Source organism: Mastigoproctus giganteus, chromosome 10, assembly GCF_048544385.1.
Source record: "Mastigoproctus giganteus isolate SK-2022 chromosome 10, ASM4854438v1, whole genome shotgun sequence".
NCBI lineage: Eukaryota > Metazoa > Arthropoda > Arachnida > Uropygi > Thelyphonidae > Mastigoproctus > Mastigoproctus giganteus.
Window position 1 is genome coordinate 148,685,866 of NC_143584.1, and position 121,896 is coordinate 148,807,761.

The 121,896-nt window shown below is 37.8% G+C and overlaps 2 protein-coding genes across 2 annotated transcripts; both read left to right on the plus strand.

Moving 5' to 3' along the window:
- The first annotated feature begins 32,719 nt into the window (after positions 1-32,719).
- LOC150079355 (uncharacterized) lies at positions 32,720-33,325 on the plus strand. Its single transcript, XM_090383038.1, has one exon. The coding sequence runs from the start codon at positions 32,720-32,722 to the stop codon at positions 33,323-33,325; it is 606 nt and encodes a 201-aa protein (XP_090239164.1).
- Positions 33,326-66,708: 33,383 nt separating this feature from the next.
- LOC150079356 (ferric reductase 1-like) lies at positions 66,709-121,531 on the plus strand. Its single transcript, XM_090382764.1, has 7 exons — positions 66,709-66,978; positions 87,018-87,246; positions 88,337-88,407; positions 91,819-92,021; positions 109,225-109,329; positions 117,941-118,085; positions 120,772-121,531. Exons 1-7 carry the CDS (start codon positions 66,753-66,755, stop codon positions 120,939-120,941), a joined length of 1,149 nt encoding a protein of 382 aa, XP_090238890.1. The 5' UTR covers positions 66,709-66,752; the 3' UTR covers positions 120,942-121,531.
- The last annotated feature ends 365 nt before the right edge of the window (positions 121,532-121,896 follow it).

Below are 121,896 nucleotides of genomic sequence, written 5' to 3' on the forward strand. Positions count from 1 at the left end.
ATAGTCGATCGAAGGCCCCCGCAAAGTCCACCATTATGGCTAGAGAGTATTTAGATTCTGTCTGGGTAGCTAGAGAGCCACTAATATTGGGGTTCTGATGGATAATATTGTGCTGTGTTTCCTTCTGCACAAACGTTATTTAAAAAGAGAAACATGCAACAGGGAATTTAAATTCCCTGTGTTGCCTGATGGTAATAGGAGACCGGCAGAATTACTTAACAAGTACAGGTCACTGTTGAACAAAAGCCGAGAATTAGGGTTGAAATTGAAAGTGTCTGCAATTCTGCCCAGACACGATAGGAGGGAGTATATGATGAGAGCCTTGTCGATCAATTCGGCCCTGGAAAGATTGTGCAAGGCTCAAGGGGTAGAATTTTTTTCAGCCTGGTCTGTACTTGTTAACAGGAGAGATTGCTTCTACAGGGATGGGATACACTTAAATAGAAAGGGTGCAAGAATATTTGCTGATGCTATCGAGGCAGTGTTAGGTGGGTCGGAAAACTGCTAGCTTGGGGGGAGACAAAGACCAATAGATTGACAGTAGCCACTGGCAGAGGTGAAAGAGATTCTTGCACTGCTTCTATTAGAATGAGCACAAGCCTGAAAAAGAAGATGCATGATATTTCAGAGACTGCTGGGACCCATTGCGGTACAAGTAAACACATAGGTTGTGTTAGGGTAGCTAAGAATAGAAACAGGTGCAAGTATACTTGCGTGTACACCAATGCTAGGAGTGTAGTAAATAAATTTGATGAATTTGAGGTATTGCTCAAAACATCAAAGGCAGATATTGTTGGGATATCAGAGACGTAGTGTCACACAGATATAAGGGATGCAGAACTGGAATTTGGGGAGTACAACGTCTACAGAAAGGATAGACAGGATAGGAAGGGGGGAGGGGTTATGCTATTAGTTAAGAAACACATAACAACCAAGGAAGTGAAGCCAGTCGACATCGCTCGACAGTGCAGTGTTGAGTCAGTTTGGTGTGACATAAGCATTGGGAGATCAAAATTGAGAGTAGTGTGCTATAGGCCTAATGACTCTGATGAGTATAATAAGAAACTGTACAGGGAAATAGAGTGGGCCAGTAAATCAGAGAGTCTTATAATGGGAGATTTTAATTTCCCAGATACTGACTGGAATTTGGGGGCTGGTCACTCACACACTAGCAAGGCTTTTGTGGATTTATTGGATAATTGTTTTCTACATCAGCATGATCGGGAGGCAACTAGAGGGAGGAATACTCTTCATTTGATTATCAGCAGTGATTCTTCATGCATTAAGAATCTGCAGATAAATGAACCACTAGGTGGCAGTGATCACAGTGTGCTGAAGTGGGATTTACTCAAAGAGGTAACTACCATTAGGGGTAAAGGGAAGGGTTATTGCTTCCGTAAAGGCGACTACGATGGACTGAGACAGTATTTAAATTCTATACAGTGGGACCAACTGATGATGTTACCAACAGGAAATTCAAAATGGGAAGCATTCAAAGAACTTATCTTGGAAGCTACTAGGCTTTACATACTAAGAAATATTGTTCAAGGTTTAGGCCAAAATGGATGTCAGATGAACTAATGAGGCATATGGCAGAGAAGAAAAATGCATGGGATACTTACAAATTAACACATGACACAGAAGCCTATGACAGATACAAGTTGATATGCAACCAAGTTACAAAGGAGGTTAGGCAGGCGAAGGCAGATTACGAGAAATCCTTGGCAAGGGATGCAAAGAAAAACAGCAAAGAGTTCTTTACTTATGTAAACTCTAGAAGGAAGGGGATGAATCAGATTGGTCCACTTGATATTGATGGGTCAACTGTTGATGATCCTGCTCAGGTAGCTAACAAACTAAATGAATATTTTGCATCGACATTCACACATGAGGAGTTATTCAGCGAGGGGAATGCCAGAGGTGTATTCAACTCTAGCAGTAAGCTACAGAATCTTGAAATAACTGGGAGTAAAGTGGAGGAGAAATTGTTGAAGATAAACACAAGAAAGGCACCCGGGGTGGATGGGATCTATCCAGTTATATTAAAGGAGGCAGCAAAGGAAGTAAGCAAACCCTTAGCCATAATTATGAGAGCTTCCTTGGACTCAGGGGAGGTACCCATAGACTGGACATGTGCAAATGTGACCCCAATTCACAAAGGAGGATCAAAGGCTGACACAAGTAATTATAGACCTGTGAGCTTAACTTCTGTTCCAGGAAAATTAATGGAGGCACTAGTTAAAGAAGCACTGCAGGATCATTTAGACAAGACTTCAGTTATAGCTCGGACACAGCATGGTTTTGTTAAGGGGAAGTCTTGCCTGACCAATTTGATTGGATACTATGATGCAGTCACAAAAGAACTGGATGCAGGGAATAGCTTTGATATTATATACTTGGATCTTAGAAAGGCTTTTGATACTGTTGCACATGGAAGACTGCTACACAAATTGGAGCAGTGTGACATGGGAGGCAAATTGCTGCTATGGATAAAGGGGTGGTTGAGGGGGAGAAGACGGAGAGTGGTAATCAATGGACACTGCTCATCGTGGACTAATGTTATTAGTGGAGTCCCTCAGGGCTCAGTGTTGGGTCCATTATTGTTTTCTGTATTTATAAATGATATTGATGATGGTATATCAAGCTTGATGTCCAAGTTTGCAGACGATACAAAGGTTGGCAGGGTTGTCAAGGACACTACTGACACTATGCTGCTGCAACAGGATCTGGAAAGGTTGAGCAGATGGGCTGAGAGGTGGCAAATGAAGTTTAACATTGACAAAGGTAAAGTACTACACATGGGAAACAGCAACCCCAGAGCAACGTATCAACTCTGTGGTACTACACTGACAGTGGTAGAGAATGAAAGGGACTTGGGGGTGGTTGTGCAGGCAGATATGAAGTTCTCTGAGCAGTGCAGACGGGCTGCAAGAGTAGCTCATGGAGTATTGTCAATGATATATAGGAATTTTTCTAGCAGGGATAAGGAGGTGATTATTCCCTTGTATAAGGCAATGGTCAGGCCACACCTAGAGTACTGTATACAGGTCTGGAGGCCTCATTTCAAGAAGGATGTAGAGCTGCTGGAACGAGTACAGAGAAGGGCAACAAGATTAGTGAATGGAACAAAGGGGTGCTCTTACGAAGAAAGGTTTAAGTTTTGCAAATTACAGTGTCTGGAGACTAGGCACCAGCGAGGTGATCTGATAGAGGTGTATAAAGCCTTGAATGGTTTAAGCATGCTCAATGCTGATGGGATTCTTCCTCTAGCTCAGAAAAATCACCTGAGAGGGCATAAATTCAAATTGAGGAAAGACAGATGTAGGATAGACGTGCGGAAATTTGCCTTTAGCCCGCGGGTGGTTGGTTGGTGGAACAGACTTCCATCCCTTGTAGTGGAAGTTGATAGCCTAAATAAGTTTAAGGCTCAGCTGGACAGGTATTTTGAACGAACAGAGGGGTGAAGTGGAAGTGGTGTTTTTTTTTTTTTTTTTTTTTTGGCTGATGCTGCATAAGCTTGCTTTCTTGCATCAAATGCCTCTACTAATGCTAAAATACAATGATAACACTGAGGACATTGAATCTGAGCTGTAAATATATTTTTTAAGAATGCTTCATTAACGTAAAAAATTCCGTTCATTTGGCCTGAATGATCGTCACAGGTATCGTCTGAGGTTTCAGTTTGTTTTTTTTCTGAACATCTTAGCTTGCTACAGAGCCTCTTGTAGTGATATTGAGGAGAGCACACGCTTCTTTCTTGCTCTCAGGATAACTCGGTGCATGAGTTTTATTCTAATGGTATCCTTGAAGCCACGACGATAAACTGGTATATTTTCCTTAGTTTCATGTTTCTGTTGTCAGAATTTCCCTAGATCAACAGCCAGATTATTAATCAAATCTACCATGTTTCCAGAAAACGTGAATCTGACATGTTTTAGATTAGAATGTTTTGAAGTGAAAGCCTAAGGTCGATTTGGCTTCTACCACCAACTGTGGAAGTTTTAATCAGATCGGTGATATCGGAAGCGTTGAAGCGTCCTATGATGAGTCTGGCCAGTAAAAGGGGATTAATTGCGACAATGTGCTGTTTCCATGGGGACTCGGGAACTTATTTACAGTATTTATTTATTTATTTATTTATTTTTTTTTTTGGCAGTTGTTGGCGCATAGGCTTCTGTGGCCATAATGAACCTCCCCAGGTTTTTTTGCAGTACAGTACTTTGATCCAAGCCCGAGGCGAGAATCGAACCTGCGACCCTTGGGTTGCCAGGCAGGCACTTTACCCACCCGGCTAGCCCGGTTGGCGGAGAACTTATTGAAATGTGCTGTAACTGCAGAGGACCATATGGTTGCTGCATACAGAAGTATGAATATAGAAAGCGGAGAAAGTATTTTCTGACTAATCCGACGTAATTTATCACAGTTAATTTCTGGCTAATGTACTGCATCTGTTTATTGCCCACATTACAGAGTAAAATTTTGTTTTAGTTTTCAGAAAGTTGGTTTGTTGATTGAATGGTTTTAGACTCATCAACGACAACGACTTAGTATTAGTATTAGTAGTATTAGTAACGGCCGCATGGTGCAAGAAAGCCTATGGCTTATGCTGCACCAGCCAAAAAAAAAAAAAAAAAAAAAATCCGAACAAAACAATGATAAAAACAAAAAAAAAAAAAATAAATAAATAATAATCATTAATAAATAAAAAATAAAAAAAAGGAAATTAAACCTATCATCCTATGCGCTTCCCTTACCCGAAAGTACTGTCCAGATGACCTTTGAATTTCCCCAAACTCTCGGCCTCTACCACCCATGAAGGCAACTTATTCCAGTAATTTATAACTCGCTGGCTAAAATAAAACTTCCTGCAGTCCAATCTAAACATTTTCCCCCGTAACTTGAATTTATGTCCCCTTGTTCTAGCATCATTTATAATCTTGAAAATTTTGTCCTCATTGATTTTACTGATGCCTCTCAGAGCCTTAAACACCTCAATCAAATCTCCTCTAAGGTGTCTAGTTTCCAAACTCTGCAACCCACATATTCGAAGTCTTTCTTCATAAGGACGCCCTTTTGCCGATCTCACCAGGCGAGTTACCCTTCTTTGCACCCTTTCAAGAAGCTCGATGTCTTTCTTTAGGTGCGGTCTCCATATTTGAACACAGTATTCCAAGTGTGGTCTAACATAAGCCTTATATAATGGGATTATCACGTCCCTATATAATGGGATTATCACGACTTCGACCATATCGCCCCGTATATAGTGTAGGGTATACTTTTTCTCTCTACTCTATATATATAATTAATTTATATATATATTTTTTACCACCTACTGTTATTTTATTTAGGTAACTATACGTTACCTTTGGGCCCCTGACTGCATATACAAGTCCAGGAATTTTGGGTTAGCTGAATAGAGTGAGACAAACTGACATATACACATAGATAATTGCAACATTGTTTAATATAAGGGTTCAAACTTATGTACTTACATTATTGTAATTAATAATAAGGATTAAATTCTGCAACTAATTGTCCAGTACAAGCAAACTCCACAGAGTTGCACCGTTACCAAGTGTTTACTAAATCTCATTACTATGAAGAATAATTACAGTTCTCAGTATTTTAAGGTTAATCATTTGACAGTTATTTGGTTTTTAGGAGCATTAGCAACTAAGGCCATATTGCTCATTTGACAGGTTAATCATGTCATTCGCAGATAGCAATACAGATTGCCTTATTTTTTTTATTCTCTTTAGTTCTAACGTTACGTTACTTCTCTCCCGAACTATATCTTGGAATAGGTATAATAAGGATAAAGAGTACTCACAGTTAATTGTCCGCTTCCTCAAAAACAACTCACCCACTAAATGACCAACTTACTGCTTAACCGACCTACTTACTCTTTCCCGCCGACGAAATCCTTATACATCCCATTTGGTTTTAATTTCTCGCCCCCCCCCCCTTATTTTAATATAATCCCCGATAAATTCCTTCGTCCGTGACCATCTCCGTTTCTCCTGGTTCGGTCCTTTTCGAGGAATTCTGACCTGACCTTCTGTAGGTCGAAGTTCACCGTCCTTCTGAGAAATTTGCCTCGCCTTAACTACATTCCTAAATCGCTGGCGTGTTTAATTAAATGTTTACTGAATCAATCTAAGTTGTAAGAAGTATAATATTCCAATGTTAAATATATATATTATTTTATTTATTTTTTTTTTTCGTTATTAGTAAGCCAACTTACAATAGTCTCTATATTGAATGAGTTCTGTAGACGATTTACCTGTTTGCTGGACGAAAACCCCGAATTTCCTGGAGAAAACACCCTGAAACCCTCGCCACCCTGAGGCTAACTTACTCAGCCAAGTCGTGAAAAATACCCATAAAAATTCCTACGTCATTGACAAGATTCGAACTCGGGTCTTTTCAAGCCAGTGTGGGCAGGATGATGATTCTATCAACTATACTACCCATGAGGAAATTCAGGTAGTGAGCCTGGAAAGTCAGTCTCTCTACTCACACCAATCCCAGATCTGACGAGGGCGCTGCGGTTACGGTGATTGACGATATTGTGCGATCTTCGATTTATTCAAGTATTACAACATGGATTTTTAAGAGTATCACAGATGAAGGTAAGTAAATTAAGTCGGGTAAGAATAGTTTTTGATTGTATTTGCCTATTTTTGTTCTTTTGAGAGTGTTTTTGCTCAGCGCGATCGCTAGACCATTGGCATAGCCACTGATTTGATTACACCTCAAAAGTCCAAAAATTTTGAATATATTATACTTCAAACTGCTTGTGATAAGGTTATTTTTTATGGGAAATATAATGGTAGTGACAGAATTAACTTACACTTAGTTTATAAGAGAGTTTTCTTTGTCTACTGGCGTTTTCCCGCCAAAACTGGAAAATCGCGATTTTTGACTTCTTGCGGGCCTACGCTGGAAGTAAATATTTAAAACCACTACTTAAAACGTCAGCAATTGACTTGTTGCTACGAAATTGAATTTAATTCAGAAATTAGGGCTGAAAAATCACATAATGACAAAATCCTGAACAATGACTCCTCTGAAAATGAAGCTAGAGTGTGCTCAGGGAGAAAGCACATTAATGAGAAAAATGGTAATGAACTGGATAGCTGGCCTTCTCAGTATTAAGAAGGGCAGAAAAGGGGAAAAAAATCAAGAAACTATAGAAATTCCAGAGATGCAACAGAAGAACTAAAACTAAACTACTTAACAAATTTGACTGACTCTATCAAACAGGCAAAGGAAACCAGAGTGTATCTAGAAGAATATATGCACAAGCAAACCAACAGGATTTCCTCTGAAATTAGGCTGCAGACAATGAACTGTTGGTCACTGCTTGAGCAGCGCCTGATTGAATTAAACACAGAGAACCAAGTATTAAAATCAAAATTAGAGATTACAACTGAGAAGAACAATTATAAAACAATGAATACATTAACCTATGCACAAAGGTTAATGGCAAACAGGACATAACTAGAGCTAAACAAATAGCTACCAAGCAACCTAATATAAACAAGGAAAGCAACATTATTATTCTGAAAGCAAAAAGTGACTCTACCCGTAAAACCAGTCAGGCAGTTAAGGACACAGTGGTAACAAAGTTGATGCCTCATTTGAGAGAAATAAAGAGAAACAACATGCGAAAAATCAAGAATAATGGAGTTCTAATTGAGGTAGCAAGCAAAGAAGAAGATCTAAGAAAAACAGAAAAGCATCCTGAGGTGGAAAAACTGGGCTTGCTACCTGAAAAACCAAAAGGGAAAAACCCAAATATTATAATCTTTGATGTACCAGTGTCAGTAATAGAAAAAGAATTCGTGATGGACATCTACTTCAATGAAATTACAATAGATGAATTTGCTGCTCAGTTCTTGCTGAAAAGATCAACAAAAGGAATGGACAGCCCAACTTAATTACAGAAATTACACCAAAATTTTGGAAGGTATTGCAGGGACAACAGAGAATCTATGCTGGCTGGACCAGGCATAGATTTAGGGAACATTTCCCTATCCAAAGATGCTTTTATCTGCCATAAACATGGTCACATTGCCAGAGACTGCAGCCAGAAAGAATCTGTGTGTGGTCAATGTGCAGTAGCTGGCCATGATTACAAAAATTGCAAAACTAAGTCTCAGCAGCCAAAATGTGCTACTTGCACGGCTGACCGACAGGGATGATAAATGCCCTAGTTATAAAAAAAAAACGGCAAAACTTATACAATCTAGGACCAACTATGGGCCAGATTGAAAACATAAATGTGACTACGGCCCTAAATCTCGTCCAATTGAATGCTCAAAGAGCAAGGGCTGTTGTAGATCAGATTAAACTCAAATTAGAAGAAAATAATATAGATATCTTGGTACTCCAGGAACCCTACACATATATGGGTAGAGTTTAGGGATACCCTAGAGGCTACAAAATAGAATACACCTCAGATGTCCCTTCTACAGCAATAGTAGTTAAAAATACTTACCTTACAGTCACAAAGGTGGGTCACCTCTGCTCCCCAGTGGGAGTGTGTGCCCATATCATCAGTGCTGGAGGACAGTTTTACATTATTTCACTATATTCCAGACCAGGTGAAGATATAAATCCAACTATTGAATACCTACAAGTAGTCACAAACTTGCTACCTACAGCAAATATCACAGTGTGTGCTGATGTCGACTGCCGATAAGCCTCATGGCATAGCCGTCCGGTAGACAAAGAAGGCACACACAACGGCCAGATACTTCCAGACTATATAGCCACCTCTCCTTTCAAGTGCTAAACCAACCAAATAACCTCCCAACTTTTAGCAGTACCATGTGGGAGAGAGTGACATTGACGTTACTATTGCCACCAATTCAATAGCTTATAAAATCACATATTGGTGTGTCCAGATAGCCTGGGCCACATCAGATCATAGAGCCATTTCCTTCAAACTAAACAGGCAATTACAAACAACCCAATACTCCCTGTTGGATATCAAAAGGTATAACTTTAAAGGGGCGAACTGACTATACTCAGGAGAAGGGTACACCACGCGAGGAACATTTTCGAAGAGCCAGAACATTTTGGCCACAAAATGACGTAGATGCACTGAGAGATTCTTATAGAACTCTCAGGAATCAGTATACAGCCCTAATAAGCGACAAGAAAAATGAATGCTGGAGGCATTTGGTGGGAACTACTGGAAACAATAACCCTTGGGGGGTTGTCTACAGAATGGTGACCAACAAGCTGCCAAGAGGAGATGTCTTAGAAACTACTGTTAAACCAGATGGAGCCCCAACCCTGTGTTGGGTGGATTCTGTAAATAACATCCTAGACAGTATCATTCAGACTGAAACTGGGAATCATTCCCCCACCCAGCTAGACATTATAAAAGAAAACACCGAATATGACAATGCCAGTATTGAACCTCTGTTTACTATACAAGACTTAGAAATAGCACTATCTAAAACCAAAAACAATAAATGCACAGGTTTTGATCTCTTAGAGGTTGAGATTATCAAAAAATTAGCGGAAATAGCACCAGACAAATTAATAGCACTATATAATAACTGTATGATAGAAGGTATATTCCCAAAAATATGGAAAAAAGCAGTGTTAAGATTAATTCTGAAAAAAACCCCTGCTGATCCCAAATCATATAGACAATAGCCCTCTCCCTGTACTAGGGAGAGGGCTTAATAAAACACGCCTGCGTGCTCTGGATTCATAATTTATTTATTTTTGTTACACAGAGCATTAAAATTATGATAAATGAATTAGCTTTCGGCTGGGTGGCAGCCTTCATCAGATTAAAATACTTTGAATGGCAGTTAGAATAGAGATGCACTGCCAGGATGGTACGTGAGACACGTGGTTAATTGTTTGTTGATGTTTGTGGCTGTGACGTATGGTGGTGACGTGGCCAGCGTTTGTCTATGGACAGAATTACTGCTTCTGTGATGGGGTTAAGTTGACAACCACTGTTCCTGTTCAACGAGGTATCCGAGCATTTTATACTTAACGATTCCAACCAGGTGCGCCTTAGGTAATGGTGGGACTTGTCTACAACCACATAGATGCAAAGCTAACTGGATTATACCGAAAGGGTTTCGCTACAAACAACCGTTTCCTAGTGAGCGTATGGGACGTGCCTGTCGGAACTTCGGCTTCAGAACTCTACGCATATGGATCGGCTGCCTCCATCGTGACATACAACGTGCTTCAGCGAGCAAAGCAGCCCTACTTGCCGACCTTAAGGCTCTGATTCCCGATCCTATTTACACCAAGGTAATCAATACTTTATGTTGCCAGGCCGTCAGAGAATCAGATCGTTATTGTGCCCGACAGAAACGTAAGTTCAATACTTTGATTAATGAATCCCGTCAATTTCGGCGCCAGCGTAATGCCCCTCCCACAAATTGCACGGATTTCGTATTGAACCTAAGCAACAAGCAGTTATCTGCAGAACAAACAAACTTGTTGACCCTTGGCATGACATTTGCCGTTCTTCCAAAGCGCCCACCAATCACCGACATCGCCTTGGGTGTGGAAGCAAGCTTATCACGCCTCCCAGAAGATGTAGCCAACGCAATCCGCTTAAAGACTGCAGCAGTTCTACACCATGCTCGCCCCGTCTCTTCAAACCTCAGCCGTATACAGATTTCTACCCTCAAGGCACTGAAACGGGATTCGTCCATCGTCATTCTACCGGCGGACAAAGGCCGTCGTACAGTTGTAATGAACCACACTGATTACATGGCGAAAGCCTTACTGCTCTTACGAGACACTACCGTCTACAAACCCCTAACCATCGACCCCAACAAGGCTTTGGAACGATGGGAGTCAGAGGTGAATATCCTCATCAACACTTGGCTGAAGCAAGGGAAAATCACACAGTCAACCCGTAATCACCTCCGTGCCTCCGGGTGTCAGATCCCACGGTTTTACGGCCTGCCGAAAGTGCACAAAGAAGGCACGCCACTAAGACCTATTGTATCCTGCTGTGGATCACCGACTTACGAGCTGTCTAAATTTGTCTCGAGACTTCTTTCTCCTCTAGTTGGCAAGACCACCTACACCGTCTCCAACAGTGTTGAGTTCATAGAAAGGATCCGCACTATATCCATCTCGCAAGATCAAGTCATGGCATCGTTCGATGTCGTATCACTCTTTACCTCCATCCCTGTGGAACTTGCCATCTCTTGCGCAAAACAACTCTTGGACAATGATGGAACCCTCAGCGACAGAACTAAGCTGACGCCTGATGACATTTCCGCCGCCCTCAGACTGTGCTTAACAGGGGGTGCAATCATGTTTAATGGTTCAATCTACCAGCAGATACATGGCACAGCCATGGGTTCCCCTGTCAGCTCGGTCACAGCAAACATCGTGATGGAGGAGTTAGAGGGACGTGCGTTTACACACGCACCGGATCACATCGCCTTTTGGTGTCGCTACGTAGACGATGTGTTCGTAGTGATCCCTAGAGACTCAAGTCAGCGACTCCTAACCCACCTCAACTCACTGTCGCCCTTCATAAAATTCACGGTTGAGCTGGAGTCGAACAACTCTATACCATACCTAGATACACTTGTCCGGCGCGAAGACACATGCTTGAAGACGACGGTTTATCGTAAGCCTATGTGTGCTGGCCAATTTACCAACTTCCAGTCAGCACACACACGGGGCCACCTCCTCTCAACCGCCCGAACCTTGCTAACTCGCGCCTGGACACACTCCAGCTCTGCAGATGAAAGGCGCAAAGAGATCACCAGAGTCAAAGTAGACCTTACGAGGTGTGGCTACCCCATCGATGTTCTTAACAGATGTGATCTACAAGCACGCGACAACGTGACGACCAACAGCAACGCCAACAGTGACGAGTCTTCCACGAGGGCATTCATCCCATACTACCCCAACCTGTCACAGCAGATCGGTAGAATCCTAAGATCGCATGGGGTAAAGTGCATCCAACTCCCAGGCAGGAAACTGCGTTCTCTCCTTTCCAACATAAAAAACACCTGTCCCCACCCTTCTAGAGAGTGGTGTGGTCTATCGCATCTCTTGCCGTGACTGCACGAGCTGCTACTTTGGAGAGACTGGTCGTCGTCTCGAGAAACGCCTCTCAGAACATAAAAGGGCGATCCGTTTGGCGGATGTAGAACATTCAGCTATTGCCGAGCATGTCTGGACAACCCACCACGACATCGACCCACACCGCGATGTCGTGGTTGTAGACAAGTCCCACCATTACCTAAGGCGCACCTGGTTGGAATCGTTAAGTATAAAATGCTCGGATACCTCGTTGAACAGGAACAGTGGTTGTCAACTTAACCCCATCACAGAAGCAGTAATTCTGTCCATAGACAAACGCTGGCCACGTCACCACCATACGTCACAGCCACAAACATCAACAAACAATTAACCACGTGTCTCACGTACCATCCTGGCAGTGCATCTCTATTCTAACTGCCATTCAAAGTATTTTAATCTGATGAAGGCTGCCACCCAGCCGAAAGCTAATTCATTTATCATAATTTTAATGCTCTGTGTAACAAAAATAAATAAATTAGGGAGAGGGCTATATATTTTATATAGAGGGCTTTCATATAAAATATATGAAAGACTAATATACAGCAGATTAGCTCAATATTACATAGAAGCAGGTTTACATTCCAACAATCAGTATGGTTTTAAGCAGAGCAACTCTACGGAGGATGCCATGCACCACCTACTGACAACAGTTAAAAACTCAGAGGAGAAATATATTCTGGCAATCTCCAACAACTTTGCTGGGCATTTGGCTCACTCTGGTGGCCTAGTGTCCTTAGGAGACTCCGCCAGGCAAATGCCTCACAAAACCTCTATAAGATAATAAAATAGCTACCTTACAGACAGAAGTGTCTCAGTACGCACAAGGTTCCAGGAATTGACACGCCTTGTGAATAAAGGCTGCCCGCAGGATCCAATCCTTGGCCCTTTCTTCTGGAACATTGTTCTTGACGAATTTCTGGCCTTGGATCTGGGCCCCGTGGAAAGCCTGGCCTTTGCAGATGGCATGATTTTCCTTGTAAAAGGTAACGCGCGGGTGGTTGTACAGCAAAGATCAAATGCCGACCTCTTGCAGCTGCAGGAGTGGGCACAAATGCACATGCTCAAAATATCGCCTGAAGAAACCAAACAAATACTTCTAAAAGGCAATTTTGACATAAGAAGACGTCCACAAATAAAAATTAACACAACCACTATAAAAATGGTAACAGAACTAAAATATCTTGGAGTGGTCTTTGAGTGAAAATTAAATTTTTATCCCCATTTGATCTACTTGGCGAAGAAAGTGAGAAATTATGCAGGTATGATTGCCAGGATCAGTCGAACAGACTGGGGGTTCAAAAGAAAGACTCTGGAAATCATATACCGCGCAGTGTTCCTACCTGTTATCACCTATGGAGCTGGTGCGTGGTTCACCCGCTCGCCATAGTAAGAAATAGGAATAAACTGGAATCGATACAAAGGACAATACTACTCACTATTACCAGAGCATGTCGCACAGTAAGCACACCTGCGCTACAGTTGCCGGCCGGAGCTCTCCCTCTTTACCTGGAAGTAGCCAAAAGAAGTTTATATTATAGATTTAAAAAGGGCATACCCACAGAATTTCTGGGGAAAGCCCTTGATACAACCAACACCTTCAATGCCGAAAGAAAAAGAATAGCCCCAAAGCTCCATGAGCTTTGTTTACCAGAGCAGGAAACCAGAGGTCTGGTTACCAAAAGGTTTCTGCCATGGGTGGCAATTGTTAACCCAAAACCACCTAAGTGGTATGCTGTTGGACTTTTTGCAACATTTATATTGACAGGTCACGGCTTCCTAAAGACGAAACTAACCTCTCCTTAGGGCTGATTGGTGACCCAAACTGCACTTGTGGCGAGAGTGAAGGCTGGGCACACATTCTATATGAATGTGTAATATATGACATCCCCAGAACAGAGCTAATAGCACAGATTGGCCCCCCTTCCCAGGGGAGAAGAACATTTGTTCATAGAGGAAAATTATAAAGCCTTTACATCTTTCATACAGAAAGTATTCAAAATGCTCAGAGCTATCCAAAGAATGGCAATTCAGCCCCACAGCAATTAAACAATAATCAATAGTTAAAATTGCTCAAGTTTCCCACCACGCCCAGACGATGACTTAAAAACTGTCAGGATAGCAGTATTCTGTGCCCTGACATGACAAAACTCCCCAGGACTACCCTGTCATGTGTAGGAACCTGAGGCCCCACACGAAATAAGTAACCATGTAGGGGAGTGAGAAGTACGGGCAGCCAGGGAAGCAGACTAGCTGAAAAACACCAGTAAGCTAATAGCAAGGGGATGCAATGTAGAATGAAAGACAGAATGAATAGGCTGGGCACTGAGTGAACTAAGAATTATGGTAAAAGGGAATTAACGGCAGTTTTGGTGGAAGAAAGAGTGACCTAGCATGAGGGAAAGGGAGAGTGAATGGGAATGAGGGGGAAGGGCAAATGTGGTTGGCCGAGGGAATATAGAGTTGGGAATAACTTACATTACTTTATATTTACTAACAACACAAACACTGCATTCTCCCCTGGCTTGCAGGGGACTTGCGGCTGGGCCTGCACCACGACTGAGGAATTGCAGTAGGTTGGAGTGCGGTGTTTGTTTGTTTGTTATTTGGTTTTTAGGAGCATTAGCAACTAAGGCCATATTGCTCCGGGATATGCGGTGGTCATTCCCTGACCTTTCCGCATCCTCCGTATTTGGTGGTGAGGGGCTCGAACCCCGGTCTAATCAAGAAGCCTGTGCTACGCACTGCTGCTCCTTCCCACCTGGCTATGGAGGCGCCATGGAGTGCGGTGCAGGGGGCGAGAGTTGAATAAATGAAATGAAAAACCAGAAGAATGAATATGTAAGTGTGTGAGAAAAAGAACACAAACCATAAATGCTACAGTGAAATACACACTAATCCTAGTTTTAATTAGTATTTAAATTTACACCACACATCATTGCATTCCCCCCTGATGTGTGAGAAGGAGATGAATAAGTGTGAGTGAAAAAAAAAAATATATATAAAATATATAAAACTTGTAAAAAAAAATTATAAAATATAAGAAAAACGTATTTAAAAAATGAATGAGAATACGGATTGTGAATGGAGTAAATGTGTGTCTCTCCCACCCCTTTGCCTGGTGGATTCCCAACTACCGGCTAACATGTCCCACTACCATAGCGGGATGGGCAGTATGACCTTCCTACCGGATTCGACACATGGACCTGACAATCATCACCGACGAAGACATACTGCGGCTTGCTGCCGACACGCCATTTGGCGATCTGAACTGGGTACTCTAACCCGGTTCCCTTTAAAACCCTATCCCCAAGGCAGGGGAGGGAGGAAACAGGTCTCTGCCTCCCCCATACTTCGCCTGGTGGGGCTCGTCTCCACTGACCTCTTTGAGGATGCCTACTCTATCGTCCCTATTCTTCTGTCTGTTTTCCCCCCAGTCTTCAGTCTCCCCCCCCCCACACACACACACTCTCACTAAACCGACCGAGTATCGCTTTCTTGTAAATCTCTTTCGGCCAAATTCTAGTGTACACCCTATTTTTTTAGGCTTGCCACTGAAATCCTTGGAAATTAGGTGGTGGAGCCTGCCAGAGTACTTAAATAATCTACTGGGTGCCTGACCTGCCTCATCGTGGCAAAGTGTGGGCAATAGGGGCCCAACGGCTAAATGGTCAGAGAAACGACAGAACATAACGCTACACAACAGACCACTCCCCACACACTTTTAAATCTCTGGCCTCCACAGAGTTCTGTGTCACTCACAAAGAATACAACGCGGAGGTGGGGGAAACCCCTGGTGCCGTCAGACAAACGCACTTTACACCAATTCCAGATCTTTGCGTGTTTTGACTTTTTGAATAAGCAATCCTGTTGACATTGATATTCCGTAACTTCTTCCAAATGAGAGACAGCTTAGCTGCCTTGGCGTGGCTAATCTCTAGTACGACTGCCTCATCATTAACAGAATTCAAAGTAAGGCCATTTTCCACATGGTTTGAGAGGACGGTGATTATAACCACTTCGCTACCCGTCAGGGATTCGTGGCCTTAAGTTTCTCGGTGCAAATTCAAAAACAATAAACAACTCATATTACCATAGGTGATTCAAATAAGATTGTTTATGCGAAAGATGACTGGAGGAGATCCAAATGATAATATTCTGTAGTTCAAGGTTGAATGCAGTGTAAAGTCACCAGAACATATATCATGACAAGTTTTCTAAGGAAACGTAGGGATATTTCATCAGCATGTAAGTCACGTGGGGAAATATGGACAGCTGCTCCTTACATCATCTAGACACTTCTGGTAGCATCCGTAAACATGACCTCGGAAATAATAAGTCTGATCCCAGATTATTCCACTCCTCTTCCTAAGACTTCTTCAATCGAAAAACGTGGACCAACTTTCTAACGACACATTTCCGTATTTATTTTTGTTAAAATTAAATTTTAACAGGTTCATCAATTTTATCTTGAATAGCACCAAAAATGCCAATTTCTTCTAGTTAACATGAGGGAGAGACACTTGTGGGAATTGACTCATCAACTGCTTTTTTTTTTTTAAATTCTAAATCTTGGTTTATCAGCTGGTGTAACAAAAGCTGTTCAAGACTATGTTCAATCACTTATCTCTAATTCAAAATCTCCAGTGGAATTTTCAGGTTACATTAGAAACTCCTCTCAACAGTTGCAAATAAATTATTAACACATATATCACAATTTCAAAGGTCCACAGTAAAAATCGTATCATGCGCTTTTGATTCCTTGCTACAGACACTGGCTGCAGCTCCTGATTTGGCCCTCTTCCTTTACATCTGTTTTGATTATTGATCTGCTGCAAATTCATGTAACAACAATGCGATATACTTTATCATTAACGCCTGCATATTTTGTCTTGGCTAATCTGCTCTTACCGCTCAAAATCCATTCTCAAAGCACCTTCGATTACTCAGTAGAAAGAGATCAAAGAATTTTGACGAATCTTAATACTACTAAGCTTCTGGTTTCGATGGCATTTCTCTAACTTGTTTTAAAAAGTTATGCTATGATTCTTTTGTGTGGTCCCTATATCCACATATTTCATTGGTCCTTCTGTCTGTTGCATTGAGATTCGCTGAAATTGGACCTATTCATTATAAAAGGAAGACAAATCTTTATCAGCCTACTCTTTTGTTTCAGTAATTTTAAAAGTAATAAAAAAAAAATGTCATATTAGCCATCACCCGAGAACAATCTCGTCTACTCGTTTTATTATGTCCATAAATTGAATGTTCTCTGGACGATCTGCATGTTTAGATGGACGAAAAACTGGAGCTCGGGGGGGGGGGGGAGAACTTGCTACCACACCCGAGTCCGACTAACTCAGGCACAGAGTGAAAATAACGCCCAGAAAAGTTTCTCACATCATTATTATTTATTATTAGCTATATGGTGCAAGGAAGCCTGAAGCTTTTGCTGCACCAGCAAAAAAAATAAAAAAAAAAAATTCCCGATTTATCCGAGAGAGAGAGAGTCAAAAGTAGAAGGGAATCACCAAGAAAGAGAAGAATGATGATATCTAACTTAGGACCCTGGGTGTGCCTTGCCCTGTAGGAGTATATAGCGATCATCACTGGGCGCTGTTTTGACGAGATCCAAATCCGGGCCTCTTTCACCAGGTGTGGGAAGGATGGTGATTATAACTACGTACTACCTAGCGGACCCTTTTTAAAAGTAATGGAGAAATTCATTCCCCTGAACGATTCCATTTATATTCTGTATCATTAATGACCAACTCAGTCAATTTCCATTCACGCAGATCTGGTTCCATAAAAATTCTAGAGAAAGTCAATTGCTCCTGATCCTTCGAAGGAATTTGATTGGATCTTTGCATAAAGGCCATCTAAGCAAGTTTGCATCAATTATATTTTCTAGTTTTTGCAAATGTATGACCAGTGTCCCTCTCTGACTGCTCACTTCATGTGATGGTGAACGGCTCTTAACAGTCTTTCGCCGAGTGAAACATTCCTACACGTAGCCTGCTACTGGCAGTAGACTACATTCATCTTTCTTATTTCGCATAGCTTGCATTAATACAAATAACGAAACCTTTTTTGAATACCCACCAACCACACTTTGAAACAATCTTAATTCTGTTCTTATTTGGAACAAGTACATTAGAATATATGAATTTCTCAACATCGATGAAGGGACATTGCTTGCATAGTGCATAGTGTTAGGGTCAGGCGCCACCTGTGATTTCTCACATCTGCGCCATATGTACGCTGTGAAGAAATACAGAACTACTGTAAATGCCAGAAAAGTGTTGTCTGTTGTATATGACATATTGCGTTAGGTTCTGTTGGGTGTCCTGGCATTTGGCCGCGGGGCCCCTGGTGGGACCTCACGTTGCCCGCACACACCGCTAGGAGGTAGTCAGGCTGCCCTTTATTCTCTGGCTGGTCTCCGCCAGGGTCGCCTGAGCGTCCTGGACGAAGACCAAGTTAAAAAAAAAAAAAAAAAAAAAGAGAAGAGAAGAGAAGGCCTGGGGAACAAGAGGAAGGGGGTCTGAATGTGAGGAACAAGCTAAAGTGGACAGATAGAGAAGGCAGTCCACCCGAGTAAGGAGAAATAGGGGATGGGTAGAGGGATCAAAAGTCACAGGGGCAGGAGCCACTGTGTGAGTGCCAAAGGCCAAGCACTCTCTGGGAGTCAGCTATTCAAGGAGTGCCAACCATGATGCCAGCATAGTATTTTAATCTTCAGTCTTACACTTTTATCAGTTGGGAAAATGCTATCCGACCCCAGTTTGTGTTTGCACTTGAAGGTCGTTGTTCTGAGCAGCTCTAAGTTCAGCAAACTTTGCCCGTCTGATGGTAAAGACAGCTTGTGCGTAACTCGTTAAAGCTTTGTATGTTGTTTCATTCTGAAGCAAGTAAGTTTCATGGTTACGAGGGTTATCCTGGATTTCAGTAAAAAAATTTGAGGACATTGCTTGCAGAGAAGGTAGAATATTCTACGACAGAAACACTGAAGGACAAATCAGAAAAGTCTCCACGACTGTTTCAACGTAGCACGTATTTCCGCTAACAGACATGAGCGACAACGGAAGGGGAAAAAACTACTTCAAAGGCATCATGCAGTAAAACTCAGAAGAATCACAATAGTATCTCTACATTGACAGAAATCCCATAACTTTTTGACTTTGGTACTAGTATTATAATGTTCGAAGGATGCAAGGAGACGAACTTATTCTGTATTGGGGAAAAAAATTCCAATCACTTATCTTTTTCTCAGTGGAAAGTGTCCGTCGAGTGTTGCCTGGAACATTGCTAAACTCTCCGCCTCGACCAAACCGGCAGGTTATTTATTCTACTAGTCTAAAACGTGCTGCCCGAAGATAAACTTCATTGGACTCAGTTTTTCTATTAATCCCTAAGATTCCATATTCCTACACACACTGGCTCTGGTCTCAATTACCAATGAGAATATACAGAGGAAATATCTGCCTCGTTCATTTCATTGATCACTTAAGGCCTTATACGCCTCAATTAGGTCGCTCCCGTAAGATGTCTAATTATCAATCTTTGTAGTCCGCATCTTCTAAGCTGTTCTTCATTTGACCTCGATTAACGCTCCATGCCAATCTGGTCGTCCTTCTTGAACTCTTCCCAACAATTTCCTGCTGGTACTACAACCATAAGTCTTTCTCTTTCTGACCCACCTCCTTAGTATATATAGGTTACCCCTCGAGAACACGGATCTCAGGCCTATCAGGATACATTTTTACGAATTCAAGCGAATTTGAAGCTAAATAGCTTGGTTCTGGTCGATAAACACTCTCCAAAGCTTCAAATCAATAATAAAATTTGACAACTTCTCCCGTACACTCTCGTAAATAACATTAAGAAAGAGCGTTGTTGTTGTTGCTGTTCGCGAAATTGGCGAGATTCGAACTCGGGTCTTTTCTTCCCGGTGTGGAGACGACGATGATTATACCAACTATGTCACCCAAGGAAGAGAGGAAATAAGACGGAGTGTCCAAGATCTTTTTGCTTTCCTTCATCTCTTGCATATTTGTGATTGTTGTCTGTATCTTCTTTTTCACATAGCTAAGATCCGTAGCGAATTTCTTCACATTTTCTACACTACCGGTATCAGGTGAGGCTAAGTTTTCGCGCAAACTATTCAGTTCAGGATTTTGAACTTTCACTTGTTTATCTTTCAATTTCCGGAGTCTTAATGCGATTCGAATCCAAGCCCTTTTCCCACAGTGTTGAGAAGAGCGATCTTAATTACCGTTCTACCAGCATAAAACAATGGTAGGTTTGGTGTGGCTTGTCCATATTCTGTTACTCATTTTGCTTAAAATCTGGTTGAAAAGTAATTTTCAATTAGAAAACAATACTGAACCAAAGTCGACGGTAAACCGTCTTGGATTCTCATTTATTACTGATTTTAATCGGTCAAGCACACTGCACCTTTTGTAATGCAATTTTATATAAATTTGTCACTTTAAAAGCGCTGCTAAATCGATGTAACAGAGGAATTCATTGCTATCCTTGCCACGTGGAAACAAGGGGCAAGCAGGCGGGGAGAAGAATAAATTAAGAAAACGAGGACCTACAAGAATTTTCTAAAGGATCTACAAGAATTTCCTACTTCCTCTTGTTTCTATGTGCAACAGCTCAAAGTTAGTGATAAGTTGTTACGTGATATCGCTGAAATACTGTGGCGCATTACCCCACCTGCTCTCTTCGGGAACTGTAATAGCTTCCTAGCAATTCTAGTCGTAACTTAATTCTAACATTGCCATATAAATAAAAGTAATAATTCATGGTTATGCGTATGCACCAAGGTAACTATGGTAACAGAGTACAAAAAGTTATTGGATATGGAATGGGATATTTTTCACATGCTGTGGAAGCCAGTTTCATTGTGATATCAGTGACATTTCAGCAGCCATGTAGCATTTATTGTTCCTCTTTCGCTAGCACTCTATTGCCTTCTCCAAAAAACATAACACCCGTCATTGAAATGGTTGATAAACAGTGTAGTAAAAAATATTACGATAAAACATGTTATTTCCTTTTATCACAGCACATTTATTTATTACGTGTTACAGAATGCGTTGTACCGAACGTACCTTTATATAAGAAGAATGGTGCATACAATAGTGCACTTGTTTTCAATACCATATACATACTTTTGGTTTGGTTAAAATGTGATTTACATTGATATAAATCAAAAATTTAGTTTTACTATTGTTGTTCATTGGTTTTCCTGAAGCTGATCCCGTTTATAGAAATCGGAAAAATTTAGATAAACCGGTTGCCCCACTCCGGTTGGTCAGATAACAAAGCTTTTACTACAGGGCTCTCAAAGTGCGGGTCGAATTACTCCTCGGGCAAACGGTTTTATTTTATAAAGTTGTGAAGTTCTTTCATTGTCTTATTCGATATATAGATTAAAATTCATTATTAAAATTAATAATACATTATCAACGTACAAGTTTGTGAAAAGGCAGCATATTAGTACGCAGCAAACCTCTAAAAACTAAAAATAGTTAGAAACGGCAACGTATTTTTTTTTTTTTTTTTGTTTGTTTTTGCAAGTACAAAATTACCGTTTTGCCTTTTTTTGAATTCTTTTCAGCCAATCTCATTGTAAATGCTTATAAAATATAGCCTAGAAAAACGTGCATTTCTGTTAGTTTTATTTTTAATAATTGTTCATTTGCCGTTCCTTTCCTTTCGCGAAATTTCCTTTTAAATTACCTTTCTCCGTTTTTTTTTTTTTTTTTTCATCTTTCCGGCTATATACATCCCACTTATTCAAAAGTCACGTGCCATTTTGTGATCCTCAAAAAAACGTTTATTTTTTAACTTGACTGTTTAAATTTATTGGATTTCTCCTATTTTCAACCGCCGTACTTGTGGCTGTGCCATCCGCGTGTCACTTGACATCCGCCGGCCGAGGAGAAGAGGGGGAACGCAGTGAGTGGGCGGAGTTACAATCCGTTAATCACTGCTTTCCCCCTCTTCTCCTCACCGCCATTTTGAAGGATGCACCAAAACTAAATCTTTACCAAAACAACGCTTCAAAATGGCCATATTTCAATCTCTACTTTTCCTTAAAGATATTGTAAAAGCCAGGCCCAGCACGGGAAATTTATCTCAGGTGACTGCTCAAAACGAGTCCCAATCAGCAGCCGTGATTGACGAAAAAGAGGAAAACAGCAGCTTTCAAGAGCTATACATTGAACCCGAAACAATTGTTGAAATTGAAGATGGCAGCGATAGCAGTTGGCGTCCTCCTGGGTCATCTTTAACTTCGCCACCACAAAAAAGGAAGAAGCTTTCTCAGAATGAAAGATTTAATATTGCTATGTTAAACATTGAAAATAAAAAACTACACTATTTACAAGCAAAATCACAAAAAAAAAGAGAAAAATAACTTTACGACGATGATTTATTTTTTAAAAGTTTGCTTCCCCATGTACAGAAAATGGAGGGATCACAGAAGATGGCGTTCAGAATTCGTGTGCTACAACTTGTAGATGAATTTGTGTACCAGAATTCGTGTACGTTTCAAAAGAAACTTAATAAAACGTTGTTAACCACTAAGCAAAATGTTCTGTTTTTATTGTTATTTTTCTGAAATAGTCTCCAAAATGTTTTTAGAACTGGCATCCGTGACCCTTTGCTCTCATGGCTACGCAGCTATATTACGCATCGTTCCTTGAGCGTTATCATCGATCAAGTGAACTCAGACTGTTTTATACCACTAAGCGGAGTACCACAAGGCTCTCCCTTAGGTCCTCTTCTCTTCATTGTTTTCGTAAATGATCTTCCTTCTTTCATCTACACCTCCAATGTTCAAGTTGCTCTCTATGCAGATGATCTTAAGATCTACTCAGCAGTGAAGGAGACTACCGATTCTCAACAACTTCAATGTGCTCTCAATAAATTCTCTCTGTGGCTATCTCTGAATGGCTTGTCTGCTAACCCCTCGAAGTGCAAAGTTATCTCTTTCTCATCTTGCAGATCTCCACAACTAATGAATACGGAGTATAGTATTAACTCTGTGATCATCGAAAGGTGTGACCAAGTTAACGACTTAGGGATTCTCTTTTCCAGCAGTGCTAAATTCGATGCCCATGTCCTTAAAATCACCAGCAAAGCATTCAAAACACTGGGATTCATCAAACGGAACACATACAAGTTCAAAAACTACAGATATGCGGTTATCCTTTATAAAACTATTGTACTGCCAATCCTTGAATTCAGTTCACCCATCTGGAATCCTCACACAAAGACTTTAACTAACAAAATTGAAGCAGTCCAAAAAAACTTTATCCGTTACCTTACGTACCGCAATCCTCTATTCTATCACTCAGTGTATTATGAATCGCTGTGTGATTACTTTCATCTGAGGCCTCTGTGCACTAGAAGAGTTACTGCTGACATCGCCCTCCTAGCCAAAGTAATCACTGGAATTTATGAAGCATCTGATATCCTGAGTAAAATAAACTTCAATGCTCCCTGTAGACAAGTCAGGAACCTTACACCGTTTCGCCTTGACTCTGCCAACACGGACTTAATGAAGTTCAGTCCACTGAACAGAATCAGCAAATGACTCTCGCATTGACTTCTTTGACAACTCCCAATCACTGATGAACTCCATCCACAAGTTTGCCTCTTCACTTAAACTGCAAAGTGACTAGCTCACATCTAATTATTGTAGCTTATTATTTGTTATATTATTTTTCTATTCTCTAACGGATTAATTATTACTTGTTTTACCGGTAACTTAACTTAATACAATCCTCTTTTGTACATATGCTTTATTGTTTGAATTTGTATCAATGTTTATCGTCCTGTAGGATTTCACATTATTGTTATTATGTTTATTGATCTGATCTCAGATACACTGTTAATGGTTACCTGTTGTGTATCTTTTTATTAATAAAATAAAATAAAATAAAAACTGTACATTTCACTTACCTCAAAGTAACAACAAGTCTTTCCTCCGGCAAAATTGGCTGCCTGTGCCAATTAGTCCAAGTTTTGGTCAGTCGATGTTCAGTCTTTTCCAAAATATGGCATTTTTTTCAGTCTTTTCCACTTTTATGGCATTCATTCATTTATTAATTACACACAATACAGTCTCAAGATTATGTACATAAAAGTATATACATGATTTATATACAAGATATATTTACATATAATTATATCTCTGACATAACATTAAACTCTCGTGAGTGTGTAAGTGTGTTCTTAATCAGGGTAGCTCCCAGGCATAAGCCCAAATCTACCCTGAGAACTTGTAAATATATAGTCTTTACAAAGCAGTCCCGAAAAAGTATGTTAAATTACCTGAGTCTAATTTTACTGTAGCGCAATTCGCGCATGAAATCCCACTTTTATGGCATAGTGTGCATAGTGTTAGGGTCGGGCGCCACCTGTGGTTTCCCACATCTGCGCCATATGTACACTGTGAAGAAATACAGAACACTGTAAATGCCAGAAAAAGTGTTGTGTGTTGAATGTGTGGTTTTGTGTTGGGTTCTGTTGTATGTCCTGGCATTTGGCCGCAGGGCCCCTGATGGAACCCCACGTTGCCCGCACACACCACTAGGAGGTAGCCAGGCTGCCCATAGTTCTCTGGCTAGTCTCCGTCAGGGTCGCCTCAGCTTCCTGAGCGGAGACCAAGTTAAAAAAAAATAAAATAATAAAAAAAAAATAAATAAATAAAAATAAAAATAAATAAATAAATAAAAAAAAATAAAATAAAATAAAAAAAAAAAAAAAGACTTTTATGGCAGTGGTGACCTTACAAAATCGCAGAGGAAACTAGGACCATAACAGATAATTCCACCACATACGCTAAGTCATGAGCTGATGGATCCGCCAGCAAGCGAACGCCCCTTGCAGAGTGCAAAGAGAGTCATAATTATTCCCGTCGTTTACCCGCGCGCTTGATTGAATTTCTTCACTCTGACATTCAGAGCACTGGGCAGGAATCACGTTACATCAACCCCACCGACGGCCATTGCAATGCTTTGTTTTAATTAGACAGTCGGATTCCCCTGGTCCGTGCCAGTTCTAAGTTGGCTGTTAGTTACCGGCCGAAACAAACATGCCAGACGGGCCACCCGGCATGCCGCGCAGCTGAGACATTCTACGAGAAGGCCACGACGCTGGTCTGGGCTCAACCAGTCCATCACTGGACAGTTTCGCCCAGTCCCGGTGCAGTGCCATACCCGCTTCGGACCCCAGCCCGACCGGCACAGTCCTCAGAGCCAATCCTTGTCCCGAGGTTACGGATCCGACTTCCCTTACCTACATTATTCTATCGACCAGAGGCTGTTCACCGTGGAGACTTGCTGCGGATACTTATACCTGAACAACCTTGAAACTGAATGCGAATCTAGAGTTCCATATTTTTGCCTCTAGGATGCCTAATTTGACTAATAATAATAATTTACAAAATCTTTTTTTTTTTTTTTTTTTTTTTGAGCGAATAAAACATTTTTGAGGGCCGTGACTTGGAGCGCCTCTGGTCTAAATGTGGTTTTCAAACAGTGGATCGCAACAGTGCCGGACCAAGGTATTTTCGCGCCCCGGGCTGAAAGATTTTCGGCGCCTCCCTTTACTAAAGATATATATTTTTTTTCCCGTTATCTGTAAAATTTGGCGCTGCGGGCAAGGGCCCTTTTAACCCGTGCCTTAATCCGGCACTGGTTCGCAATCTCCACGGGAAGATTGTTGTTGTTGTTGTTGTTATTTGATTTTTGAGCATTAGCAACTAAGGCCATATTGCTCTGGGAATATGCGGTGGTCACTCCCTAACCTTTCCGCATCCTCCGTATTTGGTGGTCACGGGCTCGAACCCGGTCTAATCAAGAAGCGTGTGCTACGCACTGCTGCTCACCTGGCTACGGAGGCGCCTCGGGAAAATTGTAAGCCGTTCATTGAAGATGCAATGTTATCAAAATTTCAGAAATTATGCATAATGAAAACTGTTGTAATATTAGATTTCGTCAGCTTAATACTAGAAGGTAATTAATAAAAGCAGCAAGCGACCTTTAAAAAGATCGCGGGAGGAAAATTGAGAACTACACAGAAAATAGAGATCTATACAAAATTTGTATAATACAGAAAAGGAGTTTATTCACGGTTTAGTTATAGTTAAAAGGTTAGAAGAAAATTATACCTACTCACTGAGTATCCTGGATGACCTAAGATTAAGTTTTTATCCGCTAATAGACCAAATATCAATGGGTTACCCACACTCCCTACTGAACATTTCCATCAAGTAGATCTATTATTCAACGTATGAGAGAACAGAGAATAATTAACTACTATTTGAGTAACTGAGAAATAAAAGTGACAGTCCTAGTGTATTACTTTTCAAGGGAAAATTACTTCTTGCTTCTAAGATCCTGACATGGAAATTCAATAATTATATAGAATATAAATTATCCAACTTTCCTTTGATTAAATGAACATTTAAATATTCATTGTTCTCTGGTGAGTGTTACGAATTATTTACAGAATATGATTCTTATGACAATACTGAGAGATCGTAAGCAAAAAATAAAAGTTAATGCGCAATAAATATTCAAACCAGATGTTGTTGTTGTTATTTGGTTTTTAGGAGCATTAGCAACTAAGGCCACGTTGCTCTGTGGATATGCGGTGGTCATTCCCTGACCTTTCCACATCCTCCGTATTTGGTGGTTCACGGGCTCGAACCCCGGTCTAACCAAGAAGCACATGCTGCTCCTGCCCACCTGGCTACGGAGGCGCCTTCAAACCAGACAGAAGTACTATGGATGGCCATCCTAAAAATTATTATGAAGCAATGTGCATTACTGCCCACAATATTATCATTCGTAATCATTAATCTGATTTTGGAGATTAATGATAATGAATTATTATATACAGAATATAATTACTGTACACGAAAGTTACATATTACCAGTGTCTTGAAAATCTGTAGTTACTGGTTCTGTGTTTTCATTTGTCGGGCAGTTTTATGCATAAAAATGTTTACAAATACTGATTCACTATGTCCTCTACGTAGTAGTAGTGCTAACCATGATAGAACATTCAAAAGCCCAAGACGCTTAGTTGACCTTGAAAAAATTAAAATACTATACTGCTCAATAGCCTACCAGTAATATAGAGTGGCCATATTAGTCAAAATATCAATACACCATTACACAATATTATTGCTAACCCTCAATGTATAACGCAACACGTGAATATGGAAATTTTCTACAGCAGTACTGGGTTTGTGCTATTTTACATTTAATGAAGACCGAGTTGTTTGTGGAAAGTTTTCGTTCCCTTTTTTCAAACTGAAATACTGTAATATGAAGCCGTATGTGTAACTTACCTGCTAGAGAAGAGTTCGAAATTTCTTCCATACATATCAGCGTGGCGTCACAATCAGTCATGGCCAAAATGGAATTGGTAGCAGCCAATTTTGTGATTTAGAGCCTAAGGGAGGAAGTGAACATATTAAAGAAAACAGATAGGATAAAAATGCAAAAAAAAGATACAGTACACACTAGGTTTGAAGACTGCTTACTTAACGTTCTACTTTTTTTTAATTTAATAAATTAAATTTTAGTAAAGTCTCAGATAACTCACCTTCTTTAACTAGCATTCCGTTTAAACCTACATGCTATGAACAGTACAGTATTGCTAGTTTCCATATCTGACCGTTATGCTCCCATGACGAGAGCATCTTCACTTCTTGTTTTTAATAAGAAAGATAATATTTTTAATATTTAAAGATAACCTTATTAATATTTTAATAAGAAAGATAAGGTTTTAATAGGTAAGATAATTATAAAATCAGAATTTTGTTTCTGCGATTACAGATAAGGAGCTAACCGAATAAGAATAACGTGTGTGAGATTCTGTAGATGGCAGCACCGAACTTCCATTTGGCAGCTCAGGATTATCACATGCAATTTGAAGAAAGACGAACTTAAGGACAAAAGAAAAAAGATCAACAAATGCACAAACTGGAGAGCAACTGCAGATGACATAAAGGCAGACATGAAGAGAGGATTATGACGAAGCGTAAAAGAAAGGATATTAATTACTATAATTAATAACCATTCTTATACCACAGGAAATCTCACGTGGTATAAGAGAGGTAATTAATTATAGTAATTAATCTCCATGGAAAACAACCACGTAATGTCCTTCCCTAACCATATTAAAGGAAATAAAAACGAAACCAAAAAGACAAAGACATGATGGTGAAGAAGGAACGGGCAGCTTGCGTCGCCTGTTCATTCAGTCTCACGATTGTGGCACAAAAAGATAGACAAAGTCTGAACGAGCAAAAATAAATAAATAAACAGGGAAAAGGTTATTAAAACAGTTGCGAAAAGAGCAACGTAGAAAAACTATAAAGAAATACAGTCATGCTTGCTAAAGTTAGCCGATAAGGAAAAATAAAAGCACATTTTCAGAATAGTAAAACAAAAGATTAAAACAAAAAACAGGGAGGGCATGGCGGTAACAGATATCAAAAAATATAGTAGATGACACTAACAAAATGATGTCAGAGACACTATGAAGAGCCGAATACGGGAAACAAAAAGAAGGACTTCATGCTTTAAGTGTGAATTGAGGGCCAATCAGAGATGAAAATTAGAAAAGCCAAAAAAGAAGAGAAGAATGTGAAGATTATGAAAAACAAGGGTTAGCAGTTTCATCACGGGTGAAAAGAGATTACGATAAAACTTTAATAAGGAATTATCCAAGAACTTTAGACTTCTGTTTACAAATCTGATTGCTGAAATTGTAGCTAAAACGACAAAAAAAAAAAAATAGATAAAATTTATTATGCTTGGTAAAGCATGACTTGAAAAGGAGGAGAAGAAACTAATAAGAAATTTAGTAGGTAGAAAAAGACCAAAGGAAGAGTCCCATGAAAGATAATGGGTAGCAAAATAAAATAAACCAGATCATTAACGATGAAGTTAAAAGGGAAGATGTTGAAGAAACGGTAGTCTAAAGCATAGCATTTTCCACGCAGTACACCCCAGAGCAGCTTGGGATTAACAAAAGAAAAAGAAGAGCCCTCCACAACCAGTTTGTGTAGTTCTCAAATCTGATAAGGTGAAATATTAACCACATTTTGGGTCATGTGTTATATCCCCTGTGTAACTATATACAGAATAAAGAAGTTTATATTATAATGTGAATGCGTTAGAATTATAATATCATAACATCTCTAAAATTATACAATAATCTCAAAAGAAGAATAAACAAATTTCTGAAGACTGAATAACGTTTCAAGTATTATTATTATGAATTTTAAAGTTAATCTGTTAACTTGCGATCTCCGCTGACTTATAGCGTTCCGCTATAAGTCAGCGGAGATCTCAAGTATCTCCCTACACATTCTAAGAAAAACATCTTCAGTTAGGTCAATCATATTATAAAGTGGTGGATGATCTAGGATTGCTGACAAGTTCCGGTTTGGGAAAGTGCATTTGAAGTTTAACCATTCTCTGAACCCTAAAAGTAAGATTTAAGATGGCCTATTGGAGCGATAATGTTTCCATTTCAAAACATTATGTTTGGCCAACCACTTAACAAAGACATTTAGAGAAAACATGAAGTTCTGGAAAAACTTTAAAATAAATGTAAAGTTGATGCAGTTCAACCGTCTCAAAGATTTAAGTTAAATGCGATCTTAATGCACTGCCTGAACAAATTCTGAAAATTATTTTTTAATCTATTTAATAATTAAAATTAATATTTGGTAATTTTTCTTTAATAATTAATTTGAATATTTTTAGAATCTCACTTCAAACGGCTGATGTCAAAGAAGATATTTGTGTCGCCATCTAGCGGAAATTATTAAAATTAGTAAACGTATATATATTAATAATTTTAAAGACTTTATGGTACCCTGAGTGAAAAGAATAAAAAATATAGACATATTTTTAGGGAATTGGCGCAGATGAGTAGAACGATGTTTTTTATCCTGTGGCATGTTTAATACAACTGGGGTCACTAAATGTTTACAGTTTTGCAATAATAAGTTTTTTTTTATTTTTTTTATGTAAACCCCACACACGAGAGGTATTAGAACCTATAATACTTAGTACCGTGCTTGGGTTGGAGGTTGAGAAGACCAAAGAAGACATTTGTTGACATTGGACGACTTGAACTTCTGTAGACTGTAATTTTCAGGTAATACGTATGAAGGAAGGTTGTTCCAGAAAACGGCAGTTGAATGAATAAACGAGGAAGATGAAAAGTTCATTCTGTGAGTTTGAAGTTGGACAGTAAATGGATGTTGGCTGGTGGCAGCACATGTTCGGACTAACTGCACACTTCTGAATGGCATCAAGAAGCCTGAGAGAGGTTTTGGGGGCACCACCCCAGATATGGTAACAATATTCCATGGCAGGGCTGATTTGCGATTTATACAGAGTGAGCAGCTCTTTGGAAGAAAAGTAACGCCGAGAGCGAAAGAGAAAACCAAGTTTTTTAGATGCAGAGGAAGCAATATTTGTAATGTGCTTCTGGCAAGAGAGATTAGAAGTCAGGGTAATCCCCAAAAGAGATATATCATTTTGCCTAGAAATTGGAGCGTCACCAAAGATAAGCATAGGAGCAGAAGAATCCTTTTTGCGAGATATAAGACAAGACTGAGTTTTAGAAGGGTTGAAATCAAGTAAGTTGTCTTTGCCCCACTGGAGAATTACCTGAAGATCAGCATTTAAGGAATTGGTAGCAGATTTTCGAGCAGTTGAAGCTGATTGAGCAGGGCAAGGTTTCTCAAAATGGAAAGTGGAATGCAATGTGCTATCATCGGCAAAACTATGGATAGGATTTCCAGTCAATGGAAGAAAGTTGTGGTGGGGGATTTTTTGTTTCCTTTTTTTTATTTTATTTTATTTATTATTATCTTTCTTTTGTCTTATTATACATTTAACTCAGGTTTTCTTGGGTGCCCTCACACCTACAAGACCCTACTCTTTGCCACCTGACTGCTATGCTCTGCAAATATCACAGAAGATTCTCAAGCTCTTGAGGGTAATTTCTATTGATTCCCCTTAATCAGAGACCAGGACTCTCTCACCTAATTGCGGGAGAGCAAGCTCTTAACTATGCAAGCAAGGCGTGTGTTGATTAGACTAACAAGACTCAAGTGAAAACAAAACATTTATTACATACACATATACAAAATCATATACAATTGAATAAAAGAAACCATATATTCCTAATATACAAAGTCGACTCAGAGATACCTTGCATAATCATTCTAATTACAGTTTCCATTCACTAGATAATCTGAGTTTACCATTATATGAAAACACCTGATTCATTCTTCTTGCTCTAATTAACTCCTAACACTTATACATTCACTATACTCATTTCATTACTCCTGGATACAATTCCGTTTCTTATATCAACAATCAAATATACTACTTTCCTTATTATGCCCAGTGTTCTCGCCACTCTGTTGCAATATATTTGTAGACCAGTCTTAACTTTCCTAAAGTCTCTATCGTTACTTGTCATTCAGATAAACCGACAATCTTCATCAATAAAACATTACACCCAGAGTTTCTCATATAACTTACTTGTCTATAACTTTAAAACATATTCAGAATCTCTCTTTGTAAGTTTACTACTCTTCCTAACACATTATATCTGTTATATCAATCTCGTCTACTATTCATTCCTTAGTTTCCCTTCCATTATACACTAACTCCTTTTAACATAATAAACTCTGTTAGTATTTCTATTTCAGAGATAAAGTTTCTTCCTCTTTACTTTCTAGCACTACCCCCTTTTCGTTGATTATTATACTATTTCACTAACAGTCCTCCTTGCTAACTTAGTGTACTTAATATATTGCTCACCTACTTCTATCCTTTTCTTTCCTTTCCAGGGAGGTTTCAGGCTTCCATCTTAGGCTATCTTCTATGGCTCTCCTTCATCTGCTTTCTCCTGTATCTGCTTCAGATAGATTTCCGGAACTCTTGACTGAATGGGTCTGGCGTCCCTTCTCCGTTTTGAATGCGCAACTCCTCCCTTACTAAAGATCATTCTGATGCATCTTGCTCCAAGAGGTCGTCACCTTTCCTGGCACAGTTATAGAGAGAAATGCAGAATTAGCTCTGCAAGAATTAGAAAACTGGACAGCCAAATATAAATTGGAGATTTCAAGAGAAAAGACAGTTCAGATGTTACTCAAGGGAAAATTGAGCATGAATCGAGCCCCCACTGTGAGGCTTTTGGGGTCTGCTGTTCGCCATGTTACGGCTACAATGTATTTAGGCATTAAATTACAGCAAAAATTGTTTTTTACTGAGCATGTTAATTATATTAAAGATAAAATTAAAAAACTATATGCCAAGCTCCGTAGGATTATAAGGGTAGACTGGGGTATAAAGGGACGTGCCCTGAATTTATTATATGAATGCCTATATATACACCCATAGTCACTTATGCCTCGGGAGCTTGGGTCCATAGAATTTCAAATGCTGTTATACAAAAGAAATTAATCCAATCACAACGCTTTGCCTTATTAGGCATTACTAGAGTATGTAGAACAGTGTCCTCAGAAGCCTTGCAGGTGTTATCTGGAAGGATGCCGATCCATTATATTGTACTATTGTACGGATTGTTATATTATACCAAGAAAAATGAAAGAAGAACTATATTGGGAATAACTTCATGTCCTGAGGAAGGAAGAGTGTATAGTTATGGTGATTTGAAAAATGAAAAAAGACGGATAGTTGAAGAGATATATTTGAGATGGCAAATGGATTGGGATGCGTGTGAAAAAGGTAGACAGACTTATGGTTTTATACCTAAAGTTAATATAGTTAATACTAAAAAGAAGGTATGGTTACAATTTAGTATACATGCCGGTTTTTTAATAACTGGACATGGATTGGCAATGAGATTACACCAGTTGGGGTTAAGAGATAATGGCTTTTGTGAATGTGGGTCCCTTGAGTCTTCTGAACATGTCATGTTTGACTGCCCAAATTATGTAGATATAAAATCAAAATTAGAAAGGTCTATGGGTTATTCCCTTAATAGAGATAATATTTGGATCTTGTTTGCAGAACGAAGGTTCTTTGTGTACTTTAATGAATTTGTCAATAGTGTCTTTAAAAGAAGATGGAGTTTGCAGCTAGATAGTGGAGTCCAGCCTCCACGTGGAAGGGATGGGAACTCCTTTGATTAAGTTCAGTAAATGAAAATTAAAACTGGAATTTTCTCAGAGTAGGCTAAGTGGCCGTTTATTAAGTTGAGTTGGTTATTTTGTGTTGAGTTAAATTAATTTAATATTATATAATTGGAGTTTTAAAACAACGCGAGAAATGAGTAACCATTAGGATTTAGCCATGGATAGACTGAGGTCTAGGGAATGGCAAGTCTATATGGAAACTTAAATGGAATGTCCCTTTAGCATGTGATACAACCTCCTTTTTGAATATCTTTATTTTCTTTCCAGGCAGTATGCCCCGTTGATGTCGACCGGCCATCGCCACAAACACTCATTTCCATTTCGCAACTTGCCTTCTAAAGCATCAGAAACTTCCCATCACAGACAGTCAGACGCCAGTCTTAATTTGAAACCGAACATTTGAAGTGCACCTACTTTCTGTTTTGGTCTGACGGTGTCACCGATCAAAGGAAATGCTTCGACTAATCAGGTCTCCCGTCCTATTGTTTGCTCCTGAGCAACCCTTTTCCCGCCTATTCACAAATAAACCCCGCTACCTATTCCTGCCGTCCTTGTTTGTATTCTTGTATATGGGGAGCTGAAAGTTTATCCGTCTGCTACTAGTTATTGTCACGCTTACTCCATCCCTTCATTAAATTTTCTCCTGATTTAATCTCACCTTGCGAAAAACCCACTATCTTTATTTTATTAAATTTGTAACATTTTTTTCATCTTTTAATATCACTATATCTAACGTTTTTTTCTAATTAATCTCTTAGTTTGCGAAAGACAACCCAGCTATCGTCATTTAAATTAACTTGTAAGATCTTATATCTTACAAGGTCATTAATATACAAGAGGAAAAGAGTGGGGGAAAGAACTGAACCTTGGGGGACACTGGCATTAGTGGAGAAGTTAGAAGACAGAGAGCCATCTACCATCACCTTCAGTGAGCGATCAGAGAGAAAACTGGATAACCAATTACTAAAAACAGTTGGAAAACCATAAGATGGAAGCTTGTTTAGAAGACTATTATGCCAAACACGATTGAAAGCCTTTGAGATGTCAAGAGCAACTACTCGTTTTTCACCGAACTTTTCCATTGAATTAGTTCATAAATGGGTAACATAAGCCAGAATATCACCAGTGGATCGACACTGACGGAATCCATACTGGCGATCGTTGATCAGACGGAAGATTTATAGTTAGTTTAAGAGTTGGCGGTTAATTGATTACTCCATTACTTTAGAGAGAGTAGAAGTAATTTCAATGCGACGATAATTGGATGGGAGGGATTTTTCACCCTTTTTTTAGGAACTGGCTGGATATGAGCAAATTGCCAAGCAGAAGGAAAAACACCTTTGGAATAAGAAAGTGAAAAAAGGCGGCAAAGAATAGGAGTAAGTTCAGGAGCACAGGTTTTGAGCTTTCTTAACATCAAGATTCGTCAAAATCCTTTTGACGGAAGACCACAGGAGGCATTGAATGGAGCATGTTGGGAATTGTGGGAGATGTTTTACCAAGGTCCTTAATACATGAGTTTGAAGAAAAATAGGATGCTAGCAGGTCAGCTTTATCCTTGGCTGAAGTGAAAACAGAACTATCTGGTTTGGACAGAGGTGGGAACAGAGATGGGCAAAAGTTGCGGCCAACAGCTTTGGCAAGAGACCAGAATGCTCGGCTACCATTAGGGCAAGAAGCAAGTTTTCTATTCTTAGCCTGTTCAAATTCTAGTTTGGACTGATTAATAACTGCTTTACAATTGTTGCGAGCTTTGGTGTAGGCAGAAAATGAAACTGAAAAATTAGAAACAAGCCAAATACGATATGCAACATTCTTCTCTTGAACAACCTTAGTATATTTGTTGGAAAACCAAGGTTTAGATAAAGGACGAGATTTTAAAGTGGAGTGTGGGATAAAGGATTCCATTCCTGCAAGAATAATTTCACTGACACGATCTGGGCAAACGTTGACATCAGAAGTTTTGAAACAGTAATCTGACCAAGGAAAAGAAGAAAAGAAATCTCGCAGGTCATCCCATTTTGCATTCTTGTAATGCCAAACAACACGAGGTTGGGAATAGCCATGAGATAAAGGCTCCATTGGAGAAGAGATAATCACCAAGTTGTGATCTGAAGTGCCTAAAGGACCTCTCACTTCGACCGTGTACTTAGAAGGGTTGTTTGTGAGAAAAAGATCAAGCGTGTTGGCTGTATGATTAGGATTGTCCGGTATTCTTGTAGGTAAATGAACAATCTGTGCAAGGTCATTAGTAATTGCAAAAGCCTCAGCATCTCGACCAGCTGGGTCGGTGTGACTAGAAAACGGAAGCCAGCTGGAGTTGTGAACATTAAAATCACCAAGGAAAATTACCTCACTGTTAGGAAAGTTGGACTGGAGAAAGTCAAGTTGCAAAGAGAGGAAGTCAAAGAGCTCCAAGTGATTAGTGGAGTTGGGAGAACGGTAGAGACAGCAGATGAATTTGACACAATGAGGTAGAGAGATTTTAAGCCAGAGAAGATCAAAGAGAGGAGATTCCAAATTGCCAAGTCTCTGACAGGGAATATCAGAACGGACATATGCACAAGTACCACCTTTGAGGCGAAAGGAATCATACAGCGAATAAATTGGGCATCTGAGATGAGCAGTAGTTGAATCAGCCGATAACTGAGATTCTGTCAGAAAAAGTACATGGGGTTCGGAAGACTGCAAGTGGAAATGGACATCGTTGAGATTAGAATTGAGACCACGTATATTTGTGAAATGAATTAGGAAGTGCTTGGGAGGTTTAGATCTTTTCGCAGATAAGCTTGCTCTATTAGTTTGACAATTCATGGTGTATTCAATAGTAAGAAAAAGTGGGTGGGACATGCTGTATGAAGTAATGAAATTTTTGGATATGGCGCACACGTGGTAAGAATATACCCAGATCCTTGACATAACGGGGCCTCGACAATGCTCCCCGCATACATGCTACTTGGACTCCGTCCAGTCACTATCTGGACGAGTAGAGGTAGCAAGATTATACACTAGCTGATCCGGAAGCCTCCTAGAGAGTTACCAATAGGTTCGGTCCGGTGTACTAACTAGCGGCCAGCCTGCGAACACCGTTTTAGAGCTGTACCCTCGAAATGCAAGGAATACTGGATTTCGCCATGATGTTCATCATAACCTCAAAAGTCATCAATCATTCTGCATGATGGAAGAGATAGGGAAGGGTTGACCGGAATTAGCTCTAGAGACTAAACATGGGTTCACCACGTCAAGCCTCCAATAAGCAAAGTGGTGGTATTTGCACCGGTTGATGAGTCATCTAGTACTGCCTGGTAACATAGCGGGGTGGCATTCCTCCGTGTGGTGTGGGCGCCATACCTCGACCCCTGCTTACGTTGGCTCACACCTGGGTGGTCAACCACCATGTACTTGTGCATGGAGGTTATACCCAGGAAGTAAAGTCCAATCATTATTATTTTTTTAATTCCCTTCATGTTGCGTTGACAATTCAAACTGGAGGATGATAAACAAATTTTATTATTATCATGAATACCAAAAACACGAAAGGTATTTAGAATCCAATAATACTTAGTACCATGCAGGGGCTGAAGGCTGAAAAGGCAGAAGATACTTGTTACCATTAGAACTGAATTTCTAAACATTGGGATTCTCTGAAAATACATGTGAAGGAAGGTTATTCGAGAAATCGGAGGTAGAAGAGATAAATGAAGATGAGCAGATGTTCGTTCTGTGAGCTTGAAACAGGACAGTGAATGGATGCTGACTGCTTGCAGCAGGTGTTCGGACTGGTTTGGAACCGAGAAGGAAATTATAGAAGTCAGTTCAGAAGTACAGTGCCCGTGGAAGTATCTATAGAAAAGGCATGCAGCAGAAACAGAACATCTACAGAGAGTGGAGAGGCTTTGTAAGAGATGGGTCATTAATTAACCTAACTGCACCTCTTTTGAATGTAGTCTAGAAGCCTGAGAGATGTTGAGAGCACCGCCCCAGATGTGAGAACAATATTCCATGGTAGTGTGGATTTGAGATTTGTAGAGCCAGTTGATATTCAAAAGAAAAATAACGCCGACAGCGAAAAATAAAACCGATTTTTCATGCACAGGGAGCAAAATTTCTCACGTGCTTATGCCACGAGAGATTAGAGACAGGGTAATCCCGAAATAGAACTATGTAATCTTGTGTGGAGATCTTAGTGCCATCAGACTAACAGAGAAGCACTTCTACTTTTTTTCTTTTTTTTTTTTGAGAGAGAGAGATAACAAGGATCTGAGTTTTAGAAGGTTCGAAGTTAAAACAGGTTTTTTTTTTTCCCGCGCCACTGGAGAACTACCTCATCAGCATTTAAGAAACTGGTGGTGGTTGACTTTTGGGAAGTTGAAGCTGTTTGCAGAAGGAAAGGATTTCTCGAACTGGAATCTGAAGACTCACAGAAAAAATAAATAAAATGAAGCAGTGCAGTATCATATTTTCATTAGTAGGAAAGACAACAATCAGGAGACATAAATATAAAATTGTGGTAAGATTTTGTATTCATCTAGATCTTATGAAGCATACTTTTGAGCAACATGTCACAGATTATTGGAATACATTTACTGCCAAGGTGACCTAGACAGAGAGTTCGGATAAGTTCAAACGAGAATAGGATAATCGCTTTTCCGTGTTAAGAAAGCAAGTGATTGAGATTTTTTTTTTTTTTTTTTTTTTTTGTGGATACAGAGAAAGTCCGCTTCCTTTCATCGTATAGCCATTGTAATACTAAAATTGTTACTCATCTCATTTCAGATATCAATAATTACTAATTTTTCTATTTTTTTCACTTTATCAACTTTTTATACACGGTGATAAAACTGTGTCGAAACTATTTTTTACAATTTCCTTAATAAAAAATGTTAAAATTTTTAAATTCATATAAAATTTTATGCTGCAAATTATAAAGCATATTTTTAAAAAAAAAATGCAAATCTCTCACATTTCCTTATGTGATTCTATTTAAGAAAGATAGATGGCACTGCTGTCGCCTTTTAATTTCCGTTCATAGAAGTACAATGTCATAAGCCTAAACATCCGTTTTAAACATCTAATTTTATTCTTGCCTGTTAATGATTTCCGCACGTTTCTCAAAGCTTATTGATTCCTTTTCGCACTGAGCGGAGTTATACTGTTCGAAGGACTAATGCCAGTTCATAAATTTTAGTGTCGTAACAACCCCAGGGGCTCACATGTAGCGAGTATGGGCTCGGCACATCCAGGTTCCTGAGCTGGATATCATCATTCTTCTCTCTCTCTCTCTCTCTCTCTCTCTCTCTCTCTCTCTCTCTCTCTCTCTCTCTCTCAGAGTAATTCAGAATTTTTTTTGCCTGATGCAGCATAAGCCTCAGGCTTCTTTGCACCATATGGCTAATAATAATAATACCGGGACCTTATTTTCTTCTTCCTTGCAGAAGTAAATCTGCTCTCCACAGCATACAAATACATATAAATTAATAGGTCCTTAGGGAGTTTTAACCTTAAGGAAATATTATGACGTCTACCGCAAATAGGACAGGATAGGAGAACTGATTAGTATAACCACCATCTATTAAACTCGAGAGAATTCCACTCTTTGTAGTTTGTTTGATTTGATTTTGCGATACAGCTGAACCTCTCAAATCCAGCGCTACCGTTTAGTAGCTGTTTTCAAGAAAATAGGCTCAAGAATAAAGTCAAATGACTCAAGTACACTGCTCTACCATTAATATTCGGACACCCATCCGTGGATGGGGGAAACAGGTCCTATGTATGCAACACGTCACAGAACCTGCTATAAATATGCACAATGGGCTTCGAACAGACAATTGCAAAAGTGGGCATGCAAAATGACACGTTCAACAGAATTAATAGACTTCCAACGTGGAATGATAGCAGGATACCACATAAACAAGAGTTCTGTATTCCTAGGTCAACGGTTAGTGATGTCATAAGCAAATAGAAGAGGAATGGGACTGAATCTGCCAAAAAACCGCCTGGTAAACCCAGAAAGCTAACAGAATGGGACAGGAGAATTGTGCGCCAAATCGTAATTTGCCGCTGTTTCAAGTCACACAAACCCTCTGTGAGAGTATTGCGACTAATGTCAGCACTAGTACAATACAAAGGACACTCCATGATATGGGTTACAATGGTCGTGCTGCTGTTCACAAACCATTATCACCTCAACAAATGCTGGACGTCGATTAACATGGTGTCAGAAGGGCGAACCCTGGACTGTAGAGCAGTGGAAAAAAGTCCTATGGACAGACGAGTCGAGGTTCGCACTCTGCCAGTCTGATGGCCGTTCCTGGGTGTGGCGAATGCCAGGGGAAGAGTTCCTTCCTGATCGTATCCTCCCAACGATGAAGTTTGGTGGAGACACTGTCATGGTATGGGGCTCCTTTCATGGTTTCGTTTGGGCCCATTAGTCGTTATCGACAAAACCGTGGATGCTGTGCAATACCAGGACAGCCTGGACAATCAATTATGCACTTCCAACCTCATGGCAATACTTCGGGGAAGGCCCATACATGTATCAGCAAGACAACGCGCCATGCCATACTGCTCAGGTCGTAACAGAGTGGTTTGAGGACATGCGTGTGGAAAAGTTGGATTGGCCAGCTCAGTCCTGATCTGAACAATTTCGAGCATCTTTGGGATGTATTGGATCGTTGGGTATATGCACGTCGAGATTGCTCAAAGAACAAGGCCGAACTGATGGCTGCGTTAAAGGCCGAGTGGCGGAATATATTGTAAGATATAAAATCTTACAAGTTAATTTAAATGATGATAGCTGGGCTGTCTTTCGCAAACTAAGAAATTAATTAGAAAAGAACGTTAGATATAGTGATATTGAAAGATGAAAAAAAATGTTACAAATTTAATAAAATAAAGATAGTGGGTTTTTCGCAAGGTGAGATTAAATCAGGAGAAAATTTAATGAAGGGATGGGGTAAGCGTGAGAATAACTAGTAGCAGACGGATAAACTTTCAGCTCCCCATATACATGAAAACAAACAGGGACGGCAGGAATAGGTAGTGGGGTCATTTGTGAATAGGCGTGAAAAGGGTTGCTCAGGAGCAAACAATAGGACGGGAGACCTGATTAGTCGAAGCATTTCCTTTGATCGGTGACACCGTCAGACCAAAACAGAAAGTAGATGCACTTCAAATGTTCGGTTTCAAATTAAGACTGGCGTCTGACTGTCTGTGATGGGAAGTTTCTGATGCTTTAGAAGGCAAGTTGCGAAATGGAAATGAGTGTTTGTGGAGATGGCCGGTCGACATCAAAGGGGCATACGGCCTGGAAAGAAAATAAAGATATTCAAAAAGGAGGTTGGATCGCGTGCTAAAGGGACAGCATGGGAAAATGATATTAGCGAATGAAACGGAACGTAAATTTAAATAGAAAGGGGAAGATTGGTTGAAGTCTCGAACGGAGGCGCGCCAGTAAAAAGGGGCGATATGGAATTCAGGGGAACAAAAAGAGAGCGGAAAAAAGAAAAGTCCTCTCTCGAAAAACAAGAATGAAGTGGCAAGAGTAAGAGGGAGTGTGGCTAAAGGGGTGGTCGTGGAGATGCAGAATGAAAAGAGTAAGTCGGGCAATGCAGAAATGTAGGGAGTGCAAAAAGGACCCTAGACAGAAAGGAGAAAATAATTAAGAGTAGAAGTAACGGGAAGGCCAAGGATGATAAGAAAACGGGGTTATGAAAGACAGTTAAGTGTGCCAGGAAAGGAACGATCTCTTGGAGCAAGATACAACAGAATGATTATTAGTAAAGGAGGAGTTGCGCAATCAAACAGGAGAAAGGACGCCAGACCCATGCAGCCTAGAGTTCCGGAAATCTATCTGAAGCAGATTCAGGAGAAAGCAGATGAAGGAGAGCCATAGAAGATAGCCTAAGATGGAAGCCTGAAACCTCCCTAGAAAAGAAAGAAAAGGATAGAATTAGGTGAGCAATATATTAAGTACACTATGTTAGCAAGAAGGACTATTAGTGAAATAGTATAATAATTAATGAAAAGGGGGTAGTACTAGAAAGTAAAGAGAGAAAATTTACCTCTGAAGTAGAAATACTAACAGAGTTTATTACGTTAAAAGGGGTTAGTGTATAACGGAAAGGAAACTAAGGAATGAATAGTAAATGAGATTGATATAACAGATATAATGTGTTAGGAAGGGTAGTAAACTTACAAAGAGAGATTCTGAACATGTTTTAAAGTTATAGACAAGTAAGTTTTATGAGAAACTCTGAATGTAATGTTTACTAATGAAGATTGTTGGTTTATCTGAATGACTAGTGACACGTAGAGACTTTAGGAAAGTTAAGACTGGTCTACAAGTATATTGTAACAGAGTGGTGAGGCCACAGAGCATAATGATGAAAGTAGTATATTTGATTGTTAATATAAGAAACGGAATTGTATCCAGAAGTAAAGAAATGAGCAAGATATCTCTGAGTCGACTTTGTATATTAGGAATGTATGTTTTCTTTTATTCAATTGTATATAATATTGTGTATGTAATAAATTTCATGTTTTGTTTTCACTTGAGTCCTGTTAGTCTAATCAACACACGCTTTGCTTGCCTAGTTAAGAGCTTGCTCTTCCGCAATTAGGCGAGAGAGTCCTGGTCTCTGATTAAGGGGAATCAATGGAAATTACCCTCAAGAGCTTGAGAATCTTCTGTGATATTTGCAGAGCATAGCAGTCAGGTGGCAAAGAGTGGGGTCTGGTAGGTGTGAGAGCACCTAAGAAAACCAGAGTTAAATGTATAATAAGACAAAGAAAGGTAATAATAAAAGGATAAAAAAAAAGAAGGGAATAAAATCCCCCCCCCACAATATCATCTGACATTTATAAAAAGCTGGTTGAAAGTACGCTACGAAGATTGAAGGCCGTCATAAAAGCAAAAGGTATCAGCGCAAAATATTAAATGACACAATAAAAGCTCTTTTATTGTCTTTAGGCAGGTGTCCGGATATTAATGGTAGGGCAGTGTACTCTCAAGTCCTTCGAAGCAGCGCCATGAAAAGTGATTTCGCAGAGTGGCGATTTCACCTCAGAGCAAAGTTTTTATCGGGATCTAAAATCATGGGGAAATCTAGTTGGTCATGGGAATGTCTGCAATTCATGAACACGATTAGCGACTCACTTAAAACTGCGATTAATTAGGCAAGGCGTTTCCGGTATCGCAATTCCTACATTCGGTGCTGAATTTACATTAGGCAAATATGACAACAGTCTAAAGCCAGTAATGTGACAGTGCTCATTATTGGTTGGATGGTTGTGATAGAAGTGTTTTAGCGCATCAGTAACTCAGGCCAAGCCGACCGGGCTAGCCAGGTGGGTAAAGTGCCTGCCTGGCAACCCAAAGGTCGCGGGTTCGAATCCCGCCTCGGGCTTGGATCAAAGTACTACAAAAACCTTGGGAGGTGCACTATGGCCACAGAAGCCGATGCGCCAACAACTACCAAAAAAAAAAAAAAAACACCTCAGGCCATATTGCGCCAATATATATGTCTGTAAACTGCGTGTATTCTGTGGTCGATTTGCCGTTTCTGAAAGAAAATCCCGAGTTTTCAGGAGAAAAAACCATGCTACCCTCGCTAGATGGCGACTAACCCAACCACGTTACGAGAAAAAGGTGCATAAAAATTACTCGTGTCATTAACAGGATTCAAATCCAGGTCTATTCCATCCGGTGTGGAGAGGATGGTGATTATATCAACAGTGTTGTCAACCAGGGTAGCTCGTGACAATTCACAATCAAAACTCTGTTTGCATTACTTAATTAGATTATTACCTTAAAATGGGTGAGCTTAAAGTCGTTGTTTTACACCACTTCCTATAAAGAAAGGCCCGAAAATAAAAATTTTAAAAATTAAAATTTTTAACTCTGATTTAGGGCGATACATTTATTCTAGTTGTGACAGAGTTTTTAGAGCATCAGCGACTAAGATCAAACTGCGCCGTATGTACAAATATTATGTCTGTAATTGCGTGTATTCTGTGGTTGATTTGTTTGTTTGCTGGAAGTAAAACCGGAGTTTCCATGATTTAAAAACATGCAAGTGACCGACTAACACAGCCACGTTGTGAACAAGTCCCATAAAAATTCCTAGCATCACTGATGGAATTCGAACCGGGCTCTTTTCCACTCGGTGTTGGAAAAACGGTGCTTATATGCATTGTGCTACGCATGAGGGAGTTTTGTCTAACTCCCTCACAAAATTTATAAACGCCTCTACCTACACTCCCACCTAAGAGATTGGAATGATGTTTAATTTTTCTTTATTTTCAAAGTTTTTATTATAATAAGGCCAACTTTTTTACCAATTTTTATTAAAATATTTTCTTTTATATAAAATAAAATAATTTAAATAATATTTAAGAAGTATTTCAGAAATCAGAATATTCGAAAATATTCTAGAATGATTTAGAAGATTCCCGAACGTTGTAGAATATAGAAGATTCCTGAACGTTGTAGATGGTTTTAGAATATTCTAGAAAGTGGGAATATTGTTTCAAAATTACAGAAGATTGTACATGATTCTAAAGCGTTTTGCAATAATATAAATTGAGGAGTAAGAGCTGTAACTTATAAAATCAAACCCCTATCATTCAAAAAGAGTGTCTGGAGTAAGTTTTGTATGTTTCGCGATAAATATAACAAGAAATAAGAACCTGATTGTTGAAAAAAGGAAGTGTTATTATAACTCTGTATAAATAAAGTTATTCCATGAGACGTATTGGCCAAAAAAAAAAAAAAAAAAAAAAAAAAAAAAATTGGTGCTTCATTTAAATGGGTACAAACTATCACTCGACGATTCAAGGAGACTGTCAGTTTAAAGGAAAAGCCACAATGAGGAAGATGGCGCGTAACAAACAGAAACACAAGATAAGACCATAAAACTGATTTCTAAACGCAATCGACGACTTATTCCACCTGAAATTCGAGCTGAGTTCAATACGAACAGAGAAATTCCCGTGTCTACATTCACGTGTAGCCGTCCGAAACCCTTATTAAAACCAGAAAATTGAAAGAAACGGGTGACGTGGGCCAAGAGCCATCAGCATTGGACAATTGAAGAGTGGAAAAACGCACTGTGGACATATCAATCCAAATTTTAAATTTTTGAATCCAAGGGTAGAGTTTATGTGAGACAATCAGCTGAAGAAAAAAAATGGTGCTACACTGTTTAGTGCCTACACTCAAGCACAATGGTAGTTCCATCATGATCTCGGGTTGCTTCAATTTTTCTGGAGTGGGTGAAAAGAAGGCTATGAAAACATTCTTGAACATAATACAATAATCTCTAAACTTCGACTTTGAAGAAGAAATTTTATATTACAATAAGACATTGACCCGAAGCACAGCTCTAAGATGCGCAGGGAATTATGGTGTAGCCACCCCAATCACCTATGACTTAAAGTCCATGAAGTCTGCTCATCTTCGCAAAATTTATGGTAAACATCGCAGATCGCTTGGAATAATGTTGTCAAGACACTATTATAAAATGAATCGCCAGAATGCCACATCTGAGTAAGGCAGCGATAAAATTTAGTGAAGGATATTTTGAAGAAGAATCAGTACAGTTGTTAATATTAATCATTTCAATATTTTTGTGTAAGTTTTTCAATGCTAATATAAAATACTTTATAGTGTATTGTGTTTTATATTAACCCTTACATTATCGTAGCTAATTTAAAAAAAAAAAAAAATTAACGAAAGCTGGTGTCATAAGCTGTGATTTCAAACTTTTAGGCGGAGTGTACATAAAGCATGACTGACAACGCATTCCAGCTTAGAGTATAAAATGCAATATTTATTTTTTTATTTATTTTATTTTTTTTTTATGACTACATGACCATTAAATGTTTATGAGATTATTATTATATTCCAGGACGATCTCCTTGGACTGAAAAAGCGATAACGTCTCCCCAGCCCACAAAGTAAGTGCAAAATAGGCAATTAATAGCTATAGTTGGTAAATCAAATTTTGGCGGAGGGTGTTAGATGTGCTAAGCGCGAAAGCAACTAAGGCTACGAGGAGTCAGTATATTGTCTAATTGAATGTATTCTTCAGCCGGTTTGCTAAATAAACCCAGAATTTCCAGGAGAGAAAATATCATGCAACACTTCCCTGAGACAGAATACGTCTGCCATGCTGTGAAAAAAGTCCATAAAAATTCCTTGCTTCATTCACGAGATCAATAATGGGTACAAGAGCACAACAGTTGGATGCAAAAGACTTCCATATTATTTACCTTGACTTCAGTAAAGCCTTTAATACGCCTCCTCATGAAAAGCTATTATATAAAATAGAACAAACTGTGCCTGCTGGTAAGATCCTCCGTTGGATCAGCGGTAAGTAAAAGACAGTAGTTAAAAGTGGATATTCTTAAGGACAAACCAGTGTAGCAAATAGTGCCTAACAGATCATTCTGTGACCTTCCTGTTTCTAATCTTCTTTAATAACGATCAGATCCACCCACGCCATATTGCTTAAAAATGCATAGACTGATTGCAGATATAGTCTCAAGAAAGCAATTTAAGTTTAATCCTTATATCCTTATATATGTAATATTCTGCATTGCGTTTTGCCTCAAAACCGCCCATCAAAATCAGAAAAATGATTTCTTTAAGCAGAATAATCACTGGAGATGAACTCTGGTTCCACTATTATCTTGAATCAAAACAACACACGCAGCGAAAGCACAGGATCTTCGTACCAGTAAAAAAAGGTAAACTGCAGCCATTATCAACCCACTGCTGGATGGAAGCATCCTCAACGATTCATGTTGAGGGGGAAAGTGGACTACCCTGGTCTACTCAAAGAGCGTGTGCTACTGAACTCTCAAGCCGACCACTCGGCTACGGAGGCCACGACCAATTCCCAAATTCAATTCCAATTTGTGGGAAAAAACAAAAAGTTATCTCTCCAAAATTCTTGAGCATTGAGGAATATCTGACAGCAGCATTAGTTATCTCAAAAAATACGTTCGAAAACTGCCCAGCGGATCTCATAACAAAATGGTTTAATATCATCGCATTTTTGCAGCATCAAGAAATGTTATCATTGTACCCGTTTCCAGGGCATCGTGGATCCCACCTGTTTATGGAAACAATCAGAATCCACCTAATACAGAGTATCATATTCATGAGCACGGCCTCTTCAACCGGTACAAATTGGTAGTAATAATGAAACATATTATTACTACCAATTTGTAGTAATAATACGAACTACCATATAATTGTTAGTTCATATTATTGAACTACCAATAATATGGTAGTTCAATAATACCATATTGGTAGTTCGGTATTTTGTAGTAATTTGTAGTAAACATATTATGGCAGCGAAAAGAAAAGAACACATCTGACCAATTCTGAGAAGATACCTGTCAATTTAGATCGAAAATAGTGGACGAATTTCAGAGCAAAATTCTTTGCAGATGCAGATAGAATAGCAATTTTATTTTATTACATAACCACACCAATTTTTCCAAACTGGATACAATCCAATTTATCAACCACCAAATAACCACTCACCATAAACTACATTCGTCCAATAGCATCAGCAGAAATGGAAGCAATACGACACTTTATTGTTAAATGTCTGCGACTTTGTTAAAAACAACACTATTATCACTCAGTGGTGAGCATTTCATTTTCAATACAATTATCTCGCAACAGGCCTCTCTCTCTCAGTCAAGAAATAAATACTCCAACAGGCCTCTGCAAAAGACGTCAATACCCACGCTACCCAAGCCCATTTCATCAGCAACTAATCAAACTCAAAAGCCTAAAAAAAGCAATTCTACCCGTGTTAACAGGTCATCTCCGTCCACTACGGCTTCGGCAATACGCTATACCTTGACTAACCGATCCACAGTGACAAATCTACGATGACGTTCAACATCGCACTCAAAGCATTCGATGGTTCTTACACTGCTGAAATCGTTTCGCAACCTTAAAGGAAAAATGCTAACCTTCATAAAATCTCTACTCACCTGCAGAATCATTTACCTTAAGGAACAATGATTCTGTCTCACACTCGCAGAGAGAAGAGTTTTGTTGACACTTCTTTACACAGCTACCCTGACGCATTTCATTGATGACAAAAAAACACATTTTGATGCATGCAGATTAAATGAAGACAGTGAGGGCCGTCCCACATGAATTCTACTAGTTCATCATTAATATGTTTATTAAATAATAGGCTCGCTGAGTTAGTGGTTTATTTCAAGCAGTAAAGTAAATCGCTGCTTCAGGTTTAGGGGTACACCAAGAGCGTCCAACATTTTTAGGCTAGGGATCGAAACAAATAAACTGCTAAAAGTCGCGGGCCGGATGGGTGTCACGACAAGCGGGTTGCGGGCTATAAGACCCATTCCTTATCACTAATTATACATTTTTCGAAATCAAAATTCATTTTTGTTATCTACATTTGTATTTAGTCTTTTTTTTCTTTACATTTCATAATTAAAAAAGAAAATCTATCAATTATTATATAATACTAATAGCATTCTTATTATATGGTTATAATAATAGTGCTAGATACAGAAAATATGAAAAAAAGCAATACAGAAAAATCGAATATTATTAAAAACGGTTATTTTCAAAATTCAATGTGAAACTATATTTTGTGATACACAGGTTTAAAACTCGAATAAAACATAACACTTAAAGGCCACCTACATGTCCACGAAGCCCACGTGAGTAGCACAGTTGGTAGGATCGCAGGCCTCCCCACATTGGGTGGAAAAGACCTGAGTTCCAGTTCCGTCAATGGCGGGAGGTATTTTTATGGGCCTTTTTCACAACGTGACTGAGTTAGTCGGTCTCGGGCGAGTCAGCACGGTTTCTTCTCGATCTCAGAACATACGCAATATACACGGAGCAATATGGCCTTAATTGCTGATGATCCTAAAACCCTAATACAACAACATGCCCGTGGGCAGCATAATGTGAAGGAGGGGGATAGCACGCAGCCTGCAAGCAGGATACCCCTAGACTACGCCTAAACCCAATAATGCAGAGATAATTTCGTAGAAGCACAAAGACCTGGGGTTAACTTTCGACCAGAAGATTACACTGCATTACCATATCAACGCCCTGTTTATAAAAATGTACATTATTATATGGTACACTAAATATCTTTTGTGTGATAATAACTTAATTGCAACAAAAAAATATATATATGCCCAGATATAAAGTGTCTTTATTTACCCCACAGTGCTCTACGCAAGCAAAAATTTGAGCCATTGCTGTTGTTGCAGTGGAGTTTTAGGAACATCAACGACTTAGGTCATATTGCCCCGTGTTGTATACTGTCTGTAAATTGCGTGTGTTCTGAGGTCGATTTTCTGTTTGCTGGACGAAAAACCCATGTTTCTGGAGGGAAAAACCATGCGACCCTCGCCTGAGACCGACTAACTCAGCCACGTTGTGAAAAAGTCCCATAAAAATTCCTCTCGTCATCGACGGGACTCGAACTCGGGTTCTTTCCACCCGGTGCGGGGACGACGGCAATTCTACTAACTGTGCCACCCACGAGGGGTGAGTCTTTCCAACACCATCATTATAAAAGTCTATGTCAAAGCATACACCCTACTCAAGTGGACCATTCTTAAGCACACGTTTCTCCATAAATCCAGATGACATAAAAGATGGAACCACCAAAGCTACATACCACAATCGTCGGCAAATTGCTAACCGGCGTCATTTCATCCTCAAATTTCTAAGATTAGCTGGCAAGCATTGGACCATCACCTTTTTCAATATGAAAGGCATTATTTACACTCATACTCTGGAAAAATGTTGCAGTGGACAATATTACAACGAAGTGCTAAAGAAATTTAATCAGAAAGTGGATAACAAAATACTTGATTTGTAAATGACCGGATGACTCTGAATCATGACAACGCAAGAGCGCATACATTTTTGACGAAACACTACATGAATTAAGCAAATAAGTAGTTCCTTACCCTTCCCATAGTTCAGATTTTAAAAATCGTGACTTTTTTCTAATTCCGCACTCAAGAGTGAACAAAAAGATTACTACATGGTGTGCAAAATTTAAGGACCAGTCAGGTTTTCACCTGTAGCTTCTCATAGGAGTGGCCTGGATATGGGAAAAGCATACCAAAGAAACCTCGTGAGGTACAGAAATGATGAAGGAAACAACATCGACACAAAACCGAAAAAAAAAAAAAAACCCGGTACAGAGGGACTTTATTCAAAAATGGCAACAAAGCACTGGCTGACATGATACAGATGCATCACTGCCAATGATGGAACAAAGTGAAGAGGTGGTCCTCAGTAGCAGATATGGCCACCCCTAATGTCGATGCAGGCTTTGCACCGCCTGTCCATACTTAGAACAATGTCGTTGATAAGTTGTTGCGGTAACATCGTCCATTCCTCTGTCAGCGCCATCTTCAGCTGGTGAACATTTTCTGGTGGGTGTGGACGTGCAGCTAGGCATCTCCCCAGAGCGTCCCATATGTGTTCGATGGAATTTAGATCGATTTAACGGGCAGGCTAATCCATACGAACAATGTCCTCAGTTTCCAAAAGCATATCAACAGCTGCAGTGCGATGGGGTGTGGCGTTATCATCCATAAACACGAACTCGGGGTCAATGGAATCTCGAAACAGACGCACATGGGGAAGGATTACCGCAGTACAGTAACGTGCACCGGTTACAGTACCGCCTTCCAGTATCTGGAGTTGTGTACGTCCATCTAAGATAACGCCTCCCCAGACGAGAACACCTCGACCGCCATATCGATCCCTTTCAGTGATGTTTGCGGGTTGATACCGTGTGCCAACCTCTCGCCAGATTAGCTGACGTCCAGAATCGCTGCTGAGACTGATGTACTCTCATCAGTAAAGAGTATTTTAAGTAAAGATGTTGTGGTTGTAACCTGTAGAAATAGTGTTGGTCCTTAAGTTTTGTATACCAGTATATTTTCCATTAGACCAGGGATCGGCAACCTGCAGCTCTCTGAACATGTAACTGCGGCTCTAAAATTATTTTAGTAAATTGGCTTTTTACCTATCCCCCATTTAGTAGAGGCCACATGTACGATAAGCGACGTATTTCCGCGAGCAAATATTTTCGAACATGAACTATATTAAAAATAAATCAAGAAACAGTTTCTGAACAAATCGAGTCTCTCAGCATGTTTAAAGATGAAAATTACGGCATACTCGCTTGAGAGACTCGCTCAAGAAGTTCAGCAGCAAAAGTAACATTAATTCGTACTTAATTGGATGTTTGTTACGTTTTTCAGTATTAATAAATAATATTTCAAAAAATAATATACATTTTTTTAACAGAACACCTTCCCACTATTCCATTTTTTAAAAAAAAAACTCCCCCACCCCCCATTCCAGCTTGAGCTGTGGTGCGCTCTTCGGATTTTTTTTTTTTTAATCAAAAATGTCTCTTCACCCAGAGGTTGCCGACCCCTGCATTAGACAATAAGTTGATGAGCTTCACTCAGGGTATCTTCAATTCCTTCAAACAATAGCATTTTCTGGTATTTATATAATGTGTAGAAAAAGATAAGACTTGGGTAGTGAAGTAGATGGTGACTATGTCGAAAAGAATGACCATTAAATGTCAATAAAACGTTTTATATTTTTAATTTAATTTGTTTCTATTTCTTTTCATCACCCTTTTATTTACATATCTGTTTGCCGTGATTTCGTGTTTTGTTTTCAAGTTAAACACTTAAGGTTCCTGCAGATATGCCAGAAAGCACAAGATTTACAAAGAAATGATCGAACTTTCAACTCCGGTATGCTGACTATCACTGTAATGCAAGTAAAAATTTTACCCAATTAAGAAAACAAGCAAATCCAGATGGAGCACTGACACCTTACTACAGAGCACAACAAAAGATAAGTTATAATAGCTTCTTGTGCAACCCATTCTATGGCGCTGCTATTAACAACCGTTCGCCAACCTACACAAGTCACGCGACTGTACAACGTCAGTGAACGAGTCAAAGCCTTAGCGTCTTAGGCTAAACGAAAATGCGACGAAAGGACTTATTAAGAATCGTTGACAGGATGTGCATGTTGCTGTTGAAAGCATTTCCGTCTATGACGAGGCAATATAACCTCACACGACCCATTAAGACAGTGAGGCAGGTATCTTAATAGTCAGTAAATACGTCGATGAGTCAGGACATTGAAACCACTTAGCCATTCCATTCTTCATGAATAACCTGTTTGCTTAGTACTTTTACTGAAACAACTAAGACCATTATAGTCTTAGTTGTACGGTGTTTGTAAATTGCGTGCATATCTGGTCGGTCTGCCTATTTTGAGAAATGAAAAACTTCCTGAATTAAAACCATGCAACCTTTGGCCAAGGTGCGGAAAAAGCCAATAAAAATTTCTCTCATTTGGACGGAATTCGAACCTAAGCATTTTTCACACAGTATGGAAACCCGACAACCTTAAGTACTGTGCTAACCGCAATGGCACGAATAATCTAATCATTAAGTCTTAATAGATCACGATGAAATGGGGGAGTGGTTCGTTCTCTGGCCAGGTGTCTTTGGCAGTCTCCAGTTGCTTATACACATAGGCAAGTGAATCATGTGATAATTAGCTCTTTGGAGAAGATTCAACCATCGCATTTACATAAGAATTCCGGACTTCACTCCCATTAACAGTGTTAGAGAGTAAATGGACATCTAGGGAAGTTCAGAAAATGTGTCGCAAGGGGTTGAAAGGTTAGTATACCTTCCTGAAAAATTATATCATTCATGTCGCATCGGATACGAGAAATTACAAATTTTGATATTTTAACTTTATCCACCCAAACTACTATAACAGAGCTTCCCAAGCTGTGGGGCACCCTCCCCCGCGAACGCTTGGTTGTTTTGGGGGCGCGTGTTGTTTTTATGAAACACGTTTTTTGTTTTAACGAAATATGGACAAACCAATCACTAATCCAGGTACGAAACGTATTTTATTTCAATTTTGAGATTAAATGTATTAATTTATAAAAATATGTATACTAATTGGTAAAGTTTATGTCAAATCTGTTTATTTACACTTGTTCTGGAAGATGGAGGGGCGCGTGAAATGTAGGAAATGTTTCAAGAGGACGCAAGGCAAATAAAAGTTTGGGAACCTCTGTACTATGAACGTTCGTAGAGAATCAAAGGGGTTCAGTTAAGATTGTTAAGGGGTCGATGATATGATCAAAATAGTTTCGCTGGAGCAATTTCCTCTAAATTATAAACACATTTCAACTTCGTTTTCTTAGTGTCGTGTCTTCCGCTCTTTCCCCCCACCATCTCCCGCAGGAAATGACGATTGTTAACCAACAGTCTACTGTAATGTCAAAGGGCCCAACACGCACGGAAGGTCACGGATCTATGGCATGTCACAATGCTGCGGAAACCCCCAATCTGAAAGGCTTAATACAACCGTCAATTGTAACACACTGGCAACAGCAATGAAAGGTAAACCCTCACGAATTTTTTTTATCTAATGACAAAAAACAAATATATAAAAGGAGGCGATGATCTTCGCATTAAGTAAATGAATGTGCAAAAATTATTCCACAGCGATCAAGCACTCCCTGTTACATTTCATTTCTTCAATTCCCAATATACGCAAAAGCTGGAATATATTATGATCAAGATGGCACCTCCCTTCTCCCCCACAGAAAGACCTGACTTTTTCAGCACGCAAATAAAAATATTATAAAATATTATCATGGCAATGTGATGTGATATGCTACATTATCCTCATATCTCGTCCGGGCAAAGTGTTAAAGAGTATAAGGAATGTCATATCACAAGTCCGACCTTCATTACTATATCTACACTGCAAGCACCTTGGTGACCTATCTACTACATAACTATAATACAGTGTGGAACTCGTTTTACCGGATTTATCAGTCAGCCTTATCCGACGTCATGAGTCCCATTTCCAACTTCCGGATGATGAACAACACCGGAATAGCATTGTGATTCGACCCAGTAAAAACTGCCAAACTGGCAAGGGTAATATTTCAACCTTTCCATTACAAATTTTTGTCCCGGTTGAGATTAAAAGATAATTTATTTCGAAAAGCTTTCAAAGGCAAATACAAGTATTTTTCAATGGGTATACTTGAACAAGTTCAGTTGCAAAATGCTGAGAGTACTGAAACATGTGACGTGTCCTAAAACGAATCTGAGGACAACTCACGCTGATTTAAGACTAGCCTATCCGATACTAAACAGAAACTCTGTGAATCCGGGCCCTCTTCTGTTATGGCCCTGCAATATTGCGGAAATGATCATTATGTCCATAGTTGGGAGACTGGTGTAAACAAATAATAGAATTAATGCATGCCGTTAGCATAACAATACCAGCAAGCAAAGTACAGGGAAAGCAAAGGACATCCTGAATTCTACAAAAAAGTGCAAATGAGTAGCCCACAAACACTTCTTTTTTTTGTTGTTGTTTTTTTAATCAATGGAATTTATTTATTACTAGGGAAAACCTAATACCACATAACAACCAACCAACATCATCGGGTTATTATATATACCGATTATTTAAGCGCACTCCAGGCTCTATCAGCGATAAGATACAATCATCCAACCCTATCCAGGGTTCATCAGTTGATACGCTCTCTTTTTATGAAGGTGGATTCGATATCCACTTCTGCTGGATCCTCAGCCACTTCGGCATTACCGGAAATGATCTGGCTGATAATGCAGCCAAATCAGCGGCCCCAACGAATAATCTTGGCATGTCAGTCCCTTATACAACAGACTACAGGCAAATAATCCGTAATAAGATTTATTCGCATTGGCAAGATTTGTGGCATGAGCAGATAACAACAAATGAACTCTATCGAATTAAGCCTGTAATCAAACCGTGGCAGTCTGGTCTGCGCAGAGAATGTAAAGAGGAAGTTGTCTTGCTCGACTCCGCATAGGACGTTCATCTGACGCTCTTTTCTGCTGACAGTTGATAACCCTTCCATGTGCTATAAATGTGACACCGTTTTATCTATTAATTTTAGAAGTGCAAGTTTTATCGCTTTTAACCATCTGACTGAGCCTTATAAACTCAGTCAGATTTTATCCGACAATAACCGTGTGTCAGCAGTTTTTAATTTTTTACGTACTATCAATATGAATAGGGGTACCTACCCAGCAACCGATGACAGGCCAACTAGCCTTGAACCAGTGCCATCTGGATGGTGGTATCCCTCGAGAATAAGTAACAATAGTAATAAGTAACAAATAATTAAAATTTTTTCATTGTGAAAAAACTTTCGTAGTTTTTTTCCATTACAGATATGACAATATTTCACTGCTATCTATATAGCATAATAAAATAGGAAACTCTTATTTTTACTCTTTTTTTAACTTATTGATGTATATACATATATACAACTTTTTGACGAAGTAACCTTTTTAAAGGTTATTGATATTTTGGTAACCTTTTTAAAGGTTACCAAAATATCAATTTTTCTGTAAATTCAAATTCTTCCTGGCGCATTATAACCCTTGACGTTTTTGCGCCATTAAAAGAAAAAATCCAATCCAGCCCAGACCATCACAAGCTGCCTCGGCCAAATTTCTTTGTCGGGACGATACAGTGCAGTAGGTAGCTATCTACGAGCATCCTTCCAGAGTTATGCACGACGGTCAGACTGGTAGACCATGTGCAGTGATTCGTCACTCCAAAGAACAGCTTTCCATCGTTCCAAGAACAGTGGGCCTTACACCAAGCTAGACGGAATCTGACATTAGTTGGGCACGCTCGAGGTAGCACAATTGATAATCTGAGTCCGAATTCTGTCAATGACGCGAGGAATTTTTATGGGCTTTTTTTCATTCCGTGGCTGAGACAACGCGAGGATAGCAAGGTTTTATCCCTTCTGGATTCCCAGTTTTTGAGTTCAACAAAAGAGGTGAACCAACCAAAGAACACACGCAATTTACGGACTTAATACATATGGGTTGATGAAAGTTTGTTCTCTCTGTCTCCCCCATTAATTAAGTCATGGTTTGCTAAACACTCTGCCCCTGAAATTGGGAAAAGCGAACCATTCCCACCATTCAAGTGTCAAGAACAGATATAAAAATTAACTGTTTTCTCGCTGAGTCGAGACGAATACAGCATCAAATCTGTTTCTGCTATTGAAGCGAAGCTGCAACACCCTAGATCAGAGGTTCCCAAACTTTCTCGGTTCACGGCGCCCTTACTGTCCCAATATTTTTTTCATGGCACCCCTAGGCCAAAAGAACTACATAACACAGTGGTTTTCGACCTTTTAATATATACCTATATCATAATTTTATTCTTTATATAGAGGTACTAAATAAAGATCAATTATAGATCACCACAAAATTAAAAAGATACGGTACAATGGATATTGTACCGTACGTTTTATATTGTACCCTTTTTTATAATGAAATAAATATATAGATTTAAAAAATTAATAATAATAACTTTAAGTAATTTAAACCCAAATTACACGGCACCCCCGGTTGAAAACCACTGCCCTAAATCAATAGTGACTGACGTAATCACAAAATGAAAACGTTATGGTGCTACTGCAGCCAAGGAAAACGTTTAGGTAGTCTGCAGAAACTGACAGAGAGCACTGAGGACAGTGGATCCGTTCAGTCGTCATCGAACGGAACACTGTGAGCCAGAAGTTCAGAGAGGCCACAAGAAATAATATTGGTGCAGTGTTCACCGGGTTTACATCTATTAAGAGCCGAAGCTCTTAATATTGACACCAAGGGCAGAAAACTTTTCTCTTGTCCAAATGGCAGTCAAACATTTTGATCTTCTACAAAAACCCTTAGCTGCAACTTTTTCGTTCGTACTTCTGCCTCTTTTAACATTAGCATTACTATTAGTAGAGGCATATAATGCAAGAAAGCAACTTTATATAGCATCAGCAAATTAAAAAAAAAAAAAAAAAAAAAAAAAAACATTCCCATTTCACCCATCATTCACTCCAAATGTTTGTCTAGTTCTGCCTTGAATTTATTTAAACTGTCAACTTCTACAACGACAGATGAAAGTTCATTCCACCAGCCGGCTAAAGGCAAATTTCCATACATCTATTCTACAACTGTCTTTCTTCAGTTTGAATTTATGTCACCTCAGGCGATTAATCTGAGCAAGAGGAAGAATCCCATCAGCATTGAGCATGCATGCTCAAACCATTCAAAGTCCTAAATCAGATCAACTTGCAGGTGCCTGGTCTGCGGACGCTGCAATTTGCAGAACTTAAGCTTAAGTTTAACTACAGTATAGAATAACTACTGTATAATGTTTAATAATTTTTGCTAGAATGTTTATTACTGTAATAAAACTTTGATTTAAAACGTGAATTCAAGTAATTACTTGTTTTTTCCTTACTTTATTGCACCTAATTGTCATCAAAATTTATTGCGAAAAATGTTTTTTTTTTTTTTTTTTGGAATACAGGTATCCCGATTTCGTAAATTAAAAATACCGAAATACCGGCATTAAAGTTTTGACCGGAACTGTGAGCTCTAGGTAGAAGTAACTCCAGAGAAACGTACAAACGGTGCGGTACTACACTTAGGGTGGTACAAAATGAAAAAGACCTGGGAGTAATTGTGCAGTCAGATATGAAATTTTCAGAGCAGTGCAGACAGGCTGCCAGAGTAGGTCATGGGGTTTTGTCAATGATATCCAGGAATTTTTCTAGTAGGGAAATAGAGGTGATTATCCCTTTGTATAAGACAATGGTCAGGTCACGGCTTGAGTACTGCGTGCAGTTCTGGAGGCCTCATTTCTGGAAGGATGTAGAGTTGCTTGAGCGAGTACAAAGAAGGGCATCAAGGTTGGTGAGGGGATGAAGGGGTGGTCTTACCAAGAAAGGCTTAAGTTCTGAAAATTGCAGCATCTAGAGACAAGGCATCTGCGAGGTGATCTGATCGAGGTGTATAAGGTTTGTTTGTTATTTGGTTTTTAGGAGCATTAGCAACTAAGGCCATATTGCTCCGGGGATATGCGGTGGTCATTCCCTGACCTTTCCGCATCCTCCGCATTTGGTGGGCACGGGCTCGAACCACGGTCTAATCAAAAAGAGTGTCCTACGCACTGCTGCTCCTGCCCACCTGGCTACGGAGGCGCCTAGGGTGTATAAGGTCTTGAATGGGTTGAGCAGGCTCAATTCTGATGGGATTCTTCCTCTTTCTCAGATTACGAACCTGAGGGGGCATAAATTTAAATTGAGGAAAGACAGTTATAGAATAGATGTGGAAATTTTCCTTTAGCCAGCGAGTAGTTGATTGTTAGAACAAACTTCCATCTGTCGCTGCGGAAGTTGATAGCTTAAATAAATTCAAGGAAGAACTGGACAAACGTTTAGAGGGAATGGATGTGTGATTTTTTTTTTTTTTTTTGGCTGATGCTACATAAGCTTGCTTCCTTGCATCACATGCCTCTACTACTTCTACTATTACAATCACTTCCAAAATAATGGTGAAATGCATCAATTACCAATTCCTACATCCCGAAACCTTCCATCTGGTTTTACAATAGTCAATATGGATTTTTTTTTTTTTTTTTTCAGTTCCGATGCACTGATGATATTTTTACATAGTTGAAAAAAAATAATAATAAAATAAAAAGGCCATAAGAAATTTTGGAAATTAAATATCAGATTCAATACATTGTTGTCAAAAGGTTAAGAATACTCAGAAAATTCATGCCCGATCACCATTTTGTGACCATTCAACCTATACGCGGTAATGATTTTTTTTTTTTTTTTTTTTTTGGTTTTTAGGAGCATTAGCAACTAAGGCCATATTGCTCCAGGATATGCGGTGGTCATTCCCGACCTTTCCGCATCCTCTGTATTTGGTGGTGACGGGCTCGAACCCCGGTCTAATCAAGAAGTGTGTGCTACGCACTGCTGCTCCTTCCCACCTGGCTACGGAGGCGCCCGCGCGGTAATGAAGTTGTTGTAGTAGGTCTTTAGAAGCATCAGGGACTAAGGCCATATTGCTCCGTGTATATTGTCTCTAAATTGAGTGTGTTCTGAAATCGATTTTCTGTGTGAAGTCCTGGAAGAAATTAATCTCGCACAAAAGTATTTGCAAATTTTTGGAATCAGAGGAGGAATGGATTAAAAATTCTTACTGGGAAAACAAAATAGAATGTATCGGAGGTCAGATTGTAATATTGAAAAATCACACCGGCACCCATCGGCTTCCGACCCACTGGGGTTTCCCCGGTAAGTCTAATAGCAAGTCCGCCTCTGGTTGGAATCAGCCTTGAAAAGTGCATGGTGAAGCTCCAAGCTCTAAAACTGTTTATTGAAGATCAGCGCAATGAAATTGTGGAGAGGGCCATTCATTACGCAACTAATAAGTGCGAGGAATGGATATTTCTATGGAGAGAAGAGGGAGAGCAAAGCTCCAAAAAAAGGATTCCAGGAGAGAGATGGCAAAAGATGCTAGTCTCACATTGCCAGAGGAATGCAAAAATGGCCATGTTTGAATGTTTTGACCGCTTTCAACAAGAATTGATGAAAGCGATCCCCCATCTCTTTCCATTATGCAGTGTAATTAATGTCTTTTGAGGCTATGATGTACAACTGTACATCATGGAGAGATCCAATCTTCCTTACATTTCGAGGGTACAACTCCAAAAAGGTGTTCGCAGGCCGACCGTTTGACGTCCACCGGACCGAACCTATTGGTAACTTTCTAGGAGGCTTCCATATCAGCTAGTGTATAATCTCGCTGCCACTATTCTGCCAGATAGTGACTGGAGAAGGTACGAGTACTATGTATGCGGGAGACATTTCGAGGCTACGTTATGTCAAGAAGCTGGATATATTCTTGCCATGTGTACGCCATATCCAAAAATTTCAGTACTTCTAGCAGCATGGCCTCCCCACCTTTTCTTACTACTGAATACACCATGAATTGTCAAACTAATAGAACAAACTTATCTGCGAAGAGATCTAAACTTCACAAACAATTCCTCATTCATTTCACAAATATGCGTGGTCAAAGTTCTAATCTCAATGATGTCCATTTCCCTTTACAATCTACCAAACTATATGTACCTTTTTTTCTGACAGAATCGCAGTTATCGGTTGATTCAACCACTGCTCATCTCAGTTATTCGAATTGTTCACTGTATGAGGAACTCTTTGATTTCCTCTCTCCGAAACGACTTTCTACAGTCCAACTTTCCTAACAGTGAGGTAATTTTCGTGGGTGATTTTAACGTTCACAACTCCAGCTAGCCTCCGTTTTCTAGTCACACAGACCCAGCTGGTCGAGATTCCGTGGCATTAGCAATTACTAATGACCTCGCACAGATTGCTCATTTACCTACCAGAATACCACACAATCCTAACCACCCACCTAACATCTTTCATCTTTTTCTCACAAAGAACCCTTCTAAGTACAACATCAAGGTGAGTGGTCCTCTAGGCATCTAGGATCACACCTTGGTGGTGGTCTCTTCTCCAATGGAGCCTTTCTCTCGTGGCTGTTCTCAAATGTTTCTATTGTCACTTCAGCCAAAGATAAAGCTGACCTGCTAGCATCCTACTTTTCTTCCATTTCGTGTATTCATGATCTTGGTAAACCACCTCCTACCATTCCTAGTCACCAAAAGGATATCAGAAGAATTTTAAACAATCATTATACTAAGAAAGCTTCGGGTTCTGGTGGTGTTTCTCCACTTGTTTTCAAAACTTGTACTCCTGAACTTACTCCTGTTCTGTGTGGGCTTTTTTCACTTTCTTATTATAAAAGGTGTTTTCCTTCGGCTTGGAAAATTACTCACATTCAGCCAGTTCCTGAGAAGGGTGACAAATCAGTCCCACTGCACTTAGTTCAACTCTTTCTAAAGTAATGGAAAAAAAATCAATTAACTGGTAACTCAAACTATCTTGAAACCTTCCGTCTGATCAAAGATCGTCAGTGTCGATCCACTAGTGATATTATTACTGCTTATATTACCCACTATTGACAAATTCAATGGAAAAGTTCGGTGAAACTCAGGAAGTCGATCTTGACATTTCAAATGCTTTTCATCGTGTTTGCATAAAGGTGTTCTAAATAAACTTCCATATTATGGTTTGCCAACTGTTTTTTTGTAATTGGGTATCCAGTTTTCTCTCTGTTCGTTCACTGCAGGTGATGGTAAATGGCTCTATGTCTTTAACTTCTCCGCTAATGCTGGTGTTCAGTTCTTTCTCCCACTATTTTCCTCTTGTATATTAATGACATTCTTCCGTTGACCAGAAATACTATCCACAGTTTTGCTGATGATGGCACATTGCATTCCACCTGCTAGTGTACAAACAGCTTCAACTTTTCGAATATCCTCTATCAATTCCTTAAATGCTGATCTTCAAGTAATTCTACAGTGGGGCAAAGATAATTTAATTGATTTCAATCCTTATAAAACTTAGTCCTGTCTTATATCTTGCAAAAAGGATTCTTCCCTTCCTATGCTTATCTTCAGTGAGACTGGTTTCTAGTCTTTGGAAGTATATTCCAAATTTGACTCAGATTTTCGATGAATTATTCTGATGAAGATCAGTGCGGAAATTGGACGACTTCGGAGGCAATTGGAACCTCCCAAAGTCAGCGCTAACGAGGCAAAGAAATGGAGAGCATTGCAGTTTATTGGAAATGAGATTTTTGTCAATCTGCCGAGCTTGTCACTGTGTTGAAGATTCTTTTTGACTGTGTGTGCGTGTGTACTGCTTCATGCGAAAGAAGTGTTTCGAAACTGAAATTGATAAAAAGTTTCTTTCGCTGTAAGAGTCAGACAAGATTGAGAAATCCGGCTTTACTTTCAAGTGAGCATGAATATACAAATATTGTATAAAATGCAGTATTACCTCTTCACTGAATGTTTAATGTCCTGCATTTTTCTTATGATAGTATTATACTGTTTAAAAATCTACTTGCAAACGTAATACAGTATATTTTTCTGTGTTTAAATGTTAAAATTATTTATGGGCTGCCAAAGGAAGGATCCGCCCTGGGTGCCGAATGCTTTAGGTACGTCCCAGACGCGAAGCCTAGGGAAATCCATACGACGTGCCAGTCGTGAGCTTAACATGTCAAGGTCAACAGTGTGTAACGTGTTACAGCAACGTCTGAGGATGAAACCATAAAATTACAATTCGTGCAGAAACTATCAATCGAGGACAAAACGAGAAGATGGAACTTTGTTGACAAATTCAGCCATGATTACAGTTTTGCAGTTACGCTGCCATCTGCAGCGCGCGCATTTTTTCGGATAGTGAATAAAAACTTGAAGACATCCTCTAACACCTGGAAGTGGTTTCAGGTTTCTATCATGTACCCCCATTCAAAAAAACGCTTTGGTTTTGTAAGGAAAGTTTGTGAACGCCATATACGTGTATAATGTAATTAGGTGATCCTGTATTACTGAAACTCGGGACTACGAGGCAGCCATATTACTGTTTTTCCTCGTTTTCGGTTCAGTTGTCCTGCGAATATCGTATATACAGTAGACACTAACTGCCACTCCAACTTCACATCTTTATGGCAATTCCTTCCATAGTTCAGCCACTTGAAAATTTATAATTACTGTGAACTTGTTTAAGATGGTCTTAAAACCGTTTTTTACTATCCGAGGGGCACAGAAAAAGCTGAAACAGAGCTTTAAGAGATATCATATCTCTTAAAGCTCTATTTCAGCTTTTCAGGTATCGTTAGTGAAACTGAAAATTCTCCAGTTTCGCTAACTTATGATCTGAGCCAATTATTTTACGATGGTACTGAGTGGACCGAATTCAAAAACTGGATATAAAATATTCGGATATTCCTGCTACACTATTGAAATAGTCCACCAAGTGGCATGCAAAGTAGTAGTAGCTATACGAAAGTTCCTAGGAAGCGCCACAGATACCAATAGCAGCAAAGCTAGAGTTTCAAAAAGGTTTGATTGTCAGATGTCATGTCACTTATTAATTTTCGCATACCGCTGCAATTCTTTTGAACATTCCACAGTCAGCTAGAGAAAGAAAGTAATACAATAACCAAGAAATGATCTATGAATAGGGTAATCACGTTATTCCTACAATTTACCTCTGCAAAAAAGTGAAGTGGGAGGGCCAAGCATTAACGGGAGTGTCCATAAATGTGTCTGTCCCCCATCCGCAGGGAGTTGCACAGTGTTGGTTCTCACGATTAAACTGCAGTTCAAAGCTGCACATATTTTGAAGGCGGTGTGGAGTGAAATATCAGCTGTCTACTACCGTAAATTGGTCTTGAGTACACCCAGAAGGAGAGAGGCTATCATTAAGGGTAGGTGGGTCATACATGTAAATAGTTTTGGGAGTATCGTTTAGGAGTTTCATAATATACTCCACACAAGGGAATAACAAATTAAAAAAAGATGCATCCCTGTCGACAATTCCCCTGCGTTATCTACTGAGAAACAACAACGACGTCTACTTTTTTTTTTTTAATGAAAAAAAAAAAATTTTAAAGTAAAATTAATGAAGCAACATGTTACATTCAAGTAGTGGGGGCTGCCACAGTACACTGAAAAAAAAAAAAAAAAAAGTAAATACTGTACCTCTTTTATTAATCACTGATTTATATTGATGTTGTTTATTACTGATTTGTATTTATAACAACCGATGCTATAAATTATTCAGTGTTACATAGCATAATCGCAGTCCTAGCTAAAAGTGACGTTCCACTCTAAACTAGCTCTCACAGTTAGATATAGCATATAACCAGCGCATGCGCAGAAAGACGCTTTGTACTGTACTATCGTTCTTGAGAAGGATGAAGGAATGCGTCAGAGCATGACATCCAGTTTCTAGTCTCACGTGCCTTTGCTATGGTAATTCGTAATGAAGAGGATAATTTATTAAAATAAAAACTTTTTTCAGCTGTCATACAATGATAAACTTGAAATTCAACAATTAGACAAACCTCTGAATGATTTTAAATATCATGGAAAAGCAATGCTCTATGTTTGTTTGTTTGTAGGCTTTACGGCGAAAGGGCAGCATGGCCATAATGCGCCTAAGCAATGCTTAGTCTAACGCAGTGGTTTTCAACCGGGGTGCCGCAACAACATTCCAGGGGTGCCACGTAATTTGGGTTTAAGTTCCTTAAACTTATTTTTTAATTTATATGTTTATTTCATTATAAAAAGGTGTACAGTATCTTTTTAATTTTGTGGTGATTTATAATTGATGTTTACTTAGTGCCTCTATATAAAGAAAAAGACAGATTTATCCCCGGGGGCTCACATCTGTGAGTATGGGCTTGGCAAACCCAGGGTCCTGAGCTGGATATCATCATTCTTCTCTTTCTTGGTGATGCCTTCTCTTTCTCTCTCTCTCTCGCGTGCGCGCGCGCGCGCACACACGCACACACACACACACACACACACACACACACACACACACACACACGGGTAACTCGGGAATTTTTTTTTTTTTTTTTTGGCTGGTGCAGCATAAGCCTCAGGCTTCCTTGTACCATATGGCTAATAATAATAATAATAATAATAATAATTGAGTAGGGGTGCCGTTATTAAAAAAGGTTGAAAACCACTGGTCTAACGGGAAGAAAAAAAAAATATCGTTTTTCAATTTTGCACTACCAGTATGAAACCACCAGAAGCATGCTACTGCATCACAAAGCAATTTGATGCGATTTAAAATGATAAAATAAATATTAAACTTTTTAAATTTCATCGCTGTTTCTTATCGCCCAGGTTAAAAATTGAGGGTTGATATTTGGTACGGTCAAATTTTCTCAGTTGCAATCTCGGTTTTCTTTTTCCTTGATAAAACTTAATCGTAAAACGCTGACTCTATAATAAACATTCTCCAGTGGAACAAAAGAAAAATTACACTAGCTAGTATTGCGTAATGTTTATGTGTACCTGTTGTTCACTTTTAAGGCTTTTTGCGAGTTTTGTGACTAACGGATAGAGAAAATTTTCAATAAACTCTAAATTATACAGAATGATGCAAACATCTTTAAAGTCTCTTTCGTTCATTTGTAATAATCGTCTCATTTCTTGCTTATTTTCTTCAAGAAGATTATATATATATATATATATACACACACACAAACCCACACACACTGTGCATATATACAGTATTTATATAAAGCACCCAGGTGTCTAATATAAATGCAATGCTTGTGAACAAGTTACTAATTTCTCTTTTAAGTTATCCCTCCAAATTTGTTCACGTGTCTGAATGACGTCACGAACTAGTTTTTGTAATGCATGATGTCAACATTAAATTCCGGACGCTCCTAAACTAGTGACATCACAAACGCACGCAACTTTGACTAGTTTTAAATGAGTAAATATTTCCGCAAACAAGGAACACTTCTCTGAACAGATAAGCGGTGCTCACCGTGAAACCCCTCCAGAATCGGGGCATTTTAAATTTTTCCTAATTAATATGTGTTTAAAAAATATAATAAAGCTGTGAAGAATGTCGCATAAAGTCGAGATCAATCATCCTATAAAAACAGAAAATGTAAATGATAAAATCTAATTCTTAATGGAGCGATGCACTGTTGAATCCAGACCTCACCGGGGGAACTGTTTATGGAGGAATTACAAACCGTCGGGAGTTAAGTCTCGTTTTGTTCTTCTAATGTATATTTTTGTGTGGGCATAGGGAGAACAAATAGTTGATATAGAAAATTCTCCTAGTGGTGATCCACTGCCCCAGTTGCACAACAGAAGAGGGGCAGAACGGTGCATTTGCACCACCCAGGATATTCATATTGTGAAACATCACACCATGAAACATTGCCATCACGAGCTGCCGCTGTCCTATACTTCAAATAATTAGCACTGCACTGCACCCACCTAAAGAGAAGTGGGTTGCTATTTAAGCCATTGCTCTAAATTTACTGAGTTATAATTGAAAGTTAATTATTAAAGGTCAGTTTAATTACTTTAAATTAACTTAAGGTACGAAACCAATCTGACTAATAAAGTAAATTAATTAAGCTGACCTAACTAACTTATAAATTGGGAAAAGTTACTATCTTATTCACAATGACCATAATGAAAATCTACTTGTTAGAAGCAATAACAAAAAAGTAAACGAAGTTCCTCGTGCAGGCTGTCGTCGTCAACCTTTTTCGAACACAAACTAGGGAGGGGACCCCACCTTTCCAAACTGAATAGCCCAGAACTGCTTGGAAAAGTATAGAAAAAAAGTTTCAAACACCGTGGATTCGAATATACGCGTTTTCCAGAAGAAAACGCCTGCCACCAACAGCAACACCAGAGGCACATTTGCTAATGAAGTTATCATAATTATTAATACTTTTCAACTGAACTGACATTATAATTAAGACTTTAAAATCACTCTGAATAACTCGATAGGACAAGTGATACAAAAGATGTCCAAAGCATTTCAAGTATGACTGACGTATTCATATCGCTAACCAAATAAACAGTGTACTAGAACATGAAAGAGAACACGCTGCAATCTCCCCCGGTATGACAAAAATAGAAAATCAAATCTCACACAGAGATCAACTTCCTTGGTGGTGAGCATTCCAGGCAATTTAGTGTAACACACTAATACTGGCATATGTGGATACATAAGTTTGGTGATTATAGGTACTTTAAAAGAATTTCGGGAGAATTCGCCATCATTTCAAATTGCTAAAATATTTTGTGCATCAACTATACATCCTACAGAAATGATTCACTGATGACGCAGGGGGAATTACGAGAAGAGATAGAGGATGAGAAACAGTACTTCTGCTTATAATCAATCACGGAAAATATGGAGAATTAATAACAATGGCAATTTTTGTGTGTGCTACCGCAGGATCTAGAATGGTACTTCTCTTACCTCCACCTATAACAAAAACTTTGCCTTCGAGCAAGAGGCACCCAATATAGGCAACAACAGAACGATGTTTTTTCAGCGGTAGAAAACCACACCTGTTTCTTTTCGTATGTGTCAACCCTTGTTCTCCCCCTTATTTCTCCTTTTTTCATCCTCCTTACAACAGCAAGGTTACTGAGCAGTTCCGTTGCAAAGGCCATGCCCCCTTATAAATTGAATATTGTATTTTGCCTTGAACCCAATATTACGCTGTCTTTCCGAATATTCCTTATTTGTTTTCTACACCAAACCCGAAAACGGCGCGTGCCTCAAGGACGCAAAGGTAACGCGGGCGTAAGTCACTCGCTAAGCAGACCAACGTGAATCATTTTTCCCTGTCTCGCAATCTCTCGCGAGACCGTCAGTTAAAACGGCTGGGGACCATATTTCCATTATGTGATTGGTTAACAGGTTCGTTTGTAGTAAGCGTTGTAGCTAGCACGGAGGGAAACGTTTGCACGTTGAAATCGGAACATCGCCTCGTGGAGAAAATGATGAAAGCCTTTCTTGTAAATACAGTTCTTTTATATTTATTTCTTCTGAAACTTTCTGTAGCCTACCGAAATGGCTTTACAAAGAAATTCTGCAGCACCCTGCCTCTTCAAAGTATACCACCGGCGAATGAAGAAGAGGAAGAGCTGAAGCGCTCACAAGATGATATCCCTTATTCTGTGCTCCCCAGCAGTACCATATATCGGAGGGGGAAACCTCTTAACAGTAAGTCCCAAAATTTTCTTTTAAGTAATAATCATTAAATTAGTGGAATGGATGAAACTTAGGAAACGTTAATCGGTTCGCTTCATTTCAATGTAGCCGGTCTACAATAGACGAGATGGACTCTAATAAATACAAGTGGATCATAAAAGGGTTCAACAGACCAGAAGTAAGTCTCTTGTAGTCGCTGATATCGAAAAATGCCAAATCTAAAAATCCTGGTTTAATAGACCGGTAGATTTAATTTAAGGAATGCAAAATTAAGGCAATACAAAAAAAAAAAAAAAAAGAGGAATGAATAAACCTTTGGTTATTTATTGTAAATACCACTTACAGATTGTTTGAGCAAATGATGCAGATCGTGATTCATGTGACAGCTAAGAGAATGCGATGCTAATGAAATACTTGTTTTGTTAATAGCACGTGACGGGATGTTTTTAACAGTTATAAATGGTGAGTTGTTTACAGTTACTATCATATCCTTACTTAAAGGTTATACAGCTGTTTAGATCTACAGTAAATAGCGATACTTTGGATAAATATGGAAAATATCGTAGCACATTAATTTCAATACTAATTCATTACAGTAGGAGACAGACACATTATGGCCTAGAGATGCCCTTTCAAACATTATTTTGTATTACTGAAATAATGTTTGAAATAATGAATTTTGGACAGCATCGCAGGGAAAAGGAAGGGAAAAAGAGAAGTTTGTTCAATATAATTGTTTCTCCAAATAAATGTCATCCTTTAAGAGCTTACAGTTCTGAATAGCAACGTTCCAGGTTGACTGATAAAAGCATTAGTGACATTCCAACACTTTTTATTATAAGAGTATGGATGCCTACAAGCATGACTAAGTACTTTTTAAGATGGGAACACAGCCAAATATTCAGGGAATGTGTCTAGAGTTATTTGAAAAAAAAAAGTGACGGTTGTGATATAAAAAATAAAGCATATTTTGAAAAACAAATACTACACATATTAGTCAACTCATTAAGAACCTTAAGTTTCTTATACCAAAGTCTTGGAATCAACTTTAACGAGCGCACACACAGAACAATTGAATGATTTAACAGTTTTTGTATATTTATTTTTGGGCAGATCATCGCTGCTCTAAAGCATCTATTGACGTTTGACGAATATTTTCCAGATGGTTCACGGTTGAAAATAATGTATTTATACACAAGACTAAACTTAAACGAAATTGAAAATAAGCGTCAGCATGCTTTATTTCTAAGTTCATTGGAAGGCCATAACCAATGACCATTCAAAGGCCATGAATACGCAGTTTTCATGGCATTTATTAATCCTTAAAAACTGCAACCATATTTGATTTTAAAGCCAGCTTCCGCATGCAAATTACGTATATGTAGTACAGAGATTTTTACCACATTTGCTTTTCACACATTGACTCCCATCATACTCATATGTTACGTTGATAGCCATATGGTGAAGAGTAATGAGCCTTCGCGGAAATAAATGTGGCTTACAGTTACTCACCGTAAGTTCCGCCCTACACAGGTTTTAACCTAGTTACATCCACAGCACTGTATATGGGTGTTCTGAAATGGTGATGCATTACTGTGCTTCTTTAACGGAAGATCCAACATGATATCATGTGCATTTAAACAAGTTTTTTGCAACTGCCTTTACTGACATCGAATATCAATAAATATCACAGTTGAATTTTTGCAGATTGCAGTTTTCAGAAAATATATACGAAACAAGTTTGTTTTGAAGAATAGAAGAGATAAATGAGGAAGAGAAAAAAAGTTCTGTGAGTTTGAAGTTGAACAGCGAATGAATGTTGACGAATTACAGATTCTAAATAAGGACAGAGCCCATGAAAATCTCTATAGAAAAGATATGCAGCAAACACTGAACGTCTTTGTAAGAGGGAATGGAAGAGAATTGTGAGCGGGTAATCATTAATTAACCTGACTGCTCTCTCTTTGATAGTCTACAAATTTAAGAGAAGTTTTCAGGGCATCGCCTGAGATGTATGAATATTCTATGGTAGGGCGAATTTCTGATTTGTATAGTTTCTTTTTTTGTATAGTATAATTTCTGATTTGTATCAATTTAAAAGAAAAGTGAAAAGGAAAAATATAGTTATTTTCGATACCGATGAAGCATTATTTGCGATGTGCTCATGCAAGAAAGGCTAGAAGTCACAGTTATCCCCAGTAAAAAATATGCGATCTTGTATAGAGATCTGACTGTTAATGTTAATTGCGTTTTCGTTCTCGTTTCTCTCTCTCTCTCTCTCTCTCTCTCCCCCCCCCCCCCGGAGATCAGCGTTTAAGGGACTTGTGGTGGATATTAGAGAAGTTGTAGCTGTTCGTACAGAACAGAGATTTGTAGAACTGAAAAGGGGAAAAAAATGTATAAAACTATCATCTGCGAAACTATAGACAAAATTCCAGTCAATGTAAGATCATTAATATACAGAAGGAAAAAAACCAGAACCTTTAGGAACTACAGCATCAACTGTGGAGTTCCAATGGGAGCGATCTAACACCACGCTCAGTAAGCGGTGAGACTAAAAACTGGCTAGCCAAGTGAAAAACACAGAAGGCAAGCTATAAGAAGCTTGTTTGGAATACCTTTATGACAAATACGATTGAAAGAAATATAAATGTCGAGGGCAACAGATCAAATTTCTCTAGATTTTTCCACTGAATTGTCCAAAGATGAGCAATGCAAGCCAATATATCGCTAATCGATCGACACTAACGAAATTCACATACTCGATCGTTAATCAGATGGAAAGAGAAAGTTGTCATCCCTATTCAGAAACTGGCCGTTAGTGAGCAAATTTCTATGAAGAAGGAAAAATACCAATGCATTAAACACAGAACAGGAGTTAAATTTGTAACAGAGGTTTTACGAACATGAGATGTTATCAGGATAAGGATACTTATTGTTATCACAACTGTTCAGGATTCTTCTAATGTGTTTATTATGATATGAGAAGATTTACCAAGCTCAACCGATACAAGAGTAAGCGAAAAAGTAAAGTGCTGATAAAAAAGATTTGCCTTTAGATGATTTACGATGCAGTAAAACAATAAGGATGTAACAGAGAGAAGTATGGATAGACAGAAATTTGTTGCTTATAGTTTTGGCAAGAGACCAGGAGTCTCGACTACCATTTAAACAAGTATTAAATTTCCTACTGTTAGGCTTTTAAAAATCGAGTCTAAATTTATTAATAACTATTTTACAACCGTTATGAGCTTTGGTATAAGCAGAAAATGAAGCTCAAGATTTGGATGCAAGTTACATTACAATATGCTACATTCATATCTTGAGCAGCCTTGGAATATTTATTGGAAAACCATGGTTTAGATCAGAGATTCCCAAACTTTCTCGGTTCACGGCGCCCTTAGTGTCCCAGTAACTTTTTCACGGTACCACCCTAGGCCAAAAGAAATACCTAAAACAGTGGTTTTCGACCTTTTAATATATACCTATATAATAATTTTATTCTTTATATAGAGTTACTAAATAAAGATCAATTACAGATCACCACAAAATTAAAAAGATACGGTACAATGGATACCGTACACCTTTTTGTAATGAAATAAATGTATAAATTTAAAAATCATAATAATAATAACTTTAAGTACTTAAACCGAAATTACACGGCACCCCAAGAATGTTGTTGCGGCACCCCGGTTGAAAACCACTGGTTTAGATAAAGGAGGAGAGTTTTGGATGGAACGAGGAATAAAAGCCTTCATGTCTACAAGAATAATTTCACTGACACGATCTAAGCAAATAAAGCTATTTTCCGCTCAATTAACTTCTCACTTTTGATTTTAGTTTTTATTTTATATTAAATATAAAAATATTACATAAAATAATTATAGATTATTTTATCGTTTCGACCATTCTTTCTGATGTATAACAATAATTATAAAAGCAGTAGCGTTTTACTAAATTTTAACAGCCGTTATACCAAATCGTTGCCAACCGGCAGAGTAATATAACGGAATGAAACTAAAAGAAAGAGCAGAATAAGTAACGGAAGGCAATAGCGATTTGTCATTTCACCCGCGATGGGTTTATGTCAATTTAGTTGGATTTTAGGAGCATCAGAAACGAAGTCCATATCGCTCCATGTTTATTGTCTGTAAATCGAGTGTGTTCTGAGGTCGATTTTCTGTTTTCTGGAGGCAAAACCAGAGTTTCCGGGAGAAAACACCATACTACTCTCGCCTGAGATCGAGCAAATTGGGAAAAGGGCCCATAAAAATTCCTCCCGTCATCGATGGGACTCGAACTCAGGTCTTTTCCACCAGGTGTGGGGAGGATGGCGATTCTACCAACTGTGCTACCCACGAGGGCGACAGTTTTATAAAGTTCACCTTCAATCCATCAGCATCCGGTGAGTAAACTCACCGGACGCTTTGGACAAGCAAGGTAGTGAAAGGACCGCAGATGCACGGATCAGTTAGCGTACACTATTGGCGTGTGTTAAGCATTCGGCAATTGTTTTCGCGATGCGCGTGCACCGGGCCGTATACGGATATTCAGGGTGTTCTGAAAAGGCTTTGTTGGGGCAGTTTTCACCGTTTCACTCAGAGTTTTCTTTAACATGTTCTTAAAAACCGTATTTAAGATTACAATACTATTACTTTATCAGAAGTGTAGCGTATATGTAGAAAATGGTGCAAGTCATCGGGGGGGGGGAGCAAAACACCCCTGGCATTCTTATATTGAATAAAAAAAAAATATCGCATTTTGCTCTGGTGCCCGCAGGAGTTTGCTTCGCTTTCATTGTGATGAATTTTTGTAATTGCTAGAGAGAGTCTTTGAATATTACAAATGAAATCAATCCAAAAAGATGAAACAAATCCTTAATAATTGTATTACAATAAAAAGACCGCAACACTTGTGGAAAGGCTCCGTCCAGTGCCCCAACGATTTACGCTTGGATGATAAAATTCAAAGAAAGTGGGAGCATGCGAAAGATCTCCAACTTGACTATTCGTGCGAGAAACATTTTAGAGAAGCTCAGTTCCAAGTATATCAAACAGGCCTGTTTTGAACTGCAATTATCGACGACTAGGTCCTACTTAAAGGCATACGTTAACATGCCTACAAACGCATTGGTTTTAAAACTTGCAGCCTCAATAATCTTCCAAAGCGATATGTTTGAAACCGTCATTATGCAACTTGACAACGACTATCCCTCAACTATTTTCACATAATGTAAAGTGAACCACAAGAATGTCCGCATGAGAGTCGGAGACCCCTTGCCTTGCACGCAATCATTTGGAGAGCCTATAAGATACATGTGTAATATTGGTTGCGTGACAACAAATTATTCAGCCATTTTTCTTTATACGGACAGATTAAAGTGAGTGATATCCACAACTTCTGTAGGGCACTCTCATTTCTTGATCGCTAGATTAAACGCGACAATCTGCAGTCCTGTCTTCCTTCACTTGCCTCACTCGATTTTGTTCCTATGTGTGTGTTTATGGGGAAGTACTGCAAAATGGCACTGTGCACTGCCTCTGTGACAGTGTTATCTAATATGACATGAGGCTGAAATATTGTTATTGGCTTCACATTCTTACATTCACCAAAAGGCACTCGTGTAACAAAGGTACACATATTAAGACGTTGACGTAAAAGTGAAATGGTCATGTATCATAACAACGCTAAAAGTAATAACACATATTACAAGAACAATAATATTAAATCAAAAACATTAAAAGAGAAAAAATATTTCACTAAACTGATAATAGCATCAATTATTACTGAATTCAACTAAGACCATGTTGCTCCGTGTATATTTTTTGTAAATTCCATCTGTGTTCTAAGGACGACTTTCTGTTTGGTGGACGAAAAAACCCGAGTTGCAGGGAGAGAAAAACCATGCTACCCTCGCGTGAGACCGACTAACTCAGCCACGTTGTAAAAAAAAAACCATAAAAATTCCTCCCACTGTGGACGGGAATCGAACTCAGGTTTCTCCGTCCGGTGTGGGAAGGATGGCGATTTTACACCCAGATCATTGAAAAGGGGATATTAGTTCCGGTAACTTCAGGATCCGCCCCTAGGTGGCACGCGGCGCAATTCCAACATAATATGTGGCATGCAGAAAAAGGCTGGCCACTCGTGTCCTGCATCATCTAAAGCAGACTGCCAGTTACATTATCATAAAATGGAAGCGTAACAGTATTATGGGTGTTTTTCACAACACTGCAAAACATCAACGAGGAGTTTGCAGTGTAAACAGGGGTTGACTATAAGAACCCTACGTACGCATCTCTATAGCGTTGTTTTCATAGGAGAGCAGCAGCGCATAAGCCAAACATCACCAACTGCCTGCAATAAGCGAACCAATTACGACATTTATCGTACCCTACATGGTGCAACAAATGCCGTAATTGGTCCATAGAGCAATGAAAATCGGTTCTATGGGGTGACGAATCTCGCTTCGCTCTATTCTGATTTATTTATTTTTAACATATAATATACACAACAGGCATGCGCCCAGTTAAAGTGTATAACAGAGCAGAAAAAAAAAAAGATAACAAAACAAAGATTGTACAAAACATAAAAATAAATAGTAGAATAATACACTTCGTACAATGAAAGTTCATACAAACGGGAAAAGTCCATCCAATTCATGGAAATGAAAAATGTATTCATGACGTCAAGTCCAGCGCCATGAACAATCACAGAGAGCAGGTTGCTGCAGGAGACATCATCACACACACATGAATTAATAAGGACATCTTTAGGCCAGAACTCATCCGTCAACAAATCAAACCTACTCAAAACAGTTCTGTGAAACCGTTTCTCGTTCACAGCCATATTCAAGTCAAACTTATTCATGAGTGCCAATGTTCTTTTGAAGAAGGAGTTCCAGGATATCTCTAATCTAGAGTTACCGATGTGGAATGTAGTCTTCTGTCTAGTAGCCACCGCTGGAGCGTGAAGGTCAATATGGCATAGCAGATCCGGCAGGTAGGTTGAACCAGCAAAGATATGGTACAACAGTTTTAAATCAAGAACAGTTCACAGAGTTTCCAGAGATTGAAGCTTGAAGTAGGAACAGAGATTCTGTGGTAAAACATGGGGCTACGTCTGGAAAGATAGTGGATAAATTTCATCTGGAGCGATACCATTTGCTGTTTCAAGTATGCATAGTGTGGGTTCCATATAGGAGAAGCAAACCAGTATAGGGAGTACAGTTGTTTTGAATAGGAGCACAGAGAACTGAGGATCTTGAAATCTGTACGTCTGCCGTTTAATGAAGCCAATTTGTTTTTTCGCTTGGTTTAATATATTTCAAACATGTTTATCAAACCCACATGCAGCGATAAAAGTAACTCCCAGATCTTTAACTTCGTGAACTCTGGAAATCGGCATCTCCTTGATGTAATATTGATCAACTAAAGCCTTAGTTTACCCCAAAGCTGCAAAGGAAATAGAGCTGCATTTCCTAGGATTAACCTCCAGACCATTCAAAGCAATCCAATCAGCGAAAGAGTTGAGAGCAGCTTGAAGGTTAACTGCATCATCTTGCCTGCTGATAAGTGAAAATAGTTTCGCATCATCGGCAAACATTAGGATCTTAATACCACCTCTCTCAACAAATTGCGGTATATCGTTGATAAAGATGGTGAATAAAAGAGGCCCAAGAGATGATCCCTGTGGTACTCCTCTCGATGGAAAAAATTCCTTTGAGACTTACTGTCCAATGATCACCCTATGTTTTCGATATGAAATATAACTCATTAACCAGGACAGTAAAGGGCCAAGTATTCCATAGTGGCTTAGTTTTTTAGCAAGTTGATTGTGCGGGACACTGTCAAAAGCCTTAGTAAGGTCTGTGTAGATCACATCAATCTGGCCTCCGCGATACACGGTGTCTAGAACCTGCTGCCAGATAGTGAGAAGATTAATGGTAGTTGATCGGCCCTGGTGAAGCCATGTTGGCAGTCGCAGATGAAGTGCTGAAAATATTCCATTAATCGGTTGTGAATGAGAGTGTCCAGAATTTTTGTCAGCGAGTTCAGAAGGCAGATGGCACGGTAATTCTCTAGTGAGTGGATTGCGCTTCTCTGGGATAGGAATAACATCAACTGTTTTGAAGTGAGCGGGGTAAATACCAGTCTTAACGGAAATATTGAATATATGCAATATTATATATTTAAGTTGTGGAAAGCATTTCTTTCACAAGATAAGAGGACTCTTATCTGGGCCTGCTGAAAAATCTTTTGTAACTTTCCGAAGCTCTTGAATGATATCGGCTGTGTCCACCGAGAGATTATTCAGTGTATCATCCTTAATGACTTGAAATTGATAAGTTGAAGCAACAGTAGCTGCACTTTTCTCGGAAAACGAGGAGAAAAAGGTTGTAAGAAGATCTGCTTTAGTTTTGTCACAGGTTGTAGGCTTGCCATCGGAATCAATGATCATGGTTCCTGTTGAGCAGTTATTAGAATTCTTAAGCATGTTCCAAAATGGCTTCAGGTCTCCATTCACTGTAAAACTGCGTTGAACTGATTGAATATAACGAGCGTACTGATTCCTGATCATTCTTTTAATGTTGCTTCTATGTTCCTTGAACAGTGCCATATAAGCTTCATCATGTGTCGCCCTAAAGTGTTTTCTGCACTGTTCTTTGGCTCGGATAAGCGTAATTGTCTGTCGTGATCCAATGAGGGAATCTATTCCTGTAATTTTTACCGAGAGGTACGAACTCTTGAATAATAAAGGAGATTGTGCTAATAAGATGATCGGTGACTGCGTCAAGATCATTAATCTGTGAGAAGGAGAACAAATCAATGCAATCAGATGGACGGAAACGGAGGCTGACTGTCTGCTGCTCGAATGCATTTGTGCATATAATGAAGTTAAAGGTGGTAGGGTTTTGTGCGCTGTTTCACATAGTAGGAACCAGAACGCCGAGGAACCATGAACGCCGACACCTACTTTAACATTTTGGACTATTTCACGCTCCCTACAATGTGGCAGTAGGGAGCGTGAAATAGTCCAAGTAACAATTTGGAATGGACGGTGGCATGATTTCAATCCTAGGGGATGAACTGGAATGGGGGGTGAGAGCCAAACCAACACGTCCTACATCGGTATCTTAAATGGTTATTGTTCGGGCACGAGGAATGAAGGACTATGACCGCTGCAATTTATTGTTCGTTGGTAGAAAGCCAACCCAACACATTATTGAAGTACCAGTGACGTCAATGTGAACAAACGTGTGTTCGAATACTTTTTTGAGAGTAGTATATATAACCATGCAAATTTGATATGCCTTGCAGTAATATTACTATTTTATTCAACGACATTTATTAAATGAACTCTTAACCGCGCTTTTCCTATCATTTAATTTTTCAATATTCACACTTGATCTGCACTGAAAGTAGTTTTTCCAGTCTCTTTTGTTGCTGTTGTTATTATTATTATTGTTATCATTTTAAACGCAGGGCAAGTGTGAAACATTGCAAATTACTTACCCTGCGTTTTAAATAATAAAGACTAATAGTTATTTAAATTATTGTGAAGTCATATATAACCTCTAATATGTTAAACATTAATAAATAATTTTTAAATTCACTTCATACATGACACGTATGAAGTGAATGGTTCTTCCATTAAAGTTCTCGGAAGAACTTTAATGAACCCCCCCCCGGGTAAATCATTAATATATAAATGTTACTAAATCGATATGTAAATTCATTTCCTATATCATAACAAATGCATCACGATGTTCATGCACTCGAATGCCAAGTTACTTCCAGCTTTTGAGGCCTCCAGCCATAAAAAAAAAGAATCAAGATACATGAAAACAAAATAGGCCATAAAAAAGTGAGAGATAATTTGCAATTTTTTATTTAACAAATACAGTGTGGCCATAATTAAAGTATCCCTATTCATAGCTCTCTGTAGCTATAAGTAATAAGCGGAATGCCACCAAAATTAGAAAGTAAACTAGTAAAGGCATGGGGAAAAGGATCCCATAAAAAAAAAAAAAATTCAAAATCTTCCGATAGAGGATGATATAGCGCTGTACAAGAGGAAAGACAAGACAACGTACCAACAAATAAATAAGACAAACCTTAATAAAATTACAAATTTTTATTTGTGCTCTGTAAAAAAAAAAAAAAAAACAACTGCACTAAAGTTTTAAATCCAAACTAAAAAATAAGACACCTAAGAGGCCAGATAATCTGAGTTAATTTAATTTTCCCAGCAGCAGAGAGCTATAAAGACACAACGCGAACATCGCAAGCGTATTCTGTAAGTTTACTGTTAACAATGCTTCTCACTCTGACTGATTGCGCTTTAATTGCAAAGTTCTTCTACGTTGATGGATGCAATGCGGCAGCCCCTCTTCATGAATTTAGACGCTGTAAGGAAGTGTCTATCGTCATGGTCCTTTATCTGCTGCGGCAGTTAGAAGGATGATTAACAAATTTGAGGAAACTGTGTTCTTTGTTGTTAAGCCTGGAAGAGGAAGGAAGCCTGTTTCACCTCAGGTAGCAGAGGAAGTTGCAACGGCTATCGTCGACCGATCCATGGATACAGCTGCTGGAACTAATAGCAACGCACGGGGAGTAGCGAAGCAACTGGATATCCCATATTCCACTGTGTGGAAATTCTTTGGAAACTAAACCACTATTATCCATACAAGATCAGCCGCCAGCAGCAGCCGCAAAGAGATGATCCTGAAAAACGAATGATATTTGCTCTAATGCTTTTGGCCAGAATGGAAGTGGACGATGCCTGGCCATGGAAAATTCTTTGGGGAGATGAGGCCCATTTTTATCTCGATGGGACTGTCAACACTGAAAAATGCCGAATGCGCCGAATAGCATGCGGTGCTTCAGAAGCACCGCATGCTATTCAGCAAATCCCATTGCACTTCCCGAAAATCTTCTGATTTGGTGTGACTTCAAATTTCATCCTAGGGCCATACTTTTTCGAGGAATTTCACCGCACCTAGCAGGAGCAGCCACCTGTTCTGTTAGAGCACAAAGATATCATCACATGCTGAGCAGTTTCATTATTCCTCAACTGCAGCAAAGAGGATGCCTGGATGAGACAATTTTTATGCAAGATGGGGCTCCTCATATCGCACGACCAGTACAGCAGCTTCTCCGGCATCACTTTACTGCATAAGGAGTCATTAGTCGTTTGTTTCCCATTGCATGGCCACCACGTTCGCCTGACATTACACCGTGTGATTTTTAGCTGTAGGGGTCACCTCAAGGCCAATGTCTATTGAGGAAGCGTCCCTAACCTGGGTGTCTTAAAGGGCAACTTAACGCAGCATGTGCGGAACATTACTCCAGAGATGTTGCATTCTGCAGTAGAGCGCACTGTGCATCGAATGCAATTTCTGGTTCAGAACAATTGTAATCACATCGAAAACCAACTCCACCATCAGCGACATCATCGACCATCGGGAGTAAACTGTGAGTGAGTTTGGAGCTGTGAAACCATTTCCTTTGGCAGTTTAGTTCAGTTTCTTTGTTTTTTTTTTTTGCAAAGAGCACAAGTAATTTCATTAACGTTTGTCTTAGTTATTTATCTGTTGGTACTTTGTCATGCCTGTCTTCTTGTACAGCGCCATATTATCCCCTATTGGCAGATTTTGGAACTAATTGTTTTTTTTTTGTTTTTGTTTTTTTCTTTCAGGGGATCCTTCTCCTCATGCCTTGAATAGTTTACTTACTAATTTTGGTGGCATTCGGCTTATTATTTAGAGCTGCAGAGTGCTCTGAATAGGGATACTTTAATTATGGCCACCCTATAATTTCCTGGACTTTTTGTACAAATACACTAATTAATTAAGTAAAACTAGCTGAAAACAGTCTGAGCTAACTTGAGTTTGAGACCCAGGCTAACGGGCCCTCATTCTTCCTACGACCCCCCTTCCCCGCCAGGCCTTGCATGTGTTGAATAATGATATAGTCTGGTGGTTAGTTTAATGAAAGTCGAGATTGCATATCCATCCTCAATGTGGTTTGCCGATGGCACTATAAAGAAACGCTCCGCTCATTTGTTCGTTTCTCATCCCATATACGCATATTCATTCGCTTTCAGACTTAATTACATTTATATCAGCGTTCATTTACAAACGGAAGTAACGCAGTTAACAGACAGACACAAAGAACCATCTGGGTTTCAGTCACGAAGAAATAAAATAGCGATTTAGCTTGCATCTTGGTTAACCAAGTGAAGCTTATTAGTAAAAACATACCACAAATTCGAAATAGAACTTTCATATATGTGTGTGTGTGTGTGTGTGTGTATATATATATATATATATATATATATATATATATATATAACTGATATTAAATCAAAATTAATGCCAGTAGCATGGCAAAACTTTTGAGCGAAAAATAATAAATTAAACATTTGGATTTTCTAAATTTATTTGGAGATTTTCTGCTACAATTTTTAGTCTTACCCTTTCTTTTCCCTCTCTGTTGATTAATTATGTTTAATTTATTATTTTTCGCTCAACAGATTTTCCATGCTACTGGCATTAATTTTGATTTAATATCAGTTATACATTGGGCATTATGTGGGGGAATGTGCATTTTTTTCTGCCTCTAATGATAGCTTTATATTTATTTTCTTAATTTTCGTATTATATTTTGTACCATTTTTTATTTTTTAACTACTTCATTATTCTAATATATATATATATATATATATATATATATATATATATGAAATCGTTGCATACCTACAATCTGGGTAACTTCGTCTGGGGTCAACCATCCAAATTGAAAGAAAAGAACAACGATAAGAGGTTCTCTGTTTCTGTAATGAACAATATGCACTAAGGCAAAATAGATTTTGAGGTTGTAATATAATTTTGGATAAAATAACATATAATAAAATTTTGAGGTTATATATCACTTTGAGATGATATATAACCTCAAAATTCTATTATGTTTGGCAGCTGCCCACGGCACTATATGCCTGAGTATAAACAGAAAATTTGTATTCGTTAATCCAACAGAAAAAAAAAAAAAAAAGAAAAGAAGAATGGCAAGCAAAATGCAGCCTACACTGAAACAAACTAATTAAATAAATTTTCGACTCTATCGAAAGCTTTGTAACTACCTACACATCTAAATAAGTTTTATTTGGTATTCGTGTAATAGAAAAGCTGTAAGCACACCTCTAAGAAATGAATGCATTTTGTCAGGGCCGGGCTGAGCTATTTTAGTACCTCAGGCAACTGAAAAATTGCGCCCTACTGTTAATGATGGCAACGTTGGCAATTATTTAATCTTTCCTTTGGCGCCCATTTTCGGCTTTTAACCTGAGGCAAGAGCATCGTTCGCCTCACCCTCGGCACGGCTCTGCTGTGTATGGGTGCTTTTTGCGGGATGAAGAACCTTAGGTTCCAAGGTAAAAAAAATCCGTCCCCCGTCTAAGGTGTGGAAGAAAGCCTATAAAATACACCCCAGGCGGTTGTACTTGAATGATAAAAATCTTGTTTCTAAATATGGAAAACCGATATAAAATTAATTCAGTAGCAGCCTTAGGAATGGGTGAGGTCTCAGAGATTATTTTTATTTATTTTAGGGGGGATTGTGCACGAAACCACAAGTAAGATAATAGTGGAAGACCGGTTGCGGGGGGGGGAGTTACCAGTATGCAAAGAAAAGGAACATCGAATAAAGGAGACACACATTGTTTGAGAGATTAAAAAACCCAGTTAATACACATCTGAATGGTACTTTAATGGTTATTATCACATTACGAAGTGGATCACGCGATATACAATAACATAAAATGTAATATTTTTGTGATTTGACTGAATGAAAATTATTTCAACTGTGCTTGGCGATGATTTTTTTTTTTTCTTTGCTCTTAGCGTAAAAATTTCTTCCTTTGGCACTGACACAGAATTACAATCTTTTGTTACCTGTAAAGCAGATCATATCCATAAGAACTTTAAATACATTATGACAATCCAGAAACCGTATGTCGTTTTGAACTACAGTACGCTACCAAAAGTATGTGTCAGTCACACGTTTCGAAAAACGTATTTAAATGAACAAATTAGATATAAGTTCACTTTGGCTCCGATGACAGCATCGATCTGTCGTGGCACATTTTCGGCAGACAGCAGAGATTTGTGTCCATCACTCGTTTAGCTGTGGGAGAAGGGTGTATCTGAAATGGCGTTCCAGTTTAATTCAAAATATTCAATCGGATTCAATATAATTCTGGGCCATCCATGCAAGTTGTAAGTTTCTCTAAAACTAGATGATTTTTGCACTGTTCGCTGTATGGGATGGAGCATTATCGTGCTGGAACATGGAGAAATGAGCTCTGCTAGAGGGATTTCAGCATGCATCCTTAAGCTCAAAGTATGCAGTTGTGTAATAAACTAGCAACCCTCGCCTGAAAACTTGGCAAGGTGTGACAATGCCCATCAATTTTCGTCCGTATCGACGGAAACTAAGTTTAAAAGCCTTTTCACACGGTATGAAAGAACAGTGCTTACAACCATCGGGAGTCTTTTTGATGACAGAGCTTTTCAGTATTAAAAAAAAAAAGAAGTTTTTATTAACATTTTCTCCTTTGGGAGTCAATATTTATAATCTGAGATGTGCTATCGGATAACCAAATTTATCTAATGTTTGACCTTAACAGTTCTTTCCAATATTACACACATTGCCATCTCTCTCTGCGCTATGCAACTGCCGCTCCAGGCTGATGATCGCGAATAAAGAAGCATTTCCCGGATTCGTTTTATTAATCTACCTATCTATATTGAGCTATTCTTGCGTGCAGGCTTAAAAAAAAAAAAAAAAAAGGGCATGAGCATCGCGTTGCTGCTTTCGGAAAGGCTGGTTGTTTGCAGCTTATAAATGCGGTTATACAACAGGAACACCAAAGAAAAGCTGAGCAAGGATTTCTATATTTATTGGAATGAGGGAGGAAGGAACATATAGATAATACAAAATGCATATCGTATTTATTAATAATGAACTGCTGTTTCGTTAGAAGTCATCATTAAGGTACTCAAGGGCTCACACCTAGTGAGTATGGGCTTGGCACACCCAGGGTCCTGAGCTGGATATCATCATTCTTCTCTTTCTTGGTGTTTCCCTTCTACTTTTGACTCTCACTCTCTCTCTCTCTCAGGGTAACTAGGGATTTTTTTTTTTTTTTTTTTTTTTGGCTGGTACAGCATAAGCCTCAGGCTTCCTTGCACCATACGGCTAATAATAAAAATTGACCAAGAAAACAAAAGAAGAGTTAAAGGCAAATACTCCGCATCGACCTTCAAGTGTTCGCAGACTACACTTCATTCGACAAACAAATCAGGTGTTTAGGCAGAGAGAGAGAGAGAGAGAGAGAGGGAGAAAGAAAGTAAACCAGCTGTTAACGTAAGTTAAAAACAGAAAATATAGTGTCTCCAACTTACCCGGTTAATTCGTTCCAAAGGTTTCCGTGTAAGTCCAATAATGCTTAAATACGATATTAAAAAAAAAAAAAAAAAATATGTTAGTTTCAACAGATAGTTGAAGCTTAAAAAAAGGAGCGCTTATAAAAAAACAAATAGTATACAATATAATTATAATACTATTATACAATATTATAATACAGGGGACCCCCAAACTTTTTGAAGGGAGGGACACACAGGAATATCCAAAGTAGTAGGCCAGCCGGATTCAAAAAGTTGTCTCACAATTTATATTTATTTTATTAAGTAGTCGACTGTACATATATATTATATCTAACCTTAAACAACATGAATAAATTTAAATAAACTTTTTAATAATAACAATTATTATTATTGTTACTATAAGACAATCTTTCAAGTTTTTCTTAACGGCAAGGTAGATAAATATGATAAATTCAACTTCAAGTATTAATGAGAGCAGCGTATTTGCTTTTTACTTCTTGAGAATACTCTTGAGGTCTACCTCTGAAGCCTGTAACCACCATCTTAAGAATAATCTTAAGGTGGTGGTTACAGGCTTCAGAGGTAGACCTCAAGAATATATATAGGGTCTGGCTGAAAATCTCAAAATAACTTAAAAGAGAAAAACTATTCCCACTGCATAAAATTGGTTAACTACAATCCCAATAAGTTCTTCAATCTCTGGAGGAATTTACACGTTAAGCCGTGGCCAACGACCAGTTTTTGAATAACTCCCGAAGTCGCGTAAAAGCATAACCTTTTTCACTAAACGAAAATGAAAGTCAATTGAAAACATGATCCCTGTTATAAGTGTTTCTTTTTTTCTTTTTTTTTTCCTCTTCTAATTACGACTATTTTTCTCAGTTCACGTCCTTCACGCAACTGTTTGCCTCGTAGAGTAACACGAGGGGTACCGTATTCTAAATTTTAACCATAAAATCAGTTACAATGGGGGAAAAAATTGTCAAAAGAAGAAAACATTAGTAAACCACGTGAATTATTTTTAAGCAGAATTAATTGGTGCTAAATATTTCGTTACAAAAATTACAAATGGTGCACATTTATGTTTATTCCTCTACCTCTATTCCAATACACAAACCCAAATACAATTCGTGTACAAATTCAAAGAGCATGTAGAAACTTACAAGAAACGTCATGTCTCTCTACCAAGTAACGTTCTTCTCATAATAAATAAAAATATAAACAAGTGGAGTTCACAATCAAGTTGTAAACTCCATTTGCCGCTGGACAGCCAGACCGAAACATATATATATATATAAACGGATATACTTCAGTTTATGGGTACTCCTCCGGAGGAAGTGGCATCTTTTGCTTGAATTCGTCCCAAATTACTGGCGTAAACTAATCTAACCTTTATTCACTAGCCAAAAATGAAAGTCTATTTAAAAAAAAACACTTCTTTTACTTGAATCCGTCCCGAATTTGGCCATGCCTGCAACGAGGTGACAAGGTGTACCCATAATCTGGATTTAAGCCCAAAACTTTAATACCAATTCTTTACTTTAATTACATTCTTTACATTCAATACTTTAATACCATTCACACTAGAGATAGGGCGTTTTCGGTCAGTTAAGTCGTCAGTTCTAAATGTTTGCCGAACATCCTTTTTAAATGGGTTGTCATTTATTTTACAACCGCTGACAGCTCAATAATTAATAGAAGAAAAAGTGGGAAATGTTTACCCACAACTAGCTGAAGCACTGTAGTGTAGTGGCAGAGCTAATCGTGGATAAATCGACTATAGACGCTTGAAGCTGCCTTTTTTCGAACCATAAATAAATTCTAAATAAAACTATAAATCCCTAAAAATTAAGCGGCTCATTAGCACAGCAAAAGTGAAATTGGCGGTCTGATAGTGATCATCTGTAAAGCTTACCTGTGTTGAAGCAAAGCAGTCAGAGCCGGTGCCAAAGACATCTTGTAGTTACTTGTATAATCAATAAAACTGAGCACTTAATTACTTATTATCCATTCCATTATCCGGAAAATAAACATTCAAATCTAAAAAAATATCACCATAAGGTGTTTATTAGAAACTATATACTTTAACCGTATTTTTATCTCCTCGTGTTGCTGTAGTGGACAACTAATAAAACAGGTGACTGAAACACAGCCGTTAACTTCGTACTGATGTGGTCACCTAGAAACCTCAAGAGTACTTTGAGTACTCGAGAGTATCAGAATTAGCAAATTGCTAAAGTAATTATTGTTATGTTAAAAATAAATAAACAGATGGAAAATTATGGAGAGTTTGGATTACGAGAATAACCGAAGATATACTTTATTCTTCATGTAAAGCGTGCGATTTCTATTTAAAGTCAAAATAACGCATTTCATACGTTATGAGTAATATTTTTTTAGTTGAGACCGGGTATTTACGCTTTCAAGCAGTGTTAAAAACCGTCCGTTAAAAAAACAAAGTGAAAATTTGGTTATGTCCTATCCGTTTGGTAAGTCACATGTCCAAAAAATACAGCACGAAGAAAATTCAAGGATTTAAAGAATAAATACGTGTTCTTTTTAAATCTGCACAACACTATAGGTTGTCACTGATATCTGACAATATTATTACTACACCTTTAATTTGATCACTCGGCTACGTCTATGTATATTCATCTTATATACAAGTGTTCTCATTGCTGTGGCACAACATGCCGGCGTAGGAGATAGGGCTCAACATGAGGGGGGGGGAGTTATTGATAAAAAAAAATGATTCGGTCAACCCTGTGTTTATTTGCAGGCTGCAAATAAACCTTTATAGACAAAACACCTATCACTTCAGACCTCTTCATCATATACTTTCTATGCCTGCTCTGTGATCAACTGCCCAAAGTTATAGCCCTATGATGGATGTATTAGTGATATTTTATACACACTTACTGTGTTCCAAAATGATGCAACCCAATTATGTTCATTGTATATACATACAGGGTGTTTCAAAAGTGATGGTCAATAATTTAGAGGTGAACTGTACAGACTATAATATGCAAAAAAAGCCTAGCAAACATGGGTCCTTAAGTGAATCATTTTCGAGATACTGCACATTTCTAGTTGGGATCCACCACTGACTTGTTTGTTTATATGCATGCTCATTCTTTCCCTTCTCTCAATGCTCTAAGATGTAGCAGGCATACTAGTACTTGTCAAAGGATAGTCAACATGGAAAGAGGTTACAGCAACGAAGAGTATGCGGACATGCACTTCGTGTATGGTAAAGCCAACAGCAGTGCATTCGAGGCTGCACATTTGTACCAAGAAGCATTTCCCTGCCAGAGGCAGCCCAACAGTGCACATTCATCAGGGTACATCAATGCCTTAGAGAACATGGGCACTTCACACATGGAGTACAAGCAGGTAGGCCCAGAAGCATAACACCTGATGTTGAGGAAAGGGTGTTAGAAAGAATAGAACAAAATCCAGGAATTTCAACAAGGAGGGCTGTTCTGCAAGAGCATGTACTGAGTCATGGCAGTATGTGGCAAATTTTACATCACCAATTACTATACCCCTACCATATCCAGTGTGTACAAGGTCTCAGCAATACAGACTACCCTCCCAGAGTGAACTTCTGCCAGTGGATGCAACAACAGTGTGTCCTGAACCCCCAATTTTTAAACAACACTTTGTTCACTGACGAAGCTGGGTTTACTCGTGATGGTATTTTTAATTTTAATAACTCACGTTTGGTCTGATGAAAATCCTAATGCAATTCAAGAGTCATGACATCAGTAACTTTTCTCGTTGAATGTCCTGACAGGATTACTAGGAGACCATCTAATTGGACCACAATTTCTGCCAACCAGGCTAACAGGAGAGCTGTACCTTCAGTTCCTGCAGAATGTTCTTCCAGACCTCCTTGATGATGATAATGTTCCACTTCAGCAATGCCAGAACATATGGTTTATGCACGATGGTGCACCGGTACATTTTGCTCAAGTTGTGACTCGGTATCTAACTAGAAGGTATGGTCGATAAGTAGAGATCGGCCTGTAATGTGGCCTCCCAGATCACCAGACTTAAATCTTATGGATTTTTGTATCTGGGGTCATGTAAAAAGCTTGGTGTACACTTCTGACATTAACACAGTTGAGGAATTGCAGCATCGGGTTGAAGGAGCTTTCAGCAAATCAGAAATGAGCCAGGAACCTGAGAGGATTCGCAACTCAATGCAGAGAAGACTACAAAGCTGCGTATGGATGCAAGCATTTTGAACACCTTTTGTAACATCCTGTAACATGTAACATCTGTAAAATCCTGTGGTGTTGAAATCAAAAATTAAAAATGTATTATCTTATGTTTAATAAAACCACCCTTAGCAAAGGATTCACAGTTTTTTGTTAAACTAGTGCTCCCATAGTCAGTGGCGGATCTTAACAGGAAATGTGAATTATCTCGAAAATAGTTCATTTGTGGCCCGATGTTCACTGGGATTTTTTTACTTATTTTAGTTTGTACTTTTCACCTTTAAATTACTGACCATCATTTTTGAAACCCTGTATAGTGTCAAAAATGATAGTCTCATTTAATTGTTAATTTAGTCTAAATGAATGAAACTTTATTTCAGTAACAATTCTGGGTCCAAACCTGAATGCTTTAATGATGTTTGTGACACAAAGAAAATATGAAAACCCTGAGCGAGTTGGAGAATTTATAACATATCCTGATTTCATAAAACCTGTAGAATGTGATCAGAATCGCAAAACAGCTGTGACCAATGCTGATTTTAGCGAAAAGACAAATATAACTGTGACGTGGAAGGCTCCGAATGAAGATGAAGGAACTCTTGAAATCAGGTAAGCATAAAATTTTCATAATAAATATATAAAAATTATCTTAGCACTAGAAGCAGCATTTTAAAAATACATTCTGTGGAACGGATAGGGTGGAAAAACATGTAGCCAAATACTTCTCCTGCCCCTTGTTATTCTATATCAACCTTTCCCATCTTTATCTATAGTAGTGAGTTGGCAGTCAGGGTTCCATTGAGCACCTTTCAAGATTCTAAGAAATTTTATAAATCTCATAACTTCACATGAAAAGCTGAACCATATATTCCAAATTAGAATCCACGTCTCCTGCTAAAAGAACTTTTAATTATTTATTTTAATTTGCAAATTAAAATAAATAATTTAAAAAAAATGTTATTAAAATTGTAAACTAGAAATGCTTACATAGAATAAATTTTATTTAAAACAATTGGCTTAAAATTGACAGTAAGAAATAAGAAAAGATTGTTTTTATTGTACATATTAACTTATTTCACATAACATGACCTCGTCATGCTGACAATGTTGGAATAAAACTAAATATTCCAGAAATTAATTACCTTAAAACAGAAATTGAAAGGGTTAACTTTTAGGTGAACTCTTGTTTTATGAAATTAACGAAAATTATTTAATGAAAATAAGTGCAATACACTAATTTAATGTGCTGACAGGCATGTGAGAGTCACATCGGACCCCATATTCTAGTTTGTTTGTTTTTTTTTTTCTGCTCCAAAGCTATTCTGTTTGCCCAACTGTAACTTGCTATACCTTTTAGGAGAGTTTTTCCTTTGATATTTCTTATTAAATAAATTTGAGAACTCTATCAAAATAGGTCAAAATGATCCCAATACACCCATGAATTTCATATATCTGTACCACTGAGTTAATATAATTGCTAAATAATTCATCATATATTAGTGAATCTTTGTTAGCTGCATTATTCCATTGTACAACATATTGTGAAAAGATTATCAATGTGATCACTAAAGTAGACATTTCCAAAATTAAAATATTATTTTGAATACTTCATGAAATTTTTTTCTAAAAATGAATATATTTACAAATATGTAAATTTGATACTTATTTTCTACCTCAGATATATATTTTTATATTTCAGAGGTATCTTTGTCAATGGATCAGAATTTTGGGCCCCTGTGAGTGTCTCTTCATTGTTGTTCAATGAATATCGTAAGTACAATTAATTATGAATTAAATAATTTACCAATAAATTGAAGATTTTGCAATCTCCTTTAACTAAATAGCTTTTTAACTAGTTTTAAAAATTTGCCAAACAAATATATTTAGCTGAGTTTGGTTATCAACTTTTTTCCACAGCTTCAAATTTAAGCCTACAACGTATACTGTCACTTGCATCCTTAATGTTAAATGTTGCATTGCTTAAGTAAAACACTATAATCTCTGAGAAATATTAAGACAACACTTTAATCAGTTGTATTCTATACTCTTTAAAGTTAAAGTACTTACAATAGTATTAAAAAAGTTGTTAGAGATTCTAAAAACTGCTATTTCTTCAGCATCCTCAACCTAAATCCACAGCCACATTGAAATGGAGGTCTGGAAATGACTGCATCCAAGTACCAGCTTGTAGGAGTAACAAAATTAATAGTATCAGCAGGACTGTATGACTAGTAAAGGATGGGTGACATCTTATTTGCATCTGGGCACTTAAAAGTTTTGACATGATCCTAATGACCCCACATAGAGCCATCAGACGACTTGAACAAAGTTGCATATTTTTTTTCTTAGACTTGTAGTGAAACTACCCGATTAATTTTGGGGTGGATGAGAGGCTCTATATGTTGCTTAATCTCCACAGTACTGGCATATTTCTTCTTGTACATATGTCTGGCAAACAATGTCAGTTTCTAATTGATTGATAGGAAAATTCTTTATTGAAGACTACAACACTTATGTATAACTCCATATATTCTATACTTTCAATATGACTAACTTCATTTACTTGGAATTGGTCATTAAGTCATCCCACAACATGGAAAACCTTTTGAATAAGTTCATCTTTGCTCAGGCACACAAAACAGATCATTAGCTGGCATTGAAATAACTTATTCCTTTCATCTGGCATATGATAGTTCAACTATTTGCACATAGAAATGATTTATTACAGCCCTTCCCAACACTGCCAACCTTTAATTTTATGAGGTAGGATTCCTCTCTTCTGCTGAGGTATTGCAGATATTTTCCTACTGATACTGGATCTCTTGTTCCTGATGCATCTCTTATCCTCCCAAAACCCAGCCTCTTCCTTGCTGAATCCCATCCCAAGACTTGATTCTTGCACTGCATGAGAGGATTTCATTTTGGCTGTACTACAGTCAGTGAGGAATTCAGTTTCAGATGCTGAAAATGGCTTTCCATCAAGGGATATCTATTCACCCCAGTACTGGGCAGAGACCCCCCTTCCATAACTAGGTAGTCCAATCAGAGTTCAGTAATGGAGTGGCCCATTTCCATGTGGTGATACCGAGGACCAGTAAGCAAACATTCCAAGTGATTGCGGCTTCCTGGTTGCTAAAAGGCCAATCTTAAACACAAAATCTGCTAAAACAAAATACAACTTGAACATGTGGAAGTTAAACATCAGTTACAGACAATAAAATTTGCCACCACAACTGCTATCTTTATATTTGCAGACTAAATAGCAGCTCTGTGAAGTGAAATGATTAGCTAGCTACTTCTCTAAGAACTGAATAATTTTAATTTAACTTGTTTGTTTGAAAATTTGTATTTAATCCTAATATTGGTACCATGTAATATTTAAATTACATGTTGTAAATCTCTCTGTTCATTGGATTACAGTAATAACACCCTCTTTACATAGAATCCAAATCTCCAAGTTACTATCCTTCAGCAGTCTCTGCATCATACCCAGGATCATGTCAATATATGGGAGGAGATAGGCTGAAGAATCATTAGAAGTATGTTTACAAGTAAACTCCATCTCCATTCGAAACTTAATAGTTCAAGTCTTTTAAAAATTCATTCAAAAGATTCTTCCCCAACACAACAATGAACTCTTTTGAAAAGACCTCGATGAACTTGAACATGTTGAAGTTAAACATCAGTTACAGACAATAAAATTTGCCACCACAGCTGCTATCTTTATATTTGCAGACCAAATAGCAGCTCCATGAAGTGAATTGATCAGCTGGCTACCTCTATGAGAACTCTGAATAATTTTAATTTAACTCGTTTCACAATTTGTATTTAATCCTAATATTGGTACCGTGTAATATTTAAATTACATGTAAATCTCTCTGTTCATTGGATCACAGTAATAACACCCTCTTTACAATTATCTGAAAAATTTATTACTGTTATACAGAATATACATATAATAACAATGAAATTTTTCATAAGTTAATCACTGCATAACTGTTAGTGATGAGAAGCTCACATTTCATTTGTTACATTTATTAGCCATATATAATTAGTTCCTATTAATTTGTCTTGTATCATATTACATCACTGGTGCTTGAGGACAATGAAACAATAGTCAAGTTTTACGAGTTTTAGCGGCGCCCCCGTAGCCAGGTGGGAAGGAGCAGCAGTGCGTAGCACACGCTTCTTGATTAGACCAGGGTTTGAGCCCGTCACCACAAAATACGGAGGATGCGGAAAGGTCAGGGAATGACCACCACATATCCCGGAGCAATATGGCCTTAGTTGCTAATGCTCCTAAAAACCAAATACACAACAAACAACAACGAGTTTTAGCCAAGTGGCTAAAACTCATAATAATGATGACCAGTTGTTACCTTTTTCACTTTAATTTAAAGGGAGGGTTCTCTGCTTTTCATGTCCCTATTCCAAGGATAAGTATTCCTACCTAGATCAATTACTTTTTTTTTTTTTTATTTCTTTTATGAACCTTTATGATTTTATTGTAGGAAACTGCTTTCTCAGCTAAGATGAGTCTTTACATATTTGTTGGAAATTTTTTTAGTTTTACTCCGATATGCTGTTAACATGTTAGGATTTTCCAAAAAAAAAAAATTCATGATTGGCACTTAAAATACCACCTACAAATAATTAGGAAATTTATTTCCAATTTGGATGTATTTAAATGTCTGTATTTTTGTGGCCTTTTACAATATAATTATTGCATGACTTGTTAGGATTACTGATTTTTATTACTGATTATTACTGATCTTTGCACATTATAATTAATAACCAGTAGGATAAAAAAATATGCTACCCCAAACAATGTGGCCTTGTTCATATGATTAGGTAACTGTATTCATGTTAAGTTACCTTAAAATAACTTTTAATAATAAATTTCTATCATTAAATATAATTAAAATATAATCATTAAATATAATTAAAATATAATCATTAAATATAATTAAAATATAATCATTAAATATTATAAGTGAGAATATATAATTTCTGCTATTTATCTTTTATAAATTACAGTATTTCTGTTTCATCCAAATAATATCAGATATACAAAGACAGTTGTCTGTCTCTTTTAAAAGCAAAATAGCTTACTACGATAAATATTTTCAGCAGACTTTGTAAAATAGAACTGTAATACTGTCATTATTTTTTTTTTTGCAGCAATTAGCATTCAAACATGCGGAACTGCTAAAAGTTGTATCCGATATTCATCTAGTGTGCAAAACTGTGAACCAGATGCTTGCGAGTATGTTTTGACATACCAGTTAGATGATAATAACAGGACACTAAATTTTGTACTTGGAGGCATGACAATGAGTGAATCAAGTTTTGTGGCAGTGGGCTTCACTAGTGATAAAGATAATGTAAAGTACCTTTGTAATTTTTGCTTAAACTAACATTTTGTTTATTTACTTGTGTGTGTGTACATATGAGGGTTGAAGAAAAAGTAGCAGTGACCACATACTAACAGGAAAATACAGTTTATTATCATTTAGCTATTGATTACATATCTCATATTTTTCCATATCCATGTGGTAAGTAGGAAATTCCATCTGCCAAGCAGTTTTATTAGTATCTGCATATCTGCATTATCTATTTCATCTGTAGCATGTGCAATGTAGTGTCTGTTTTTAAAACAGACACTGCATTGCACATGCTACAGATGAAATAGATAATGCAGATATGCAGATATGTTTTTAAAACAGACACAACATTCTACAGATAAAGGACCACTATGTGGCAGTGATAGCAGTTTGTTGATGTGGGATTTACTTAAAGATGTAACTACCATCAGGGGTAAAGAGAAGGGTTTTTGCTTTCGTAAAGGCAACTACAGTGGTTTCAGAGATTTTTTAGGTTCTGTACAATGAGACCAACTGATGATGTTACCAACAGCAAATTCTAAATGGGAAACATTCAAGGAAGTAATTTTGGAAGCTACTAGGCTTTTTGTTCAAACTAAGAAATACTGCTCTAGGTTCAGTCCCAAATGGACATCAGATGAACTAATGGGACATATGGCAGAGAAGAAAAATGCAGGGGATACATATAAATTATCAGGTGACACAGATGCCTATGTTAGATATAAGCTAGTCTGTAATCAAGTCACAAAGGAGGTTAGGCAGGCAAAGGAAGATTACAAGAAATCTTTGGCAAAGGATGCAAGGAAAAGCAGCAGAGAGTTCTTTACTTATGTAAACTCTAGAAGGAAGGAGATGGATATGATTGATTTGCTTGACATTGATGGTTCATCTGTTGATGATCCTGCTGAGGTAGGTCACAAACTGAATGAGTATTTTGCATCAACATTCACACATGAGGAGTTATTCAGGAAAGGGAATACCAGAAGTTTATTAAACTCTGGCAGTGAGCTAAATGATTTTGTAATAATTGAGAGCAAAGTGGAGGAGAAATTGTTGAAGTTAAACAAAAAAAGCCCCTGGGATGGATGGGATCTATCCAGTTATATTAAAGGAGGCGGCAAAGGAAGTAAGCAAACCCTTAGCCATAATTATGAGAGCATTCTTGAACTCGGGGAGGGGGATCCCATGGACTGGAGATGTGCAAATGTGACCCCAATTCACAAAGGAGGATCAAAGGACGACACAAGTAATTACAGACGTGTTAGTTTAACTTCTGTTCCAGGGAAATTAATGGAGGCACTGATTAAAGACTTCAGTTATAGTTTGGACACAGCATGGGTTTGTTGAGGGGAAGTTTTGTCTGACCAATTTGATTGGCTATTATAATGTGGTCACAAAAGAACTGGATGCAAAAAATAATTTTGATATCATATACTTGGATTTTAGGAAAGCTTTTGATACTGTTGCACATGGAAGACCACTGTAAAAATTGGAGCAGTATGGCATTAAAGGCAAATTTATGCTATGGATAAAGGGATGGTTGAGTGGGAGAAGACAGAGAGTGGTAATCAATGAACACTACTTTTCATGTACTAATGTTATTAGTGGAGTCCCTTGGGGTTCAGTGTTTGGTCCATTGTTGTTTTCTGTATTTATTAATGATATTGATGAAGGTATATCAAGCTTAATGTCTAAATTTGCAGATGATACGAAGGTTGGCAGGGTTGTTAATGACACTAATGACAGTACACTATTGCAAGAGGATCTAGAAAAGTTTAGCAGATAGGCTGAGGGGTGGCAACTTAAGTTTAACATTAACAAATGTAAAGTACTGTATATGATTTCAGTAACCCCAGAGTAATGTATGAACTGTGTGGTACTACACTCAGGGTGGTAGAGAATGAAAAGGACCTGGGGGTAATTGTGCAGTGAGATATGAAGTTTTATGAGTGGTGCAGACCGTCTGCAAGAGTAGCTCATGGTGTCTTGTCAATGAATGATATACAGGAATTTTTCTAGCAGGGATAAGGAGGTGATCATCCCCTTGTATAAGGCGATGATCACCTTGTATAATGAGAAGGGCAACAAGATTAGTGAATGGAACAAAGGGTTGCTGTTACGAAGAAAGGCTTAAGTTCTGCAAAGTACTGTGTGTGGAGACTAGGCACTTGCGAGGTGATCTGATTGAGGTGTATAAGGCCTTGCATGGTTTGAGCAAGCTCAATGCTGATGGGATTCTTCCACTTTCCCAGATTAATCGCCTGAGGGGACAAATTTAAATTGAGGAAAGACAGTTGTAGAATAGATGTGCAGAAATTTGCCTTTAACCAGCGGGTGGTTGATTGCTGGAACAAACTTTCATCTCTCATTGTAGAAGCTGACAGCTTAAATAAATTCAAGGCAGAACAAGACTTTTTTTTTTTTTTTTTGCTGATGCTGTATAAGCCTGCTTTTTTGCATCATATGCCTCTACTAATGCTAATGCTAACATTGTACATGCTTTTACAATGTTGCTTGTACTATGTTCTGAAGAGTATTTTCATTTTGGAGAAAAGTTAAAGTTTCCATGACTCACATCTAGGGAATATGGCAGATGCTCCAGTTTTTTCAAGTTTCACTGGTTCAGAATTTTCTCAAAAGTGCCACCCGATGAAATTTGTAGGCACTTCACCCACTGTCATGCACAGTGGGTGAAGTGCCTACAAAAGGCTCTGCTTCTGATACAGTTTAGATTGAATGTGGTGGCAAAGAGAGTAGTCAGTGTATCGACTACAGTACTGCTCAGCACAGTGTTATGAAGAATAATACTTTCATATTCATAGGGATGAATGGCATCACTTCACATTGCATTGTTTTTCTGCTAGAGTTTTTTGGTTGAAGAATAATGGCACTACCTGTAATTTATGTATACTCTACTGATGGCATTTTTTACAGCATTCATATTAGACAAAAAAATTTGCTAGCATTAGTAGTGTAGCATATATAAAGTGAAACTTCCCTTTAACGGACAGCCATGGGGAACGAAAATTTGTCCATTAGAGAGAAGTGTCCGCTAACAAGAAGTCTGAGGGAGAAAAAAAAAAGAAAGAAAGAAAGAAAGAAAAATCATTAAACGTTTAATGTAAAATTAAATTAAAATATATACAGATTTTGAACAATATTTTTGTAAATAATATACAATTACATACACAAGAGATAAAGAAAAATCGTTAAATGTTTAATGTAAAATTAAATTAAATTATATACAGATTTTGCACAATATTTTTGTAAATAATATACATACAATTGTGCTATGCATATTATGACTTTATCTTAAGAAAAATACATACAGTAATCACTTATTTTCTTCTGCACCTTCTGGCTGATAATTTTGTTTTCAACATTTGTTTGGAGTGAAGAAACCATCGAAAGTCCTTCAGTATCTTCTTCAGCAGCGAAAAACATTTTTAAATGATTGATTTGTATGAGCGCTTCTTCTATTTTCATCGGTGGTTCGTCGTTAATATGTTCTTTGACAGAATGACCTCCTTCCATTTCTTCATCCTCATGAGGAACTTCTTGAACAATATCGATGATAATGTCATTGATATCTAGAGCACCATCTTCTGTAGTGAGGTTCGAGTCTGTATCTTTGTAGCCAGGGTTACTTGTAGCTGAAGTATCGTACATTATCAATAAATGTTGAAGTTCTTGTTCTTCTTTGGTGCTCCACATTGCTGTTCACAACTTCAATTTTTGCGTTTGAGAAGCCAGACTTTACAAAACAGTTCACGACAGTTTGTTTTCTAATTGCGTTTACTGAAGAGGAAATCCATTGAATCGCATCTAGGATGCTGAGTTTCTTTGAAAGGTCACTCGCACATATTACATCGTTCATGTTTGCAATGAGATGTCTTAAAACACGTTTTCTGTGGTGAAGTTTAAAATTTTTTATTATCCCTTGATCCAAGTGCTGACACTCTGCAGATGTGTTTGGTGGCAGAAAAACGATTTGAATTTTGGACAATTCAATGTGCAGGTGAGATGCAGCATTATCCATGAAAAGAATAATTTTTCTGTTTTGACGAATCATGTTTTGGTTAAAGTGACTTATCCATTCGCTCATGATATCTCGTTTCACCCACGCTTTTTTATTAGACTTCCAGTCAACATTCAAAAGATTTAACTTTATGCCCTTGAAACAACGAGGATTTTGTGGTTTTCCTATAACAAGAGGTTGTTCAAAGTCTCTCAGCATATTTGTACACAATAGTACAGTCAAGCATTCCTTAGAAATTTTTCCACCCTGGCACTTTTTGTTTTTTAGACTCATTGTTTTTTCAGGAAGAGCTTTAAAAAACAACCCTATTTCGTCACAGTTGTAAATATCCTTAGCTTCAAAATCACGACATAAATCTTCCAATTTGATGGTCCACTCTGTTACAACCCCAGTATCAACAGATCCACCTTCACCACTTACAGTTTTCCAAGAAATTTTATGCCGAGTTTTGAGCTTGCCTAGCCATCCCACAGAAGCTTTGAACTCATTTACTCCCATAGATTTCGCAACCTCCAAAGCCTTTTCCCTAATAATAGGCCCATTAATGGGAATTTTTTTAGCACATGCGCGACAAAACAACTCATACGTAACATTGTCAGTTTGAAGTCCAACAGTTTTAAGGAATGATTTTTGAACCTGATCATTTATGTGTTGCCAAAATTGTTTGAGTAGTTCATTTTTTTTCTTTAGGATGTCGCTTACCTGCGCCTTCCCAATTTTGAATTTTTCAGCGAGATTGCAAACACTATTTTTTTGCTGATCGTACGCATTAATGAGTTCGACTTTATCTTTTAAAGGTAAATGTTTACGAAAAGACATTGTGCACTTCACACGACACTGAACAAAACTGAAAACTGAAACTCAAAAGACGAAAGGCCGACAAATTCCCCCCCCCCCTGCACACACCGAATTCATCAGAAGTTTTACACGTGCCTTAAAATTCTTTAAAAAGGGTTTAGAACCGTGACGTAAACCTTGATAAAATTCAGAGAATCGGAAATAGAAAATAAACACACGATTGAGGCAATACGTGGAAGAAACGTTCCTAGAAAAAGGGCCATGAGCTCGCCCGCTGTCCGTTATGGGGAGATCAAGTAGTAGTAGTAGTAGTAGTGGCACATGATGCAAGAAAGCAAGTGTAGGAGCTTATGCAGCATCAGCCAAAAAAAAAAAAAAAATCACACCATTCCCTCCAAATGCCTGTCCAGTTCCTCCTTAAATTTATTTAACCTATCAACTTCCACAACGACAGATGGAAGTTTGTTCCAGCAATTAACCACCCGCTGGCTAAAGGCAAATTTCCGCACATCTATTCTACATCTGTCCTTTCTTAATTTGAACTTATGTCCCCGTAGGTTGGTAATCTGAACAAGTGGAAGGATCCCATCAGAATTCAGCGTGCTCAACCCATTCAAGGCCTTAAAGACCTCAATCAGATCACCGCGCAGGTGCCTAGTCTCCAGCCACTGCAATTTGCAGAACTTAAGCCTCTCTTGGTAAGAGAATCCCTTCATTCCCCTCACAAATCGTGTTGCTCTTCTCTGTACACGCTCAAGCAAATCTACATCCTTCCTAAAATGAGGCCTCCAGACCTGTACGCAGTACTCAAGGCGTGGCCTGACCATTGCCTTATACAGAGGGACAATCACCTCCTTTTCCCTGCTAGCAAAATTCCTATATATCATTGACAAAACCCCATGACCCGCCCTAGCAGCCTGTCTGCACTGCTCAGAAAACTTCATATCTGACTGCACAATTATTCCCAGGTCTTTTTCATTTTCTACCACCTTAAGTGTAGTACCACACAGTTGGTACGTTTCTCTGGGTTTACTTCTACCCATATGCAGTACTTTGCATTTGTCAAGGTTGAACTTCAGTTGCCACTTCTTAGCCCATCTGCCCAAATTATCTAGATCCTGTTGCAGTAGCACACTACCATTACTGTCATTAACAACCCTGCCAACCTTTGTGTCATCTGCAAACTTCGACATTAAGCCTGATATACCTTCATCAATATCATTGATAAATACACAAAACAACAGTGGACCCAACACCGAACCCTGTGGGACTCCACTAATAACATTAGTCCACGAAGAGCAGCACCCATTGATTACCACTCTCTGTTTTCTCCCACTTAACCATCCTTTTATCCATTGTAGCAACTTACCCTTAATACCATTCTGCTCCAATTTGTAAAGTAGTCTTCCATGCGCAACAGTGTCAAAAGCTTTCCTGAAATCCAAGTATATGATATCAAAATTATTTTTTGCATCCAGTTCCTTTGTGACCACATCATAATAACCAATCAAATTTGTCAGACAAGACTTGCCCTTAACAAACCCATGCTGTGTTTGAATTATTGCTGCATTCTTGTCTAGATGATCCTGCAATGCATCTTTAACCAGCGACTCCATTATTTTACCCGGAACAGAAGTTAAACTAACTGGTCTGTAATTACTCGTGTCACCCTTCGATCCACCTTTGTGAATTGGGGACACATTTGCACATCTCCAGTCCGTGGGAACCTCCCCTGAGTCCAAGGATGCTCGCATAATTATGGCTAAGGGTTTGCTTAGTTGCTTTGCCGCCTCCTTTAAAATAACTGGATAGATCCCATCCACCCCAGGTGCCTTTCTTATGTTTAACTTCAACAATTTCTCCTCCACTTTGCTCTCAGTTATTACAAAATCATTAAGCACACTGCTACAATTTGATAACCTTCTTCCATTTTCAAATTGTAATAATTCGTCACGTGTGAATGTAGATGCAAAATACTCATTCAGTTTGTTTGCTTAAATTAAGTGCTAATCTAAACGAAACAGTGCAGATTGCCTGTCCGTGTCCGTTACAGAGAATGTCCACTAGACAGAAGCTGAAAACATGTTAAAACCAATAGAGGAGAGTTGGGGAATTTGAAATTGTCCGTTGTAGAGAGATGTCCGTTGAAGAGAGGTGTCCGTTCGGAGAAGTTTCACTGTAGATGAAGTTATGTACAGTACTGCCTAACAAGTGTTCTAAAACATTTGACACTGTTGTGCCACATCCAGAACTGGTATTGTTTATGTCACTCATATTTTACCATCTAAGCTTAACATTATTGTAGATATGCAATGTTGTTGCCACAACTTTGTTTGAACTTCTATATCAGAGTATGTCTGTATGTATATATGTATATATATATATATATATATATATATATATATTTGTGTGTGTGTGTGTGTGTGTGTGTGTGTGTGTGTGTGTGTGTGTAAACAAATATGAGGTTAAATATGTGTGTGTGTAAATAAATATGAGGTTAAATATGTGTGTGTGTAAACAAACAATGATGCCACGTTTCATCAGAAATGTCTTCACAACAAGTGCGGAATAGGAGGGAGCATTATTGTGAAAAAGAACCATCTGTCTTTCTATCGAAATTGCGGCCTCACCCAGGAAATGCACTTCATTAGCCTTTGAAGCACCTGTACATAGAACACTGAATTGATCCTCTGCCCTTTGGGTATAAATTCTTTGTGAATCACACCGTTTGTCCAAAGACACCATCAGCATCATCTTGATCCTAGACTTCTGTAAACAAAACTTTTTTTCGGCCTTGGTGATGATTCTGAAGTCCATTGCACGTGCTGACACTTTGTCTCAGGCTTGTACTGAAACACCTAACGTTCATCTGCAGTGACAAAGTGAAGAAAATTAGGATTGTTTTGACAAGTCTGGCTTAAGTCTTCGCATGATGGCACTCTTTGTTGCTTCTGCTCATCCACAAAATTGTGCAGCACAAATTTTGCACAAACCTTCCTTTTTCTTTAATCTTCATGCAGAATTTGAAAATCATCTCCTTATTCATATCCAATCCATCAGCCATCATTCTGAGGATCAAATGATAATCTCTTGACACAATTTCCCAAACATTTGCAATTCTATTCTCATTTCAAGAGATTGGCAGATGCCCAGTTCTTGGGTCACCACAGACATCCTCATGTCCATCTCTGAGCTACTTATACCATTGAGACCCACTGGTACAACTTAATGTTTCATCACCATAACATTTCATACATTTGGATGTTTTTAATTATAATAGATTTTCACATTTTAAAGCAAAATTTGATATTCATTCATTGCTGCAGTGCAATATTGTGACAAGGAACATTAATGCTAATAATGAAACTGGTTGTTACCTGCAACCTGGCAGCCTACTGGACCACCATCTGTTGGAGGAAGTTCGAACTACAACATACCACTTCCACTTATTTTCAAAACTCATCGAACTTGATTGCAACAGTACCAGTCTGAAAAATTTATTGCCACACCTCGTATGCATACATGTTGATTATCATCACAATTTAGCAGTAGATTCACTGTTTACTGGATGCTCAATAGTATTTTGCTTCCACTGTTTTTAATTATAATAGATTAAATAGTTTTGAGCACTGCACTTCAGGTCTACATAAGTTAAAAACCTTAGTAGTAGTATTCATCTACTTAAATTTCAATAAAGCTTTTGACACTGTTCCACATGAAAAACTGCTATACAAATTTCAGTACTGTGGAATTAGGGATAAGTTGCCACTCAGCCATCCTTATGGATAAAACTATGGTTGAGTGGCACGGGATAGATTAGTTATTAATGGTACTGCTCTTTGTGGATTAATGATATTACTGGAGTCCTTCAGTGTTCAGCCCCTTAGTGTTTTTAATATTTACTAATCATATTGATAAGGACATATCAAGTTTAATGTCTAAGTTTGCTGATGATACAAAGGTTAGCTGGGTAGTTAAAGATCAGAACAAGGATATGCTATTGCAACAAGATTTAGAGAAACCAGGCATATAGGCTGAGGAGTGACAATTAGATTTAACATTGGTAAACAAAGTACTGCATTTGGATAACAGCAAAACCTCAGAATAACATATCAATTTGGTGCTACCACACTCAAGGTGGCAGAGAACAAAAAAGACCTAGGGGAAATTGTAAAGTTTATTATGAAGTTATGAGTGGTGCAGACAGAATGCTAGGATACCACATGGGGTTCTGTTGATGATATACAAGAACTATACCACACAGAGACAAGGCACCTCTGTAGCCAGGAGCAGCAGTGCGTAGCACACGCTTCTTGATTAGACCAGGGTTTGAGCCCGTGACCACCAAATACGGAGTATGCGGAAAGGTCAGGGAATGACCACCACATATCCCCGGAGCAATATGGCCTTAGTTACTAATGCTCCTAAAAACCAAATAACAATAACAAACGCAGAGACAAGAAGACGATTATTCTGTAAGATCATGTCTTCAGTGCTGTGTACAGATTTAGAAACATTATTTTAGGAAGGATGTGGATCTGTTGTAACTTGTTCACAGAAGAATAACAACAAGATTAGTCTGGGGATTCTCTTATCAAGGAAGACTTCATTGCTGAAAATTGCAGCAGTTGGAAACTAGGCACCTGCGAGAAGATTTGATTGAAGTGTTTAAGGCTTAAATGGATTGAGTAAACTAAATTTTGATGCAATCCATACTCTTTCTCAAATGATGCACATAGGTTGGGGAACAAATTTAAATTGAAAAAGGATGGTTGTAGGACAAATAGGCAGAAATTTTCTTTCAGCCAGAGAGTAGCTGATTGTTGGACCACACTCCATCAGGTGTTGAGGTGGGTAGTTTGAATGAATTTAAGGAACAATCACACAAATTATGAGAAGGAGATGGACAAATAATGTGGGTTTTTTTTTTTTTTTTTTTTTTTTGTTTTCGAGGAGACAAGCTTGTACAATAAGCTTGCTTCCTTGCATCACATGCCACTCCTAATACTTGTGTGTATTCATTTTTTAAAAGCAATTACAGCAAACTGAAGTTTACTGTTAGCAAAGACAGTGTTTTATAAGCCACTGATGCCACAAATTATTAGTCTATCATTACAGATTCTTCTAATACTGCTTTACATTGAAAAGTACTGCATATGGGAAGCAGTAACCCCAGAGTAACGTATCAACTGTGTGATACTACACTGACAGTGGTAGAGAGGGAAAAGGGGCCTGGGAGTAATTGTGCAGGCAGATATGACATTTTCTGAGCAGTGCAGACGGTCTGCAAGAGTAGCTCATGGTGTCTTGTCAATGATATATACAGGAATTTTTCTAATAGGGATAAGGAGGTGATTATCCCCTTGTATAAGGCAATGGTCAGGCCACACCTTGAGTACTGTATACAGGTCAGGAGGCCTCATTTTAGGAAGGATGTAGAGCTGCTGGAATGAGTACAGAGAAGGGCAACAAGATTAATGAATGGAACAAAGGGTTGCTCTTACAAAGAAAGGCTTAAGTTTTGCAGATTACAGTGTCTGGAGACTAGGCACCTGCGAGGTGATCTGATTGAGGTGTATAAAGCCTTGAATGGTTTGAGCATGCTCAGTGCTGATGGGATTCTTCCTCTTGCTCAGAATAATTGCCTGAGAGGGCATAAATTCAAATTGAGGAAAGACAGTTGTAGGATAGATGTGCGGAAGTTTGCCTTTAGCCAGCGGGTGATTGATTGTTGGAACAAACTTCCATCTGTCATTGTAGAAGTTGATAACTTAAACAGATTCAAGGCAAAACTAGACAAACATTTGGAGCGAGTGGATGGGTGAAATGAGAAGAGGGTGTGTGTATGTTTTTTTTTTTTGGCTGATGCTATATAAGCTTGCTTTCTTGCACCATGTGCCCTTGCTAATTCTAATACATATAAACAGCATTTCCCCATTACTATTTATTTGTAATAGTGGTGCCACCTTCCAGCTGGCTGTTTCAAGAGTTATTACCCTCTCTTCAGTAAATGGGTAGATACACCATCAGTGTAGCACTTGAGAACTGATAATTTAACCATACAATATGCAAATCAAACAAACAATTTAGCATGCAATAGCTATAAAGTGCTTTAGGTTTAAGTTACTAACTCATTAAAGGCAGCAGTACTTGTATGTGTTTATTTTATTTTATTTTAATAACATGTGGCCAAGTGTGCAAGATAATTTGGATCCCCAAATGCTTTTTAATTCTTCTATCCCTTGAGCTGCTCCATCTATCCTGGTTATAATATCTTTCCGAAATATTACTTCCTTTGGTTTTCTTATTAGAAATTCTAAAAAAAAAAAGACTATTGTTCACTGAGCAAAGAGATAGAATACAAGATTTAATTTGAAATGTTAACTAAACCTAACTGTTAGGTTGACTTTTTATTTTTCGAATATTTCATATGTCCCAAAAACATTGGGGTGTAAAATGCTTTCATACAACTCATTTTGAAATTGCAACACATAATGTAGTGTTGGCTGTTATTAACTGATTTTATAAGTTTGTAAAGTGTGTTTTCTGTCATCATTAAAAAAAAAAAAAAACAAGTCATCATTTAAAAAAAAAAAAAAAATATATATATATATATATATATATATATATACAAACATACTGCATTAGATGAACAGCTGGTCATACCCGGATATAGATGTTTTTCTTTCACAACTGTACTCCCAATTTCCTGTAAGAAAATTAGTAACTTTTCATTCTTATGCTACTATATTTTGAAAGCTGCTGCACGTTCATGTTTCAGTTCCTGAAAAAGTTCAAGACTTGTAAGACCTGAAAAGTAGTTCTACTGCAACACACAAATGCAAGAACAGAGAAATAAATGTAAAATGAGTTCTACTGCAACAAACAAATGCAACTAGTGAACTGAAACACAAAATTCAAATACAGGTAGCTGAATGCAGCATGCAATTCAGCATGCACACTGACACAAGTGATTATGAAAGTTTTTTTTTAAAAAACTGTCACTGTGAATATGATATCTTAGTATTACACACTAGACAGTATTATAACCAGTAAAAATATTCATTGAATATTGATGCCATTTGCTCTGAATTGTTTGAGTTTACTTCATATATCTTCTGTCTTGTGTATTTAACTTGGGACTATGTGGACCAAGTCGAACACTTGTCCACATAGTCTGTCTATCTTAAAAGTAATAGGATAGCTCATTGAAAAGGCCTCTGGAGTCAGAACTCTGTAATTCATCTGTAATGCTACTAAATAACACTGACTTGAATCTACAAAACACCTTTATTATGAAAATATAAAATAAAATAAAATACATGCGTACTGATCGTATAACTGTATATTAAAATATTAAAACAAAATAAAATAAATGTTGTATAACAAGAATAAAATACAATAAAATATATATTGTTGGCCGCCTTCATCAGCTATAGCTGATAAAGTATGCATGTATTTTATTTTATCACAATAAAGGCATTTTATAGATTCTAGTCAGTGTTATTTAGTAGCATTACAGATGAATTAGTGATAGGATATCTATTCTCCCACCAAAGAAAGGGCAATAACTGTTGATATGTAGTTGTTGTTATTTGGTTTTTAGGAGCATTAGCAACTAAGGCCATATTGCTCTGGGGATATGCAGTGGTCATTCCCTGACCTTTCCGCATCCTCCGTATTTGGTGGTCACAGGCTCGAGAGAAGCGCGAACCTGTCTTATCAAGACAGGTTCGCAACAGGTTAGAACCTGTCTAATCAAGAAATGCGTGCTGCGCACTGCTGCTCCTGCCCACCTGGCTACAGAGACGCCACAATAACTGTGAAAATGGTCATCTATATAGTGACACTACATTACAAATAAGCAGCAATTATGTCTCTTTGGTAATATGGTTTATTTGTTGTGTAGTAGTGGGACAGTGTGGTAGTGGTCTCTCACAGCTTGTGGGATCAATGTAAAATGTATTTAGTTTTTGTAACATAAAACTTCAGTTTTCTGTTACAAAACCTAAACCTTGCTTTTTTTATTAAGAACTGAGTAGTCCATCTTGCTGAGATTTTCATTATCATTCAGCAAAAATAAATGAATAAATAAAATATAAATACTTGAAATTCTTCAATTTCCAGTTCAAAATAAAAATATTTAAAATAATTTTCATTCAGTACTTTAAAGTCCAAAGTGCAGGAATGGTGGGGCAATTAAAAATCTAATAGACAAAATGTTTTGAGATATTGCCAGATCTGGTCCTTGTTCTAAAACTGATAGTCAAATATGGAGTGGAACTTTTCAGTACCTTTCAAAGAAAGATGATCTTTCATTTGATACTGTAAAGTTTGACCTCTGAAGTGGGGTTACCATAGAGACAAACAAATGTCATTGAAACATCACCTGATGCTCACTTCCCACTGTTTAGACAAAGTACATCCTTTCTGTTCTAATTGATTTTGTGGCTTAAAAAAAAAAAAAAAACACTTTATTGTTTTGAAATTGTTTCCTTTGGGAAATTAGCAACTCTTTGTTTATAAATTCAGCTGTATACAGACTGAGGTTATAATCAGAGAATTAGTCCTAAATACAGTGTTAATCCACCATTGTTGGTGTGAAATTCAGAAATTAAAGTGTTGGCTTGAATTGAAAAAAAAAAATTGACATCTTAAAAGTGCTTATAGCATAGGCAGTACTGAATATGTATTCAAACTCTTTTTCTATAGTTGATCCAACACTTGTAACACTTTCCCTGTAACTAATGTTTAGTCATACGAAGGTGGTTCAATAAAGAATCACCCTCACCTACTTCCACATATCACCGAGTCATGATATTTTGTGTGTAGCATCATACATATCTCTGTATTAAAGGTGTAAAATTTCAGCCTTATGTCTTAATTTGTTTTTCTCTTACAGAGCTGAATGTCTGACAAAGTAACATCATGGACAAAGTTGAATCCAGAGCTGTAATCCAGTATCTGTTCTTGAAGGGGAAATCTCCTAAAGAAATCCACAAGGAGATGACTGCTGTATATAAGGATGAAGCCCCATCCTATGGCATTGTGGAGCACTGGCATAGACAGTTTAGTTATGGTCGGACATCAATAGAATCTGAGCCCATTCCAGGTCATCCCCATTCAGCCATTGTTGGTAGCACGATCACAAAAGTGGAGTCGTTAATCATGGAAGATCGCCGGATATCTGTGCGTGAATTGTTCCAGGAGTTGAAGTTTAGTGTGGACTCTGTTGAAAAAGTCCTTCATGACCAACTCCATTTATGGAAATTGAGTCCAAATGGATTCCCTGATTATTGACCGGTTTCCAGAAGGCTGATCGACAACAGAAATCACAAGAGCTGTTAGCCCTGTGCCAAAAAAACGAGGAAGACTTTTTCTCTCGTCTAATCACTCAGGATGAAAGTTGGATACCATTTCGACCCTGAAAGTAAAAAGCAGTCCATGGAATGGTGACATCATGGTTCCCCACCCCTCAAGAAGGCAAGGGTCCAAGCATCAGCAGGAAAGGTCTTGCTGACAGTGTTTTGGGATGAGAAAGGCATAATAATGACTGATTATCTACTGAAAGGTAAAATTACAAGTGCCTATTATGCCAACTTACAAAATTACGGGAGAAAATCAAAACATGTAGGTATGGCATGCTATCCAAAGGTATGAGAATGCTTCAAGACAATGCCCCAGTTCACACTTCTGAAATTGCAACAACACAAGCGGCCACTTGTGGATATGAAATACTGCCCCATCCAGCCTACTCATCTGATCTTGCACCATCTCCTTGGAAACAAGGACTCCTTGTTTCCTTCCCTCAAATCATTTCTTCGGGGGACCCACTTCCCTGACGACTTGACTTGGTGCATTATGGCCTTAGCTGCCAATGTGCCATTAAAAACCAAACCTAAACCTTCCCTGACGACGAGACACTCATTTCTGCAACAGAGTCATGGTTCAAAGACCAACCTCACCACTTCTACAAAAGTGGTACCCATAGCCTGATCCATCTATGGGAAAAATGTGTAAATCTGCATGGTGGCTATGTAGAGAAGGACTAAAACCTATGCCAAGAATAAACAGGCTAGCAGCCTGTTTATTCTGCAAACCTCTGCAGCTAGGTCAGGGTAATTCTTTACTGAATCATCCTCGTAAATAAGAAACTTATAGTGGTGCCGCATGTGAATATTTATGAATGAATTTTTTTTTATTCTGGTCATTAATATTATAACTGCTTTAAAATTAAATTATGAAACACAGGGATTACCTTTATTTTAGATATAGGAAGCTTCTTTTCCAACCAACTCTCCTAGTCTAACATGCTAATAATTCTTTGGGAAGGCAATATCAATTTTACAAAACATGTGGGACGTCTTCCTCACTGTCAGAACCGTAGTGTTCAGACCCCTCGGTCTCAACATTGAGCGCTCAAGACTTCTGTCTTCAAACACCATACCTCTGGCAGCACGGAAACCATTACGTGGATTGACATAAAATTAAATTTTGAAGGTCTAAATCGCTTAATAAATATGGACCGATTATTTTCTTCGGTCCTGTAGCTTGACATTAGAGTTAAATTTAGGGGTCTAAAAAGTTTAATGGATATGGGGGATTATATCCATTATCCATTAAATGCATATCCATTAAACTTTTTAGACCCCTAAACTCTAATAACACTGCGGTGAAAAATATTCATACTCAGCTGCATTATAAATTACTAAAGGTAAGGACAAAAAAAAAATAAGTCAATATAACCATTTATAATTTTTAAAATAGCTGCTGTCACCACGAAGATATTTTTACAGTGGTGTAGATAGCCAAACAGAAGATGAGGAGGGGAAGAGACTGAAAACGATAGAGTAAAGAGAAAAATATTCATACTTTTAAATATTGAGGTGTGGAAATAAGCCTATTCAATCATTTATGAAATTTTAAAAAAATAATAAATAAAAAAAGCATTGTCACTATAATATATTTCATGTTTGCAGTATTTGTTGCTTTATTGACCATATATGGTACTTTCTTCTAAACCTGTTAAAATACCTGCAGTAATCAACCAGCACCCAAAAATCAGTTAACTTAGAACTTGCTGAGTAATCTTTTTCCCATATTTGTTTCTTCTGTTTCTGCTCTCTGCAATAGTCTTCCTTATATGTAGGAAGAATATTGCAGAGAGTTTCCCATTGCTGATTTGCTGAAAGTTTCTCAACAGAAATTCAAGGTAAACATCAACCATTCTTTCAACCTTCAACCCCCCACTACAGTTATAGAGTACTATAGATCAAAACATATTTTGATTTTCTTTTTGTCAAATTTATCCCATTACCATGTTTTTGGTTTTTTTCCTCAAAAGTTTTCAGAGATTTTACAGAAATTTTGTTTAAAAATCCTAGTGCACTTATGCATTTTACACATTCAATAAAATACCTGTAGCTGAAAATAAATCAGATGAAGTGATTGCATTCTTTTTTGTGTATGAAAAAAAAAAAAAAAAGAAGCTGGAGAAATCAGTAATTGTGCAATTAAAGGTAAGATATAAGTGAAAATTTTCATCCGAGATTGAAGGAAGAATTCTGTTATAAAGTAGTAATGGTCATAGGACCTTTCACAACCATTAACCAGTTGCTAGTGAGAAGTGGTTGTGTTTTCAGAGGTACAATATCATACACATACAGAATACTCATGTGTGCTATCACATTCATATGCATTATTGCAGACTGGAAATATAAATCAAAGATCAATATATTTTGAAATGAGCAATGTTAAGAAGAAGAAAACCACTTGACAATGCAATTAAAAAAAAAAAAAAATGGGGGACAATGGGAAGTAACGGTGAATAGTAATCTTATGCATCACCAATGGCAGCAAAAAATTGACACCGTACATCATTCTAAACAGAAAGATGCTGCCTATTTTTTTTTAAATAAATTTTGTCTTTCAGAAAATGACAGCACATCTTATTAGGGTGCCATGATATATTTGGATAAATGCAGTATTAAAATCATAAACAAAGGATATCTGTCATTTCTTTTATTCAAAACTTGACTGCTCCAGTATAACTAGAAGAGTGGCCAGTTATGGGCACAGAGTTAATTACATTATGCATTACATAGTCACCATTTTGTAAACTCCTCTGATCTTATGTAGCATCTGAAAATATAAAGATTTTTTTTAATTAATGATTACATTTCTTGTAATAATTAGGCTGATGTTTCTTATATTTTTTACATATTACATCAAGAATAAATTTGTGTTGTCATTTATCACATTATAATATTAAATGTGAAAAAATAGTTTGAGTTTCAAGATGTAATTTTAAAAAACTTTATTTGCTGATTAAACTTTATTTTATATCAGTTAACATTTTCTTTATAGCTTGCGGAGCTTGATCTGACAGCATGTATAAGAGCTGGCACTGCTACAGAGGTGAAACACTATACTGTTCAAAATAAGGATGGAGAACTTATAGAAAAATCAAGTGTAAGAAATGTCCATATGCTTTCATATTATACAATGATACTTCTAAATGTATACATTGAAAGTCACTTTAAACATTCAGGTTGTAAAGAAAAACACTTTCATTTCTTTCCCTTTGGCATTCACGTATATAAAGGACTGTTTCCTGTATTTCTTAGACATCTTTGTGAAATTCTTTTCATAATCTGCTTTAGCTTACCTCACCTCCTTGAGTAACTTTGTTTCTTGATAATCTGTATATATATCTCAAGCAACCTTCCTTTCTGATGTCAATTTCGTCATTATTTGGTCATCCATTTCAGGAATGAAATGGTGCATAGCAGCTAGAATAATTTCTGAAACAGTTCTCACTTTGCAGTGTATTACTTAGGAATTTCAGCTGCCCTTATATGCTTCCCTTTGCCCTTAGAAGTTGATAGCTTAAACAGATTCAAGGCAGAACTAGACAAACATTTGGAGCAAGTAGATGGGTGAAATGAGAAGGGGATGTGTGTGTGTGTTTCTTTTTTTTTTTTTTTTGGCTGATGCTATATAAGCTTGCTTTCTTGCATCATATGTCCTTGCTAATGCTAATAATTATAATTTCTTTTGATACTTTCCATTCCAAAACATTATGGTCACTACCAGATAGTGACTCCTTAACTTGAAGATTTTTAATGGCAGATAAATCTTTAGTAATGAGAAAGCTAGGAATATTGATCCTTGTCATGGCATTCTGATATGGAAGAAATACATTTCTAGTTTTAATTATATAAATTTTATGCATAATAAGTTAAGCATTGATTTCTTCCACAAGAATAAAAATGCAGATAGATTGTCATCTGATATCGTAACTGCACTGTAAGCTTTGTTTTGTATAGTTAAGTTACTGCTTAACTTAACTACACAAAAAGTTAACTATCATTTTAACATAAATATATCATTTTAACATAAATAACATTATAAAGATAAAAGAATAGCTGTTTTACTTACATTTACTAGCAAGGTTTGCTTAATTCTTTTCTTCTGAAGATTTACATGGTGTGAAATTATAGCACACTCCTCTAAAAAAACTTAATACACTCAGCATTAAAAATGAACTGTAAAACTAATGTTTACTGGTGCCAATGATGTTTGAGTGAGAGAAAGAAAACATAATTATCACCAGTGTATGCAATAGCATGATTTACTTAGTGACATAATAGATTGTTACAAAATGAAAAAAGAAGATAGCATAAAACTATTAAGTAGATGGAACAGCTGTGATTGATGCAAAATGATTACTGTTGTAAAGTGAAATCTAAAGAGTGTGCAAGGCTGTTTTTGACTAAGTTTTTGTTTTTTCACAGCTGTTTTGATGAGGATTCTTAAAGAAATTTCTCTTGACGAGAAATGCAGATATTTGAAATAATTTATTGTTCGGCTGATGTGTTCTGATCATTCAGCAAAAGTCAATACTGCTCAATAAAATATTAATTTACGTCATTATACACATACCTCATTATACAAGGATGATAAATGAAGAGAAATGATATGTAAACTTTATTTCCCTAATGTTTTCTGTTATACAGAAGAGTTCTTTCTGTGAGACAGTTCAGCAAAGTTATTACTTATGAGGGATAGAAAAAGGAGCTGAACTTGACTGAGATCAGTTCAAGAATTCTTACTTCTTGCCAGTGACTGTTGAAAGTTCCTGAAATTTTGGCAGACTTTTGTTTGGAGAAGTAATGCTTACTGAGATCCCGCATAACAAATTGAGTATAACAAATCAGCAGTATTATTAATCAGCAGTAACAATACCAGTATTATGCATACCATTACGTACAGAATTTTAAAAGTTCTTTCTATGATGCTGTAATTCTAATTGTTCTGTCTTGAGTAGATAAAACCTAAATAAAAGATTAAAATCATTATAAAAAGTTTCTCATTTAACGATTAATAAATTGTAATTTTATTCTTTTGGTGAAATAATCTTTCAGAAGTGTGTTATTTACATATGTCAATACCTGAATAATGGGGAATAAATCCACAGAGAATAAAATGGGGTTTCAAAAGATATGCATATTCTTTGTTATGAGTTATAATCTAAGAGCAAGTTTGAGTAAACTGCAAGTAAATTTAGCTTAAGAACACAAATAATACATACCACAAAGAAGTCAATATAAAAAGCAATAATCCAAGAACTGACTGGTACTAGGCAAGATTCCTATCTCCAAGTTCCAATCCATATCCACAACTTTATTTGATTGCCCATCCCAGTGTAACTGGTCATACTCCACACATTCATTAGATCCATAGCATATTTTACTCTGTTTTGTTGTTCCATTCTTTTTGTAACATCAGATTGATTCAGTATTATTCCAGCATTTCCCATCAATACTCTTCTTGATTCTATGTGTGTTCTGATTATAAATATAACCCCTCCTCCTCTTCTATCATGCATTTCTTTCCTGTAATTGTATTTACCATATTCTGCATCCAGTATATAAAAATGGCACCATGTTTCCAATATAATTATTATACTGGCATTCATTGATACATCTGTTACTGCAAGTTCATCAGGTTTATTAACTATACTTTTAGCACTAGTTTACAAACATGTGAGAAAATGTCTTTTTATAATCTTTGTATCCTGACACATCCTATGTAAGTGCTTTCTGAGAGACTTTTCCAAATATATATTTGATACGTTGTACCATTTAGCATTAGCAAGGGCACATGATGCAAGAAAGCAAGCTTATATAGCATCAGCCAAAAAAAAAAAAAAAAAAAACCCCTTCTCATTTCACCCATTCACTTGCTCCAAATATTTGTCTAGCTCTGCCTTGAATCTGTTTAAGCTATCAACTTCTACAACAACAGATGGAAGTTTGTTCCAGCAATCAACAACCCACTGGCTAAAGGCAAACTTCATATCTGCCTGCACAATTACCCCCAGGTCCTTTTCCCTCTCTACCACTGTCAGTGTAGTACCACACAGTTCATACGTTACTCTGGGGTTACTGCTTCCCATATGCAGTACTTTACATTTGTCAATGTTAAACTTCAGTTGCCACCTCTCAGCCCATCTGCTCAACTTTTCTAGATCCTGTTGCAGCAGCGTACTGTCATTAGTGTCCTTAACAACCCCACCATCCTTTGTATTGTCTGCAAACTTAGACATTAAGCTTGATATACCATCATCATTATCATTTATAAATACAGAAAACAACAATGGACCCAACACTGAACCCTGAGGGATTTCACTAATAACATTAGTCCACGAAGAGCAGTGTCCATTGATTACCACTCTCTGTCTTCTCCCACTCAACCATCCCTTTATCCATAGCGGCAGTCTGCCTCCAATGCCACACTGCTCTAATTTGTGCAGCAGTCTTTCATGTGCAGCAGTATCAAAGGCATTTCTAAGATCCAAATATATGATATCAAAGTTATTCTTTGCATCCAGTTTCTTTGTGACTACATCATAGTATCCAATCAAATCGGTCAGATGAGACTTCCCCTAAACAAACCCATTCTGTGCCCAAGCTATAACTGAAGTCTTGTCTAGATCCTGCAATGCTTCTTTAACCAGAGCCTCAATTAATTTCCCTGGAACAGAAGTTAAACTACCAGGTTTGTGATTACCTTTGTCCCTTTGATCCTTTTTTGTGGATTGGGGTTACATTTGCACATTTCCAGTACATGGGTACCTCTCCTGAGTCCAAGGAAGCTCTCATAATTATGGCTAAGGGTTTGCTTACTTCCTCTGCTGCCTCCTTTAATATAACTGGATAGATCCCATCCACCCCGGGTGCCTTTCTTGTGTATATCTTCAACAATTTCTCCTCCACTTTGCTCTCAGTTATTACAAGATTCTCTAGCTTACTGCTAGAGTTGATTACACCTCTGGCATTCCCCTCGCTAAATAACTCCTCGTGTGAATGTCGTCGATGCAAAATATTCATTTAGTTTGTTAGCTACCTGAGCAGGATCATCAACAGTTGACCCATCGATATCAAGTGGACCAATCTGATTCATCCCCTTCCTTCTAGAGTTTACATAAGTAAAGAACTCTTTGCATCCTTTGCCAAAGATTTCTCGTAATCTGCCTTTGCTTGCCCAACCTCCTTTGTGACTTAGTTACAGACCAGTATATATCATAGGCTTCTGTGTCACCTGTTAATTTATATGTATCCCATGCATTTTTATTCTCTGCCACATGTCTAATTAGTTCATCTGACATACATTTAGGCCTAAATCTTGAACAATATTTCTTTCGTTGGAATGAAAAGCCTAGTAGCTTCCAAGATAAATTCTTTGAATGCTTCCCATTTTGAATTTGCTGTTGGTAACATCATCAGTTGATCCCACCGTATAGAATTTAAATACTGTCTCAGACCACCGTAGTCACCTTTATGAAAGCAAAAACCCTTCCCTTTACCCCTGATGGTAGTTACCTCTTTGAGTAAATCCCACTTTAGCACACTGTGATCACTGCCACCTAGTGGTTCCTTTATCTGCAGATTCTTAATGCAGGAAGAATCACTACTGATAATCATATCAAGAGTATTACTCCCTCTAGTTGCCTCCCGAACATGCTGCTGTAGAAAACAATCATCCAATAAATCCACAAAAGCCTTGCTAGTGTGTGAGTGACCAACACACAAATTCCAGTCAGTCTCTGGGAAATTAAAATCCCCATTATAAGACTTGTTGATTTACTGGCCTACTCTATTTCTCTGCACAATTTGCTCATTATACTTGTCAGATTCATTAGACCTATATCACACACACACACCTACTCTCATTTTTCTTTTCCCAGTGCTTATGTCATACCAAACAGACTCAACATTGCATTGTCCACCAACATCAATTGGATGCACTTCCTTAGATTTTATGTATTTCTTAACTAATAGCATAACCCCTCCTCCCTTCCTGTCCTGTCTATTCTTTCTGTACACATTGTACTCCACAAATTCCAATTCTGCACTGCTTATGTCTGTGTGACACCACGTCTCTGATATCCCAATAATATCTGCCTTTGATGTCTTGACTAGCATTTCAAGCTCATCAAATTTATTAACTATACTCCTAGTATTGGTGTACATGCAAGTATACATGCACCTGTTTCTACTCTTAGTTACCCTAACACAGCCCATGTATTTACTTATTCCACTATGACTCCCAGCAGTCCTGGAAATCCCCATTGCCTTGCTTTCCAGGCTGCTGCTCAATTGCATTTCACTAGAAGCAGTGCAAGGATCACTTTCACCTCTGCCAGCGCCTACTGTTAATCTATTAGTCTGTGTATCCCCCCAAACTAGCAGTTTTCCAACCCACCTAACTCTGCCTCGATAGCATCAGTAAATTTTTCAAATAACTCCCCAGTAATTTCTTTGCTATTTTCCTATGGCCCCATAGTCCTAGTGTCAGTTCCAACTCTCACTGTAATAGTATTATAAGAGCTCCCAGAAGACCATGTACTACTCCAAATACTTTCTAAGTTACCGAATGTCTGAATAGAAGAGTCCAAAGTGGTGTGTAACCCTTGCTCTATTACTAATCTGCATCATTCCATTGAATCCAACACCTCCCCCTCCAAATTATCAATTTCCCTGAATCCTTTTAGGCCTTTTCTAATATATGGTGGTTACCATTGCTGCTCTTCCACATCATGGAAAAGCCAAAATTTGTTAAGATAACAGGAACCTCCCCGTGGACTATTTCCGCATAGTGGCTCCTGAGACTTTTTCAGATGAAGGTTGCATGATTTTTTTTTTCTTTCTGAAACTTATCTTTTTTTTTTTTTTTTTTCATCCTAGCAAACAGATAAACTGATCATAGGATTCTTACAGAGGTTGCTTAGTTACAGAGATCTTTCCTGCTTCCTTTGCTCCACCCAACCATTAGCTGACTGTCACCAGCTAAAACAAAGCAGAAAATTGTGTGCCTGAATTTAGCAAGAACCACTTGTCTTCTTTAAATATACAGGGTGATTCACTACCAGTGCGACAAACTTGCAGGAGGTGTAGGGGGCACAAAGACGAATTGGAATCACATAGCATTGCAGGGTCCGAAATGCCTTCGTCATGTGGTAGAGGACATTGAACGGGAGGTCGCATGAACAGCGATTCCGCTGGAAGTCAGCATTTGCGAACCGTTTCTGTTGAAGAAACCAAGTAGCAAAAGTCCTCCGGAGTGGATAATCCGCACGCTCCAATGATTGGATGCGTTGCAGATGGTATGAACTCATTTGGTTTGTTGACAGTATCCTCCATACAGTGGATTGGGAAATACCCAGTCATTGGCCTATCGCTCGAGTACTCATACTCGGATTGCCTTCTGCAAGACATAGGACATTCTCCTCATTGTCTGGCATCCTCGTCGTTCGCTCTCGATTCATGGTACCTCTCGTGAAACAACCAGTCTCACGTAACCTTCTGTGTACACGTGCGAAAAATCATATGATGAGGAGCACGCCTGTGCGGGAAACATTCCTGGTACAAGCGCAGAGCGGCGCGCCCATTACAGTCCACAGCTCCATACACGAGGTGCATGTCGGCCAGTTCAACGTTTGAATACTCGTCCATCCTACTGCCTCAGGAACCGATTCACAAATGCTGACTTCCAGCGGGATCGCTGTTCAAGCGTTGACCTCCCGTTCAACGTCCTCTACCGCATGACGAAGGCATTTCGGACCCTGCAATGCTATGTGATTCCGATTCGTCTTTGTGCCCTCTACACCTCCTGCAAGTTTGTCGCACTGGTAATGAATCACCCTGTATATGGATAACATATAATGTACAATTGAATAGTTATTCCATCATTGTAATTGAGTATCATATTTTTAAACAGTATTTTACATTTATATTAATGACTTTGTATACACATACAGTATTGTTTTAAATTCCAGTGCACTTTCTCTTTTTGATCTCCTGTGGCTCAAAAATAACTACAGTAGTTAAAGAAATTGAAACATAACAGTAAAGAAACGTATAGATATTTTGAATGTTTTTGCTTTCAACTCATCAAATAATTAATATGCTAATTGTTTGTTGGCTGAATATTAATCCAGTGCCCACACTCTGGTGTTTGTAAGTGGAAAAACTTGTGTATTAAATAGAAATGAGATTGGGAATGTTGCAGTCATCAGAGGATAACTTTATATTTATACAAATATTTCACATTAATGTTTCTCCATATAAGATTCCACAGAAAGTTCAAGAAACAAGCCACTCCCAAACAGCTTGAATTAAGTTGTGTAATGTTATATCATAAGGTATTGGCTGAGGTGAGATGAGAACCTATGAAATTGTAAAATTAATGGCAATATATAAGGTCTACTGTTCATTAAATTATTATAAAATACAAGAATAAAGGTGTAACAAAAGTATAATCATGTCTTGGCTCCCCAAAAGTGCTGCACAATCAGAGAAAATATATAAACTTTGACCAAGAACTCAAAAGCAGTAGTCTAAACAATTATACTGAGTTTGTAGCTTCCCATATAGCAATGCTGCAATTATCAGCACCTCGTCATGCTATATAATAAACTTTATATAAAAAGCACTTATAGTTTTTGTTATAATGGCTGCTGAGCTATGTTCGGGTCACATTTGTGAGTTAAATGGGCTGAATTTCAATAAAGCCCAGCCATTCTGCAACAGTAAAATCCTCTGCTTGTTCCTTCACAATGGTAAGACTGTTAGTAACACTGAACATACCACATTGACCTTGCTTAATGTTTTAGGTTCTAATACCTTTCATACTTGGGCTTTTCATAAAACAATATAAAACAAAATGTGCAAACTGTGAATTATACTGAGTTCTTAGCTCCCCAAATAGCACTGCTGCAGTTATCAGCACCTTGGCATATTAGGTAACAAGCTGTATATAAAGAGCACTTATAGTTTTACATTATGGCTGGGAAATCCAAAACCATTTATTTTCCCCATCCAACCAAGCAAGTGCATCTTGCTTGGGAATCGGGGAAAGAGAGCAAGGTTGAAAGAGAGGCAGAAAAAGAGAGAGAGAGAGAGAGAGAGCGAGCAAGGATTGGATTGGCTAATGTGCTTTGGTGTTGTACCATAACTGAAAGTCATGTCTTCAAATACTAGTCTAATGGCAATGTATGGAACCTTACTCTGTTCTACAGTGTTTTAAGAACCGAGTGCTTAATGCCCACTGTCACAAATTGGTGATTGATGGCGTGATTCACGGGCATTCTTACATGATAATAGCTCATTGATAGCAATGTTAGTTAAGCATTGGTCCCAGTAAACATACATAACAAATTTTATTATGGCCAGGCACACTAGAAATCCATTGGGTATGCCTAAAGTAATCTAAAAAGTGATCTGCTAACTAACACCATAACCACTGAGTGGTTGCCAATTAACTTGTTTGATGACTTTTGGAAAATCTTAATCAAAGAATATATAGTCATTCGGTAGTAACTGAAAGTTATATTCTAACAGTTATAGTGGTAAAAAGGGACCTATGCGCTACTAAATGCAACCTTGTAGGGTGTCTGGATACTTCTGTCAGGGTAGTATATAATTATAAAATCAGCATTTTTAAGATAACCGAACTTAGGCATGAATGTTTGGTGCCTAGTTAAAATGATCAAAACTTTTTTTTTTTTTTTTTGCAGACAATAAGTAACATTAAGAAAGACCTTGATGGTGATACTGTTTGGTGTAGTTTCAGTCGTCCCATTCATACACCAGGGGATATAAATCTGAGTGTACCAATGTATCAAGTTTATATGTGGGGAACTACAAATGTAACCAGTGAATGTAAGTATTAAATATTAGACATTTAAATAATCCTAATTTTAATAATAGTAATACTGGTCTGATTTTTCATTTGTATGAAAACAAAATATGAAGAAAACACTTTTTGTCATTTACAGATGTAGTTCAATCTTTTTGCAGTAAATTCCATTCCTTTAGCCTATATCCAACAAGTATGAGATTTAAATTCTATTTAAAGCCTGTGCTTTAAATAGATTTAAATCTCATACAGGATCATTTAGTTTACTTTGAATTATAAGGTGTCCTGTTTGGGTCTGGGCATTCATATTCTGATTCAGAGCTTGTACGAACTGTTTCCATTGTTATCATCTTCTAATGAACAGGTTTCTGAAAACAGGAACAGATAGTTCATTACTGTCTAAAAGCATATTCAACTACAGTTGTCACCAAAAACTATAAAAAGAGCACAAGTTTACTAATGTTTATCACAACATTAACTCACATATTTACAACACTGATTGCCTGATCTGTCTGGGAGGTTTGCTCTGTCTATCCTTATTGCCTTACATGTGAGGAGCAGATGGGGCCCACAGAATAACTACCAGATCATGACCACTGCCACAAGAGCTAGAAAATCCTAACTGCAGAACTTCTCAATCAGCAGTCCAACTAATATGGACAAATGGACCAAAATCTAAGTATGTTAAAAACTGAAATATGAAATATATCTTGCAAACTGGCAGTTGCAAGGAAAACAAAAGTGGGCTATACATTCAAAACCAGTATTTTAAAAAATCCACTATATTTCTGTTGAAAAAATTTTTCATTATTCGGTGTAATATAAATATAACCAACATTAGTAAACCTTTTACCATAAATCTTCCCTTTAAACTGCACAACTGCTACACGGAACGTGCAATACTTGACATTCATACTGAGGTTACTTCTTTATTTCAGCTTTCTATGGTCTGCTTCAGTGGTGATCCTACTTTGAGAAGAGTGCTAACAAACTATCGGAAGATAATCAGATTAAACACACACAGGCAGCGAATAACACATTAAAATATGCCAAAATAATCATTAGTGTAATTATATTAATGTACAGTGTATAAGTCAATGCCTATTTTCAAATATTTATAAATCTTTAATAATAATTTACAGAATTTAATTAAACAAGTGATAGTTATTTAACCATTGAGCAGTAGATGATTTGGTGTCCATCCACTAACAAAAATAACTAAATTGGACCTGTAATTCTCAAAGCTCATCATTATACAGTGAGCCCTTTATTACTAAAGTTCACTGTTAATTGATTGGTAATATATGGCTCCTTTCTACCGTTGCAGTTTTCTTTAACTACATTGTAGGGTCACCGCTAGGGTTTGCAGGCTGAGTGCAAATAGCTCTTAAAAACCAGGAGTAAACTATCTGTGTAGAGCCACAGATTAGAATTCAAATGATTTTTTTTTTAATAAGAAAACAATAGAATATTTGATATCATTACAGGAACGTTGTTAGTCATAACTATGAAATTAAATACTGTATTAACTTTTCAAAATATCAAATAAAATTCTATTAACATACTATCTATAGCAGGGATCAGCAAATGGTTGGTCACAAAGCATGTTTTGAAGTCACGATGCACAGAAATAAAAATATAATTCCCTGAACGGCACCAGAAATCTCATTACTGTAATTACTTGCCTGATTTAGTTTTTAAATTTACTCAAATTTTTATGCACCTACCTAATGTGTTTTTTATGGTAAAACATTTTAATAATTCTACAACCAGTGTATGTCATTTAAGATAAGAGAATTACAAGGAAAAAATTGTTATGGGTTAATCTTGTGACCTGGTGTTTTTGGAAAAGTAGCTCATATGGTGGAAAAAGTTGCCAGTGTCAGATCCATAGCAACATGTGTTAATCTGGTGGGAAGATGGTTATAACCAAAGAATAAATTTTCACACACAAGGCTGTTTGTTTTATGTTCATGCCTAAAGACTAAAACTCTGTGCTTTTATTACAATGCAGAGCCAGTCCAAAACATGGTTGTGGCTGCACCTCTTGCATCTGCCTATAGCTGGCCCTGAGTGTTGATATTTTTTCTTTATAGTAATTTTAAAATTTATAAACAAACCAAATTTATACAGAATGCTTCACTCTAGGTGAATCACTTTGTTCATATATATGTACATAAAATATCCTTTAAAAATAAATATTTTTAAATTCATACTTGTTTAAAAAATACATATATACACTATATGAAAAAGTATTCACACAAAACACACAGTTAGTTTAAAAAGGGGCTTCTAATTCAGAAACCTAATGGACAGTAGGACTGCCTTTTGTCTAATGCATAGTAGGACTGCCTGAGCTTCAGCCTTACCATGCATACTTTCTACCAGCTGACCAGAATCCATCCCCCCACAGAAAATATCTAGCTTTGATTGGAAATAGTCAGGTGAAACCTGTTGACACCTTTTTGAGCTGAGCTGTGTTAGCTTATCAGAGGCAGTAGTTTCCTTCCCCAAAGTTTTTTGTCCAATAAACAGGCAGAACCCCAGAATACAAGCACTTTATGGAAACAGAATGCACCGATTGTTCATGTCCTATCTTACTGTTAGTCTGAATCATCTAGCTAGTTTAAAAAAATAGATCATCTTTTCAAATAATCCTTGTATATAATTCTTATATATGCTTTCATATATTCATCTTTTTTTTTTCAGCTACTGATCCTGTATTTCCTCCTGAAAAACTATTTATAAGCAAACAGATGATGAATATTGCTGAAAAGCTGAATGAACATCACTTAGACAACGGCTCATCAACTATAGTAATTGGAACTGCTTTATCTCTCCTTCTAACACTTCTTCCCATTCTTCTTCTCTCAATATAAGAATACTTTCATTGTATGTATTATTTTTGTCATTGTGCACACAGAACAGTTTCACACATTATTTCCTCCTATTGAGAGAGGAAGCTGCTCATTAGCATATAGTATCTCCTCTAGTATTTTGATAAGCAAAATACACTAGTCTTGCAGCTCATATTAACAGTACAAACTGTGATATTTTTAATGCCATACTTACATAAAAATATTCGTTTAGACTTTGAAGACTAATGGCCACTGATTAAAAAATAAATTTGGTATATATAATCAAAAATATTTTTATGCTCTGTAAATTAATAACATATTTAAAATGACTAAAAATAACGCATTAATTCACTTCAATGTTCTGGATGGGCAAAAATCAGTGAATGCAATATTCCTCACAAATGTGGGGGAAAGCCAAAAGTCATGCAACTTTAGTAAAGCAGTGCAGACTAGACTACACTGTTTTACTAAGGACTATCAACCCCTATTAAGAATTTATTTATTTTGACTAGCATTGCCCATGTGCAATGCACATGCCATTCATGCTTATGCTACAGAGCTTATAATAAAGATAATAACCAGTGAATCTCTACTCAGAGAATAATGTTTAGTTTTATGTATAGAAAGAAAAAATATGATAAGTTGTCATGCTCACACTACGTAGTTTATAATACAGCTAATAACTGATGAATGTTCTGTCATGCTGTGATGATCAAAGAATAACATTTAATTTTTATACATGTGTGTGTGTGCATATATATATATATACACACACACTTCTCAGAATACACAGGGACATCTTACAACTATTAATATATTATTTTCTTACAAGGGTGCAATAAGCTACATTAAAGGTCTTAGAAGACTTCTGTATTTACTATTATATAAAGAACAATAGCAAACCTATAGATCTAATTCAGTTTTTACAGGATGCAGAAGGTTTTTCTTTGTAAGTTGCATAACTTGGCCATATTAA

Coding starts and splice junctions, on each gene's coding strand:
- LOC150079356 (XM_090382764.1), top strand. CDS start 66,753: ATGATGAAAGCCTTTCTTGTAAATACAGTTCTTTTATATTTATTTCTT. Junction 87,247..88,336: donor GAAGGAACTCTTGAAATCAG/GTAAGCATAAAA, acceptor TTTATATTTCAG/AGGTATCTTTGTCAATGGAT. Junction 118,086..120,771: donor TACAAATGTAACCAGTGAAT/GTAAGTATTAAA, acceptor TTTTTTTTTCAG/CTACTGATCCTGTATTTCCT.
- LOC150079355 (XM_090383038.1), top strand. CDS start 32,720: ATGCCGATCCATTATATTGTACTATTGTACGGATTGTTATATTATACC.